The following is a 144,179-nucleotide window of genomic DNA, read 5'->3' as shown; positions in this document are numbered from 1 at the left end:
TCCCTGGACCAGCTGCACGCGAAATGATGAGAGGGCCAACTTTTTATACATGTTTTCCCGGTGAATAACGTATGAATTCAGGACTATGGCATTCAATAGTCTCCTAAACAACTTCTTAGACCACTTGTTATGGCATTTTCTTTCCATTAGGAACGAAGATTTGAAGATTTAAATCACTATGAATATTTTATTGGAAAGAAAAAATATACCTTCAAAAACAGAGTAATTTCTTTTAGTTTAAAATACAATATCTGACGACACATAAAATATCGACAATATATAACATTTTTAGACGAAGAAGATGAGGAAGCGTACTGGATAAGCATGACGGCGTTGAGGTATACTCCCTCACTTGGCTCCAGAAGTCACGCTCATGCATTCAGAAATTGACTTTTCGGCAAAAATTCGTTTTTATAGTTAAATAATTTATCGAGAAGTTATTATAGGATTAAATTTCAAATTTAATACTTAAGAAAAACGTTCATTTACTTCATCTTAACAGAAGGAAATAGTTTTAGGTATGAAGCTATATTAAATACCAATTAAGGACATATGTCTGTATTTCGAGACTTTCGAGAGTCTCGTGGAAGTGGTGTCGTCTCGTCTCGTCCAAAAGTGATCTCGTCTCGAATTCTTCCCAACGTTCTCGCCTCGAGTCTCGCGGCAACACTAATCCTAATAGAGCGCCATGTACAGTAATCTTCCTCAGTGCTGATTTTCGGGTTCCTCAGCCGCGTTGGTTGTTTTTGGATGACAACAGTTTCGGGAGCCATCCTGCTCCCGTCTTCAGGTCGAAGGTGAGAAGTTCTCTCTTCACATTATTGACGCGCCGCAGGCGCGTATCAGCTGTTCCGGTAAATTCAATTACCCCGTTTTTGGCCGCTTTATATGGCTCTGTCCCGCTGCCTGCCGGACGCTGATTGGTCAATAATCTCTTCCAAACGTTGCTGATTGGGTAGCCTTGGTCTCGGTTGAAATTATTGTTTTTGTGTATTTCCAAGGCTTCCCTGATCAGCCTTGGATAGTAGCGATTCTCCTTGGCCACCATCTTCGTTCCTTCGAAGTCTATACTGTGACCTGCCTCACTCCACGCGTGTTCTGCAATGGCCGACAGGTGGAGCTGCTTCTGTTTTGTGGCTCCTGCATGTTCTTTTATCCTGGTCGCCATTCCTCGGCATGTCTCTCCTATGTAAGCTTTCCCGCACGAACACGGCACTTTGTAGACGCCTTCACATAAGTCTTGTGGAATGCTGTCTTTCGGTCCAGGTACTAGGTTGTGGATCTTGGTCACGCAATTGTACCTTGTGACCACGTCGTGTTTTCTCAGGATCCTTGAAATTCTTTCCGATACTCCCGCAATGTAAGGGATAGTTAGTCCTGCGTTGGGCTTGGTCAATTCCTCCTCCTGGCGTTGCTCGGATGGTCGTGAGTGCGCCCTTTTCACCTTATCGGCCCTTTTAAGGACCATTCTCTTGTTGTAGCCATTCTTCTGTAGAACAGAGGCTAGGTGTTTCTTCTCTGCATCTAATGATTTAGCGTCCGCGATGGTGAAAGCTCGGTGGAATAGAGAAGAAACCACGGAGGCTTTTTGCGCCGGATGGTGGTGTGATGTCGCCATGAGGTATCTGTCAGTGTGCGTAGGTTTCCTGTACACTGCGTGCCCAAGCCTGCCATCGCCTTTCCTCTTGACCAAAACATCCAGGAAGGCCAGCTTGCCATCTTCTTCCTTCTCCATGGTAAACTGGATTCTTGGGTGTTGCTGATTGAGATGACAAAGGAATTTGTCAAGTTCTTCCGCACCGTGTGGCCATACGACGAAGGTGTCATCTACATACCGCAGCCACAAATTGGGTTTCTTCTGATATGTCTCGATAGCTTTCGCCTCAAAGTCCTCCATGAAGAGGTTGGCCATCACAGGGGACAGGGGCGATCCCATCACTGCTCCGTCTGTTTGCTCATAGAAACTGCCATTCCACAGAAAGAAGGTGTTCTTCAGGCAATGCTCCACAAGCTTGAGGAAGTCCTTCGGGATGCCATAGCTGGTCAGCTTCTTCACTATGTCCACGGAATCTGTAATGGGAACGTTGGTGAAGAGCGATACCACATCGAAGCTGACGATGATGTCTTCTTTTTCGATAGTGAGGTCTCTTATGATTTCCACGAAGTGTGCTGAGTTCTTAACGTGGGAAGAGGTGTTGCCCACGTATTCTTGTAGAGTATTAGCAACGTATTGGGCGAGGCGATAGGTTGGAGCGTCGATTTGGCTTACAATAGGTCTCAAAGGTACACCCTCCTTGTGTATCTTCGGTAAGCCATATAGCCTAGGTGGTTTAGGCGCCGACACTATTAGCCATCTCTGTTCTTCGACCGGAATATAGGACCTCTTGATGATGGCTCTCGTCTCCCGGTCCGCTTTCGCCATGGGATTCTTTTCCAATTTGTGGTAGACATTGTCTGACAGAAGTTCTTCCATATTCTTGTTGCAGTCCTCCTTCTTCATCAATACAGTCGCGTTCCCCTTATCCGCAGGTAATACCACTATGCTTCCATTCTCTCGGAGGGCTTTGAGAGCAGCTCTTTCCTTGGGTGTGATGTTCGACTTTGGTGGTCAAGGCTACCCAATCAGCAACGTTTGGAAGAGGGTATTGACCAATCAGCGTCCGGCAGGCAGCGGGACAGAGCCATATAAGGTGGCCAAAAACGAGAACTTCTCACCTTCGACCTGAAGACGGGAGCAGGATGGCTCCCGAAACTGTTGTCATCCTAAAACGACCAACGCGGCTGAGGAACCCGAAAATCAGCACTGATCATGAGCAACGCTGCGGAAACCTACGCCAGAATTACAGTAATCTTCTTCCAGGAATTTTTGAGGACGTAATTACCCGCTTCTCAGTAATTTCGAGAGCTGTGTCGATTGGTCTCCGAGTAAATGATACGGTTTTCTTAGCTTGCTGCCAACAAAAACCTAAACTTTACGTAAGACTTTATCCATGGTATCATATTCCACCAACTATTCTCAAAGTTTTAAGACATGGAGGGGGAGTTGTGAAACATTCCATTCTTCCTGTTGGACAGCTTTCCGAGGAGGCGTGGGAAGCCCAACACAATTATACGAGAAGATATCTGTAAAACACGCCAGGAAAGTTTCTAGGATTGCCACAAATCAACACATTTCCGAAGGCTTCTGCTCACATCAGATCCTGTTATTTCTTTTTCTGCGGTGGTTCCTCGGAAATTAAAAAAAAGTTACCAGAGGAGATGAAAAAAATGCTGGTGAATAGCGAAAATATTTTAGATATGAGAAGTGTTTATCCTCTGTCTCGGAATAGAATTTAAAGTGGCACGCCTTTGTTTTTGAGCAATTAGAAATAAAAATATTTCTTAATGGTATTATTTATTTATTTATTTATATAACGCCAAAAATAGCACTAAGGCCTTTACATTGGGTTTATAAACAAAATGAATTATGCAAATATAATTAAAAACATAATTAAAATTAATTCTTACTTTATTAAAAATTATTCTTAATCATTACGCTTCAATGACCAAAATTTCAAATTTAAAGGACTCAGTAGTAATTTTTAACCATCTTTTATCTTATGAAAAGCTGTTAGATAGATTAAACGTTGTTAACAACAGAAAAAATTCTATCTTTCCCTCGATATTCACTTATCAAATTTTCGACATGCTCCAGGAAACTATACCTCCAAATCATTTTTTCCTATATTTAATATTTATTGCTCTCTTAAACAATACTGTGGACTACATCATTCTAAATAACTTTCATTTTAACCTTATTATACAAAATTCGCAAAATATTTCCTTAATTTAGCAATACTTAAGACTACAGCGATTTTTGGCCAACTTTATTCGATTTCAGCCCACTGTTCGACTGTCCAAGAAAGTCATGATATTGCTAACGACGATATGCTCAATCATCTTGCCTGTAATCGATGTTAATGAAATTGGACGATGGTTGCCTGGGTCATGTCTGCATCCCTTTTTGAAAATCGGTGATTTATATTATTGGATATATTTGATACTTGGCTATACTGCGTCACCTGAGACATAGGTATGAAATAGTAACTGCCAGAGTGGCAATCCTGTGAGCCACGGAGCTAAAGCTCTCCAATATATGATTTTTATCCTGCGCAAACGGTAGGAATCTTCTGTTGGGAAAAGGTTTAATTTAGTACAATGCTACACAAAATTAATCGCAAAATAATTTTGATTTCGTAATTACTGTGGGAGAAGTTCTCCATATAGAATACATCCTCCTCGATATTTGGAACTCATGCAGTAAACGCCAAAGCTACGGGCATTACTGATGATGAGAAGCATACCATATTATATGCTGAGAGGAATTGGAGTTCTTCACGATGACATGAGAATCGGTTACAGTTTATAGAAAAACCAAGTAGTGGCTATAAAATCTGGACCCAGCTGTGAAAAAGCAAACGTCAGGAAAGGAGTGAGACAAGACTGTGCTTTGCCACCTGTAATTTTCTACGTTTACATCGAGAAATTTATTAATGAAATGGAAGAAAAGGTGTCCGAAATGAATATCCATGGAGAAAAAAATTGGCATGCTTCGATTTGCCGAAGACATAGGTAGCTATCATAGTAGAGTCAGAGAAGGATTTGAAGAAGATTCTGGTAAATATGAATAGGATAATGGGTAGATATAAGCTGAAAATTAGCACAAATAAAACTAAGGTATCGGTATTCAGTATAAGAGAAAAAGTGAAGACAAATATTGAAGTAGGAAAACCATAACTGGAAGGTGTTAGTGAATTATCTCATTTGGGAAGCAGAATAAGTAGCGATAGAAGAAGCAAGGAGGACATTATTAGTATAATTTCCCAGATGAAGAGGGTATTCCACGAAAAGAGAGATCTAATTAATTGGCTGCTTCTCTTTTTACTTTTTCTGTTGGAGAAGTGATTTAGGCTTCATTGACTTCGAATCCTTTTCCTTATGTGTAATTGGTACCGAAATTCTTCCGGTCTTCTCTTGAAATTCTTTAAAATTATCATTATCAAGCCGCAAAACAAGCTCCACTCTTGCCCGAGGTTGTCTTCCCGCTAAATTTTCCACAAGTCCGCCAGCCTGGTCATGTTCAATGTCCTCATCAGAGACAACTGCTGCTTCTGGCGGCTCAAGGTATATTGGGTACACTTCGTCAAAGTTTTCGTTTCCCGGGAGCTCTTCGGCTTCACGCAGTGAAATACCTCTGAGCTATCGATATCACTAAGAATAAAAATTTTCATTCAAACGTAATTACCGGAATAAAAGTTAATGAATGCAAATTTATCGATTAATTGATAAATAATAAATCTTTTGGCGACAATAAAATGGAAAAACGTTGAAATTGCAATAAGTTCTGACTACAGCATATAATTCGCAACTTTAAAGATTTGCATAGGGATCCGCCCAATGTGGCATTTATGTCACAGTGCCATTTATCAGAGAATATTACAGAAATGAAAATCAATACCAAATATGTTCATAAATTATTAATAATTTTGCATCATTATGTTTATATGTACCAAAAATTGTCGCTGTAGTGCATATAGTTAATGAAAAAATTAAATACTTACACAAAGCGAACGTCCATTTTTAGTGTCTAGGGAAGGCGCCAAAGTACCAGGGGTACTTAAAGGATAGGTTTTCACTCTCACTTGACAATTCTTACCCTGAATTGAAGCATTTAGCTTCCTCTTTCCAATAAATTATAAAACACAACAATGTACCGTGCCCAAGCGATGCATGAGCCAATACAGTGGAGCGATACAGGGTGTGACATTTTTGTTACTTTGGGCGGATCCAGGTTAAGCAATGCTTTCCTATAAATATTTACCCACTTTAACGAATTGAAATACAAATTAGCTCTAAGCTTAGGGCCTATTATACACGGTTAAGGTATGTTACAACCCTGTGGTATTCAGAGAGGGGCTATCGATAACAAGACGGACCAACCTTTCACGCCATATCTTGAGACATAATGGCCTGATAAAGACAATCGTCGAGGGACAAGTTGATGACAAGAACAGAAAAGGAAGACCTTGAAAAAATATATGGAATAGGCAAAGAAGGATGTGAAAGAGAAGAAATTCTTGCGTCGCACAGTGGGCGGAAATCGGAAAAAGCCGGACAAAATTACAAAATGGCTTTTTTTGAGTTATAAACTTGAAACTTCGCAGGTATACTCAGAAATGATCAACATTTATGGATATGTACTTTATTTGACATAAATCTTACCCATTACTGAGATACAGAGGCTCAAACGTGAGCAAATTTCCATAAAAACGCCCGTCTTCAATTTTCTCTGAAAATCTTCCAAAGTAAGTGGATGGTGAAGTTATGGGTGGATTCTTGCGGGATAAAAAACCACATAATCTGTTGACATGGTGTTTTTTCTTTAATTTTCCGTAATCTTAAAGAATACCGTCCAGAAATTCTTACCGTGCAGTAACAAAATGGCGGATACTGTTTTTCGACAAAGTTTTACATTTAGGTAGAGTTTCAAATAGGTTTTCGGCAAGGTCGCGCGGAGTAACTTATATGAGAGCATTTGTTGAAGATTTCTTAAGGTTTTTATGCAGTTTTCTTTGAAATAAGTTTGCGTCGCCGGAAATGACATTGATTTTTCGACCGCGCAGCAGGGTTCGTCTCCGCGCGTCGGGAGTTGGATTAGCCGCGACTCGGTAAGGTTATTGAAGCTGTATGGGTTTTAACGCTCACCATTCACCGTCTTTATGTTTTTCTTCAAGACACCGATTCTCAAATGGTCTATGGTGAAGACAGTGGAGGTTTTTCATGCGATGTAATTGCACGTTTCATCGAAGTTGATTTCGTTTTCTTTGGATACGATCGAAGACCATACTTCTATTAAAAGCGTTCAAACCTCGAAAAAGTGAGTTGTTTTCCTGGGACTCATACAAAAAGACCTACCAGAAAGATACCAGCTGAGACCCTTATACCTTCTTCACTCTCCGATCCCTGACCCTCAGGATTCTACTTCGAAAGCGGTCGTTATATGACACCGCGGAGTGGAGCCTTTGACCGTCTTAACGGGGGTATTTCCACGGGAACTTCCAGCTTTTTTAAAATGTGTATCATACCCTTAGTTCTGCTTTATATCCATAAAATGTTTTCTTCTTGAGAAGAAGAGAATATTGTTCATAAATATTGCTAATAATACAGTGTTCAGTGACTTAACATAACTACTAATCATGAAGTTAGGGCATAACATCTGATGGCAACTAAATAATCTAAATTTTATGTACGAAAATTATGGATCGCGTGACAATCTCATGTTCGGCACCTACAGTAAGAACTAGAAAGTTGTTGAAGCAGATACGATGAAGATAGGGTAGTTTAGGTAGACAATTCATCGGAACTTCTAGCTTTTTTAAAACGTGTGTCATACCCTCAGTTCTACTTTGACTGTGGTGTAGGAAAGTTAAGTTCTCTTGAGTGCGCAGAATTTGTGAAAGTGACTTGAATTTGTTTGTGGAGCGTAGAGATTTCAAACTTCCTCTTGCCTCTAAGTACGTTTTTGAATAAATCCCCTAACATCTTTTTCAAAATAGTTATTTTAATTTATATTACTAATTTTTGCTGAAAAATTTCTTAGCATTCCTTTCCTAACTAAAATAAATTAAAGCTTAAATTATCAAATGACACTGTTTAAATTCCAATCGATACGACATATACAATATGTTGGAAGTAAGGAAACAAAACTTAGTAGGGTTCACTGTTATTTAATTATGGGCACGACCCGGGTTTCGTAACTTGGTTACATCGTCAGGTTGACGATGACCTGACGATGTAACCAAGTTACGAAACCCGGGTCGTACCCATAATTAAATAACAGTGAACCTTACAAAGTTTTATTTCCTTACTTCCAATGTGGAGAGGTTTCACAAAGTAAAGCCTGAAGTTATTAGTTATATACAATATGCATTCAGAAAATCGTATGTGGCAGTGCAGCGTACACAAACCAACAGAATATTTATCGATATCAGGTGTACGATATTTTACATCTCCTAAGTTATTCATACCCGACGCTCTTGCTCCGCAGATTAAAATTTAGATTATTTAGTTGCCATCAGATGTTATGCCCTAACTTCATGATTAGTAGTTATGTTAAGGCTCCACTCCGCGGTGTCATATAACGACCGCTTTCGAAGTAGAATCCTGAGGGTCAGGGATCGGAGAGTGAAGAAGGTATAAGGGTCTCAGCTGGTATCTTTCTGGTAGGTCTTTTTGTATGAGTCCCAGGAAAACAACTCACTTTTTCGAGGTTTGAACGCTTTTAATAGAAGTATGGTCTTCGATCGTATCCAAAGAAAACGAAATCAACTTCGATGAAACGTGCAATTACATCGCATGAAAAACCTCCACTGTCTTCACCATAGACCATTTGAGAATCGGTGTCTTGAAGAAAAACATAAAGACGGTGAATGGTGAGCGTTAAAACCCATACAGCTTCAATAACCTTACCGAGTCGCGGCTAATCCAACTCCCGACGCGCGGAGACGAACCCTGCTGCGCGGTCGAAAAATCAATGTCATTTCCGGCGACGCAAACTTATTTCAAAGAAAACTGCATAAAAACCTTAAGAAATCTTCAACAAATGCTCTCATATAAGTTACTCCGCGCGACCTTGCCGAAAACCTATTTGAAACTCTACCTAAATGTAAAACTTTGTCGAAAAACAGTATCCGCCATTTTGTTACTGCACGGTAAGAATTTCTGGACGGTATTCTTTAAGATTACGGAAAATTAAAGAAAAAACACCATGTCAACAGATTATGTGGTTTTTTATCCCGCAAGAATCCACCCATAACTTCACCATCCACTTACTTTGGAAGATTTTCAGAGAAAATTGAAGACGGGCGTTTTTATGGAAATTTGCTCACGTTTGAGCCTCTGTATCTCAGTAACGGGTAAGATTTATGTCAAATAAAGTACATATCCATAAATGTTGATCATTTCTGAGTATACCTGCGAAGTTTCAAGTTTATAACTCAAAAAAAGCCATTTTGTAATTTTGTCCGGCTTTTTCCGATTTCCGCCCACTGTGCGTCGGAAAAGATTAGCTGACGGAAGAATTGAGAGGAGAACTTCGTTTAACCAGTCTTAAAATTGTTGGCCGGTGATAATGATACCTACCACATTATCTGGCGTCTTTGGGGATATGGTATAACCCGGAGTGAAGAGCGAATGTTTTTATGTAGCTGTAATAGGTTATTTTTTGCCTCGTCAGTGGGGGCTCCCCTGTTTGGATCCTTCATTGCTCCGATTTCGGAATAGACGACCCCATTTCACGCCTTCCTTTGTTTTTTAATGTTGTGTTTCGTGCTTAGCTTGCTATTTACTTACCATCATCTCCCCAAATCATACTCCCCATTGTCATCTCTGCTAAAGATGAGTAGCGACTTCGTCTGATGACCACCCACAAGAAGAAATCCTAGAAACCTGGCGTAGAGTGATGGTTGTCTAGTCGTAGAGAGACAAATTTCCTTTAAATACACCTATGACTCAGCCAGTGGAAGCGGAAATAGCGGCCGCTCCGAGCATCACAGCCGCCTAACACAGCGTCGTGACACACATGCATCAAAAAACGTTTCTCACGGAACTCGCTCGAGTTAGGGATTGGGATTGTTAAAGTGGCATGCATAATAAAACCGTCTGGCTGAATGTAAAACTTTGTGTCATATTAATCACAGTAAACAAGCACTGCGTAATGCGATTGCCATGCAAGTTATAGACGTATGCAAGGGGACCATGGGTGTACCCAGCGAGGGGCAGGAGGGGGCAGCTGCCCCCTCTCAAAGACATCGCAAATGTCTTTAAGGAAAATAATATTTTTTCAAGCAAATCATTTTAAAAGCTAATAAAGAGCTGTTACAGTTTCCGTAAAATGTTGATTTCATTCACCATTTCCATCCTTAAATCTTACCTACAACTTGAACAACCATGGCTTGCCCCCACACCCCTAGTTTTGATCCTGGGTACGCCCTTGAAGAGAACAACAGCATTAGAAAATATTCCACGAATATTCCATTACGTTTCGCAATGTCCATGGATCCAAGTACGATGAGTAGGGATCAGATTGGTATATCCCCTGCTGATGAGAGTGGGAACTCGTATCACGCAATCACGGAGAAGCCAAATGATTCATCTCATCTCTTCCGCCACATTTTCTTGAAGAAATTAAATTCCACTTCAAGTATAAATGCCGTCATACTCTATCTAAAAGAAAACCTGCTAAAAGAGCTTTCCGGAGCAAGCAGAAAAAATATGTACCTCGGCTAGACGAAGAATTACCGGAATTATAACTAATAAGATGCGCCGAGCACACATTTTTAAATCAATCATGCCCAAATGAACTCGTTTCGTACGCAAAAATTAAAGTAAAGGCAAATGAATCATGATATCATTGAAAATTAGTACTCAGTATGCCTGCAAATGCTCCGACCCGATTCCTCATGGCCAGAGGGATTGCTGGCAACCAACATCTGCTATTTCATTTTCATTTATTTAAGATCGGAAAAAAGCGAATTAAGGCTCCCTTTATTGTTTTAAGCCCGTTAAATTTTCCGAATGGCATTTGATATGACCAGGCACAGCTTTTTATAATCGCTAGATGACGGGCCGCAAGTTGTCATCTAGTCATGTACTATCTTGACAATAATTGCTCTTAATATCAAATAATATTTAAAGTGTTCATCGTTCATGATGGCACATATTTACTTTCTTATTTTCTATTGCAAAACCGTAAAATAATACTGAAAGGGAAGTCGAACTTGAGTCGATTCCTTTTCACGATAACATTCATTGATTTACAGCATATCAGTATGCTCCTTGAACACTAGATTGAAAATAAATTTCCAGTCCTCACATGACATATCTAACGAGTCATAAGATCGAGAGTAAAATGTTGAGAAATATAGTATATATGTAATCACATCAATACTCGAATTAACAGTTGGCCGCTTCTCCGTTGGGGTAATTGAAATTGTACACGCAACAGGCGTGCGGTTGACCAAATAGGGTCGTTTCCTTCATCAAAGAAAACGGAATGCATTGATTGCGATTCCTTACCCACCATTAGTGTATTCATAATATACAAATTATTTGGTTTTAGAAATCCCAGTGCAGACGAATGACAATGGTCAATTTTAACCGCATTTGAAAAAGGCCTGATTGGCGCCCATGCGATTCCACTCCACGTGACGTCACAGGGACCTAGTTTCCATACGAGTGGATAGGAGTTTTACGTCGTCTGAGATTACCAATGCATGCATGAGGCACAGACCTCAGGGAAACATGTCTTAATAACCACCCATTAAAACTGGCTATGGTCGGAAAGTTTTCTTCGTTTGATAAGGTATTAATAATCGTCATTTAAGCCAAGCGCTACCTGCTAGCAGGGTACTCTGTTACCAGCGAGCAGCCTGCGTCGTATCAGCGCTCAAGCCTCGCCGCAAGGTCACCTCATACGCCGACAGCTGGAACCAGAAATACGTCACACGGACTTTTCCCAGCATTCCTACTTAGCCGTCGCGTTTTCGCGCGCTTGAAAATGTTCACTTTTCGTTTAATCGCGAAAAATAGATATCGTCATTCATAAATCTAAAAGCGTGAAATGCGTACTCCAGGAGTAATAATCTTTCGATTTAGGCATTAAAAAAATAAAAGGAAACCACCCTATTAAAATAATAAAATGACATGCGACTAAATATTAAGTCAACAAGTTTTGAAATGATAAGAAATTGATTCTGCTTATACGTGAGAGATGAATAGACAATATATAATATAAAAAACTGGGAAAATCTATAAACTTTTTTTAGAATCACTTTTCCAGGAAAATAGCTTTGCGAAGATGAGATTCTATATTTTTTTAAATGACTTTTCATTCATCCTAATTTTCCCATTATAATGTGCGAGTCAACCTCTAAGGCCGTTTTATACAGAGCACCAAATTGCGCAGGCAAGACCTGCAGTTCTTTATTTATCTGGCATGCAATTTCACGAATGCTTGAATGAAATTAGAACAGGGGCTATTTTGCCATTCTCGCATGCGTTCCAGCAATTCGCTACTTCACAAGACGTAATTTTGACTGCGTCTTCGTGTATACGTCAGCTTTTTCAATTAAATGTGCCGTTTAAAGCGGCCTTTAGCATAAATCGAAACTTGAAGCTTGGACATGGCGGAAGGGCTCCATATCATCAATAACAGACACTTTGTTACTTCCACAATATATTTATAAAAATTTCTATTTTATTTTTTATTTTTATTTATTTCCATCGCCCCGAAAACAGCTCACAAGGCCTTTTACATCGGAGGGTATAACATGAAACAACAACTATCACACACAACCATGCCCTGGATAGGGGCAACCTACCCAGGCGGTACTCGAACCCGCGACCTTCGGTTTGGCAGGCGAGGACTTTACCCCGCCGCCACCGAGGCCGGCAATTGACCTATGACCGGTTTCGGCTATTACACCATTATCAAATACAGAAAATATAAAAAAAATATGGCGGGGACAGGTTTATATGTACTATGTTTGTTAATGGAGTGGGCAGGGGCGGTGTGGGGTGATTGCGGGCCCTCGGCAGAGGGTCATGATGGGGTCCCCTCAGCGGAGGATTCACCCCGCCCATCCCCCCCTTTCGCCCCACCCGGAAAATTGTAGGAATTCGCATGCCCGGAAATGGATTTTAGCGCTATTCTGACTCTTTAAAACAAGATAAAAATTAAAAAATAAAATTTCGCAGAAAAAATACTACGAAAAGTGAGAACTTCACTGATTATAAATTGTAATTATATATTATGGTTCTATTATCTATTTAGTGAATTTGTTCCCTGAAAATGCCCTGGAATTTAGTAAACCTCTAAAATAACCTTTTCGAATAACCCTTTCAAAAATCAAAAGTAAAAATGTAAAATATTACGAAGCATATTTTGGGGCCAGTAATAGACTTTTGGTTGTTATGAATTAACTGTGTCTAATTAATTTTTGCATGGCATATAGATATAGTCACAAGTACGTAGCTTTTATCCATACTCATTAGTTATTGTTTTAAAGTGTAGATCAAAACTTGAGCAAACATTTGAGGTACTAATTTTGTAGAGAAATTTAAGCCTGAATTAACAAACATATCTCAAACTATTTTTAAGCACAATGTTTAACAATTTGTTTCGTACATATAAATCAGCTGACTTATAGCTGAATTATAACAGTCCAATAGAGAAGAAAATAACAGGAAAAATATTAGGATACATATTATTATCAGTGAGTAACTGTACATATATATTAATGGACCCTATCAATAATTTTGTGCTCTCTTGTAGGTGATTATGTGTTCAGGGACTCATAAAAAATACAATGTAAATAATTACAACTTAATTAATACTACCAACTCCTACACTTAAGGTAAAAATATAAAATAGCAGTTAAGGTTAACTCTAAACTATTGAAGTTCTTTATTATTGTACTAAGTATTGCTGATATTTGACGCGAAGCCGAACTTGAATTCAACTGTCTACCCGAAAACTCTCTTCAAGTGGTATATGAGCCGGGATTTGATATATCAATACAGATAACCAGTACCAGTGGCGCAGCGAGGGGGGGGGGGAGTTTGGGGGATAAAACCCCCCAGAGCTCAGAGAAATTTTAAGTTTAATCCATTTTACTTAATTGTATTAATACCACTAATATAATAGTGTAAAGATTAATACAATATCCCTCAAAAAGCTGTAAAACTCACCTTTTAAACCATTTATGTTAAAATTCCGCAATTAATTAATCTCGCACCTACCGCTTATCCTGGTGGGTATTCCATACACCCACACACCCCGGTATTAGTTACACCCTCAGACCATATAAGCTACGTAGCTAAACTAAGTAGCTTATATGGTCTAATGTTGCACCCAAACCCCCCAGCCTTAATTCCTAGGTGCGCCTTTGCAGGTAACATGCATACGTCAAAGAAACAGAAGCAACGCGCCCCCCGAAAATCCTAAAGAATATTTCAGGAGATCAATTTCCTACCTTTTTTGGATCATTTTTTTTAACAGATACTGCAGAGGTTTCCGTGGAGTCCTTCCTATTGAAGGCTTCATTCCTTCCAACCTATTAAGATTCGCGATTCGTCAAAAACTGTACGGGCATGCAGAAAGCGTTACACAGACGTTAAACGAATTGGGTTGTGAGCCGCTAGAGACTAGGGAGGCTGCGCGCTAGGCTTAGATTGCTTGAACAATTGAGAATGGATATATTTAAGAGCGACACGGAGATCATATTGGAACCCCACCACATTTCCAGGCACAACAAAAACGAATAAAAGAGAGAGAGATTTAGGCAAGCGGATAGGTGCGGGAATTCGTTGTTTCCCCGCACGACAAAGGACTTTCATAAATGCAAGGCGTAATTTCGTTGGAACATTTTATAAGAATACATCCTGACATTCCAGCCACACGCCATTTGAGGCAGCTTGCATTTGGGTAGTAGGTAGATGTAGATGACCACCATAAAACTTTTACTAACGAAACGACCTACTACATGTGCACAGTACCTAGTGTCTTTCTTTATCAAAGAATTAGCAAAAAATTAGAGAAATTAGAACCTGTGAAACCCTACAGCTGCCCTTTTCGATCACTATGATTATAGGATATAAGGACCTTATTTTAGCAACTGCTCGATGAGCAGAGAAAATATGTGATTTCAATGCACGTTTACGGCACTATTCATAACATCATTTCAACTACAATGTCCATCATTTATTAATAACATTTTCCTTGCGGGAATAAACTGCCTTACGTTTGTATCCTGGCGTTTTATTCTTCCCTCAACCTTGCTGATAAGGGACATGAAAAGATCCTCTCTCATCGTCAATTAATATCGATAATTTACTGGAACTTCGGCAACCAACTCCTTCTCTAAAATGGCTAGTACACTTATTATAACGCTTTCATATCCCCTTTCTGACCAAGGCCAATTCCAACACTCCCTTCGTTTTATTTTTTTTCGCCTCTTTGATGTTCAAGAGTCCTGCTCAGACAATTTCGACTGCTAAAAAAGAGAGAATCCTCCTCTTCACAAGCTTCCACTTTTGTTTACATAAATATAGTCTTTCGTTTGTTTTCCATCAAACGAGATGGATCGTGGGAGACCCCCATTCAGTTGCATACAAATTTTTGCATCAAAATTTTTGGTACAAAAATTTTGATGCAAATAATTTGGATGCAAACCTGACCGTGGGACACCGGGTTAACAAGGGCGTACCCAGGATAAAAACTAGGGGGGGGGAAGCCATGGCTATTCTAGTTATAGTTAATATTTAATACTGTTGCCGCGAGACTCGAGACGAGACCGCTTTTTGACGAGACGAGACGATACCACCCCCGCGAGACTCCCGAAAGTCTCGAAATACAGATATATATCCTTAATTGGTATTTGGTATAGCTTTATCCCTCAAATTATGCCCTCCCTTCTGTTAAGACGAAGTAACTTTTACGTTTTTATTAAGTATTAAATTTGAAATATAATTCAATAATAACTTTTCGATAAATCTAACTATAAGAAAGAACTTTTTCCGACATATCAATTTCTGAATGCATGAGCGTGACTTTTGGAGTCATGTTAGGGATGGTTAATGGCTTACTACTTTTCCTTGTTTCTTGCGATAATAACCTTGGAAAATTTACCGGCAAAAATGGAACTATTTTCTAATGTGGAAAATTTCAGTGCTTACTCCTACGACAAAAAGATCTTGGATAATAGTCGCATATGTGAAATATTGCTCAGCGGCGCTTGTAATACTTCTTATAGTTTGCTTGCTAGAGGAAAATTATGGCCCATTTCGAATTGCGCAGATCAAATTACCTCGGCAGGAAGACGGATGATAGTTGAAATACCTCTTCCTGCATGATATATCTTCCGAGGTTAGTGAGTATATGTCACTAAATTGTGTCGAAGATGTTACAATTAAAAAGGATGACTGCAATTGACTTTCCTTTGAATTATTTTTCAAGCCAAAAGTCCATTTAATCAAAAAGTCCACACTGGATCATCTGACCAAAAAGTCCAAACTGGATAATTTATTCATCATCCACACATTCTAACTCCATTTATCATATTTTCTCCAGAAATACCAGTTAGCGGAGGGAAATCCTATTTCAGCAGTATGCAGTCCATTCTATAAGGAATCAGAAACCTCTAGAAAAAATCTATTTGCAGATTTGTGCGAAATTTATGAGAGGAAAAATCATTCACCCAGACCGGGGTTTGAACTCAGATCCCTCGATTTGCGGTCAAGTTCTCTAACCTCTCAATGCCGTCATGCGCACCCAATATGCTTCCTGTACTTCTGATTCTAACATTTTTCATCCGACAGAAATTGTATTTTAAGTAAAATTAATTACTCTGCTTTTTAAAGGAATTTTTTTTTCCTTTTCAATAAAATCTAGCGATTCATAGCTATTTCATGCCCTCACATTTTTTTTAATGTTTCGATGATATTCCGTTTTAAACCAGTGATTCGACGAATTTGGTCTTAAAAATCAATTTCGCTCTTCAAACGTACTATCTTGAAAACTGCTGCCCGTTCTGCTTGTAAGACGTCAAGAAGGGTCAGCTACTTTATCATGAGATTCTATATCTTCCTTCTCTGTCTTCTCCATGTGTGCCATCACCTCAAGCACCAATTGTGTTTGGTCCACCTTGTTAGTCCTAATCGAAGAGACCATGTGCTTCGCAACGCAACGCCGATTTTTCATTGTTGGTATGTAGACTCAAGCTCCCAGCTGTGAAGCTGTCTACTGAGGGATTCATTTCAGTTAGTTGGTTCCGGAATAATTAAATCGCTGGCTGATCATGGCATTTCGTTAATTTACTTTTTTTATTTAGGTAGGGGTGGGGATATGGGAAGGGATAAGGGCGGTTTTTGGGACATTATGTTTAGCCAGAACTGAAGGGGTATAGTCCCAAAGGTTTTTCAGTATGTCGTTTTGAGTGGCGGCAAAAGATCTTTCGAATTTCGCCAAAGAAGCCTTCAAGGTTGTGAGAAGGGGAGAAATCTTCAGGTCTTTTCTTATATTTCTGTTTGCGATAAACCAGGGAGCCCCGATAATTTTCCTCAGTATGGCATTTTCGGCGGATTGAATCCTCTTGAGATGCGTTGGTGCTGCATGAAGCCAGGCTGGAGATGCATAGGATAATAATGGTTTGATGCAGATATTGTACAGAAGTAGTTTAGTTTTTAAGCGCAAAGGCGAGGTTGATTTCAATAAGGGATATAACGCCGCTTGGACTCCTTTTGCTTTGTTAATAGAGGAAGAGATGTGTGACTTCCAGGTGAGTTTCTTGTCCAAAAGAACTCCAAGAAATTTAGTGGATAGCTGTTTAGGAATCCGCTGGTTTCCGTAGTGAAGCCGCTGGCCGTCGCCTGTCCTGGTTCGCCGGGAAAACACAACATGCGTACACTTGGTCGCGTTAACGCTGAGCTTCCACTCGCTAGCCCAGTCCTCGTACTCGTCAAGGTGACTTTGCGCCAAGTCAGCCGTTCGTTCCGGGTCCGAACCCTGGGCAAGGATGGTGGTATCGTCTGCGTAGAGGAATAGTTGGGTGTTTGGAAGGGAAGGGGTGTCATTTACATAAAGGTTAAAGAGTATGGGGGATAGGATGGCGCCTTGCGGGACGCCAGAGGATATGGGATAGCGGGAAGAGATGTCGGAATTAAGGGTTACAAAGTAGGAGCGGTCTGATATAAATGATTGAATTAGTTTGAGGAGGTGGGAGGGAATGTTTAAGGAGGAAAGCTTATGGATGAGGCCCAGGGTCCAAACCCGGTCGAAGGCTGCTTCGAGGTCCAAGAACACAGCATGTGTGATTAACCGTTGGTTGAAGCCAGAAGTTATGGCTTCAGCGAGGCGAACAATCTGGTGAACTGTGGAGGTTTTCCTGCGGAATCCTGTTTGTTCCGGTCTAATTATGTCTTCATTCAGAAGAACTTGGCTGAGCCTGCGGTGGATGAGTTTTTCAAAAAGTTTGGATAACGTACAGAGCAGACTGATGGGCCGGTAAGATGAAGGAAGGGTGGGAGGTTTACCGGATTTGGGAATCATAATAATTTTGGCTATTTTCCATGAAGATGGGAAATAGCAGGTGGATAGAAGGAAGTTGTAAAGTTGTTGCAGGAGAAGAATGGTAGGTTGAGGAAGGTTTTTGAGGAGCCTGTTGGGGATGTTGTCCGGTCCGGGAGCAGATTTGGGTTTAAGGATGCGGATAGTGGCCTCGATTTCATGGAGAGTAATGAAGTCTGGTTCACTAGTTGGGCAGCGCTGCAGACTCAGCCAAGTGTCTTCACAGGATTGCTCATGAGGAGAATGCAGGTCATTAATAAATCTCTTTTCGAGCATGGAAGCGAAGACTTCGGCTTTTTCCACGTTCGTGGTAGCTCTTCCATCCGGAGAGATTAATGACGGGGGGTCGCGCCTTGGATTCTTAAGGGCCTTAGTGATCGGCCAAATGGAGCCGTCAGAGCCTTGCAACGATGACACTTTTGAGTCCCAGGATTTCTGGCGAAGATCCTTAATTATTCTTTGCACCCTGTTGCGGAGTGCGTTGAACTTCATTCTATCTTCTCGGAGCCGGGTATGTTGCCAAACCTTTCTGGCAGCGTTACGATGTCTGATTGTCGTAAGAATGTGCGGAGGAATGGGTTCGGAGAACGAAGAAGGTGGCGGTAAAAAGGATGCCTCTTTGGCGGCATCTTGAATCAGAGACGTAAGTTTCTCAATAAAGAGATCAGCATCAGCTCTGGTGGTGAGCGGGAGGTTGGACAATTCATGCGAGTTGTCACCTGTAATTCGACGAAATTTTGAGTAATTCGTTTTCGTTTTTAGGTTTTGAACCCGCTGCTCGGGGGAACAAGGAATGGAATAGATAATTGGGAAATGGTCGGAGGCTGTGGAATCGAGAGTGGTTGGGGGAGCGGAGGATGGCAAGTTATTGGTTAGGGCTATATCAAGGATGTCGTAGGTGCCATGAGAGGAGAGGTGAGTAGGAGAGGAAGGAGCAAGCAGGGCAAAATTTAAATTTCTCTGGCAAGTCAGTAACATGGAGCCGGCCAGGTTATTACGGTTGCAGCCCCAAGAGACGTGCTTGGAATTTAAGTCTCCTCCTACTATGGAACGGTCTTGAAGGAGTTCTCCGATTTGCTTGAATTCCTCCCTAGTTGGTTTCCTCGGGGGCCGATAGGTTGACCAAAGGTTGACGTTGCCGAGTCTGGTACGGATGGAGGCGCCGACGGCTTCTACGGAGGATTTTTGATTATAGGGGAGTTGAGTGGCCGATAAGGAGTTTTTAATTAACAATAGAACTCCGCCACCAGCATTGTCAAGGCGGTCCATTCTGAATTTTTGATAGCCAGGAAAGTGAATGGTTTTGTCAGGCTTGAGAAGAGTCTCTTGTATCAGAGCAGCGTCAACAGAATGTTGGATCAAAAGGTGGCGAACTTCTTCCTGTTTTGGGTGCAGGCCGTAAATATTCCACTGTAGGATCTTCAATTGTGAGGCTGGTTGTCTAGACATCGCTAAGCAGGGAAAGTGCCATATGTATAATCTCGTTAAAGATAATTTCTGATTTAGGGGTAGAGGAAGGGGTAAGGAGTTTTTTGACGAGGTTAGTTAGAAAGGAAGAAAGTTTCTGTTTGATGGATGGGGTGAGTAGCGAGGAGAGGATAGAACGGATGTCGAAGTCAGGAGGAGGTGAAGGAGAGGCGGAGGGAGTAGCAGCGGAGGAGGATTGGTTCGGAAACGAGGGAAAATCAGCAGCAGTGGGGACGGGAGTTGCTCTGAGATTACGGCTACTTTTTAGCTTCTCTGCATAGGATTTATAAGCTGGGCAACCTTTGTAGCTGGTAGGGTGAGGGCCTTCACAATTTGCGCACTTGGCTGGCGCAGGTCTGAAAACATCACAGGTTGAGTGCGAGTGGTTACCGCCACATCTGACGCAGCGCGTTTGAAGCCCGCATGATTTATACGTGTGGCCAAAGTTCTGACAGCGGGTGCACTGCGGGGGGCCAGGAGACGGTTTGTAGTTGTCAATTGTGACTTTTAAGCCACATAGGTGCGAGATTTTCATAAATCTGTCCTTGTCATCAGCATTAGATAGTTTCAGCTGGAATAGCGGCAAAGGACGGGGTTGCAGAGGTGGTAGAGTTTGCTCCGGATTGGCTGCAAGTTCTCGTTCGCGTTGCTGGCGAATTGCATTAGTGGGCCTGGTGGTGCGAAGCTGCACTATATCATCGACTGAAACTCCTATCACGTCTAGGTTGTCACGAATTTCATCGATCGCGGTGTCTCTCATCAGGCCACGCACAATAAGGTAGCATTTTCTATCCTCCGGGAGCTGGTACGTGTAATATTCCCATTTATTTTCAGAAAATAATTTGACTAATTTCCTGTAGTCATCAGGAGAATGGCATTGCACCCGGACTTGGGTCCCAGTGGTGTTGCAGACAGGAGGGCTGGAGGTGGCTCCTACCATTCTTCGGTATTTTATCGACCAGTTTGACTGATCCTTTAAGAATATGGGCGGAATTTTTCTAGTGGAGGTGGTAGGGGTTCCGGAAGAAGGTCGTTGGGAGGTAGCAGAGGTCTGTGGAGCCTGTGTTTGCGACGGGGTGGCGCTGGCTTCAGAGATTCCAGTAGCGAGGTCTTGGGTAGGGCCCTGAAGAGGGCCAATATCGGGATTTTCGCTTAGAACATCAAATCTATTGCTGATTTGGAGAGCCGGTGGTGAGAGTGGTGGTGAAGTGCCGATGCGGCGCCGTTTTCTCCATTCGGTGAATTTATCGTCAATAGGGTTTAGCGGGGGAGGTAATCCGACAGCAGAACAAAACGCGGGATCTAACAGTTTTGCCTTTGGGAAGGAAAAGGTAATGACTGGCTCTTCAATTTCGGTGGGAATAATAATCGGAGAGTCGACCAGAGGTCGTGACGCGGGAATAATGCCATGATCAGCGGGCCCTAGATTGGCCAGATGTTGTTCGCTTGATGAACTTGCATTGGCGTTGACGCTACCATGCTCTTGATGCACAGTAACTGTAGTGGCGTCTTGACTGGCCTCAGGAGAGTCCGGGGATATGGATTCCTGGGATTCGGAATCCATTTGTTCATCGGAAGCTTCTGATTCGCTGGTTCCGGAGGCCGCCATGTGTTCCATGGCGGCCACGTGGCTCGTTGGGGAGGACAAGGGAGGGCTTGTAAGGGCCTAATGTCCTAACGAGGGAACCCTTCCGTGTTCCTCGGGGGTGCAATGGGCGATACTATGACCCAGAGGCCCGAGTACTAACATCCAGGAAAACCTTTAGGGGAGTCGCCGGGTGCTAGGCACCACCCGAAGGTGATAACCGCGGTGACCAGGTCTGAATTTAGGGACAGACCCAGCCAGCCGCGGCCCCACGGGTGCCCCGTAGGCGACGGGGAAATGACGCGAAGTCTCTCGCGGGAAGTCCCGCGGTGATTGCCGCAGCAGCTGCAGCGGTAGATATCAAATGAAGGTCGCGTAGGCTTCAAAAGATGAGTTCCGATGAGTTGACGTGCTGACACGTGGCACCAGGTTCGGGCTAGTCCAGAGTCGACAGGCTGACCAGGCCATGTGCTTCGCTCGGCATTTACAATTTTTTTCTTCTTTTGTAGACAGTAATCAACGAAGATATGATTCCCTCTTAACAGTCAGCGTATACCAGAACCCCTTCGAGATATTTTCTCGTCTCTTGATGGAGCTTCGAAACCACGCGATTCAGTCCACTAGAACCGTTCATGCTGTGTGGTGTTCTTTCAGGCAGTGTATTGCAATTCTCGTCAGGTGTATTTCCTATGTGTGGTTATTTTTATTTATAATTGGGGATCCTACGAAATGGGAATAGTATTTAAAGGTAAAAATGAGACTCGGAAGTCTGTTTGTGCGTTAGGTTATAATACAGTCATTGGTAGGGTGGATCTCAAGGACCATTTGTTGCATTCGTACCTAATGGAAAGAAAACTCCATAATAAGTGGCGCATGAAGTTATTTAGGAGACTTGAAATCCGCAGTCCTCAATTCATATGCTATTCACAGGGAGAACACGAATAAAAAATTGGCCATATTATCACTTCGCGTGCAGCTAGTTTAGATAATATTTTTAATAGGGATGTGTGAGTAGTGCTTTTTGATGTCGAGTATCGAGTTTTGAACTAGGCAATACAGCGATGCATGCTTTAATATGTCCTCATTTCTGCCAATTCCCAAGTGAATTTTCTATTCTGAATGCTTAGTTTGATTTAAAAAGGAAAGTATAATTGAACATTGATGATAATTGTGTCACAATTAGGACATTAATGAAATTTAATGCGTCTTTCACAGGTCCATAAGCACAATTTAAATGACTTTACCTCAAATAATATGTCGTCAATTTAATTAATGTATGTATCCAAACTTCTCAGAAGAGCCCTCTGTTGAGACAATTGCAAAATTGTGATAAAGATAATATGCGTAAATGAATCATATAATATTTGATCCTTTCAAGTTCTCATGCCGAAAAACTCATTCTCCTGCATGCTCAGGCACCAGGTTTTGAATTCATGTTACTGTAGTAATGGTCTTTCGCAACATACTTGTGTGGCTGGAAAAGTACTATTTTACAAAAGTTGCATGACTTGGAAACCTTGGTAATTTTTATTAAATGTTATATCAACGATTTTTATGGATCTTGAATCTTCATAGAATTTAAGAGGACAAATTGAAAGATCTGTAGATCTTAGCTTAAGCTTTGTAGACAAAAAATATTTTTCCTCGTTTCCTACTTCGTTTAATCAACCATAGCAACTCTTTCTTGGTTGGTTTAACGAGGAAACTAAACGCAGCAAAGGAATAATTAACGCCGGACGTACGTAGTACTCAGAAAGCTAAAATATGACACCAATTGTGAAGTCAATTTACGGACCTTGCAATTACCGAGAAAAGCTTGCATTGTCCGCATGAATCCAAATTTTGTTATTTTTCCATGGAAGTATTAACAATTTTTACGTTTTCTCTCGGTGTTAGGGTAAAGAAAGCATAGTTGGGCATAAGTGTATCGCATAAGAAAGTATGCACCGTAGAGTTTAGCATTTATGGCATGCACGATGCAGCGCAGCGGTCCACTCCGATTACGCCACTGGCTCAGATGACGGTCGGCCGCCGCGGCTGACGAAACGGTTATCGGCCACAGTGGCGCAGCGAGGAGGGGTTTTGGGGGTTAAACCCCCCCCCCCAGAGCTCAGAGAAATGTTTAAATTTAATCCATTTTACTTAATGGATTAGTATTACTTACTTAAAAGTCTTAGGATTAATCAAATATCCCTCAGAAAGCCGTAAAACTCGCCATTTGGAACCATTAATCTTAAAAATTTTATGGAGGAGGGCCCCCGCAACTCCCACTTACCCTCGCGGGTATGCAATACTCCAACACCCCAAAGTATTAGTTGCGCTCAAAACCCCCCCCTAGGCTTAATTTTTGGCTGCGACCATGATCGGCCACGTCGACCGCTATAGTGGTTGACTACTACGTATAAAAAAGCTGAAACACCTAGGCTAAGGCATAATAAATACAACTTATCGACTTAAAAAACTATGTTATTACGTGAGTTTCATGATAGCGACTCCTATCAGCAGATTTCTGAACTAACTGGCCTCGACATCCCTGTAACCGAAAATACTCGACTCGACATTCGTAATACTACTCGAAAAACTCGAATCGAGTACCAACTACTCGACTCGACTCGAATTTTCGAGTACTCGCATGTCCCTAATTTTTAAATATGCAACTCCATACGGACAGTTTGGGCATGGCCGTCACTCCTTAGACATTTTGTACCAAGACTCACCGAAATACATTTCCTAAGGAGAACTCCTGCTGCTGGAAGAAAACCCCCATAGGAGGTGTGGAGTTTGTGCCAATCATGGGAAAAGAAGAGACGGCGTGTACTGTTGTGAGCAATGTTCAGTGGGCTTATGCTTGAATGGCTTATGGCTTTAAACTTTATGTTAATGGCTTTCCTATTTCGAGGTACCGATTCAGCGATTACGCACGAAAGGGAACGGCTTTTTATGGTGCTAAATTTATTTTGGGGGTAACGAGACGAGAGTCTTGTCCGAGACTCGAGACCAAGACGAGGCTGGGGCTGACGAGACGAGACTCGAGACGATATCAGAGTGCGGAAAACGAGACTGAGAAGAGACTGGCTCAAGTCTCGTCTCCTCTCGCGGCAACACTAATATTTAAGCATGGAAAAGGTGAATGAAACAAACATTTTAAGGAAACTGTAACAACTCTTTATTAGTTTCTAAAATTATTTTCCTTAAAGACATTCGCGATTTTGCCTCTAAGGGGGGGCAGCTGCCCTCTCCTGCCCCTCGCTGGGTACGCCCATGAATCGTAACTCTTTTATATCGTAAGATGGTAAAGTCCGGTCTATGTGTATATTCAGTTTAAATAAAACCTTCTTAAACTTTGCATGGTTATTTTTTTATTGCGATAAAAGTTAAGGTAGCTAAATATATCTTTTGCGCCCCCCTTGAGTTTTTTCTGTACCCGCTCCTGGACCTGGGAGCATCATGACATGCGACGGACGGAATATTGTGTACTTGAAGTGTACTCCACACAAATAACAAAGAAACAATGTCGGGCTTCCTCTGTAACATCGCCGGGATATGAGCCATGTCCCTCAGGGGAGGATGTCAACATTCTAATCACTACATCAAACCATAACGCCTGTTGCAGTAAGGTGTGTTGTTTATGTTGTGGAGGGCCAAGAACGGTTAGATAAAGTAATTTATTTATTTACTTATTTATTTCCACACCACCGAAAGCAGCACATATTGGCCTTTTCCGTTGGGTTTTTCGACACGTTTAACAAAAATATTGATGTTGTACATTTGTAATTAATGTGAAATTAAAGGGCAAGTGAGTTCCATATAGTTCGAGTAGATGGATAGGAATTACTGCAATAACTATAATTGTAAAGGCATGGTTACACGGTACATTAACACGTACCAGTTAATGTCTACATCTATGAAGGCGTGAATGAACATGAAAATGCACCGAGTAACCTCTCAGCTTGTGCAAACGTACGAACAGAAAATAGAACATGTTCTAATTTCGCTCATGCATTCGTACACGCTCCGTTCCGGTCCGCCAAAATCGTTCGTGCATTCACACATACCTCGTACGTGTTAATGTAGTACCTTGTAACTAGGCCTGTGACGGGCGGTCGGTAGCTGTGGTCGGTGAAGTCAATTGGCTACGTGAGGTGATTTTGGCGATTTTCCCCATCCCTCTTGGTAAGATTCGGTGATATTTGAATCGACCCCCTTCCCTGTTTAGCAAGTGATTATTAAAAAGCGTATTAATTGGGCAAAAACGTAAATATACGTCGGATTTACTGGATAAATGTGCTTAAATGCGTTGTATTTATTTTAAAAATCGTTTGCTTGGTAATTTACATTTTTGGACTTCTATACCAGTGGCGCAGGGAGGGGGGGGGTTTGGGGGATAAACCCCCCCCCCAGAGCTCAGAATTTTTTAAAATTTTAATCCACTCTACTTAATTTGATTAATGTTACTTACAGAATAGTGAAAATATTTATAAAATATCCCTCCGAAAGCCGTAAAACTCGCCATTTTGAACCCTTTATCTTGAAAGTTTTCCAAAGGAGTGCCCCCGCACCTCCCACTTACCCTGGCGGGGATTCCACACCCCCAGACACCCCAGTATTAGTTGTGCCTAAACCCCCACCCCCAGCCTTAAATCCTAGCTGCGCCCCTGTTCTATATATCTGTAAAACTTTCTTCATTTTATGTAGCTAAAGCACGTAACGGCATACTATTCACTCTATGGCCATTTCAATTTATAAGCATAAATTTTCCTACGGTCGATCTGACAAGGTGCAAAGCTAATAATGCATTGAGAACGGGCCGAACGTTTAGCTAAGCGTTTTGAGCTGGCCAAACGCTGGCTAAGGTGTCGGCCTGTATATTCCTAGATACACGGTTGATAAATGCTTAAAATCCACATCGGAACGCAAACACGACCAAAACGCATTTTGAAGAGCAACGCGAATTTACTGGATACCTGTGTTCGATTGCGTTTGATTAATTAAAAAAAATTCATTCGCTTGGTAATTTTCATTTTATGCTAGTATTAATGATTATTAAGAACGTCGTCTAAAACCACAGGAACAAAATGGAGCAACGTAATTCTTGAATTGGAACTAATAAAAGTCGCAAAAGAAAACTCACCCTCTTTCAGTTCACAGGGCGTGGTCTCAAGAGTGACCAAAAGAACCAACATACCCAGTATTTGAAGTAAAACCACGTGTCCCTTCAACCTCGCTCTGATTTAGCCGCTCTAAACCGTAGTCGCCTGAACACAAAAATATTTTAGGTGGTGACTTGATGATAGACGGGCTGAGAGCTCACTTGTTACGATTGCACCGCGATAAATATTACAATGACGGAATAAGACGTATTAGAATCCAGAAACATGTTTTTCTTGTTTTAACCCAGTTTTTTCGCAATTTCACAATCTTTCTCCAGGAAAAAAATTACGTGATATTTGCCGAGACCTGTCACATCCCCACGTGAGATTAGGTGAGATTCGGCTCGACTCCATTCATAGAAAGATAAACTTCTCACGTAATTAATCGACGCCCCCTAAAAATTTTCCTCGTTTCGGGGGAGTCCCAGGCCTCAATAGTCCATCTTTGCTTACGCCCCTGACATAACGTCACGTCCTTCAGCGTACATAAATATTACTTTTCCCCGGCAGTTGAAGAGAGAGGGATATCGATCAATATTAACTAGACGAAGACTTCCTAAAAATATTTTTATGTTTTGATTACATTAAAAACGGATATTATACGGTATTCGGAGAATTTATACAGGTTCTCTGAATACCCGATGCTCTAGAATTAAAATCAAGCAATCACACTTCATCCATCCAACTGTGAATATTCTAAAATATTTGGTAAAAAAAGCTCTTTTACAATTACACTATCCAATGAAGAGTATGTGGTAACAAGTCCTAACTACAGCCATAAGATGTATTGTGAATACGTCAGCCTAACTCGCCTCCTGTTCTCTCTCCTATTTCTAATTAAAATAAAGCTGATAAATATAAAAGAAATCTCTCTAAGTAAATCTTTCGAAGTGAGAATACTTAGGGTGGACTAATAAATACCTGCACCCAAATAGTTTGCGCAGTTGGCAACCCTAAAAACCCAGGCACCACATTGCATGACCTAGTTACGATAGTGCGAGGAAAATTGAACCAGCAATAATGTAAAATAAGGACGTGAGGTCAAAAAGACGAGTTCCCAATATATCTATTATCCACATACATTTATAATAGATTATGAAATTTAATCACCGCCATATTGCATTAAATTGCAATCCATTTAATACGTGCAAACAGTTCAAGAAACCACTACCATTGCAGCAAGGAAGTTTGACGCAGGAGAAAATAAAGTCCGTAGCCAGGGCTTTACCTAGTGGGAGATCAGGGTCGATATTCGGGAGAGCAGAGGTCTCTATGAGGTTGGTACGCGAACTTCATGTTTTCCATCGAATAACGTACAATCGAAATATCGAATGACCCTCCTCGCTCGTTTTTCAAAGAGAGGTACATCCCGGTCTGGGAGGAGTTTCTGCAAGCCCCCGAGCCATGACGCTACGGGCGACCTTAACCGTTCGATGCCCGGATTTCAATAGGATTTAATTTTTTTAATTTTTCTTCCACTTCTGCTTTCAACTCATAAATACGATAAGACAAATAGACGCAAAAAAATCACTAGCAAATTGATCTTAAAGCAGAAATTGGGTCGAAATGAAATATTTTGATTCAGATTTGAGCTCACAAGGAGTGCCAGGGTCCACTTAACAATTTAGGCAAAGCTCAACATTTTAGAGGGATAGGCAGGGAAATTTATTTTTAATACTCAAAGTAAAGATTGAATCAGTTCCTGAAAGGTATACTAGATAAAATAAATAGAACGCTCTTGCCAATTCTAGCCCATTTGGAAGAAATGGTCTTTTTTTAGAGTAATTTTCCAAATTTTTTGAAGCACCTCTCCTTGTCTCTGCCGCGAGCTGTCGCCGGTAAAGCTGTTTTCGGTCTAGGTTCTCCATTTGTTGAAGCTGTGCTCAAGGAGAAATATCGCTCTGAATTTTAATTTTCAAGTAAGTACAACAATCAAGTGCCTTTTTCTCTCCCACAAAACTATTTAAAGTTCCCTGACTGTAGGTTAGGTGGCAGACGGGATTTGGTCTTTCCGCCAGGAGGTTGTAAATACACTCGGTGTGTATTTACAACCTCCTTGACTTTCCGTCATCTATTCAGATGGTACTCTTCGTCTCCTTTGGGAAGAGTAGTGTTGTCGCCCGAGCCTCATGGAGGCAATGACAACAAGGAGTAATTAATATTGACACTTTATAATTCCCTGATGATGGGTCTCCCAATAACCGAGAAAGATTTGGCAAAAAGCTTACTCGGAGCCACGAAAGGGGCTGAAATATCATCATCGTCACTGCTGAAGCCTAGGATTAGGTAAAAATTTCTCCGATTATCTACCACACTCGAAAAATCTACACACACTCTAAAGGATGAAAAGGAAAGAAATGCGATGGCCGTCAAATTTCCTGGATGAAACTCAATTTTGTAGTAAGCCCACCCATTCCCTTAAAATATTAACCATTGCCTATATTTCCCCCGCGGTCTTAATCACTGGGGATTGTCGTTCTCTCCCTTTTGATTTCAGGAAACTCATTGACATTTAAGGTTTAAAAATGTTAGGCAATAGCTAGTTGCTATGATGAAGGCTAACAAAGAAAACATCATACACTTATGTTTTTGCGCACTTGCAGGTACGTATTCCTTTTAGTGCTTACAGGAAAATATTGCCTTAAGATGATAAAATAATATGGCCTAAGCATAGATCTACTCTAAATGAGGAGCGAAATAAAATCCCTAATCATACAGGCACGCTTCATAGAGATCCACAATGAGGAATACGACTCCTCTGTAAAGTTTTCGTTATTGTCGGAATTCCTTCTCTTAGAAACGGAGAGATAGAATCATGGCCATCACAATAATCCAAACCTCAGGAATGCTATTTGCTGCTAGTGGAGCAGAAATTTAATTCACTTTTAAAAGATTAGTTTTTATGTTAAATATTATTGCGTAATATTCTGGAAAAATATACAATTGCTCATTACTGTTATTTACATAAAAAGCATCCTTCGGATTTCAGAGTATACACTTGATATGTGAGGACATAACGAGCTTTTTATATCCGAACTATCTACAGCACTCCAGTGATAAGTCATTTCCTCACTTTTGTTTAAAGGTTATTATAAAATGTACTGCCGAGCATTGCCTTATTTCTATGTAATGGCAACCCCTAATGAAGACTTATCTTAAGGGGTGTCTAATTTCACTGTTAATGTATGCATATGTTGTAATATTTTGGGGCAGTGAAATAAATATCTTTATCTTTATCTTATCTTATCATCATCTTATACCTCAAGAAATGATCTTTGGTTGTGAAGTATTCTTAGGTTAATGAAAATACCTCAAAATGATATTATTAAACGATTAAATGTGAAAATAATTAATATATTTATTAATTTAAATTCAAAAATTAGAAAATTAGATAGGCTCAAAAATCTCCAGAAAATCTCATCATCCAAATGTCACAGTAGAGTTAAAATTTCTATTTCGCGCGCTGTCATGAAAAGCTATGACGATTGGGTAATTTCCCACAACCTTCACTCTCTCTCTCGGCGAACTGCGAAAAGACGAGTTGTTCACATCTTCGCAACAAATTCCTTATTCCCAGGGCAGCTGTTTCGGTTGAGGTCGGCAGTTTAGTAAAGCGGTCTCTTCAACAGGTGATCTTGTATTTATTAAAATATGAGTGGCATCGACGAAATCCTTGCTTATAAGCGAAAAGAAGAGGAAGATTTCTATTTCATCCTGGGCTGTGATGAAGATTCTTCGGTAGGTATCAATAAGGCATCCTTGAAGTATGTTTTGTTACCAGTCGTGTTCATATGTAATTTATTCTGTTGAATATTAGATGGAACAAATACAAACGGAGTATAAAGTGAGGGCTTTGCAGTATCATCCGGATAAGAACAACGGTGATAAAGAAGCGGAGGGAAAATTTCAGAAGCTAAAGGTATGATTAGTTAAGCTTTTGTGTTCTAATGCTGTGGCTCAAATACTTTCTATCTCACATTCGAGTTGGTATTGCGAAATTCCCAGCATTTTAGAAAGGTTGTAAAAATAGTTTTTATGATTCAACTCGGAGATTCGCTGAACCTGTTGTTTCCTTTCCTACCTATTTTCCATCAGGAAGCCAAAGAAATACTAAGTGATCCAGAAAAGCGCGCTCATTATGATAAATGGAGACGCAGTGGTATAAGTATTAGCTACAAACAATGGTGCGGAATGAAAGAGCATGTGCAGCAGGTGAGCAGTTAATCATTTCAACGAAGCCTATGTTAAGCTACCCCAAAATTACCTGTTTTGAATATCTTTTTGAAGCCTTAATTTTTCAGATTTGTGATGTGAAGATAACCTTGGTCGTTTATTTATCGATTGGAAAAGCTTTAATAACTTAGATTACCTTTTCACAGCGAGTTTTAGCATTTACAGAAAACATGTCGCATTAAATCATTTGATTTAGGTGTGGAATTTATGGAGATGGTGCCATGAGATCCTAGTGGATAGGTAATCGGATATCTACACATTAGCGTACCTATCTGGCCAATTGTCTCTATCTCCACCGCACTTGTGAGAAACAAGAGTTGTCATTGTGCCTGAAGTTATTTGGGAAGTAGTACAGTAGTAGATTGTGATGGGATATTATGACATTTCTTTCTTATGACCCAAGTTGTTTCATTGCTCACAGTGACACTGTGTGGCATTTTTATTTAGGGAAATCTGTCCTATTTGCTCTAATTATCTCCGGGATACATTGATTTCATTTTTACCAAAATGAAATTAAACTCCTGAAATATGCAACTCTTCAAGTCTCAACTGTTAACTTTTGGAAACACTTGCAGTTTTGGAAGTCTGGATTAGGTAGCCATATTGGCCACATCCATATGGACCATGAGAATTGGTTATAAGTGCATACTCAATGAATGCCAGTAACTTCCATCTAGGCTATTGCAATTGAAAAATCTGACTTATGAAAATTAGGTAGCTGTTTAGGCATAGCTCACATACTTAAATTATGAAATGTTTATTTTTACAAGTCATTTAGTCATGCATGAGAAAGTAGTTTCTCTCAGAGACATAACTATATTACCTATAATCAGAGGTGAGCACAATACATTTAAATTGTATTTAGATATAAAATACTCTAGAAAATTATATTTTCAATCAAAAATATAATTGTAGTTCCAAAATTATTTTTCAGAGTACAATCTTCTTTTGAACTGTGAAATTCAAATTCAGTAATTCCACCAATAAAAATGTATTAATTTAATGCAACTTCACCATTACATTCCTTATGCAGGCTTCCGCGGGTCGATGAGTATGAAGATACGTCTCTTTCGGGTAAAACACCGCGTGGGTCCATTGTTCTCGGACGACAGTTTCGCCGGCGTTACAGTCGGCTTCTTCAGGTCAGTGAAGTGGTGGAAAGAAGCCGACTGTAACGCCGGCGAAACTGTCGTCCGAGAACAATGGACCCACGCGGTGTTTTACCCGAAAGAGACGTATCTTCACCATTACAATCCATTTTTGGGTCTCTCCTGACGACATTCCCAGCAGGAGGAACGAAACTTCAAGTTTAAATATTAAGCACGCAGACTAACACCCAAAAATGGATTGTAATAGTGCATCTAATTGATGTGGAAACCTTAAAACTGAAATTTATGCAACTTCCTTGTAAATTAAATGCATAGCAATTCATTGTACGTCATCACCACATTCAAAAAACTGGTACTAACTCACAGATACCTTATATTTTGTACACGATGATGATGTCCAAATCAACTCTTGGTTCTCGTTGAAAAATTCAGGTGATAACTTAGTTAATGCATTTTATTTACGATGCTAAGCAAATGCCATGTAATTACACTGGAGGAGATGGAATTCTACTCCTTAAAATTGGGGAATCAAAAATTCTTACCTCTCTTCCTCTTGTTGTCAAAATTTTTAATTTGAAGGATAAATGCAGATGAGAGGAAATTGCCACGATACACCTAATTCATATAATGCATACCATCACTGAGGAGGTGACAGTTTCTCCTGGGAGACCAAAAAAATTTGAGGTTGTTCAATACCAACAGCATCTTCATCTATTACATCAAAATGTCACAGGAAGCGAAAGTTTCCCCCTCTAAAAGAGGAGGAATGTATGTTACAAAGGATGCCTCACCCCTATTAGGTGAATTTAATGAGGCCTGATGCAATATCCACCTTCTATGCCTATAAGCAACAGAGCATGCCTCTCCCTAGCTCTTGTCACAAGCCCTTAGCATATTCTCTCTTGTCTATCAAAATTAATTGAGTTTTTTTCTTTCCCTTGACCTCTCAGTTTGATGTTGATTCAGAGCCTTGGAGTATAGGTCTTGAAGAATTGTAAATGCAACATTTTGCCAATGTTTCAGTATATGTATACACCTTCATCAGGGCTATGAATGAATATGAGAACATAGTTTATTAGGTAAAAGGTGAATGAAAAGGTTATAAAAATGTTTTTTGCGATAATATTATGCTATGCTTTTAACTTCAAAAGCATCAAAATTTTAGATACTGTAAGTAATTTAACTAAAAGATTATTTGAAGAAATGATAAATATTTCCAGAAATAATAATAGTTGTAATAAGAGATCAGATATTAAACATTTAATCAGAAGTTATTATTATTTAATTAATGAAAATTAATAGGTAACTTTTACGGTATCAGCTTAATCGCCATAAATAAAAAAATCCAATTCATTGCAGGAAAGGTATGTCAAAATTCTAGTCTCTTCTTTTTAATTGATTTACAACTGAATTCTGATATTTTATTATTTAGAAATCAGGGTTCATAATTTTGTTGGTCGATGCAAATCACTAAAGTTCGGAAAATATGTCTTTCAAATGACTGCATTTTCATGCCCACCTCTGTCTGTAACTTTCAAAATTGTAGTTTTTTCTTCATAATTTTTGTTCTTGGTTTTTCCATAAGAAAAATTTGCTACTCCTACAGTACATTCAATCCTATTTAATCAATTAATGATTATGAATATGAAATTAAGATATGACCTCAAAATAAATTGGAGCTTAGTGGAAATACCCTATCTTGTTATCAGGGCATCGTTGGGGAGGGGGTTAAGGGTGAACCACCAAATAATAACAAATAAATGAATTGTAGAAAATGGATTATCTACGTATAAATTTACCATTTCATTGAAGGCTGAAGATCCACCCCTCCCAAAGGAAAAAATTTGAATTGGGAGGCCCAATCAATATCAAAGTGTTGGTAGTTGCTCCAGTCACCTTCTGTTGGATGCAACACAATTATTAATCATTCACCTTCCATTAATTGTGCAGTTTGACCAATCATCACCGTCTACTTTCATTATTTCCCAACAGACGAAAGATGTACCATATACATTGAATTTCCCATATTTTTCTTGCAGTCAATGCACTGGTCTATTCCAAAAACCAAAGATCGTATGATTGAGCCTGCTGAAGGTACCACAGCCAATGCTGGTCCCTCTACATCCCGCGAGAGTCAGCGGAGGGCTTCGGAAGGAGGGGCAAATATTCACTATGGCAATCGCAATATTGGAGGGGTCAAGTGGGACTCTGACCCACCAAGCGAGGTTGTGAGCAAATTCCGTAATTATGAAATTTGAGCTGTGTGCAAAAAAAACCCCTAGCTCAAAGTAGTTGAATTGTCTTTTTCCCAGAGGAGATCCTGCTCTCAGTAGTCAAAACTTGTCTGTTAAATGGTGCAGTGTTTGCTCCTGTGTCTACTAGGAATGAATTTGCATAGAGAGATTAACGTAGGATGTCTATTATAAAATTTGGCTCATGGGTCATTCTCTGCAAAGGGGATTAGTTAAAAATACATTTAATATATTATGGGAATAGTGTTTCCTGTGGAGATTGAGTGTTACATAGATAAAATTGGCTGATATGAAAGTTAACAATTTGGGGTAAAACGAGAGATATATATATAAGAGAGTTGCTATTGTTATGTGAGTTTGTTTATTGTTCTTGAAATTTTTAAACAGTATTGAAAGGTTAAATTTATGCAAAATCCTTGGATGTTTGGATATCTGTGAACATTACTATTTAGAGAAAGTAATATGATTTTTTAGAGTGTATGATCAGTTCATCAATATTCTAATTGCTGTGTATTCTACAATTTTTAATTGATCTTTTTGATATCATCTTGCATGCTGTCTTTGTTCATTGGAAAATGTTGAAAACTATTTTACTTGCACAAATATTTATATACCACATCTACAAATATGGATATTCATGCTCTGGATTCATTCAAATTGAAGCATTTTTATGAGGAACAGGAAGCTAATGATGAATTGGTTTTGATACTTTACAACAAAGTAATTTTTTCCATTCATAAGTGCCAAATTAGGTACTCCTAAGAGACTGTGGCTAACTGGGAGGTGTTTTTGAGAGTTTTTGAATAACTTATTGATATGAGGAGATTGTTCAGAAAACTGTTTGTCTGATATAGCTATTTGCCTAGTGTAAACTTTTTAGCTCAAAACTGACAGAGGGGAATAGCTCTAGCAAGAAATGTGGAACTTAATCTGTTGCCAAGAGTTCAGGTTTGATGAGACTATATAAATAGTATAAAAGTCAACAATGGAGTGGAATCCTTGAATCTTAATGCCATAATTAGTTGATGGCATGTTGGCTTCAATTGTATGTGCGTGTGGTTGAATCTCCATTTAGTTAGTGTTTTAAAGATTTTACCCCACCAAAGGTGCTGGTCTACTTATTGCACGTGTTGTTAATTATTCCAAAAAGTTGTTTATGCTGTTTGAAGTAGAAGGATTCTCTATTTTTGTGATATGCCTTTTTGCTGTCATTTTGCACATCTTATACTTAATATTATCTCTTATCCCCGTGCACAGAAAGAATTTTATTTTTTATTTCGTAATTTTTATGTAATTTCTAATCTCTGAATTTTCTATTTTATTACTCTCTGAAAGCCTTTATTTTTGCAGACTTATTATTGCTTTACAATGGGTGAATCATTTCTTTTCAATATTTTTATATATTTTTTCATACATATTTTTTCATACGTATTTTTTGTAAATTGGGTAATGATAGTAATTTATTCTTGTTATTCTAGTATTATGATATTTATTTTTTTATGATTTGATCTACAATGATGTTCCTTATATTTAACTGCATTCTGCAGTGGTCTCATTATGCCATGGGTGACTATCAGTTTTTTTTGTAGATAAGTTGTGAAAAGATGAGAGATTAACGTACTCATGAGTACAGAAAAAATATGCTGTGAATAATAGGAGTGGTACTGGTCTAGAATATATGACTTGTTTAGGGATAGGTTGGTTCATTCTTTATTTCTTGGTTCCACCCATTCAGAATCCTAGAATCAGAACCAAAGCCAAAAATTGTACACAAATTGCTGTAATAATTTGTGCTATGCACTAAATTTGAAAACTTTTTTGTTAATAGCTAATTTGTATTAATAGCTATATTTAGAGTGATGCCATAGATTCAGTTGCTTGAGAGATAATTTACTGTGTAATTTTTGGCATTTTCATGATACATATACACATGGGCAAAAGTCATTAACATATAGATTTTTAAGTTGGAGCGATAAAAAAGAAAAACTTAATAAAGAATCATAACCAAGAATTAATGACAAGAATCAAACCAGAATCAGAAATGATGGACATACCAGAGTAGACAAAATGGTGGAACCGACCTATCCTTAGATTTGCTGGCGATGAATCTGGTGAGGAAAACTTGGCTAATTGGTTTTTTATATATGGGTAGCTTTTGCCATTCATATAGATCTTTATTTTGTGTTGGATAAAAGCATTAAGGGTCCGAATACTATGTGGGCAGTAGTTTCTATCTTCATCAAGATTTCATTAATGGTTATTCTCTGGGAACATGGGTAATTTTTCTGATGGGTTCTTGAATGACAATCTGGAGTTTTCCTATTAATGTGTAGAGGATGTTGAAAATCGTGCTTGAAAAGGCAGTGGCTGTGTATTTACTGGCGGGATAATGCGTACGAGTTTACTTTTGGAGTGGATTGAAGGAATTGGATTTCCTCCTATTTCAATGAGAAGTGTCATGAATATAATTTTGTTGAAGTGATGTATTTATTGTTTGCATTTATTTTATTTTTGGAGTTGCATTTATAGATGAGTCTAGTTGCCACACCTGCCAAGCATACTGGTTGGCTAATGTGCTTGCCTGTCAATTTGCGGTTGTGCATTCAAGTGCTGTTTTGGCATGACTGAGGTCTTGAATCCATTGTTCAGACCCTGACAGCAAGTGATAGCTCTTTAGGATGTGAGTTATGAATTTACAGGTCACCAAAGATGCCTACCAGGAAATGACATAGGCTTTCTTTTATATTTTGAATGACTTTTAACTCTGCATAGATTGTACGAACGTTTCTACTTCTGAATCACTGACGAAATAGCTGAGATTGATGACTCTTTCTATATATTTACAGCATATTATAAGATATTTCAGCTTTTAAATGTGCTGTGGCATACTGTGTGAATTTAATGGTTATGAGTGAACTAAGTTTTGGAATTGTGCCATATGCTTGTTCATGATTTTTGTATGTAATAATACCTATTTCATCCAGTTTCAACCATTTTGTGGGTCTTCATGTGATCTTAACTGTTAAGATATTTTTAGGTAATGAAATGTCAAACTGAACTTTTTAAGGTCTAGATAGTTTTATTTTTGGAATCCATTTTGAATAAACATGCTCAACCGGAAGAGTAAGCATACCTGTTGCTGTATGGGATACTATATTTTATGTTGACATATGGGCTTATATGTACTGTTATGCCAGCTAATGGTGATATGATTTTGTTTCTGGCAATCCAAATTTTAAGGGAATATTTTAACCCAAAAAAGTCCTTACCTTATAAAATCAAGAACTAAAGGGATTCTTGGGTAACTAACTGTTCATGTAATGCTGACCCTTTTGCATAGAATGACTCGAACACGAGTTTCTTCATGTGCAATATTATTGGATTTAGCGTGAATTTAGTAGTGGGTCTTGTTTGATGTCATTGAGTAAGTGTTTTTCTTATTATCATGTATATGTTAGATGTTCAATGTTTACACTGGAGTATGTCTTTGTCTTCATATGTTGGGCATCACATGATTCAATGATCTAATGTAGGTATCCTTATGTTTGCTAGTATTAAAAAAAATGGGTGGGTCTTCGTTATTGCTACAAGTGGCAATTTTTCTCATAGTTTAACTTATCTCATTTACTGAGCAATGAATATGCTCATGTATGAGCTTCTGTGATTATTGTGACATGAAAAAACTTAGTGGTATAAAATTTGTACTTGTAGTTAGAATCAGTGAATGAAAACCTTCACGGATGAAATGCTATATTGTACCTGTCCGATGTATTTCAAGTCCTACTCTAGTCTTTACGTGACGCAATGGGATGAAATAATCATACACCTTTTCTACAACTGTGTCCAGTATATGTTTTCTAAATTAAGGGACTCTCATAAATTACACAATTAAAAAGTTTTGTTATGTAACAGTTAAACATATTTTTACTATCAGGATACAAACGGAAAACTCTGAAAAGTCTGAGAACAAAACATATGTAATTCATGATTTTTGTAGTACCCCAAGGGAACAGTGGGTGAAAGAAATTAAGGGAAGGGAAACAGGGTATAAGGAATTGTCTTTAATCATTATGAGATTAGAACATTGCTTCAGAACTGAGGGAGCATTTGGTTTTTTGAATGTTGATGGAGTTGTGAGAAGGATTATTAATTTGTTGAATTTGATGGAATGACTGAGTAACCGGTGCCATTCAACAATCCATTTGGATCTGTTACACATTCTTGTGGCTCGTCGATGAAAAGATGCCAAGACTTCGAAAAAGCTCATCGTTATTTTGAGTGGTGATTGGGTCCAGTGTCATTTTTTCTAATACATAATATGCAAAGGCATGTAACTGTAATTCCAGCACTAAGGGGTAAATTATTCAATTATTCAAATGATTGCTGGCGTTTGTACTGATTCTCGTAATCTCTTTTTCTTTTGTAAACCATTTTCAGATTTCTATATACATTTACATTTATAAAAACCTTGGTGTGTTGTCTTCAGTTTAAAAGATGATGTATATGTATTCTGAAATTTTATCTGACTGCTCTGATTTGTAAATGTCACCTGAATAAATTACATAATAAACTTTGAAATCACCAACCACAGTATATATCATTTATATGAAAAACTATTATAAAACAAATATCTTTAATTGATTGTATTAACCTTGTTAATTAGAGCCTGAAAATTATTGGTATGCATTAGTGTTTTGGTTTTAATCAAATTTGATCATTTTTCCAAAAATATTGGAAAGCTACTGAAAGTCCACTTTCGAAAAGTAATGATATTAAAATGAATTTTCATCACCTCTACTCGGAGGTATAAAAATATAACTTCTCCATTTCTCTAATGCATCAACCTAAATATTAAAATAAATTCAAAAGAAATGATGGGTCGAAATAAGGATATGAGCTCTACGGCCTTGAATATGGAATAGAAGATGAAAAAGATCCAAAAGCCATCGGGGAGAGTGGGCCACAAAGAGACAAAAATCACTATCAATTTTCATATTTTTTTAAATTTATATAATGTATTCGCGGCTGAGCTTAAAGCTACCGGGTTTCGGATGGTGGGTCGACCTTTAGATATAGAGGTTAGCAGCGAGATAAGCGAGCTCTCTCGTCGAATAAGCAGTCGTGGACAAAAAGTGGCGGTGTTCTGAGGGGGTATTGGGCTACCCTTGGGTAAGGTAACTGACACACATTTCACTACGGGCGTGGTAACATTTACTTAAACGGCTGTAGTACTGCAATGTGGAAGGCAAGGGGAAACCACCACATTATCATCCCGAGGAGTCACAGCTACTCCACTCAATTTATATAATGACATGATGGAATTCTCTCAGGTAAAATATTCCGGAGGTAAACTAGTCCCCCATTCGGATCTCCAGGCGGGGACTACACGAGAGGGTACATTGGTCAAAGGTGATGGAATGTTAAGGATAGGAACATGGAACATTAGATCACTACTAACCTGTGATAGGCTAGAAAACTTGAAGGTGGAGATGCGAAGAATGAACCTCGATGTATTAGGCATCAGCGAAATGAAGTGGCCCCAGGAAGGAGACTTTTGGAGTGGAAGCTACAGAATGATACACACAGGATCGCTACATGGTAATTCTGGAGTAGGGATAATGCTTTGAAAGAGTGCCGGAATACATGTAAAAAGGTATCTGCAGTTTAATGAAATGATAGTAATGGTGAACAAAGAAACTAAACCCTTAGCTACAGTAGTGGTGCAAGTTTACATGCCTACGTCAGATTATGAAGACGAAGAAGTAGAAGATGTCTACCAAGATATGGCGTAAGTTATCAAGCAGGTAAGAGGGGAAGAAAATTTAATTATTTTAGGTGACTGGAACGCTGTCGTTGGCGAAGGTCAAGACAGAATAATAACTGGGAAATATGGGTTAGGTAATCGAAATGAAAGAGGAGAAAGGCTACTTGAATTCTGCACTGAGCACAGGCTAGTGGTTGCCAACACTTAATTCAAAACTCCCTTCCGAAGGAGATGCACGTGGAAGATGCCAGGAGACCATAGAAGATTCCAAATCGACTACATTCTAGTGAAACAAAGATTCAGGAACCAGGTGAAGGACTGCAAAAGTTATTCAGGGGCAGATATCGATAGTGACCATAACTTAGTTATGATGAAATGCCACCTTAAATTTTAAAAATTAAAGAAAGCCGTGAAAAACATATGGCAGGTTGAAAAATTGAAGGAGGTTCAGCATCAACTGGCTCTTAAAGAGGCTGTAGAAAAGAAAATAGGGGAGGATACGACCAATAAACCAGGGGAAGAGAGTTGGAAAACCATTAGAAGTGGTCTGCAGGCAGCAGCTGAGAAAGTCCTTGGTAAAAGAAGAGTCGTTATGAAAAAACCATGGATCACGCATGAAGTATTAGATCTCATTGAAGAAAGAAGAAAATACAAGGCTGCGAAAACAGAGGAAGGACAGAATTGTTACAAGAGAATAAGGAACGAAATACGTCGTAAAACACGGAAGGCTAGAGAAACATGGATGAAAAATATTTGTGAAGACGTACAAAACAATCTTAAACATGGAAAAGTAGAGGTTACCAATAGGATAGAGAGGAACCACTTCAAGGAAAGGGGCGTAAGATGTAATACCCTTAGGGACAAAAACGGAGAACTAATGATTGAAAACGAAGAAAAAGGGAAGAGATGGAAGGAATATCTGGAAGATTTATACAAAGGAAGCAGCCTCAGAGCGAATGCTATCGAAAACGAGAGGGAAGTGCATGCCAATGACATGGGAGCCCCAATTTTAAGATCAGAATTTAATGCGGCTGTAAGAGACCTTAGGATAAATAAAGCGTATGGCATATTCCTGCAGAGCTAATTAAAAATTCAGGAGAGAAGACGTTGAACCAGCTGTACAAAATCATTACTGGCATGTATTCAACAGGTGAGATACCAAAGGACTTCGAGAGGAAAATTATAATCCCTATTCCTAAGAAGAAAAGAGCGGAGAACTATGAAGATTTTAGGACCATAAGCCTAACTACACATGCGTCGAAGATACTGACAAGGATCATCTAAAGAAGAATAGAACGAAAAGCAGAGGAGTACTTGGATGAGGACCAATTTGGATTCAGAAAAAACAAAGACACAGGGGAAGCAATATTGGCCCTTAGACTGCTCATTGAGAAGAGAATGGAAAAGAACAAGCCAAAGTTCGTAGCGTTCATGGACTTAGAGAAGGCATTTGACAACATTGATTGGAGCACAATGCTTGGAATCCTAAAGGAAATTGGGGTTCTTTTCAATGACATTCACAGTTGATACAAAAACCAAGTGGCGGTGATAAAATCAGGGCCCAGCTGTGAAGAAGCAAGAATTAGGTAAGGAGTGCAACAATGCTGTACATTGTCACCCGTAATTTTCAACGTTTACATTGAGAAAGCCATTAATGAAATCAAAGAAAAGGCATTGGCAGTGAATATCCATGGAAAAAAATTAGCATGCTAACATTTGCCAATGACATAGCCGTTAGAGCAGAAACAGAGATGGATTTGAAAAATATTGTTTAATATGTGTAGGGTAATGGGTAAATATCAAGTGAAAATAAGCACGAAGAAAACCAAAATATTAGTATGCAGCAGAAGAGAAGGAGTCAAGACTAACATTAAAATAGGGGAAAAAACTGATAGAGGTGGATGAATTCGGTTTTTTGGAAAGCAAGATAACTAGTGACGAGTAAGTAAGTAAGAAAGTAATTACCAGCAGAATAGCCCAGGCGAAGAGAGCATTCCACCAAAATAGAGACCTGCTTACAGTGCGGAACTTAAATATGGAAGTAAAGAAACAATTTATAAGAACCTACATGGAGTATGCTCCTATACGGAAGTGAGACATTAGGGTGGTCCTTATTTTTTAAGTTTTCGAATTTATTTCGGGACGCCCCCCAGTTTTGTTCCATTGGTTGAGAAAATAAATCGTGAAAATTATTTTTGCAATCAAATACTGGGAAAACGTGCCACATAGCACTTAAAGTTTTCAAATTTTTGTATTTTTGAGCGTTTTTCGGACATAACTGAAGATGATGTCACTCTCGGATTATTCTATCACTTTTTTGTCTTCTACGACTCATTAGGCATTTGCAGAGTATCACCTCAATTTTCTTATATTTCTGTCATTTGGTTCCTGAGATATCGCACTGAGGGTGAGTGCGCACCACCCCAGTCAGACACTTTGGGTGGCACGAGGGTTGCATACTCTCAAATTTTTTTAAATCATTCTCACTCATCGTAAAACCATAAGTTTATTTGAATGAATAAAGGCTTTTCAATCCTATCTCTTCCGTCCAATCTGGGCTTCACTAGCCTAGGAAAATGCTAGAAATGGGTATGGAGAATTTGACCAGATGATACAGATAACACTGGACGGCAAAAAAGAATTTTTTCTCGAGCCCTGGTACCATTCCTGCTGATGACATCCGCTTTCCTCCATCACCCACCATTTTCGGGGGAAGCCCCCCCTCTAATTTTCATCACTTTTGTTATAATTTGGAGGAATGAAAAGGATTATATCAGCATTTACATTTCTTATTAGGTTTTTGAGAGGTGAAAAGTTCTAAAACATGATCATTAATGGTAAGGATGTAGATTTGGGGGAATTAGTTTCCATTAATAATTTTTAAAATGCATTAAAAATTATCAACCTTTCCTGTTTTCGCAATTTTTTCACTTTCTTCATTTTTCGGCTCCCATTTCATCTTCCCCTACCCGAAATATCCCAGAATGATGGAAAAGTATATCAACAGCTCATAATAAAAATCAATCAATATAAATATCAATAATAAAATATTTAAGAACACGGCATAGATAAAATAATGAAAATTTGTGCCAATAGTGCAGATGGTACACTACCACGCTCGCGCCCTCAATACCACATGCGCACCAACAAAGAGAAAAATGACAAATAAGAAGAACGATGAATAACATAAGTAACTTGGGATTGGATTTCCCTTTATACACTGAGGTAGACCTGTGGTAAGTTTTTTATCCTACATAAATTTTTAAGAGATCAATACCATACATATCTCTCTCTTAATACCATACAAATGTTCCACGAAGTCAAGCCTAATAGCATCATGGTTTGACCCTATTTCACGACCAATTTGCATTGATTAATAGTTAAGCAGTTTTTCTTGATATGATATACTGAAAATGATGTTAACTTGGTTTGCAGTTTCCATTCAATACAATGGAATTTTAAACTCTTTATAACATGGATTTAAATTAGAGGAAGTAAAGTAACTGATTTGCAGAATGAAATAGGTAATCAATTGATTTTCAAACCTCAACCTAAATTTGAATGGTAATTTCTTTGAATACAACATCATCAGAATTTCTTCCAAAAGCCTAAGAGGAGTAGATGATACAATGGCTAAATGTATGCACATATTGAGACCAATAAAGAGATGCAATCCCCTTTTTCCCAAAAAATACTTGAATATCATAAATCAAAGATAGGGCCCAGACTGGGAAAACCAACAACTCGGCAAGGATTATTTATAGTTTGCCCATGAGCATCGCCAACCATGAAGTCTTTCTCATCCCTATAAATAATTGTCAATTTATATAAGAGCACCTGTTGAAACCGTGGATTAAAACATAAGTGACAGTGAGATCATATGGGTTGCCACCTATCAAGAACTAAATCTGACTCCATAATACATACTACTCCTGATATGTTCGCATTAAAAAAATGATTCAAACTTTTCCTCACCATAAGTAACAAATCTGTGACTTACTGTATGCAAAGCAGTGTATCTGGCAAGGGCTAACATTAGGTTCCAATTAATTGATTATTTTTTAAATTAATGGCTATTGACTTTAGTACTTAGTCACACACCCTAAAAACCTTTTCACTCATAAAAAGAAGTGGGCTTTTATGAAATCAAAGCATTGTGTGAAACAAAGCAGAGTTAAATAAGTGCATTATAGTGTTAATATTTTTCCTGAATCCTTATCCAATACTTAAATCATTATCATCCAAATTCTTGAAACATTTTCAAGTCGAAAGAGAGGTAATTTCCATATAGGTATTTTATAGTGATATTCCTCAATCCTCACCACTTTGTACACGTCCAATTACAGACCTAAAGTAACAGATTTAAGTGAAAGACTCCATTTCCATTAAGGCTCACTTGTCGTAAACACACTCCCCTGGTGAAAATGAACTGTTCAAGAACCGTCCCAGAGGTGTTACACAAGAGCGTTCATAACCTGTTCCCAAAGTGTTCATGAACTGTTGGGGAACCGTTCATGGAGTATTTTGGCCCAAATGAAGAGTTACAAACCATTCAAACAAGCCGTTCATGAAGTTTCCCAGCTGTTAATGAGGTGTTCTCTAACCGTACAGGAAGTGTTTAACTAGGTGTTCATAACCTGTTCCCAAAGTGTTCATGAAATGTTAGGGAACCATTCTCGGACTTTAATTTGGCCCACATGAAGTGTTACGAACCGTTCAAACAAGCCGTTCATGAAGCGTTTCCCAGCTGCTCATGAGGTGTTTTTAGATATTCATGAAGCATTCTTTTAACTGTACAGGAAGCGTTTACAATAATACCAATGATGACTTGCATCTTGGAGAGTAGGTCTGAGAATAATATGCAAAATTGTTTGCCAACATTTCGATATATTCCTTATATCTTATTCAGGGCTTGGAATAATAATGATTAGATTAAATTGATACATGAAGGCATTAAAGATTATTACAATGCTTTGTTAAAATAAAAGAATATATGTAAAAACAATTCAATTTTGAAGTACATATTATGTCAAAATTCATCTCTTCTTTTACATTTGTGTACAATTGAATTCTTTCAATACTTTTTAATTGTAACAAAACAGTGTAATAATCTTTCATACCTTCATGAGTCAACTTCATGTATCACTCATAGCCCTGAATAAGATATAATATAAGCAATATATTGAAATGTTGGCAAAGAATTTTCCATATTATTCTCAGACCTATACTGCGAGACGTTAATCATCATTGGTATTAATGTTAATGCTCCCTGAACAGCTAAAGTATTCTTCATGCACATCTGAAAACACCTCATGAACAGCAGGGAAATACCCCACGAACAGCTTATTTGAACAGTTTGTATCACTTCAATGGGCCAAAATTCACTCCATAAATGGTTCCCCAACAGTTCATGAACACTTCTGCCACAGGTTCTGAACACTTGGTGTCACACTTCTGGAATGGTTCGCAAACAATTTATTTTCACCAGGGATGCAACCTTTATCATCATGTAAAGAAAAAGAAATCAATTTAATAATACCAATGCTTGTTCAGGAAGCTTTTGGAGATATGTTTATAAACTGTAGTATGACTGAACTGAAGTGTTGCATACCGATGAAACTAAACTGTTCAGGAAGACCTCTCAAGTCTTTGGGAAAAGATTTTCAAGCTTCTTTTGGGGTTATTTGCAGTACATTTAGTTATTGCACAAGCTCTGGATTGTATTCGAAAGTCACACATTCACAACTTTATTAACTTTGCTCACATTATTGTTGTAAATGCATAGCAACCTCAAAACATTTGTACTTATATCTTAACACTTTTATTAAAACTGTCAACGCACATTTCACCAAAAATTCAGCATAAACATTCACACGAAATTAATAAAACTTTTGAATTTTTGAACATATTTGCCCTAATTTTAAATGTCTTGCCTTATAATGCACCCATTCATGTCTTTTTTTATTCATGCTTATCATTTATGTAAAATACGTAGTGAATCATGAATAGCATTAATTAAATGTTACATTTAGTAACTGTGGAAGAAATGGGCTGGGCTTTTGCATTTAATACTCTGTTCAGGAAGCATTCATGGCCAACTGTGCAGTAGCCGTGCACAGGGTGTACCGTTCATAGGCTATTTGTGGGTACCAGGTTAGTGTGTGAACAGTCCCCAAACTCTTCTGGAACCGCCCAGGACATTTGTCAAGTTGTAAGAAATATCCGATTTTAATTTTGCTAAGAAAATTACAAACACAATGATGGTTGTTTTCCTTAATTCATAATGATATGTTAATGATCATCATTTATGTAAAATAGTGAATCATGGATGGCATGAATAAAATAATACATTTAGTAACTGTGGGGGAGGTGCGCTGAATTTAATAATCTGTTCAATAAGCGTTCATGGCCAACTGTGCAGAAGCCGTGCAGGAGCTGTGCACAAGGTGTTCCGTTCATAGGCCGTTCGTGGGTACCACGTTAGAACGAGTGAACAGTTCCCAAACACTTCATGAACAGCCCAGGAAATTTGTGAACCATTAGCACGGTTTGTGCACAGCATAAGAACAGTTTGTGAACAGTTCATTTTCACCAGGATTCTTGATGGAAGGAAATGATAAAGCTAAAGAAATAGAGAGGAAATAAGTTTTCAACCACTTAAATGACTACAATGCCCATGAAATAAAATTTTAATCAACAAAGGTACTCGTATCAAATACATAGTGAAACTGAAGCTCACAATCTTGCACATACAGGGCCCTAAGATATATTCCATGGCCCAGAATATTAGAGTGTCTTTTAAACAATCGTTTATGAAACAAAACATACAAGACCAATCTATGGTCAATGAAACATAATAAAACATACATGTTCAACTATGTCAAAACAGCAAAGTATCCTCATCTCTTTGGTATTGATGTAACTTGAACAGGAGGACACCAAAAAAATTGCCCAATATCATAACAAGATCAAAAGAATGCTGCTTCGTTCGTTTTTTCCTTAGTACCTAACAAAGGGACACTAACTCAGTAATTAAGTACCGTATTTCTCTGAATAAGTCCCCCCTCCTATTTTGAGGCTTCACTTTTGGGAAAACTTTAAAAAATGAGTTTGAATCTAGTCCCCCCTTTACTTTTACCATGGACGTTTTTGGAAAAAAATAGGGGACTATATTCAGATAAATATGGTATTTAAGTTCCATTAACTTACAAAAATAAGGGAATCCGTCCACTGAATTGTAATATCACTTGGCACCCAAATCAACTATGGAAGATACACCTTAGGAAGGTTTTACTTCACATTCACTTTCCCACCTAAAGCACTCATTGCCATACTCCTATTTCAGTAGGCACAAGCTAAGTGTTTTGGCATATAAATATGGACTTCACGACCTCTTTAAAGCAGTAGTAAATCATATCAAAATACAGAAATCAACACTTGCCTACTTAGCTACAATTTCTAAATTGCTTAATGCCTTGGATTCCCTGGTAGACTCTTTATGAGTATCATTACATTTATATATTATATGTACCACCATATGAAATTGTACATTCAACAACTGCAAACACCACAACTTTAAGCAATGTGCATTCGAACAAAGTTCATGTGTGCAATAGGGCAACACAATCATTTAAATATGTATTGTGATACTTCAGTAGCAACTGCTATATAAATCAAGTAAAAGGCTTTGCATGTGTTCTTCAATGAAAAACTACTATTACGCACATGTCTATTCCATGAACATTCAGCATAGAATATAAGTTCTTCCAAAGTGGTTTAACCTCTTCATTTCTTTCATCTACAGCCCAGCCAGTAATAGAATTAATTTCATAAGCCGAGCTACATTTATGCCAAACAGTTGTAATGCCTTACCTTCTTAGCAATACTCAGATATGACTACATATTTAAATTAACAAATAATGTTTGAACTCCAATAATTGCCATACTAGTATCAATACAATGCATTAAGCAGGAATTATTCAACAACTTTAATCCCTAAAACAATAAGCAACTCTTGAGCATGTAGAATCACCATAATATAGCCAGCAAAAACGCAAGTGTTAGGGATTTTTCAGGCTATCAAAACAACTAAAACTCGAATCTCATTACATTAATCATGTGTGATTCCAAAAATTACGTCTTTTTCTCCATCTTCTATTTTTATATAGTGATTCTGAGGAATTACTAGGAGAAAAATAGGATAGGATTGCTTTAAGGAAGAGAAAACCTACATCAACCCATAAGACAACCTACAGAAACCTTAATGAAGACATAATAGGAGCATAAGGCTTTCAAGACACTACATCATAAAGCAGTTTTCTCAATGTCTCATTACAAATGTTTCATACAGTCTAAACAACTATATTTCCATAAGAATTATGGAAATGGGCTTTTTCGATGCCTCTGGCCCCACCGAAAATCATAGATGGCCCAAGGCATTGGCCTCCCTACCCTTCAAGAGCGAATTTCACATGCCAGTGCCTTGGGCCTCCCCTCACCCACCTAAATAAACATTTGGGAGTATCACTGATAGAGAGAGAGAGTGGTAAGGACATTATACTGAATAACTATTCGTACAAGGTATTTATATTCAGGTCCACTGAGTGCATTGAAACAAGTACTTACTTGCATTAAATCAATTAAAATATAATCCTTCATATGTTTCTTTGACTAATATTACCAAGACTAATTATTTCACTACAATGCCATTCCTCAGGGTTATTCAGTATGCAGAAATGCAAACACAACAAACTGTTCCAAATGCCTATCATTCCTCCTGTCCTAAGTTTCAAGCATAAGTAATTCAAAATACCTGGAGGTATGTATAAAACAAGAACATAGGCCCACAATATAGCAAATTATGAAAAAAACCCCTTCGCTGTTACTACTATATAATACTTTTAAAAACCGGTCATGAATTAGAAACACAAAAAACTTAGGTACCAGATCTAATGACAAAACACTGAATAGATATCTGCTGAAGTTCCATGACCAACAATATATAATTACAGTAGACTCCCGATTATCCGGGCTAATGATGGGGAGGGACGGCACGAATAATCGGAAAACACGGATAACCCAAACATCAAATCCAATGTCTTGTAATGATCATAATTTACGTAAAACAAACAATATATTATTATTTATGCCATTATTCTGCTTTATTAGCGTGCTTCCCGGACTCAATGAGAGCTTTCTTCGCCAGTTCGCGATCTTTTTAGCGGCAATAACATGGTTGTACTCGTATTATTAATGCTCCATGTAAGGCCTGGTTTCGAAAACCACACTATCGTAGCTGTGTGATCGGGGATACAGAAAAGTGATTTGCACAAACGCTTCAAAACAACTGCTCGATGTCGGAAACTACATCGTCAGGCACCACGCCACGCAGTCGCGTCTCGCACAAGTTGCCCGGGTTGCAACTGCTGCCGGACGTGTATCCGCGATCACGGAGTGCGTTCGCGCACTGCTAGGCTTGGAAAACACGAACTCGGTGATCCCTTGAATGCAGCTAGCGCGCGATCGCTTCCGTTTTACGAACGGGATTCTGACGGAAATGATAAGCCTGGTGTATCCTAGCATTAATGCAGTAATTCCGATAATTTTGGGTCCAATTTCATTTTTTTATAAGATCGCGGGAAAAATTGAGCGAGAGTTAAAATCATGCATGGATAATCCGCAACCCGGATAAACCGCCGCCGGATAATCGGGAGTCTGCTGTATATCAAATAACACTACATATTGAATAAAATGAAATACCATTTACGTGATAAACTAGGAAAAAATTATGTGATTACTGACAAAAATTGGCATTTCTTACCAATATGGTCAAAAGAATATGTAGATACTAAGGATGAGTCAGTTCTTAAATTATTTTGGTTCTCACTACTGGTCCAGTTCTCTCCAATTGGTTCTCGATACTCTGTTCCAAGAATGAACCCTTATTATCTGAACTAATAGTGTGATGACCGGAATTTGAGCGCAAGATATTTGCGGCAAATTCGGTTACAAAAGTGTTTACTCCCTCGCTAGCAGGTGACTATGCGCGCGAAGCGAGGCGGAAGGGGAGGATGACTCGAGGCTAAGAAAGCGAAAGGCGAAATACGGCACACAAAAATACTCTTGGAGAGGACGGGAAGATGCAACACCATGGAGTTGTCGTAACAAACACTCCACTTCCTAGAGCCCCATATAGTCCTATAGGTCAACTGGGGGGGGAGGATAGGACCTAGGGGGCCAAGATTTTGAATATAAAAACTCTCAAAATCTGAAGGAAGGCAGTTGGTGTTTGGGGAGTGACAACCGGGGTGTGTATCACGAGGGGTCGTCACTTGGTGCAGCAGAGATCGCCCGTCTACTCCGCGCCGTATTGAGATACCCTGTCGGTAACCAGTACTTTCCCGGCATCCCGCGAACATCCAAGGGAAAAGCGAGAGTGTCAGCCTTGCCGAACGCCCGACGTCTATCCGCCTCTTCGCGACCTCCGCCTGTTCAAGCCGGTACGCTTCTCGGGAGACCCAAAGGTAAAGTGCCTTTTCCTATCTATAAAAACTACAGCTTGAATCAATTCATTGCTTACGGCACCCAAAGGCAAGGACCCACACGGCGAAGCCGAGTTCGATCCCCGTCGCACAAAAAGCACGGGGCGGACGCTACAAATGGTGGCAGCGGTGTCGATAATTGAAATGCCCGCATGGGGCGAATTCATTTTTTTTGAGAGATTGAGGAATTAAAATTTTTTCGCTCTTTGAGGCAATCAAAATTTTTACTCAGGAAAGATGTTGTTCGGTCATTCCCATTCCGGGATTGATATTTCGCCTCCGAGTGAGAAGATTACTCTCAAATGCCAGGGCACTGTAAGACCTGAATGGTTTCACTTACAGGAGCCAGAAGCGTGATTTGCATACAAGCTGTACTTTCGGGTCTCTCGTTTCGTGTCCCCATGTTTTCCTTCTTCGTGTAAAAATTTGTGTTTTCCGATTTGTAAATATACCTTAGCCAGGTAGTTTCGTGGCTCTTTGTCAAAATTTTGCTGTGTGGTCGCTACGGTGGCATCACGAAGAATTGTGACCCCGCGGGAAGTCATTTAAAAGTAAGCCGTGCCACACAATCCATTTAAAAATGCCGGATCCTCCCACCGTTCCGCCCACCATGGCTCCTGCCAATGTATCCGGGTTTTTATACGCGGTAGAAGTATTTTCAGGGGAGGACGACGAGATAGCCGTCGAGGAATTTTTGACAACTCTTGAAACCGCGGCCACTTTGGGCCAATGGAGTCCTAACCATAGAGTAATGGTATTGAAATTACGTATCAAGGGCAAGGCAAGGCTATTTGTGAATACGCTCGCGCCCGAAGTAGGAAGTAATTGGGAGGCCTTGAAAAACGCGCTAAGGGAAAGATTCTCCGCACGGGAAAACGCAGGGGCTAGGTTGAGGAAATTACTGGACTGCCGACAGGGTCGCGAAACGGTGAGAGAATACGCGGAGCGAATCCGAGCTCTGGGCGAAACTCAGCAAGATTCAGTGACCGACCCGGAGGAACGCCGATGGCGGGCCAAAGTGCGGGAGGAGACGATGTTACAACAATTTTTACAGGGGCTGAGGGAAGGGATCCGGAGATTCGTGTTAATCCGGGAGCCGTCCACTTTTCAAGAGGCAGTGCGCCTCGCGAAAATGGAGGAACAAAATGACGAGCAAGGCAGAAATAGACTATGTTTAGTGGCCGGTCCCACCACGCCATCGGGTGACCGCGATAATCACCCCCCATCACCGCCGCCCTTTTTACCCGCGCCATCACGGCCAATGTGCTACCAGTGTCGACAATACGGGCACTTCGCAAGGGATTGCGTAATAAACCCCATGCGCTGCTTTAATTGCAACGAGATGGGGCATGTGAGGCGCGAGTGTCGAGCAAATAGATTTTCCACTCGGAACTATGCACTGCCTCGGGCGGGAAGCCCTCCTCCCCCCGTCCGATCGCGAGCCCCTCCCCCCAATGCTAACCTTACGGGAGGGACGAAGACGGCGTTCAACCCACGAAGAAACGCTCCGGCGGAGAGAGGACGACGCCCCACCCACCCAAACGGACTTCCCTCCGGGCACCAGTCCCGCCGCGCGGAGGGGACTCGGCGATGGTGAAAGGAAAGCGGGAGAGATTGGCGCCGTCAACCCGCCGAGCAGACACAACGGGTTATGCCGTGTCCGTCGAGGTGGGAGGCAGCCGCGCGACCCTTCTCATCGACACGGGAGCCACGCTGTCCCTCCTCAGAGAAGAAGTCCCCCGCCCCAACCACCCCCTTCACCCCCCCTTGACACAACTTTGCGGAGTCACTGGCCATCACCTAGCCATAACGGGGACGGTGACTCTCCCGGTGAGGTTAGGAAAAGGCACGTTTTTCCATGAATTTCAGGTAGTGGGGTCGGACTTAAGATTACCCGCCGACGGCATTTTAGGATTGGATCTCCTTCGGACAATGGAAGCGAGTCTAAATCTAAAAACAGAAGTGTTGAGAGTGGGTAATGAAGACTTCCCTTTGGAAGCGGTTGTCTTTGGCCGGGACACGGGGGTTCTAGCGCGGGAGGAAGAGAGAGGGAGACGAGAGAAAGGGGAAAATCCTCAGATGGTTAGACTAAAAGAGCGCACGCGGATTTCCCCGCGCAGTGAGGTGGTCACTATGGGGATCCTCGGGAAGAACGGAGGGCAGGGCGAGCAGACATTATTAATGGAACCGGTCGAAGTTCCTATCCATGGGATCATGGTCGGAAGAGGAATTGTGCGCCGATTGGAGGGAAATCAAATCCCGGTGAAATTAATTAATGTCTCGAATGAGGAATTGGAAATTCCCGTAAATATGGTGGTGGGAAACATTACGCGGGAATTTAAAATTCCGGAGGCCGCTCATAAGGAATTTAGTCGGAGGGAGAATAGCCTTCCCGCGGAATTAGAAACTAAGTGTTTGCAATTGCCGGGGGAGGAAGGAAAGAGATTAAGGGAAGTGTTATTGGAGTATAGGGACATTTTTCACAGGGAAGGGAAACCACTGGGTAAAACGTCGCGAGTGCGCCACGAAATCCACACCGGAAACCATGCCCCCATATTTCGACGACCGTATCGGGTTCCACAGACGCAGCGGGAGACAATGCGCACTCACATCACAGACATGCTCGCACAGGGAATTATTCAGGATTCTACATCCCCCTGGAGTGCGCCGGTGGTGCTAGTCGCGAAAAAATCAGAGAACGGAGAGGAGAAGCTCCGTTTTTGCACAGACTTTCGCGCACTCAATCAGATTACCCGGAGAGACGAATACCCCTTGCCAAATATTCAAGAGACGCTGGACCAACTAGGAGGAGCGAAATATTTTTCCACACTAGATATGGCCAGTGGTTATTGGCAAATAGAAGTTGAGCCAAGAGATAGGGAAAAAACTGCTTTCTCGACCCCCGAGGGGCATTATGAATATCTCAGGATGCCCTTCGGGCTGGCCAATAGTCCAAGCACCTTCCAAAGACTGATGGATTCCGTCTTATCAGGGCTTAAAGGAAGCAAGTGTCTCGTATACCTTGATGATATAATTGTTCATGGTCGAGACACCGGGGAGCATTTGGCTAACCTAAGGGAAGTGTTTGAGCGATTGCGGGCCTCGGGTCTGACATTACAGCCCGCCAAATGCAAATTTTTGGAAAATTCGGTGAAATATTTGGGGCATATTATTTCATCGAAGGGAGTGGAGCCAGATCCCAATAAAATTAGGGCAATCAGTAATTTTCCCCCTCCACATAATCTACGGACACTCAGAGGATTTTTGGGCTTAGTTGGATATTACCGCCGATTTATTCCGAAGTTCGCCCAAATAGCTAAACCTCTGACGGAACTCACTAAGAAGGGTGTGAAATTTGAATGGACTCAGAAAGCCGTTGCCTCTTTCGCAACATTGAGAGACTTTTTATGTAATGAGCCGGTACTTCGGTACCCAGATTTCAAGAAACCTTTCATACTATACACGGATGCTTCCGGGGAAGCCTTGGGGGCCGTCTTAGCCCAGAAGGATGCCAGTGGGGAGTACGTAGTCGCTTACGCTAGCCGGCAATTAAATAAAGCGGAGCGTAATTACAGCGCTACAGAGAGGGAATGCCTGGGGGTAGTATGGGCGGTAAGGTATATGAGGTGTTACGTGTACGGGAGGGCCTTTACAGTTGTTACGGATCATAGGCCTTTGAAATGGTTATTTTCGCTAAAAGATTCATCGTCACGGTTGACTCGGTGGTCTCTTCTCCTAAGCGAATATGATTTCGAAGTACAACATAGGCCCGGGAAAGTACACCAAAATGCCGACGTTTTGTCTCGTAACCCGGTGGCGGTTATTCAAACACCTTTCGAGCCTGTATGGGATAGACAATTAATACGAGACGAGCAGGCAAGGGATCAATGGTGTGGGAAGGTGTTGGAGCAAATAGAAAAATCCGGGGGAAAAAGTGATTTTTATACCGATCAAGAGGGGATCTTGTATCGGAAAGGGAGAAGGGGCGAAGAGCAGTTGGTTGCTCCCAAGAGCATGCGGGAGAGGGTGCTTAGAGCGTTTCATGACTCACCGTGGGCGGGCCATATGGGAATAAAACGCACCCTGGGGACCATTGGGGCCAAATTTTGGTGGCCAAAGATGATAAGTGATGTGATCACCTATTGCACGCATTGCCATTCGTGTCAATTGCGTAAAGACCCGCAGAAACAAAACAGGGCGCCATTACAGTCTTTACCAGAGGTGACTGGCCCCCTGCAGAGGGCGGCAATGGACATCGTGGGACCACTACCAATGACGGATAGAGGGAACCGATACATCCTTACCTTCCAGGACGCCTTTACCAAGTACCCGGAAGCGATAGCCATTCCCGATCAAAAAGCGGAAACGGTAGCTAAGGTATTTGTGGAGTCAATCATTACTCGTCACGGCGTCCCGCGACAATTATTGACGGACCGTGGGGCAAACTTCACCTCCCAACTCATGAGAGAAGTGTGTAAGCTCTTAGGGATAAAAAAATTGCAGACAACTGCTTACCATCCCTCCGGAAATGGGCTGATTGAGCGAAGCCATAGGACGTTAATGGACATTTTGTCTCACTTTGTTGACAAATATCAACGAAGTTGGGATACTTGGGTACAGTTCGCCATGTTAGCATATAGGAGCTCCCGACACTCCGTTACCCGCGAAACCCCCTACTTCCTTATGCACGGGCGGCATATTGAACTACCGTTCGACGATATTACTTCACCAGCCTCCATTAATTACGCTACGGATAGCAATTACGCAGCCGAACTCCAAGCGCGCTTGAAACTCTCGTTCCAAGCCGTTGCGGAAAGACTAAAAGTCGGACATGCGGCACAGGCGAAGGAGTATAACAAACGTGCTACGGAAGTATCGTTCCAACAGGGGGACTGGGTGTTCGTGCGAAAAGACGCTACACGGCCAGGGACAACTAGAAAGTTAGATAAACATTGGGAAGGGCCATATGAAATCTTAGAGCAAACCAGTCCGGTGAACTATAGAATTAAAAGTGTACAAGGGCATAAAGGCGCTCAAATAGTGCATGTGAATCGTTTAAAACAGTGCAAACTAAGTGATGCCCCTCGTGCCCCCGCCTCCCCTCCCCTACCAGCCGAAGAAAAAGTGAAAGGACGACGACGGAGGAGGCAAGAGCCCTCCCCTCCCCTCCCGCCATATTGTGTCGTCCCAGGTGTCGAGTGGGACACGGGTCCCCCTTCAAGACCTTCCCCTCCCTCACTACCCACCCTCTCTCCCCCGCCACATCGGTACCCCCTCCGCAGCCGAGGACCGGTCGAGCTGACGAGGGAAGTGTAAACAAAAAGGGGTGACGAAACGCGGGATGGCCGCGCGGAACTAATGGTGAAAGATTTTCGGTTGTTTTCGTGTGGGATTTAAACGGTTTTCAGGTGGATAATAAGTCGTGGGCAACTCCAATTCATTCTTTTTTTTTTTTATTTTTATTTTATTGGATATATACATATATATATATATATATATATATATATATATATATTTTTTTTCCCTCCTCCCAATTATGCATACAAGAGACAGATAAATTGGGACAATATTAATTGGTTTCTAAAAAGGTGCTGGCTCCCGCCGCTCATCCAGGGTGGGGTGATCGAGGTAGAAGGGCAGCCGCTGTACTTCCGAAGGGCTGCAGGGCCGCAGTCGGACCTTCAGGTCGGGGTCGTCCGATAGGGCATTGATCGAAAAGATGTGGTGTCGCTGAAAACAACCAACCAGCAGAGCGTGCATTTGATAAAGTTGCAGGCGACTATTGTCAATTCCACGTACGCTCTGGCACGAAGAAATGAACTAATCGTCGCGAAGATTAGTAACGTTACTTCGCGGTTGGCCGCAGAGCTGACAAAACGGTACAATGTACTAATCCCCCACCCCAGAGCATTGTTTTACAGAACCAAGTCCACCAATCGGTGGGTATACAGCGTCCCGCGGAGGAGCCACTTCCTACAGAGATGCCCCGGGAGAGAGGAAGCCTTGAACGTCACAGAAGACTTTCTCAGCGGCACCGGGGTGGTGGAGCTGCGACCCGGATGTTCCGGCTACAGCGAGGGACAGGTGCTGACCCCTTTCTTCCACCGGAGCTCAGCCCTCACCACCCGACGGAGGGATATCTACATGCCGGAGATGAAGGACATCTTGCAAGGCCCACTACAGCACTATGTCAACAACCCATCGGCGGAGAAACAACAGAGACTGGAGAACCTCGTCCACCAGTCTCGTCGCATCTTCGGGAGCCAGGGAGGTATTCCGGTGGAGCAGGTCCACGAGATGCTCCAGGAAGCAGAGGCCCTAGAAGAACCGTCATGGGTACCATCTGTGCACACCATCTCCTACCTTGGCCTGATCCTTACGGCAGGAGCCGCCATATGCGCAACGGGGGTCGCGATCTTCCGCCGGTTCCGGAAGCGGTCGATTCAACCCCCGCCTACACCATCGGCACCAGAGGAGATGGAGATGCTACGAGCTCCACAGTAACAAGAAGAAATTTTTGTACAAAAACTTTACAAGCATTGTATTATAAGAATAAAGAGGAAATGGCGGTTAACTGGAGGGTGGGACACTCACGAGAAGCACACACAAAAAAAAAAAAATGGTTTAAAATGTGAGCAGTCTCGTGATAGAGACGGCTCAATTTAGAGACAGCGGGGAGCGGTGTGATGACCGGAATTTGAGCGCAAGATATTTGCGGCAAATTCGGTTACGAAAGTGTTTACTCCCTCGCTAGCAGGTGACTATGCGCGCGAAGCGAGGCGGAAGGGGAGGATGACTCGAGGCTAAGAAAGCGAAAGGCGAAATACGGCACACAAAAATACTCTTGGAGAGGACGGGAAGATGCAACACCATGGAGTTGTCGTAACAAACACTCCACTTCCTAGAGCCCCATATAGTCCTATAGGTCAACTGGGGGGGGAGGATAGGACCTAGGGGGCCAAGATTTTGAATATAAAAACTCTCAAAATCTGAAGGAAGGCAGTTGGTGTTTGGGGAGTGACAACCGGGGTGTGTATCACGAGGGGTCGTCACTTGGTGCAGCAGAGATCGCCCGTCTACTCCGCGCCGTATTGAGATACCCTGTCGGTAACCAGTACTTTCCCGGCATCCCGCGAACATCCAAGGGAAAAGCGAGAGTGTCAGCCTTGCCGAACGCCCGACGTCTATCCGCCTCTTCGCGACCTCCGCCTGTTCAAGCCGGTACGCTTCTCGGGAGACCCAAAGGTAAAGTGCCTTTTCCTATCTATAAAAACTACAGCTTGAATCAATTCATTGCTTACGGCACCCAAAGGCAAGGACCCACACGGCGAAGCCGAGTTCGATCCCCGTCGCACAAAAAGCACGGGGCGGACGCTACAATAGCAAATTTTAATGACCAAGCAAAAGAAGTGAACGAAAATAATTTCACTAAAGATATAAATCAGGAGGGAAGCTTTGTAAAAAAAACTTAAGATAGTCTCCAAAATTTTATTTGCCTAGTAAAAGTTTAAATACCACATTGTTGAAGAATGTATGATCTACCAATTTGTCACACTACATGAGGCAGCCACTGGTTCTCTCTCCGGGTTTTGATTTAAAAAATTCAGCATTTTTACCCTATTTATTCCTTTTTTTAGTATAAATATTGTCTTTAAGTACTGAACAGGTGTTTACTGAAAACAGTAGTGGTCGATGTTGATTTTGAAGGCCTGCACAAAATATGCTTGGAGCACAGTTTATATACTGCATAGCATCAGGAACAATAGTGATACCCCTGACTGTGAAATGAAAGTGAACTCCTGATGACATCATCCGTTAATTTGTTGTAACCTGTGAGTCAGTTCAGAATATATTGTATTCTGCGAAGTAACTTAATTTGTTACTTTAATTGACAACTTATTCGTATGTTTCACTGCCACAGTTCTTATAACCTCAACCAGTGGCGCAGCGAGGGGGGGGGGGGTTTTGGGGGATAAACCCCCCCCTAGAGCTCAGAGAAATTTTTAAGTTTAATCCATTTTACTTAATGGATTAGTATTACTTATAGAATAGTGCTAAGATTAATCAAATATCTCTCATAAAGCGGTAAAACTAGTCATTTTGAACCATTAATCTTAAAATTTTTCTGGAGGAGGGCCCCCGCAACTCCCACTTACCCTGGTGGTTATGCAATACCCCAACTCCCATAAGTATTTGTTGCTCCTAAAACCCCCCCAACCTTGATTCCTAGCTGTACCCCTGACTTCAACAATAAACTGCTCAACACGCCGGTACAGCAACACTGTGGATAAACTGAGCGGCCATGAGCAAACACAAAATTGTAATGTAGTGCTGCATTCTGCAGGATAACCACACTTTTCGATGCCTTGCATAGGTTGATCAACTTCGGAATAAGCTCTCAGATCGCATCTTGCTTGTATGCCGAAGAATTACTGTACATGTACATGATTCAATCTTAAGACCACTTTCAGACAATACGATTTTGCACCGGCTACCATTCATGGCACAGCACACGGCATTACAGAGAGTTGTCTCATCTGAGAGCCACCTGAATTTCACATGAACGGCGGCCAGCAAAAAGTTGTATCATCCGAAAGCGGCCTCAATGTAGCATTGTCTGTATTTCACACCTTAGATGGCGCATCGCCGAGCCAGATTGAAATGGGGGCCGTGCCGTCAATGGATCGATTCAACCCGTTTGACAAAGAGACCTATGGTAAGTTGAAGGAACAGCGCCACGCCGTAGACGGCGGCAGGCAAAAAGTCGGCTCATTTGACTGCGGCCGCGCCTATGGAAATGTTACAATGTTGGCGATAGCGACAAACAGATGAACCCTTAAATGCACGTGTTAGCCAGCAACTCTCATAAGAAAAAATCGTGGACGCCATGCGATCGGAAATATAATATATGCATTTTTTAATCAATCTTTTTTACTTTTTGGCCTTGAATACGCTGCACACAATTTTGGCTTTTGGCGCCAAATTCAAATCCCCGCCACCGTTCCGAGCCGGTTCCAAAGTACCGACTTGATGCGATCGGTTCTCGATACCAGTTCCACAGGCAAGAACCGGCAGTACCGAGAACCGGGTACCAGAACCGACCCATCTCCAGTACCTACCACTGAAAAGATTTTAAATGGCTATTGGACCAGTAACTGTATTCTTTTAAGCACATTGACCATCCATTAAAACCCTATTTGGTATCATACCGACAATATTTTCTGTCAAAATGAATATGGATACATGAGATATTTTCTGTCAACCAGAATTCTCAATCCAAATTCTATGGTAAATGGAAAACTATCACATTAAAAAACCCAAATACTCATGCCTTTGTTTACACCTCCCTATCATTGAGATTTGAAGTATCCATGTTAAAACTGAAGAATTTGAGCAGATATAACTTTTTATGGTTAAATAATGTGCACAGTGCTTCAAGCACAACGTGTAACAACACTTAAAACTATGTATAATTACCAGGCGGTTAGGTGAATAAAAAATTAAGTAACTAAATCTCATGTATAAGAATAAGCTGAGGCACACCAAGGGAAAATAATTTTAAAGTGACATCAACTTATAAAAAGCTGCCCTTGGTTAATACATAATATATTACCCTACAAAAGAAAAAAGCATAGCATGGAAAAATTTCCCTGGGGGATAAATAAGTGTTCGCAATATTTTTTGACGGATCAACTAAATGAACAACACTGTAATTTTTTCGACTCATAGTCTCATTCAATGAATTAAAATTGACAAACAAAGCAAACTCTAGGGGTAAAAACTAGGTATGTACTAATCCACAAGATTACATCTCTCACTCACTCTACAATGCGCAAGAACTATTTATATATTACTTAATATTTAAAATGGATTCCCTCATTTACTTAAGTCATTTGGAGCTCAATTTTACCAAGCATTCACTTTAATTGGCACAAAAAAATTGGATACAAAATAATGTATGATACCGATTCATAAAATCTCATAAAATGGTAACCAATGACACACTTCCAATTTAGGTGTTCAACACCAAAAAAAAAACACACAGTAGTAAATTATTCTGAGTTTTAAAACCAAAGGAGATCATATCTGCCACTTGAAATAAGTAACTTAAGAATCTGAAATAGTAAAAGTTTTAACTCTAGGATATGCCCACACCCATTGCGTATGAGCTTCAGGCTCGAAAATATTTTTGCAAAATGGTAACAGAGACAAGTTTTGTCATGGGGACAGCAATTGAGATAGAGACGATTTCCATAAAGGGACATTAAGGCAAGGCATTTCTCACAACCTGGCAAGACACTTGGTCAACTCATTGCATACTTCAATTTAACAGCCAAAAATGCTGCCTGACAAAGTCAAAGGCACTGAAAGTAAGGTAGCTCCAGAAATTTGACAGGGCAGAGGAAAGGCCGTAGTCTCATGCCCTTTTTTCAATTATGTATCTGTCACATTGCATCAAGGCAGGGGTGGAAAAGTAAAAACCTGACGTTTCTTTCAAACAGAAACTCACCATTAAAGACTTACTTTACAACAAATCATGATGGCATTGGCTAAAAGAATAGCACTTTTGAATTCTATTGATGCCCAAGCCCCAAGCCAAGACAGCTCATGACTAGGAACTCAATAACAATCACTGGAGTAGCCTTAGTGCCAATTGCAAGAGAAAGATGGTCAAGTAGAGCTTGTAAGGTGTTGTTGCAGCTCAAACACAAAATAAAAGCACAATATACACACCAAAAATACAACTTACAGAGGTAAAATCTTGAAATATAATATGAAAATAAATTAGCATCATTTAACTGCTAACATTTTTCACAAACAAACAATTTCTTCCAATTTATGGTTTTCACATTGTTGCTCATATTAACAAATGCAGCTTGTTTCCAGAGGAACAAGTGTTAATACCTACTTCCAAGGGAAATTTCCCCGCAATGCGAAATCGTAGTACCTTAAATGAATTGTGCGACTGGAATCTGGCATTATTCAGTACCGGAAATCTACCTTACATGGCCATAATGCATGTGAAGGATGGATAAATATCCATTAAAATGCTTCATCTCTGAGAAACTTCATGCAAAATGTTTCCTTATTTCAAGCTGCACTCATATTTTGGCACAATATCAATCCATCTAAACATGGATGAGTTATGTCAAAGACCCTAAGCACAGCACAAGGCCTCCCAGAAGTACTAATGCTAATAACTATTTAATACTCAACAAGAAAAATTAACACAAGTCAATTTTACACAATGAATGTGAAGGTAAAAAATGACTTCAGAACTTATTCGATGGGCCTAATTTCATATTTCACCGTACTTTTTGTCATGCATGTCCCTAATATACTGTGAACTGACTGAATATTATGGCATTACATTAAGTATGATACTTTAAGTGTATTATCAAGGGAGTAATAATAAAATACTTGGAGGTTTCGGGATAATTTCCACACACTTCATCTCAAAACGACAAAAACTGCACAAAAAAGACAAAAATGTAAAATTTAAGTAAAATAGCCATTTACCATTTTGGATTCCTGATTTGATTCGATTGTTTTCAAGCTTTGCCGAGAGCTTTTTCGCCAATCATTAAGTAGGGTCATGAGATTTGCATCAAATAAAGCAAGCTACTTGAGTATCATAGAAGTACCATGCCAACATTACGAGATTCTTCATTGGCTATTTTGTGTTGACAATATTAACTGCCGAGTAGTATTAATCTTGAAGAATTTCCTCATCAGGTGTTCCGACACAGGTACAGCCGACTCTTTGAATAACATGAGTAGCAGTGTAAAATGCTGCACGAAGGCATGTCTCAATTGGTTTATCAGCCACCAACTTTGCTAAGAATCCTGTGAGAAAAAGAGCATAGCATTTAAGCTACAAGTAAAAATGTTTGTTTGATAAAATGGAATGCTTGATAGTTTGAGATTGAAATTTTAAATACTTTTGTTAAAAATAAGCAACTTTTAACATAAACGAACAGTAAACTTAACTGTTGATGGTAAGATTGCAAGTTTATTTCACCATTGGCAATAAATCCAGTTGCATGGCTAAAAATGTAGCGAAACAACTTTTCAGCTATAATAGAGTATTTTAAAGTTAATCTCCTGAATTTTTGCTGCATAAAGTAGTTTTTTTTACCCATTCATGAACAAACAAAGAATTAAGTCCCCTTTCATGGGGTCTGGCCGGCTAATCACACAAGAATTGTGCTATTGCCATTGCTGCCTTGACCAGGAGAAATCCCTTCATGAATTATTAAAGAAACGCATTTTTATGCTATCCCATTGATAAAAAATAGGTTTTTAAGCTTAAATAACATGATACCACTCAACACAAAATTTACCAAAGAAAATTTGGATGACAAAGGCTCTAAATAATTGGCTATTTTGTTGCACAGCCTTCAATCCAAGTGCATTTCCTAGGGTGTCCAAAAGTGGTATTTCACAGCAATAACATCACAAATACAAGGGCTTGTGAGTGAGGTAGGAAAATGCTAGATTTATCTTACCACCAACAAATGCATCACCAGCTCCATTGGTATCCACAATCTTTTCAGCTGGCAGTTGAGGTGCAGGGTATTCCTTCACAGCACCATCTACAACATGAATGAGTCAAGATTGAAGACGGGATAATTCTATGAAATTAAATTTTAAAGCATAAGGCAGACAAATGATAATTAATATCATTATTGTTATTACTATTTTTTCCTTTAAATTTTCTTCAGCTTTCACGGAGTTGTTTTAGTGTTAAGAGCACGGGTTATCACCAAGGTAACTCTTTACTACTGAATTGCGTTGAGAAATTTTCTCGTGATATGACAGGTTGAAATTATTACAGCCTTTTACAATTTGGTGTATGTATTTGGATGAAGGTTGAGTATTTTGAAACTGTTTTGTATATGTTTTGGAATGACACCGGTAGCTGAGATGACAATTGGAGCTATATAAACCTGTTCCATATTCTTTTCATCTCTATTGCCAATTCTTAGTACTTATTTATTTTTTTGGCTATTTTCTTTTCGATGTTATGCCACAGTGGCACAGCAATATCAACTATGTAACAAGTTCTATATTTCTTATCAACATTATATCTGGCCTGTTATTAACTATAGTTTTATCTGTTTGGATAGGCAAATCGTAATCAATTTTAAACTGTTTCAGGGTGGTACTCGTAGTATGGGGTCTTGGTATCTATTAACTTGCATTGGTAGGCCAGTTTCTGGTGGATAATTTTTGCTACTTGATTATGTCTACTTAAATATTCTGTACTAGCTAACATCTTACAGCCAGATATAATGTGTTGGATTGTTTCTGGCACTTAGCATCTTCTACATTTGTCATCCGTTATGCTTTTATCACCCAGGATGTACTTTGCATAATTTTTAGTGTGAACAACCTGGTCTTGTATTGCCAGCATGAATCCTTCGGTTTCTCCTTAAAGTTCACCCAATGACAACCATTTGTTTGATGAGATTTTATCAACATATGGTTGATTGAGGTCATTGATGTGTCGTCCATGTAATTCCTTCTGGGCCCATAGTTCTACCTTTCTATTCAATAGAATGCTTCTTGTGCTGGTTGTTAAACAGAATTAAATGCACGAAATACAATAAAAGCCATCAATACTTTTGCGGTACACTGTACACATTTGTACCTGTGTTGACGTATACATTTGGAGTGATTAACTGGACCAAAACCAAAATAGCAGGCATAGAAAGATCAATACGTACATCATTCACAAAATTTAATTTACATCACCCAAAGGCTGCAATAGTGAGACTAATGCTACCCCACTATATGGGGGGTAGGGGGTTAATTGATATGCTCCACATATAGCAGCGATATAGCAGCTCCTCAAAAATCAAATTCATGGACTAAAACATTTCTTTTACAATGAATCAAACAGTTCAATGCTGCACAAATCAATAGTATATGCCGCCATTAAATGAACACCAGTTTACTGGTGTTAATTTATTGCCGACATTAAATTTAATTTATTTTTATTAAATTTAATTTAATTTATTGCCGACAATAAATTAACACCAGTTTAAGCGGAGACAAACATAGTATTCAAGTTTATATTGAGGAATTTTAAAGTTTATCAAAACAATTTTATGGTTTTACGATTAGTGAGAATGATCAACAAATGTTGAGTGCATGCAACCCGAGTGCCACCAAAAAATGTCTGCCTAGGGTGGGACACGCTCACTCTTGGGGCTGTATCTCGGGAACCACTGGTCACAAATGGAAAATATTTTAGGAGCAGCATGCCAAATGTCCAGTGTATAGTTAGTAACCATAGAAAATCAGTTGAAAAATACCAGCGCCTTCTTATCGTCATTCATATCCGAAAAACAGCCAAAAATACCAAAATTTCTCAACTTTGAGTGCGATGCAGCATGTTTTCCCGTCATCCAATTGCAATAACATTTTACAGGATATGTTTTTACACCAATTGGCATTAAATGAGGGGGCATCCCAAGAGAAATACGAAAAATCGAAAAATAAGGACCACCCTAATGTACCACTTATCCACATAAAATGTTGAATTTTACTCAATATTCATTGGTTTTTCCTATAATCAAGAGAGGTAAAACATTCACCTTGTCTTGGCATCAAAAAAGTCCATCAATTCACTCATTTTCACACTTATTTTTCCTCATGAAGTGAATTTGAGTTTAACACACAAAAAGAAAAAAATATTTTCATCCAACATTGATGGCATTGCTTCCAAAAAAGTCTCAGCCAAAACTATCGTCAAGACACAGTACATATTCAATAAAATGAGTCAAGTGAATTGAAATGAGATGAAAAAACTCACCTTTGGCAACAATAGTTGGATTTCCACCTTGAGTGATGATTATAATTCTGCTCCTATTTGTGTTTCTCTTCTCTAAATTAGACATCTTTAAAGCCAATTCTTGTAAATTTGAGTACTCAATATTTTGTGAAGCACCAAAAGCAGCAGCTTCCTAAATTAATAAGAGTAAATGAGGGTTAACATCAGTCCTCAATGCAAGACATAGAGGGTGTTAATAAGTCCCCCTTCCCATTAAGTTCCAGCCAAGCTTAGTGATGTTCGATAAATGAAAATCCAAGGGTGCTAAATGACAACTTGAGATAATCCTGTTTTTTAGCAGGCATCATCAAGTATTTTATCATCTACAACATAGAAAGGAAGAGTATCATTTACTATAGTTTGTTTTAAATTCTTTCATTTTAGGGATGAAAAGGAGCACAAAATATACTTACACAATCATTTCCGAAAAGAATATCTATGAAGGGAAAAACATCCATTAACTGCTTACTAAAGGCATGACATATGAAAGGAGCACTGAGATTCATCATAAATAGCCGATTCTTTGATAACGCATAGTTTGCAACTTCTAAGATTGAATCTGGAGAGACAGTTAAAAAGAAACCCTGAAAAAAATGGAATAAAATCACTTTAGTTCTACTATCATTTTCATCATTCCTTGGACTGCATAATGTATAAATTAATAAGTACTTACCGAAATGTAGTACATTTTAGCATTTTCTACAAACTTGAAGTTATCAGGCTTTCTCAGATGGTCAATAGTAAAACAGTTGGCTGCAGCCAGATTGGCACATAATGACCGGTTGGCACCATTATTTGTCAAAACTACAGCACATGTTCCTAAGATGCAAATGAAAAAGTAAATAATAGCTTTGATTTAAGAATGCAACTGAATGTAATCACCCTGGCATGAGTCACAACATGTAGTCCTTGCCTTGAGGCAGCAACATTCACCGATGACTCACAGAGTCCTTCGATGTGTCAACCACCTCAGTGTCCTAAGATTCCGATTTGATATTTTAGATCAGTAATCAATGCCAATTGAAATCATCAAATAAATGTTTTATTAATTCACTTTACTTTATACAATTACTTTATTTCAATTCACTGTATAACAGGAGAAAACAATTGGGTTTGATGTTCTTGTCTGCATTGTTAAATAAACGATTTATGATTTGTAAGATCTAATTAATATAAATGTTCCTGCATTACATACAAGATTTAAAAATCAATTTTCCCTTCCATACAGTGGTTGCAATTACATATTTTATTTACCTATGTACAGGATAGAGATTTTAATAACATATGCTCAGATGTTGATATTTTTCATCAACCAAAATTTTCATTTAAAAATTCCTAACAGACCCGTTTGTTATTGCCTACCTAACTAGTCTGTTTTGTTCTTAAGTACAAATTTCATTATATATTAACTATAATTTATTGTTAGTCCACTTATAACAATTTTTAAAATTTTAAAATGTATTCATCTAGGTATACTCTCATTTATTTTTTCCATCATTGTCACAAATAAAGATTAATATTTGTATAATACATTTAATTAGTGATGGACAGATCCAGGATTTTTGCACTTACTCACGATAGTTTCACACCACAGTGCACGCATATGACATACGTTGAGCTCTCCTTATCTCAATAAAAATGTTTCCACACAATCAAATATTTCATCAATATATCATTAAATTACATTGCAACTGCGCAATCTACAAAGTAATTGACAATGTTTAGAACAACATTGACTTCATGTGCTACGAGTGTGTGAACAGAACGAGACAACTGCTCAGCGACATCGAGAGGAAGGGGTGGGCAGCAGAAGTGCGTAAAGGAGAGGTGGAGGCGAAGGAGCGCGATCTTTCAAGCAACGAGACCACTAATGAGGGAGTCGAGGATGAACATGTCAGATTTTGTGACGTCGCTGCCTTCAAAGCGAAGCCGGGTGACATTCCGTCTCTACTTGTTTGAGGGGGCTAATGCTACGCTTGCTTCTTTGAAAATTGTGCTGTTTGGACAGTGTTGAATATAATTATAGTCTAGTTGAAACTAGAAAAGTTAGTGGCAATCAATTAGAGCTGAAAAAACTAAAATATCGTCAGAAATGTGTCACGTTTGGTCTCATTCTTTTTAAAATCTCATGCACGTCATCCAATTGCCGAAGCTATTGAGACATCTTATGGCCCAGACAGTCACTCACCTAGCATTTGTTCTCCAGAAACGGAGAATCGAGCAGGTAGGCCAAAAGGGGTGAGTTGGTGAGACTGGGTATGAATGAAACACCTTTCGATTGTTCTCGTGAAACTTGATATTTTCCTTCGGAAACAATGATTTATGGTCTGTGTGATCTTGGAAAAGAATAAAAAAATCAGAGGCACGGGCCGATGGAGGGCCGATGGAGGGCCGAGGGTGGTTTTGGGAAATATGCGCCGTGGTTATTGTCTTACAATGTTAAGATTCCCCCAATTGTTGTTCAATCTCTTGGGAAGATTCATGCTTTGCTTGTGATTTTCTGAAATCTGCGACGTAGTTACTTTGGCGTGGTTAATATCCTACAATGCTGAGATTCCCCCGATGTTTATTCAATCTCATGGGAAGATTCACACAATGTGCTAGGCGTATTTTGCCTTTTTTATTTCTCCGAAATTCTGCTATGTAACCCCTGTGAGATCTTTTTAACAAAATGGTTCATGAGTAGGACAAGCATCGCAGTGCGACGGCGCATTCGAAAAGAGAATCTGAACTCTTTCCACTCTTGTGGGGCGTTGCATTCACTGAAGCTATAATTTAACATTTCGGATCCAGATCCGATGTCTTCTGCGACTTAGGATCCGATGTATCTGATGAAGGGCAATATCCACAGATATTTGGATCCGAGGTTACCGATCCGAATATCCCTACTTTGTATAGGTACAGTAGAAGCCAGTTTTACGAGTGCTCATAACCCCTCGGAAATTTCTCGCAAAGCCAAGTGCTCTTTGTATCCGAAGGAGTTGCATAAACCCACCCTAGTCTCATAATCGTTCGTATACACAGTTTTTCTTTTGTTTCTGCAGTATTTAACAAAGTTAAACTGGTAGAAAGTCATTATCCAGCACAATATAATTGAGTATCAACATATGTAATATATTTAAAGAAGGAAATGGGGGATTTTCAATTTAAAAAAATAATAATTCGTTGATTTTATTCCCATTCTTGTATATTTTGATCGCCGAAGAAAGCTGTAAAAACAGAGTAACTAGTCGGAATCAATATGTTTGGTATGCGGTGGAAGTTTTTGGATAATTTTGCAAATACATCATACCGACAATATCAGTTCTGTCAAGTTTTTGCATGTTTAACCAGTACATCAGTCAGTTGAGAAAATTGGCCGAAAGATTCTCTGAAATACGGCGTGATTCGGTGATACAAGATATTTCTCGCAAAGACATTTTTCCCCATTGGAAATGTAGTCAACTTTCGTCTTTAACATCACACCGTTTATGGGCAGTCCTGGAGACCTTTGTTGATAAAACCACTTGAAAAGTGCAGATTCCACTTGTGGATGTTCCCCTTGCCACAAATATTTTTGGCTGCCAGGTGTTCCTAGTTTGTTCACTACTGCATGAATTGTATCTTTCTTTAATATTGTGAACTTCGTAAATGATTAGATACTAAACTGCCTCCGGATATCAGTCTTTAAAGTTTGAATTATACTGAATTTTGGAGAGTATGAAGAAGAGATAATGAAGATTCACTATGATTGGTCACTAAGAAGAGGATTTCTGCTATCAGCAGAGTAATTTTGCTTTTACAAATATTTCACAATTGATTACTCGGTGGTGCTGAGTACTCACTTGCTAACCTACGGTTGATTGTTATTTTACCATCTTGGTAATAATTGTGATTTTCCTACCTGGCAATAGCGGACGATGTCTTGATCGAACTACATTACTATGCATAAATGGAACATAGAAATATACAACGCCGGATAGCATGCAGCAACAGGTAACGTTGCTCTAGCTTTCCATAAGTCGAAAGTCAATGTAAGGGCGCCGATCTAACTACGACAATGCGCTTTCAACTTCCTTACCTGACACGGCAAAAGATAGAGGGGGCTTCACTACAATGTAAGTTCCCATGCTTAAGACAAAGCCTATTGTAATATTATAGAGACGAAGCCAGCCAAAGAAGATGGAGGGGAACTAACTACCTCTCTCACTGTCATCTTTCTCCCATTCCCCTCTCATTGATAGCTGGGCATAACAAAAGAAGAACGTAAAATGGGAGCGCACGGAGCATTCTCAAGGCCAAATATCACAAAATTGCTTGGACGTAACTGACTTTAGGTGTCGCAGATCTGACACACATCTAGTATTTTTAGTTTAATAAACAGATAATAAAAAACATAATAGTTAACGCTTGCTCAGCGGTGCATCGCCCTCGAGAAATATCTGTTGTAAAAGCAAGCGTACACAGTGGAAGGAACTTTTTGACCTCGCTAAATCCGATCTATTTTACATGTATAACATAGGCCATTTGGCGATACAAAGAAGTCTAATATTCCTTGCATGCTGTTTTTATAGTACGTATATTTTTTTTTTACTGATGATTGAGCAATTCCTATATTTCAATTATAATTTGTAAAAGGATTGAGGCCGTGAGATAAATGCATTACAATTATTCCTCATTTTTGCCTTAAACCCTGGTGGCCACCATTACCATAAGCATTGAAAATCATTAGCCAGGGTGAATACAATCAACAACAAGTGCTGTGATAACAAAATTAACATTAACTGAAAATAACATTGATTAGAAACTGCAAGTTTTTTTTACTGTACCATAACATCCTATGAAGCCTCCAAGGGATCTTGCAACTAATTGCACTAAGCCAAGCAAAGTTTAAAGGCCAAAAAAACAAATTGGCTTAAATGTAGCAAATATTTCATACGTTTACTTTTTATGCCTTTCTTAAATTACTCAAAAATAAGTTTCAATTTACTTCCCAACTTGAAATGGGTCTCAAATTGGGTCAAAAATTGAGTCCAAAATGGACAACGCACAATGAGAGATAGGAGCTGGTTGAAGGCCTCAGCAAGGAACGTGATTCAGCCAAGAGTTTTTGAGATTCAAGGAACAGATACCGCAAAATTCCTCCAGAAGAGAATAATATTGACAAATTGATACATTTCGGTCATTTTAACTGAAGCTAGGAGAATTTTGCTTGGGAGGAATCAAACAACACAAATTAACCAAATCTAGTTTCTCAGCTTTTAGAGCTCATCTGAACCAAAGCCTGAAAAATTAATAATGTACTTTCAATTACTCCACAAGTCATCAACTTTTTATGCAAATGAGTCTCTTTTTCTTTGCTCGCTGATTCAAATTTTTTAGAGGCATCAAAATTATGATTCCATAAGTTTTCCGGCAATTTTTGAGGGGTATTTTTTTTTTAAGAGAAGAGCAGTTTTCCTAATTTTAATTAACCCCTTCCACTTCGATTAAATTTCTCAATATCGTGCTCCTATTCTCTATTTTTTTTTCTGTGGTTCTGTTTTAAATGATAGGTGATGAAGTGATATTTTGTAATTTCTAATCAACGTAGAACCGTGAAATAAAATGTGATTATTAAGCATGGTGAACACAGCTATTGCTACTCTAATAAAATCATTTTAATCCTTCCAATGCATCATGTTTCATGAAATATTAATAGTTTATGCATAAAATGTATATTTTAACATTTCTAAGCTTTCAAAATAATTATATTGTTCCTCTAAATAGTGCTAAAATAATGAAAATCCGATGACGAGATACACTCGCCATTGTGCGCTTAGGTGCCGAAAGTTCATGACGAGCTAGACTCGTCATTACAGCGCAAGGGGTTAATTAAAGAAAAACTTAATAATTTGTTCCTAATGTTATACATGCTCCTCCACCTTAAAATGGATCATCCACATCTGTTTCTTCGCTCAACTGTAAGTGTTCACCGCTGAATTCAATTTCTTCAGTTTGAACTGTTCTTTTAATTTTCTTTTGTAGTTTGCTCTACCTTCCCATTTATAATTAACTTTCATGACTGCAAGGTGGATACCATGAAAACATGAAAAAAAACTAAGGTGATGATTTACCGGGTTTAACCTACTACCCTAGGCCATTACACTAATACCCTTGGTGGTGATAACCACAATGTCTTTTTTATAATAGATTTCATACTTCATCAATTTTTTTCATATACTACACACCTTTTTCTTAAGACATACAGTAAAACTTTGATTTTACGCAGTTGGAGGGACCGAAATATGGGCACTGTGTAAAATCAAAGTGTGTAAAATCAAGAGTTGGTATTGAGGAGGAGTATAGTTTTCAGGATAGCACTTGCTCATTATTGCTCGGAAAATGAAGCCTAATAATCTTATTTACTCAAAAGCAACACCACAGATGAGGTGTTACCTTAAGAGAAACAACGTTGCATTCCTGAACAGTGTTTCCCATGGTTGAACAAAATGGTTGAAATTCCAGCATTTCTGGCACTAAGATTACTTCTGTTACCCAGGAGAAATTTCGGAATGGTGATACTAAATGGTCGCAGAGAACCTAATTTTCGAAAATATTCTCATTAAAAGCAGTTTTCAGGATATCCGTTTAACCACCTGCAGACAAACAAAGATTGGAGATTGAAGAAATGAGATACCTGAGGATTAGTTTAAAGTTTACCGGGACTAGCCGCGGTGATAACTTTTACGGGAGTCACCCGCAACTTTCGCACGATACCTGAGGATAATCATCCAAATTAACCCCATTAACAGGGAGCAAACTTTTGCTAATACATCACAAAGGCTTTACACCCTCTGGGCCTGGGTTCAAGTCCTGGCAGTAGCAGAGACTTATCAGAGTTGGCCCTATCCCTACTTGAGTCTAATGTGGAGGGCACTTCCAGTGCACCACTCTGTCCATCAGATGGGAAGTTAAGTCCTGGTCCCTTTTGAGCTTATCATTAGAACCTGGCTAATGCCAACATAGGGTTCCTATCCCCCCAGCCCTTACTTCATGGCGCTAATGATCCCAGTCGTTGGTTACCTCCAAATAGCATACCATAGATAATACGGAGCACACAGGACCCGGGATATTCGGAAATTCAGATTTTTCCGGTGCTTAGATCACTTTTTTTAAATGAGCTATTTAAATGACCGCATAACTGCCGTCATGCCGCCCGTGATGAGTAACAAATGACTAATAGTCCGGAAAAATTTTCCTTCTTTATAATTTATACGCATTAAAAAAGCATTTCCCCATGAAATTTTAGCATTAGTAGATTGACTCTACCGGGAATAGCTTCTCTGTCGGCATTCTTCCGCGAATTCAGCGCCGGGACCTTCGACTCACAAGCCGTGTGACTCAGCTTCACGTAATATTTTGCTTCCCCATTCATGATAACAACTCCGGACACTTTTTGTATTTCGATTTAATGGTACCAAGCCATTCCTGAGTTTAAAGGGACTACCTTATCACTCACGTCTTGAATTTGACTTCAATTATTACATGACGATTGACGACTCGAGTTATTCTCCGAGGGCATTAACTCCCGTTCCGTTAAAACGCTTGCCACCTAGCGGAGTTAAGCTAATAGCTATTCAAGTTCCAACCATGTTTAATTTAAACCCTCTGACAACGAGATACAAGTTGAGTCGGTTCTGATAAGCGCGCAGCGCAAGCAATTTTTCCCCGCCTCCATTTGTCCCGCAGTTGTGGGATTAGCCTGGGAATGAGACAATGCATGCTGCTTTTACCATCGTGTTGAATCACCGTCGACTTACGTCCATACTAGAAGTACGACTATCTTTTTTGGATCACCTTGGAAGCCAAAATTTTGGCACGGGAGTATTTTTAACGACTCATTTCGCCGTCATATTTCGCTGGGGCGACGGAAAACATAGCGTTGGCAAAATTCTAAAAAGCCTTGCGTTGGGGATAGATATTCCGTAGCTCATAATTCTGGATATAAACAGCGTCGATCAATAAGTCGAATAATAAACGAAAGGTGATAATGTTAATATCTCCAGCGATCATGTCTTAATCAAAAGTAGTTACGCATACACGGCGATTGCCGTGTGTTTTAGGGTTCTATATCCTTCTACGGCGAATTTGAACTAAGAGCGACATTCGCGTGCGTAATGGAGCCTGAAATATTACTGAGAGGGCTTACGGGGAAGCAATAATTAGATTCGCGATGTTTTTAGTTTCACGCTCAACAGCGCGACGTCATTTCAACCGTTCCTGTATTCATTTTTGCAACTCATTGAGACGAAATAATAACCTAACTGCATATTGCTCCAGTCGGATTTTCAAAACAAGCCGAAAGACAACTGCGTAAAATCAAGATTAGCGACCTCTTAGGGGATGGGGTTATGCTGCGCAAAATCGAAAAACTGCGTAAAATCAAGAAAAGATGTAAAATCGAAGTTTCACCATTGCAATTCCCTATGCTTTCCGGCCGGACTTGAGTGCCGCTGCGTAAAAACGAGACTTGATGTAAAATCGAAGTGCGTAAAATCGAAGTTTTACTGTATTTTCATTAATTCTCATCAACCCCCAAGTTCCAAAATTTGGGCTATCTTTCAGAGAATTAATAATAATAATGAATGTTTACATTGACATGTCTATACTGTCAAATCAAAAATTGAAAGTTATGGCCTAGAGGAAGGGCTCTTTAATTTGAGTGCAAATACATATATAATTATACAGGGTCAATGAGCATAACACACACTACGCAAATCCCTTACAGTTCATTCTACATCATTTTACCTAAAAATGTATTTTCAGGGACAGTAAATGACACTAAGCATGAACCAAATATATTTTAAATTCAACGATACACCTCTTTTGAAAGGAGATATTTACCAGTAGGCTTTTCAGAATTGTATTGAAATCTGCCATTTACACCTTTCTCCTTCGCTCGGTCTTCCAGCACTGTACTATAGAAGTCACGACCAATGCAGCCCATAAACACAGCTGTATAGGGTTTTCCAATAATCCACTGAAAAATAATAAGAATGGAAATGGGTGTTATTTTAAACTAAATTCAATACTAAGCAATTAAAATGAAATAACATAATGATGAGCACAAAATTAAAGTATAATAGCAATGTAAGCATGTATATGAAATCTACTTGTTGGCTTATCTCTTTTGGTAAAATACTCTTCAAAGTAATACATAGTAGACATATCTTAAGTACACTATGCCTAAAAATTTTAAGCGAAAACTAGACATTTCTTTCTATATATGCATGGCTACTTATGCTAACCGAAAAGCATTTTATCCTAATGCAAGATAAATATTTGATTTTTCCAGTCATTTACCTGAAATAAATACCTCATCATTAAAACAATAAAATTTCTTTTTGGAATGTAGAGACAGTGACTATAAACAGCTAAACTGATACCGTGCAAGCATTACTGAAAGAAATTTTCTTTGAGATTAAATTATTTTATAGCAAAAGAGCTTTAATAATAATGATCAACATGTCATTTCACCTAAATTCAACAAATGCTGGTCAGTTGGGATCACATGCCTTCATCAAAGTTTGTGCATAGAGGTATACATAATCAAATTTAATGACTGCTTTACGAAAAATCATGGCACCTTAAAATACAACAGTTCACACACAGAATAAGACAATGACATACTAAGTATGGTCAATGGCATACTTAATTAAGAAATACTTGAATACTGAAATATGAAAACATAAAAAAATATGATAAAAAAGAAGAAAGTATATTTCATCAATAAGGAAATAACCTAAAACAGCAGTTGAGTGTAGAGGAAAATGGAAGAAAATATATATACAAATCGCTAATAATCTGGAACATTCAGAGACAGTTAGAGGCATGGGTAATGCAGTCTTTCCCCCACCAGTCCACTACATTTAAAAATGCCGAGGCTGTGAAAGGGGGTTTGAAAAGGAAAACCTCCTTACCCTGCAGAGAATCTAAAATGTAGCAACATCTAATGCACATGCCTTGCTTGTCTACTACATGTGTTGTATTATCGGAAAAAAACTTAAGGCAAAAATTTAAAAAAAGATATTTTCATCGTAAAATAACCAGACTTTTCCACCAGTATAGTTCATGAGCATACAAATAAATATTACACATTTAATTACAATCGTTACATTCCATAAACTAAGTCACCACAAAAATAGAATCATTTATACATACAACATGGAAGAAGAAAAGAGGTCTAATACCACATTTTTTCTAAATATCAATCACACTAGCATGTAAGCTGTGCCACATTTTTAGAATTAGGAAAAAGTTGGTATGTGAAATTAAGCAGCACCTATTCTAAGACATCCGATGAGATGTATGAGATGCATAGCAGATGTATAGTATGGTATTGGAGGAAGCGACCTACAGCTGAGGTCATTTGCACCACAAGAGAAGGTTATGAAACATAAAAAAATATGATTTAGTACATGGTGGAGAGAAACATCATCGGCATCGGCATTAGCCTGCTCTTAACACATTCAGTGCAGAGCACATCAACTGACGTAGTCCCGTCCAAGCCAAGATACGGAGCTCTGCTGGTCGGTCTAGGAGCCTTCTCTCACTTCTCTGCCTCCATACATAACTAATATCCACTTCCAAGTCCAATCATATGTATGGCCTTCAGCAAGCTTCCTTCTTTCATGTGGTGTGCGCCATTCGTAAATAGCAGTATTTGAATGGAAGTTATAGCCTCGAAACCTCCCTCTATTTTTCATCCATATTTGGAACTCCACGTAAGCGTATGTCATTATTTAATATCAATATTTATGGATAAGATTCTTATAATTTTATAGTCTATAGCTACCATTTTATCTTTCTCATTTTTTTCACGCCAAATTACATAAAATAAACATTTTTAAACCATAAATTTTAGCTAAATTGAGCTAGCAACCACGTGAATTCAAAAGGCTGGCTCAAATCCAATTTTTTTATTTATTTATTGAATTATTCAAACACAGCCAAAACGGCCTTTACATTGAATAGACAACTTAAAATCTGCAGCTTTAAAAAATATAAACTATAAAAAGGATATAAAAAAAAGAAAAAAAAAAAGGATTCAGAAGATGGCTTTTTGAAGCTGCCTCTTGAATGATCTGATGGGCATTGAAAGATCCAGGGAAGGGTGAGTAGTCGAAATGGTATTGATAGAGGTAGGGAGTCTGTAAAAAAGTTATCTCTGAGAGAGAGAAACACGGAATTTAGGTTGGTGTAGCAGGTGGTTATTACGGAAGAAGCGGGTGGGAATGTGGAGTGAAAAGAAAGGCAGTATTTCTGAGGATCGGAACTCGCCATTTAAGGCATTGTAAATGAAGGAAATATCATGAAAATTCCTACAGGAGGATAGTGGGACCAATGATAGGGCAGACATTACTTCAGAGCGAGAAGAATTATGGAGGTGAGGAACACAGTGTCGGACTACTGGAATAAAGAAATTAACTGGGCGTTCAAGAATTTTAAGGTTGGAGGGACTGGCAGTGGAGTAAATAACGGAGCAGTACTTGAGGATTGGGAAAACGCAACCGGTGAAAATAGCTCTCATGGCGATTGGATTGGTGAAATAGTGGGTCGATAAAGAACTGCGATGACTGAAATGGCCTGGGATTTCATTTTGTTGAGGTGCAGAAGAAAAGTTAGCTTGGGGTCGAAAGTTACACCCAGGTCATTGATGGAGGAATCTATCGGAACAAATTCATTAAAAATAGTGTATTTATAAGGAGTGAGGGTGCATTTTAAAGAAAAAGATATGTATTTTGATTTGCTTGTATTAGTTTTGAGTTGCCACTGAAGGCACAAGGCCTCGAGGGAATGATGGGAAGACTGCAAAGACTGAGAGTCAGAAGTATTCTCAACTATTTTGAATATTTTGCAGTTGTCTGCAAAGAGGAGAATTCCGCATGCGTTAGAAAGTGCACAGCTCGTAATATCGTCAATGAAGAGGGTAAAGAGAATAGGTCTTACTAGATATTCTACTCCAGTTTTCTATGATGAATGTCTAGCCTAATGTAAGTAGGAAAATATAATGAGGATCGTTGATGGCTAATGTCAGAAGTAGGAGATGAATGAAAATTAACGTGTCTTCAATAGTTCCATAGGCACACTTGAAATTAACTAACCCCACGTAATATGTTGGCCATTAAATTAAGTCATACATTTATCCAAACTACAAGGGAGAGCCCTGAGTATATGTAGTCATTTTCACAGCTATAATTAAGATTACATGCTACGTATATGAATCATGTAATATTTGGCCCTTTCAAATTCTCAAGCAGAAAAACCAATTAGTCTACATGCTCAGCCAGCCTGCGGAATTTTTATTAAAAATTATATCAATGATTTTTATGGATCATAAAAGTTCATGGAATTCAAGTGGACAAAGAAAACGAACTATAGGACTTAGTTTTGTAGAGTCAAAGAAAATTCTATACTTCTCATGTCGTTTAATCAACCTTAAAAACTCTTGTTTTTTTAAGTTCAAGAAAAAAACTAAACGCAACAAATGAATTTCACATCGGACAGACGCAGAAATAAAAAAGGCTAAAAGATGTCTTGTGATGTGAAAACTTCGCTTTCCGCGCAACTCACCTCTGCGAAGGTGGAAAGGAAAAAGGGTATCAGTTGTTGCCTTTCACGGAAACAGCTCATTTTTTTCTCTCATAAGCATACCGACTTAATCTCTTTACTATACTTCAATAACTGAGCCATATTTCTAATGCGTGGGATGGTTCCGAAAAATATCCTATCCTTAGTATTTTCACTCGAGTAATGCGTTAAATGATCAAGTCAATCTATACATAATCCTTTTTACCATCCTCAGTTAAGTGTTTTTAAGTCAATGAAGATGATATTCCGTGCTATAAATGACGATTTTCAAGAAAAAAGTTTGCAAAAACTTGAAAAATCGGCCTCAGTTACCGTAGCTGGTACTCGACTTGAGCGTTTCGAGTAACATTACAAATGTCGAGTCGAGTCGAGTAGTTATGGTTACAGAGCTTTCGAGGCTAGCAGGTCCAGCAATCTGCTGACAGGAAGGGCTATCATGAAATTCATGTAATAATACAGTTTTTTAAGTCGATAAGTCATTCTAATGCCTTGGCCTGGTAGTGGACTATATTGTAGTATGCATTGCGGTATTGCCTGGTTCAGAAATTATCACACTCGACTAGAGATAAAAAAAGTGCTACTCACACATCCCTAGTTTCCTTTACTAAATTAAGGCAGAACACATTGGATGGACAATTTGTACAACCCACCGAATTTAGCTCTTGAAAGTTTCTTACGGTACTGACTGTGTCTGAACTTTGAGGATGAATAGAAAAAAATGTCCCTCAAAAGTTGAAAGATAAACAATTGAAAAAAAGGAGAGGTAGTTGCTCAACACTGCGGCCCAGTTTCAGCTGTTAAGTGGAAAGATAAAAAAGTTATCACCATGATTTCTGCATTCCATGGCATAGAAATAAAGACCATAGTAAAAAGAGGGAACAAACTCATAAAACCAATAAGTATAACTGATCATTATCAATACATGGGTGGGATGGATCTAAAAGATCAGTTACTTCAAACATACTTGACTGAAAGAAAGAGTCTCAACAAGTGGTACATGAAGCTATTTAGAAGACTCCTGAATTTGGCTGTACTGAATGCTCTAATAATATACCGGGAAAACGCAAATAAAAACGACCATTCCATATTTTGCGACCAGCTAGCAGAGAAACTGTGTCAGACATATGCTTTAGAGGATGTCCGAGTGCCCGGCCGACATTTTGCCGATAGTTTAGTGCCTTGCTTGACAGAAAGACATTTCATCAGAAGGATCCCTCCCTCAGGAAAGAAACAACATCCGCAAAGGAGGTGTGTCGTCCGCGCAAAACATTCCAGGAGATGAGTTAGTTTGTGCTGGTGTGAAAACTGTGACGTGGGACTTTGCTTAGACTATTTTGAGATCTACCACACGAAGCAGAATTACTGAGGTAGGCCATTTTTATAACTGGTATACTCATCGCTGAATGTGTAATGCCTGCATCCCGCTCTGCTAAGAGGCGGCCCTTTGTGCATGCGCAACTAGAATATATTTAATGCCAAGTATTTTCTTTAATCGCACAGAAGGCGTAGGCAATACCTGAAGTTCAAGCTCAGCGGAAACGTAAGTTCTTGCACTGGCCGTGGGGACAACTTTTGGAAGTGACTATACGTAAGTAGTTGAGAATAGGAACCTGACAAATACTTTCAGTCCAACAACATTATCAACAGAATCCACAAAAAAGAAACAACTCATTTGCAGCAAATTGTAACCACTTAAAAATTGTGAAATTAAGTTGGATGAGAAAAATATTAACTTACACAATATAAATTTATAAATTATTGGAAAGTAACATTCTCATGAATGCAAAATTATTTTGCCCCTAAAGGCTTGAATTATTTTCTGATGGGCAAAAATAAATAATGCACTAAATGCTTGGGGGAAAGAAGTCAAATGACATGTATGTTCGAGTGACTACCACTTTATGCACATCAAGAACACAGCTGCGCCCAGAACTTGTGAATAAATGTAGAAATACCATTCCTCACTCAATACTGATGAGTGATTGGAGCAAAAGGTTGTAGTAGGATTTCACTAAGAAACATTAAACACCAGAGTAACTTGGACTTGACCAATAATTATACCAGCACACACAATCATGGCAAGATGCAACACTACTAAGGTGGAACCCTGATCTATCGTTCCCACATTGATCGTTTTCCCGCATTCATCGTTCGCCATTCCTGGTGCTAAATAAAGTTCCATACAGACATTCTAATTTTTTCCCACACCTATTGTTCCCCAAAGTATTGTTTTCCTGAATCGATCATTTGATGATCGCAGTCCCAACGTATTATTTTCCCACATCCATTCTTTGATGAAAACGAGACGAAATATGTGCAATGAGACATTTATGGCTAATAACGACAGGCACATAGTTTGAGCTTTGAACACTATTAGCCCAAAAGGTGTCTAACAGTGAATTTTGGCAATTGGTACTATACTTTTATTTGATTGAAACATTAGTAATGTGCATGTAATTAGAAAATGAATGAGACCAAACACGAGAACATTATAAATTATTTAAGCGTTGTTCAAGCAAGGAAATAGTAAGCAAAATCAATATTTAGGATACTTGAAAGAGATGTTAGTCAAATCAACAATATGACCTAAAGGCCGTTTTTTACACAGGGCACGTACTTGCACAATTTGACGTGTGTACGAAGGCGCAGTCAAAATTGCGTCGCGTAAAGCAGTGAATTCCTAAAACACATGCGAGAATGCGTGGACGTGAGATGGCAAAATAGCCCCAGTTCTAATTTCGTTCATGCATTCGCAGAATTCCATGCCATTTTAGAAATAAATGCAGTTCTAACCTGTGCAATTCCATGCCCCATGTAAAACAGCCTTAAGAGTTTCCATAAAGTAATAGTAACCCTGTAATTAGCTAAAATCTTGTGTTTCCTGGGACATAGGTAACCTAGCCTAACGTTCCCACATTGATCGTTTTCCCGCATTCATCAATTTTTAGTCCATCCCCCTGAAGAACAATAGATTGAAGTTCCACTGCACCAACTATATTTACACAAAGAACTTCACTTTTATCAGTAGATAAAAAGTTCACAAGTAGTCCATATTTTTCAAAATTTCACTTCAGAGGGGGAATTAGAGGAAAAATATCATCTAAATATTGATTGCATGTATCATTTTTGTCATGACTAACAATTACTACTCAAAGAGTTTAAATCCAACAATGGGCCAATAAGTGATAGCCATTAATGTGTAACTCCCATATTAAGAGTACTCCAGAGCTACCACCAATTTCTCAAGTTATTCCGACACATGACAGAAACTTCAGGAATTCATTTAGGACTGTCCTGAAGCTTCTCTCAGATATAAACCTAGGACTCGCCAGTTCAAAAACCTGCACTTTATCATTAGGCTAACATATCTTCCAACTTACACTTCATGTATGCAGTTATTCATACACATATCTATGCCCTTATTAGTGTGGCAGCAGAAGTATGTTACTATAGTATGCATTGTTGCTGAGATCATAATTCAGGAACCATATACCACTACTTTGCTACTATGGGTAACTATTTGCAACTAGGGGTAATAGTACATAACAACAAAGCATTAATTAAAATGAACCAAATAATAGTTAACTTCAGAGACCAATCAGTTGCTGGTAACACTATTGTGGCACACAATGCCCATAGCAAGTGATTCTTCGACCAGATAGGAAATAGTGAACCTCATTACTATTACTTGTGTGCCAACACAAAACTTCCAGCTTCCTTAAAATCCAAGCCTAGGTACTTCAAATAAAAAATTACTACTACCTAAGCTACCACCATAAGCTAACAAAAACCTCTATTTTGCAATATCCCATTTTTAGTTTTCCTCAACTTTGCACCACTTTATCATGTCCCAGTCACCCTTAAAAAGAACTGTTTTCCTGTATGTTACACTTTCCTCAAATTTAAACTAGTGTAGGTGGCCTCTTGAAGAATGTAAAATAGAGCATTATATTTAACATAATATGTATTCTTTTAGCTCAAGATCCCCTATTTTCCTGAAGTTATTCTTTCTACATCTATTGACAAGTAGGAGTGCATAAAGCAATTACGCCATGGCCAACAGGTAAACTGAATAAAATATACTCGGCCAAAAATAGAACTCTGTAGGCTACCAGGATCTATGCAAAACCACTTCCATCTAATCATTTTCCAAAAAACATTACTGTGATTAAGGTCTCAAGAAGTAATCCTTCCATGCTTCTTAGTGCACAGATTCTTAACACACTCAATGTGGATCGCCCTGAAAAGTAAAGAATGTAACTGCAGTGTAGAGAGAGAGAAAGTGCATATATTTTTTTGAAGAAAAAATGTTAAGAGCCTAAAAACATTTTGTGTTTACGAAAAATTCCTAATATTCCAAGAATCCTAAAGTGATTTACTCACAAAGTATAAAATCGAAGAAAATTACGACTATATTTCAACGATAGTTAGCTATACATATCAACAATGCATAGTGGCAGTACTATTCTATGTTTGATGGTTAGTTAATTTGTGCCATAGACAACCTATGCCACACATCTTTCAGGTGGCTTGTTGGATACTACGCGCACGTAGGTAGACGAAAATGGGCAGATATTATGGCTGCTGAATAATTTATGACATTGAAAGTCAGATCACACACTTAGGTCATGGTAAAGATAACACTTACGTTTGCAAATTTTTCGTAGTAAATCTTCGTTACGTATAATTCTTTTCATGCAACATATACTTCTAAATTTATTCACTTTTTGTTCCCTTTCCCTACATCATCATAAATGTGAAGGCAATCGATTAGTTAAAATAAAATATATAATATTTACACAAAGTTGGAATGAAAATTTACTAATGCCATGGAGAATTTTTTCGTTCCCTAGAAGAATTTTTTTGTAGAAAAATAATGTCCTAATATGCTAACATAGGCAGCAATATAAATTAATACTTTTGGGGCTCAAAAAATGGAGAGCTATCCTTCTTTATAGTTCTTCAAATTTTACCAATAAAATAAGCAATAATTAGAGAAGTACTAAAAATATTTAATATACAAAGCCAATTTATGGTTTAAAAATGTTTATTTAACATACTTTGGCTTGAAAACAATGAAAAAGATGAAATGGTGCCTATAAACTACAAAATTATAAGTATCTCAAACGTTGGCCTGATAGGTACCCGAGGATGATGCCGCTGCGTCGAAACTAGTCGTACCACAAAAATAAATTGGTGGATTAATACAAAGTTTGTTTGTTTTAATTATTGAACTCTATTCCTATATCATCACCAGAGTGTCATTAGTCCAGAAGTTAGAAATTCAAATATGACATTTTCTATAGACGAAACGTTTTATCAACTATTTAATAAAATGTAGTCATAATACCTATTCCATAAGTGGATTTGCTAAGCTATTTCTTAAAAATTTACCACCAAATTTAAACAAAATAGTAGTGAAACAGTTTAATTAAAATCAATCATAATGTCACATGCACGTCAGTTGCATTGCGCGATTCTTGCAGCACCATAGTCAAGTAGGTCTTCTTCCTACTTAACAACAGACTTTATTTGCAAGAAAGCAATACAACTATGCACGAAAAATTTTTATGGGGAATACAAAAGAAATCAAAATCCCTCATTGGTGAATGGAAAATTAACTTGAAAATATTTAAAATGCTGCATATCATGGCAAGAGGACACTTTTGAACATCAATTTATACTTCAATTCGAGGGAAGTGCCACAGAGCCAATCTTTCTATTGAATTTGATGCCAAATCCTTGCACAACAGCCAATTGCAAGATTTTTAGACTCTTTAAAAATATACAAAAGAGTATGCTTTTCGGTTAAAAATTATCTTCATGACAAATGCATGGCCAAAAATTAAGATTTACAGACACAACATAAAAGGAATTCATGCTTCATAATGTCACCCACATTTATATAGGGGTATTATCTATTTTTTCGAGATGTAGCATTCCATTTTCACCATCATACCCTTGTCACACCTTAAAATATTGGAATACACATTATCTACACACTTACTACATGGAACTGAACTTCTGATACACTATTTACTAAATGCATTCTATTAATCAGAAAAGATGGTTCATTAGACAAACAATGTTCATGGCAGACTCATCAAGATATCAAGCTCTGCCATCACGGTAGGTAAATCGCTCTCATGACTTACAACAGTGAATCCTCTCACTTACAGACATTAACGGCCCTATAAAATATGCCTGTAAGTGAGAGGTGTCCTGTAAGTTGGTGGTGACCCATTGATAATCTCACACTTATGTTATATTTCAATTATTATGCTGTAATTATTTCAAGCAGCTGAAAGAATCCCTTTTATTACAAATACCATTTCTGGATAATTAAAAAGAAATTGGAAATCATAAAATTAAGTAAAGCAATTACAAACATGTATATTTTAAAAAAACTCAACGCATTTACACATTTTAATATGCAAACCTACCACTTGACAGTTCATTTAGGCGTGGATAAATCATTGATTTTGGTTTATTTCTGTACTAAATGCATTCTCTTTCAAATTAAGCAGTACATCCATAAGTCTACTTATGAATTAACATTTCCTTCAGATATACAAAATAATTTTTAACACTTCTATTAGATGCTACACACCAACATACATGCATCTACTCCGCTCTGGGGTCAGTCTCACTGACGTCACTTTCACTAACTTTGTCCTGGCTTTCATCAACAGTACATACTTAATTTAGAAATTTCTTCCATGTCAACCTCATGGCCCACAGTCAACAAATTAGAATAAATGCTCACATATCCAGCGCTTTTGCCAGCACTTTTTAAGGCTAAACACAACGGGCACATAGTGTGAATCTTGACCAAGAGATGGAATTACCATCGGGAGAACCTCAGCACCGTAGAATAGTAACTACGTCCCACATTTCCCAAAATCCACTGTCCCCCACCCATCAGTCGACCCCTCTAACGTTTTACTCCCCCTACGTAGCCCCCCAGAAAGCCTCTGGCACCCCAAATAATTGCTTTCTCAGGTTTCATGTTACGAAGACCATAAATCCTTCTAAATAAAATATCAAGTTACATGAGAACAATAGAAACGTGTTTCGCCCCTCCCCTTTTTTGTCAACTGACCTTTTTCAGCCAACCTTCTTCAAAGCTCCCAGTTACTGGAGGCCAAAAAGATTGAGTTACCGTTTTGGCCCGAATGTGTCTAACCATGACTTTCGGCAAATGATGAGGTATCTTGATTATATTGTAATATGTATTCATATTATGCATATAATTCAAAAGAAAATGACACCAAACACTGTATCTTGTCCCAACACAAAGAGAGTATTTTTGATATTTTCAAGCATGTTAAGCATGGAAGTACTATCCCGTGAAAAATTAAAATTGGAAGTGAAATGGCAAGTAGGAATGGATAGAGCCTGGAGTTCTATAGCCGACGACCTACCTTCCTGGTCCCCAATTTTTGAAACACTCTGATAGCATGAGTCACATATGTAGTGTTCTTCAGTGACAACCAATAACTTCCGGTAATTTGTGTTTTACCTCCGTATGATTTCAAGAATAGGAATGTGCACCAAATATAAAAATGAATGAGTCCAAATATGATGCATTTCCAATATAATTTAACTTTTTTACTCATTGTTCCATTACTTTTATAAAACCATTTATCAACGAATCATGAGTTCCTATCTCTGACCGCACCAAAAAGCGATGAGAAGTTTTCACTCCAACAGCATAATTTTGCTTTAATTAGCAGAATAGTATTAATATAACTGCCACTGATATATCCGATGATGAAAGTAGCAAGGATTACATGTAATAATTAGAAAAAGTAGGCATGTGCACAATAAGTTGAATCTTACACGTTAGTACACATATAATTGTGCGTCTTATATTTTCGATTTTCATCCATATATGACAGTTCAAGAAAAAGACAGGTGGCAAATTAAAAAAAAAATTCTGACTCAATCTAGTAGAAAATAAGACAGTTTTTGGATTTAGGCAAATAAAAATTCAAAAATAAATGGTACTCCATCTACAAAACTTGTTATAGATTGTAGAACCGTAAAAATTCAGGCTTGTGTTATTAGTATTAGACCCAAACAAGATGAGACAGACTGAAAACTCAAACTGCACAAATCACTTAGATCGCACGTTTCTGCCGAGAAAAAAAGACTTCACATTTCATCATCTTACACGGTCATTTCTTGCTCCCTTCCATATTCCCTCCAGTGAATAGCTTCTAAGAAGGTAAAGTTCCCAAACACCCAGAGAACACACTCCATCCCCACCAGAGTCCCTACCCTCCCATGCTTTCGCAGCCCCCTTCCCTCTCGCTGAGTGGCTGAGTCATTATAGTTCTCCCAACTCACCGCTGGCGACGCCCTTCGATGGGTCATATTTTGTCCTTATTATTTGATTTATTACTTTACACCTGCATATATCTTCATTTTAAAAGTTGCATCAGACTAGTAATCTGGCTAGAATTCTTTTGTTGTGACTATTTTATGTCAAAAATAATAATTTCAATTAATTACAACATGTAAAACTTACATTTCCAATTTATGTAAGTTTAGATAAGCTAGACAGAAAAAATCTAGTGCCTGTTATACATTAGCGAAGGTTTCATGTCGATAGTATTGTACTCATCATTCTAATTACGAAAATCGTTTAACAGGGCAATCACCTTTCATCTTAATAATATTTCTAATGGCAAATCTATTTTTCCTTCCACTTTTGGTGATAATTCAATGTTACCGAACCCCAATTTAACTAAACAAATAATTCATATTTAAACTTTTTATGTTCTTTATCACTCTACCTTAATTCAAAATATTGCATCAAAACAATGATCAACTTTCCCATCCAAGCGTGGAATATCCCTCGTCAACTTTAGTTAACATGCTTTTTTAAATGAGCTGCCTCTTACGGACTTAGAAATGTTCATTGATGCCTCAGTCCATTGGTTGTCATACACTTCAAGTGCTTCGTGGGAAAAAATAATTTGATATTTTTTAACTTAAAATTAGGATGGCAAAGAGCATTGCCAAGAAATGGTAAAACCTTTGTTTTTCCTATGAAATTTTTAAATTGAGACTTCGCAAACACTAGGTCTCTTTGACTGAACTCTTCTGGGCATTTCCACTGGGTTAATTTATCGATAATGGCCAACATTTTAACATTTGCCATGCCAAAGGTTTTTCGGATTGCCTCACAAAGGAAGCTATAGAAATAAAGCTGGAGGAAAATAACTTCAATAGAGATTCTGGGTACTCCATCAGCAATACCTGGAAACCTGTTCTACATGATATACTACAAAAGAGGGAAAACCCGAGAAGACGTAAATCAGTAACTAGAGCCATCTAGCGTCACAGAGCTAGCCAATCATGATGCAGTTGACTAAATTTGCTCGTTATTACGGTTAAAGAACATAATTTTTCAAAAAAAGGTCACATAAGGAAGTAGATTGTTTCATAAGTTGCATATAAGTGCAATAAAAGTACTAGGATCATACTTTTTAGTTTTTTTTTAATATTTTAACTAACTAAATTTATTGTAACAATTAAGGATGGTTTTGATAATGATAACAATTAATCTTAAATTTTTTCGGTTCTCGGTACCAGTCCGGTTCTCACCCATTAGTTTTCGGTTCTCAATACTCGGTTCCAAGAATGAACTAAATTATCTGAATTAATGGCAAATTTAAATGAACAACCACAAGAAGTGAATGAAAATAATTTCACTAAAAATGTAAATTAGCATGAAAGCTCTGTTAAAGAATATAAGATCGACCAATTTGTCACATTACATCAAGCAGTCACTGGTACTTCCTCAAGGTTTTGATTATAAAAATTCAATATTTTTACCCTATTTATTATTTTTTGGAAGAAATATTGCCTGCAGTACTGAACAGGCATTAACAGAAAAAAAGTAGTGATTGATGTTGATTTTGAAGGCCCGAAAATGGCCCTTGGAGCACAGTTAACATGCTCAGGATCAATACTGAAATTCCCCCAACTCCTGACCACATCATCTGTTAATTTGTTGTAACTTGTGAGTCAGTTCAAAATATATTCTGTATTCTGCAATGTTGCTTCAATTGTTACTTAAATTGACAACTTATTCGCATGCTTCACAGTCACCGTTCTTATAACCTCAACAATAAACTGCTCAACACGCTGATACAGCTACACTGTGGATAAACTGAGCGGCCGTGAGCTGAGCAAAATTGTAATGCAGTGCTGCATTCTGCAGGATAACCACACTTTTCGATGCCTTGCATAGGTTTATCAACTTCGGAATAATCTCTCAGATCACATCTTGCTTGTATGCCGAAGAATTACTGTACATGTACATGATTCAATCTTAAGACCACTTTCAGACGATACGAATTTCCGCCGGCCGCCGTTCACGGCACGCGGCATTGCAGAGAGTTGTCTCATCTGAGAACCACCCGAATTTCACATGAACGGCAGCTGGCAAAAAGTCAAATCATCTGAAAGCGGCCTCAATGTAGCATTGACTGTATTTCACGCCTTAGAAGGTGCATCACCAGGCCGGATTGAAATGGGGACCGTGCCGTCAATGGATTGATTCGACTCGTTTGACATAGAGACCTATGGTAAGTTGAATGAACGGCACCGTGTCGTGGATGGCAGCATGTGAAAAGTCCGCTCGTTTGAAAGCGGCTGCAGCTACGAAAATGTAACATTGTTTGCGAGAGCGACAAACTGACGAACCCTTAAATGCACGTGTTAGGGAGCAACTCTCAAAAGAAAAAAACGTGGACGTAATGTGATGGGAAAGTTTTGCATTTTTTTATCTTTTTATTTTACTTTTTGGCCTTGAATACGCTGCAGACCATTTCGGCTTTGGGTACCAAATTCAAATCCTCGCCACTGTTCCAAGCCGGTTCCAAAGTGCCCACTTTATGCAATCAGTTCTCAATACAGGTTCCACAGGCAAGAACCGGCAGTATCGAGAACTGGGTACCGGAACCAACCTATCTCTAGTAACAACGAGACTTAGCAACCTCTAACAAGTAAAACAATATTCAGCCCTGAGGATGAGCCCAGAGTTGGAGCTTGTAATGTTGGCCATTATGCATAAATTCACCCGGTGGGAATCCTGAGAAGAGTTTACCCATAATATTCGCCGGGAAAGCATCAAATCATATTTCACTTGGTCTCTTTCATCTTTAGGATATCAGTGATTCGAGTCAGAATGAACCTCTAATTTACGGACCCCACTATATTTTAATGTGTTCATTTGACAAATATTTAATGTTTCCATCATATATTTTGGCTACATTTGAAAGTTACATTTAAAACAGAACTGTAATCATTAGTACATATGTAATATCTATATCAAGAGAAATATCAATTTAATACTTTCAATCCCTGAAGGATGAATTAAAATATGCCATTCAAAGTTTTGGCCATTCTGATCAACTAGCTTTAAAATGTAGTGCTCTTTGTTACTGCAATTAAGTACTGATGCCATACTAAGTTCACACACAAAATTTCAACTGATGTAATTATAAGAGGGAATAGCAAAAATGGCTGAGTATTTCCTGGTCTACTGGTAGATCCAATTCACCTCTTCACCAGTGTTGTATGGAATGAAAATTCAAGCAAATCCACCAAATAACTATCATTTGCAAATTACATAACCATAAATCCCTATATTATTCTCGTATCATTATTACTTAATAGTGTTATTCACATCATGAGAAAAGGTGAAAAATCTAAAAATGAATTTTTATTTATACAAATGTGTTCACATCTAAATTTTTACCTCCAACAAGTGTTTATAAACATATTATGAGCTTTATTCTAAATATATTAATACACAAAGTTGTACAATAATAATGCAAAAAATTACACAGATAGGTAAATCTAACCTAAGTTTTTTTCAAGAATACATATTTTCCCAGAAAATTCTCATAAAACTACTTGAATCTAACAAATTTGTTGTTTGAAATGGCTAAATTATATTTATAAAGCAATTTCACTTAGATAAATATAAATTCATATTATGCACGAAATAAGAAAAAATACAAAGCACTGTTTCTAGAGTAAATTTCCCATCCTTCTTTTGCATCCGGGCTTTGGACCGGCAATGACAACAGGTGTAACAGAGTCAAGTATATCTTTAGATGTAAATCATAACAATATCGCTCCTATAAATTTGCTAGCAAGGTTTAAAAATAACAATTAAACATCTAACCTTAGCGTCTCCAAAATTTGCTCTAGGTGATGATGAACTCTGTTAATATGAACGCTAGAGTTCCATTTATAATTTGGAACCGATCAGCAGAACATCCAGAATGTAATTCTTGGCATTGATTTTCAATAAATGCAATATGTAGGTTTTTAGTTATTCTAACTTATAAACAAATACCTTGAGCACCTTCCTTGACTGGGACATTAAGTGCCGGAATGGGCCGAGATAATCCCCACGGACAATAAGAAAGGGTCAGACCTCTCGCGCTTAGGGACCCTAATGGCGCTTGGTACCCACTTGGCATGCTTGACCGCAAAGCCGTGGAAACACGGCCTTCGTAGGGAAAGGGTAAAGTATGAACGGAGAGGAAGGAAGATAATAAAAACCATTCACAGGGACATCTTTTCAACCTTAAAATTACTTAACATCATTTTTCCCTGAATACATTAACTTGTTACCTCAAAACACTAATCAAAATGATGAATTAAAAAAAATACACTTGGGATGTCATACACAAACAAGCGATATTATTGAATTCATTTTCAGCACTCAAAATTATTGAAGCAAAAGTAAGCAGCAACTTTTCCATTTTATTTCCTAAGGTGCTGGATTATTCCTTACATGTGCAGTTCTAATTCTAACAAAATCATAATAAAATTTAAGAATAAGTGCATTTTGCAAGTTTCAAAAATAATATTAAGTACAGTCAAATTCAATATTATTGCAATTGAATTAATTGAGCAATGCACTTTCATTTCCCATGCAATTTCACCATAGCTTGGAAATGAAGTTTAGGTACTTTCTGTTCAAAAGGTTTGAACCTCCACTCTTGGGTGTTCACAATGGATAGCTCACAGCATTATCACAATGCTAACTCACTCAATGCGAATGGTTGAGTCTGATTACAAATTTTCTTGTCAAACTCATTGCACAGGAACGAACCACTCTTCCAAGGACACAAAATCAAACATAATCGTTACTGGCAGATGTATTATTTGCAGCGATATTGTGGCAGATCTCATCAGAAGACTATAGTGTTACCGCTATGATATATGTATTCTTTGACGGACTGGCCATTGTACGAGGGAAAGTGAATTTCTGGAGGAGGATTTTTTTCCCAGGATGAGGTGCAGCATTCATGAAGACTTACATTTCTCTTAAATGATGCAGTAAAAAATATTGTCGGAGATGTGAATTTTGATCAAATTTCCCTCCTTCTAGTACTACATGTTGTACAAATAAAAAAGTTCAAACCTAAATTGGTCAAATGTTTGCAATCCCTCAATTGAACCTGGCGTTTTCTTATAATGAATGGTTTCCTATGCATTTTTATCATTCATCACCTTCACGCTATGACAATAAAATCTATTATCTGCTAAAGGACTATCCATTATCTAAATCAATGGGCAAATCAAGAAGAAATAGCATAATATGCATAGTTATTCTAGCTAACCACTTGGAGCACCACTATCGGCTAGCTGTATCTTCTTGAGACTACATACGGTGACAACGCCGATTTAATGGGCTAAAATAAACTATAGTGAATCAAAGTTTAATGGCACTAGTACCTATATGGGAAACCCATCTGGAAAATAAACTCACAAAAACATAGCTTTCATGATTACCATCCCTAAGGCAAGTAGGTTGAGGTTGAATTAAACTTAAAAGGCATTAACTTCTATTACACATTGAAACCATAATTGTCAGGACTTAATTAAAAGACAAAGTAATGATGGGTAGAGTAAAAACTCCCTCAATGAGGAAGTCCATCTCATCTAGAAGCACAGAGATTTACAGCTCATTAATTATCAATAGCTGAAAAATATTAAGCAGCTATGCACATGTTACATCAGTATTTCAAAACCACTTCAGACAAACGTATATCATACAACCATGCATTATACACCAGTGATATACAGAATCTTACATTATCATGCAAGAAACATTTGCTATAACCCACAGAAAAATTTTTGAGTGCCCTTGGACGTGAGCATTATTTTATAAACATTTGGTATAGGTTACATTTGGCAGGATTTCACAAAAGAAATGGTATCCAAAACAATGTTAGGGAAATTTTGATCAGGGAGAGTACTCAGTAGCTAACAGCTTAAGAATATGTATCATGTCACAGGAAGACCATACTGATCCATCCATGATCCACCATCATGAGGAAACAACATTTTTTTTATCACTATTGATTTAAAAAATCAACAGATTTCTTCTTACAGCATGTAAGGTTTCCTCCTATTGTTAAAGAGCATACTTTTAGCAGTGAATTTCACTACAGACATGCAAACTGTGAATTCAATGAGCCCATTCATGCGACTTTCATAATGACAATGGAGGAAAAAGACATAATACCCTGAACAAGCAATTACTTCAGGCTGCATACCATTATAATGCCATTCAGTGCAAATTTTCAGCATGGAGCCTTAACTTATTCTCTGAAATGGATTCTAGTCTTCAATAGAAATGTTCAGCTCTTTATCATACAAGCAATATACACAGATCAAGGAAATCAATCACAGATTTCATGCAGAACAAGTGCCTACAATGCAAAAAATGTATTGTTAACTGAATCCACTTGCCTGATGTTACTTAAAGGAATCCCCAGTGTTCCTGATGTCCAAGGCATTGGATCAAGCTGGCATTATGAAAGTAGGATCAACAATTAATGTCATGTAGTTCTAAAATATTTCCTCAGAGAACGATTGCAGAATACAGTATAAATGAAAACAACTTCAGCCTTCATATATTTTACTGCTGAGAAAAATGCTTGTTTGGAAGCATACTTATGTGCCTAGATAATATCCATTTCAGAGAAAACATCCCACAAAAAGGCCCATTGTAAAATAATTTTCAGGCCTGATCACGTAAGGTACTGAATCATTCAAAAAGAATTTCACGAAGCAAAGGAAATCAAAGAGAACTTTTGATTGTATCAGATATTATAGCTGAATATTAATTAATGCCTTCAAAATGAAACTAGCCCTCCGATGTGATCAGATGTGGCTGGCTACAAAATAATGGAATGCAGAGCACCCGAGTTGAAACTTACAGGGAAAATGGATTAACAAGCAGGGATATGCTACTAGAGATTAAGACCACAACCCTACTGCCTGTACGTGAATGCATAAATTTGGAATCAGTACACACAATTCCACTTGCCAACGATGACTTTGAACACTAGATAGCTTAGGCTTAGCCATCACTAGAAAATGAGAATACAAGGTATACAAATATACTACATAAAGGGTATCTGTATGTATAAGAGAAATCTGATAATATATCAGCCACATTAAATACTAGTAATTAGTACTCAAATCATATTCAGCATGCATGAATCACCACTAGTAAAAAATTAGCCATTTTGTATAGAGTGCGTTCCACATTCAGTTGACAGTAGGGGCTCTTATAGAGATTCATTTGCCATGTTAATCTCCATAAGGCCCAAAGAGCAGTGTTGTCCATAGCAGCATGAAAATTATTATTGTGATATGCACTGTTTAATGATGTATTCTAATGTAGAAAGAGATGCTGCATTCATTGGTGCCTAAAGTTTATTTGATAAAAATTGCAGCAAAGGCTGTAAAATACATTTTCATAAATTTCCGTTTCAAATGTGTGTTTTTTTTACTTTATCTTGTTCTCGTAATTATCGCCTGACCGTTACTTACATTGGATTGAATCTTCTACACAAAAATTTTTCATACTCTTTTCTCTTTGAAGGTTATCACCAACTTTACATTAACTGAAGTTAAAATGTTGTTATATCAACGTAACACCCTTTGCTACAAGAAAATTTGGATTTCTGCCAGGTAAAAAGTAGTCACTTAATAGCTTACATTTCTTACTTCGTAGTTCTCTGTATGCTGAGTATTAAATTGGGAGAAAACTGCCAAGTTATTTTTAGTGAACAAATCATTAACTTACATCAATTCCGAAGGGAGTTATATGGTTTTGATCTAAAAAAAATATCATGGTGCCGCTCGGCCGAGCTCCTTGCTTTGGCTTGCACGGTGAGGGAAAATTCTTGGTCGGAAAAGGAGCCTTTTGTCAATGCATACTGTGAAATATACAACTATCCAGGATACAGCCACAACTATGTGTATCCTGAACAGACAATACTCATTGTCGTAACAGAAATGTTAATACAGTAAACTCTTGATTATACAAAGTCAGTGTGACCAGAAAATGGGCACTTCATAATATTGAGTTTCATAATTTCAAACATTTGTAATAAGTGGCAACATTTTTTTTTTGTTCCTACCACCCTTTTCCAGTCTTTCTTAGCCTTGTTTAACGTTTTTGGTGGCTATTTAAGATGGAATTTTTAAAAAATGCTCTTTCTTGTTGATTTTAAGGTGTGAAAAATCATACGACCCTAAACTTCCCATTCTTTCAAGTTGAATATCAATGATCTTGCTAAAGATGCTAAAGAAATTCCCGTACAATTTAGAAAACGCATTCAAATAATATCTTCAAAATTTTTTTTCAAGAATTTTGTGGTTAGTAGCGAATAGTAACTATTATCTTCGCAAAAGATATTTGTTTCCAACACCAACAAGATTTTAACGGCAGCCCGCCTAACTGCCATTTGTAACGCCCTCTATCGCTCAGTGACAAGAAAAAAATTTACAGTCATAGCCTGTTTCCAAAATAACCTTAGTAGGTTAACATTTGTAGTTCCTTCCGTAACGTCAGGTGAATGTACGTTCTTTTAAATTAGTTATTTCATTATGATTCAGTTACGATCATAAATTACGTAGGATATGATTTTGTACCGGCGAATATTTGGCATAAATTCTTTTCAGGAGGATATGATAGAACATTAAAAACATTTGTCATATGCATCCACTAAACTTCATGCACTGAAGTACTCAGTACAACGTATAAAAGCGATAATAAAATAAATATTCTTCTCCAACTACTGTTAGAAGACTTAAATAACACAGGTAAAAACCGCGGCAGCTTTGAAAAATGACTAGGTTACTTCTCCATAGATAAATGGTCAATAAGGTTCATCTAATGACTCTAAAAAACTGCCTTGATAAACACAGAAATATTCTGGAAAATCATTGCCTTTTAACTAGAGATGTGCGAATAGTATCCGCGAATATTCAAACACTAGAAAGTATTCAATATTTGAGGTCTCGAATAATTATGGTAAAAGTATGACCTCGAATACTTTGACTTTCGCGCCATACACTGTCGCACGCACGTCGTTGGTAGTTGACTTGGAAACAATGTAGAGGACTCCAGTCATTTAGTGCATGCAGTGCCATTTTAGGCAAGTTGACGAACTACACCAAATTCGCGGAAAAGAGTGGTGAACAGATATCGTTCGACATGGGGAACCAAAAATGATCAGAGGGAAAAATCCAAAAATGAACGTTTAGTATGCATTGCGCAATTCTAGCATTCGATGCATTCCAAATTTGAGATATTCGAATATTCGAGGTATGATTTAATATTCGAGTTAGAGAAATCTGTTATTTGACCCACCTCTAGTTTAAACATATAAATGCACTATATCGCTTTGACGCTCTCCATTTTCACAGCAATTGATCACTTTAAATTTCTCTTCCAGGTTAAATGATTTTTCGTGATAGCTTCTTGATTTTTCTACCTGCATTCCTATTTTTTGTCATTGTTCTCTCGGTTTGTACTCCGTATGGCTCTATCAAAATCACCCACTGCTGGGCAACTGCTGCACTGTATTCCTGAGACGCAGAGGGCCAACGACTGCTGGGAGGGAATGAAGCCATTGCGTTTGAGACTCTCTGGCGGACCCTTCTACGTGTTGATGGTATTCATACGGAACTCAGGCACCACTCCATTTCTCCCCTGTGAATACCGATAGCCTTGAAGGCTTAAGGCGTAGACCCTCTACGTTTAAGTCAATTCGCCCAATAACCTATGATGGCAAAAATTACGTCTCAAACAGTATTGCTTTCAAAAATCTCATTTCCACTAGCTCCACACTTAATTAATCATCTAAATTCACTAATGCTATTCTTTTAAGGAGGCGAGATAAATGACTTTGGTAGGCCGGCTATCTGGACTGCATGACGAGTAATGCTTTTGGCCATTGCACAACAATGGATTTTGATTAATGCATGAATAAAGAAGAAGATTTGAGGCAAGCAATACTATAAATTTGCATAAAATTATAGCAATTTCATGTTTACTTAGTGCAAGTTCACATTTTATCAAGAGAACGTTAAAGGTATTTGATAAGGCTACCCAGCGTTGGGATGTTTCCCTGTGTAATGATTTTGCACTATATCGACATTGCGCTAGGCGGGGCATGGGTGTACCGAGGGTGGAGGCAGAAATCTAAGTCTCCATTGCATTTTTCCAATTATTTACTTGCTTAAAATGCTTAAATAAACTTAGACACATGCCGTGTTTGATCTAATTCTTTTTTGAATTACGTGCACATCACTAATATTTCAATCTAATAAGAGTATAATACGAATTGCCGAAAGTCATTGTTAGACACCTTTTGGGCTAATTGGTGACACACGCAGTAGTTGACCTCCAGAAACAGGGAACTTTGAATCGGGTAAGCTGAAAAAGGTCACCGGGCCAGAAAGGGGGAGGCATGAAAAGAGGTTTCTTTTTTCTCATGTAACTTGATAGTTTCTTTCCAAGCTAAGGTCTTCAGATCGTAAAATCAGGTCGTAGGTAAATAGATCCATGCGTGAGCTGGAATCTTTTCTTTGATTTTGGATAAAAGGAAAGCTTAGAGGGGGGAGGTGAGTGCTGAATGGAGGGGGATAGTGGATCTCAGGAAATGCACTTATGTTACTATCCCACGGCATTGAGCATCTCCCTATGGTAGTTTCATCTTGTGGGGAAGATTCAAACTATATGCCCGTGGTTATTAGCCTTAAGTGACACATTGCATATATTTCCTCTCATTTTCATCAAACGATGGATGTAGGAAAATTATATATCAGGCCCGCTATTATTTGAGCTATGAATTACTATTCGAATTCGATATTCGAGTTCGAGAAACCTGCTATTTGACCCATCTCTAGTTTTCAATGATTCTTTGTTTTAATGATGTTTTTAATTATGGTTTATAATGATGTTATTGATGCAAATGATTTCATTAAATTTGAAATAAAAAGTTGATTTTTAAAATCTATTTAGTATAACCCTATTTATTTATATATTCATCAAGTGAAATAGATGAATGACATTTAATATGCTTTGTGCAATTCTAGTATTCGAGGTATTTGAACATTGAGATATTAGAGTATTCGAGCTATGATTTACCATTCGCATTTGATATTCGAGTTTGAGAAATCTGCTATTCGACCAATCTATAGTTTTTACATTTATCAGAGGTGACGAAATTACTTAAGACAGCAAACAATATGGTAATAAAAGAGGGTTTGGGTTTCTGTAGGAGATGAGGACCACTTTTAAGTCCACCGTAAACTTTACTTGGAGCGAAAAATAAATTTAAATCACTCATTTGTATTCGTCAGAGTGCCGTGGAAGTGGAAATAAACGTTCCGCTCGTCAATTTTTACATTACAATTTTTAACTTCATTATTCATCTAGTGTATAATGAATTAGTACACTAATACCATAACAAAAGATGTTTCAACGTGTATTCCAGCAAGGAATTGCCCTTTTCACTTAAAAATTCCTTTATTTTCCGTCGCTTTTCGTGCAATCTCAAATTCTTTGTTTGAACTAAACCATTTTGTCACTCTGTTATGAGTGTTTGCATAAGTTAACAGGATGCGTGCCAGAGGAGAGGCAGTTTGGCTACGCTGTTCTCCATAAGGCCTGTACTGTCGACTAAATGTGGAACACACAATAATACTTGTTTTCCCAAAATCCATTTGAAATATAAACATGAGTAAGACGATCTTCCATCAGAAGAAACAAATGACAAGAACATTACACAGCATTTCCAAGATAGTAAATGTTAATAAGCACCATTCATCTATAGAACACCCTTAGTAAGCATTTCACTGGGATTCACAGAAAATTTGTAGTTCCATTCACCAAAAATACCAACTATAACGTGGAGTGGCTTAGTATGAAAATTGTTAAAATTTCAATGCTTGGACAACTTTTCATCATCCTTAAGACACTACTATATCATGCCCCCAATGGCAAAATGCTTGAACCCATTTCTCAATAGGTAACAATAAGATGAAAATAATAAGAGAGCTGACTTAAAAGTTGACCCCAATGTGAATGCCACCTACCTTGGCAGAGAATGGGTTCAAATGCATAATATCACAGAGTGATTATTGATATCACTAAGATTCTTTATCCACCAACATGTTACATGAGAAATTAATACCAAGCATCAAAACAAAAGAAGTTAGTGCTTCCAAAATAGATTCATCTATACTGCACTACCACTAACTAAGATCCTCATAGGACAAATACTATTATCTAGCAAAATCCATTGGGAACTACCCACCTTCAATAAAAGAAGAAATAGGTTTTTAAGTGAAAGAATTAAAATTTACAATAACAAATGGCTAAATACCCACTCTCTCATTGGGCACACGCAGGGGGAGTCAACGCTCAGTGCTGTTACTGACCAAAGGAGAGGATTGCATACTGTTAGCCTCCCTGAGTGAAATCCGAGATGGCACTATGCAGGGGCTTTTGAGTCATCTAGCAACACACCCTCTGGTCACCAAGGACTAACATTTGAGCTCTGGTCAATCAGCAACGAGTGCTCAAGCGAGTAGAGGCCAAAAAGACCACACAGAGAAATGACTGAGCGCTCACTCTGAGCCGCTAAACAGCGGGCACATTCATGGGGAAATTCCACAGCCATTGTGGTAGTACTCTGAGTGCAAACTCTCCTGAATGTGCCCATCAGTAACAAAAGTTTTATCTAATCTATAGCTTGAAAGCAATAAAATTATTGCATGCTGATTAAAGCAATAAAAAAGGACTCAAACTGTTATAATTCTATGCAACTCAATTACATATAACATAATAGCCAATTACACTCCACAGTTGCCTTTTAAGCAAAGAGAAAAGCATTTCAATTTTAACCTGTATTAGCAATATCTGGAATGAAAATAAAAATTAGCACAATATAAAAATATGCACAAAAATTAAAGCCTGCAAGTTTACTATCACTAAAAACTAGTTGAGATATTAACCTATGCATTAAAAACATGGCACAAATTCAAGAAAAATATGAATTAAAACTAAAATTTACCAAAAATTCTTGGAGAGTCCACATTCTCCTGCTTTTGGTGGAAAAATTGAGCTAAATAATCTTACTTGTGCCACCTCGAGGGCATTGAGTGTCGCTCCACCAGCAGAGTAGTCAACTTCATATTTGTCCACCATTTCTTGATAGAGAGGAATGTGTTTCTCTTCTGCCAATATTGCATCATTAGGCTTCAGATCATATTTAGCAAGGAACTCTTCATCTGCGGCAATAGTCATGTCAAGCAATGGGTTGCCAAGCCCCAATATTTGTCCTTCCCTGAAAATATGACAAATTACATTATATCATTGAACCTTAATTATGCGAACATGTAAATCTTCACCACACTTGACAAGTAAAGCAGAGCAGTAGACAACATGTCACACAAAATGTTCAAGGTTAGTTTGGATTTGTGAGGATATAGGTCACTTTAACCAAGCAGGAGAGATGTGAATTTCACGTGGTCAGGGTAGGGATACAGGGCACTGTAAGGATTTATTTTGGGTGACCGAAGACTTCTTCCAGGATTTGAACCTAGGACCCTTTGATTATCAGTCTACATCTACATACTACCCCACAAGCCACCTAAAAGACGTGTGGTACGGGGTGTTAGGACACCAGCCATTTGCACATAAAAAGGAAATGCTCTAACGAAATTACGATTGGCATTTATGGTTCTAGGGAAAAAAGGAATTCGCATTTGCAGTCAAGTGCTCCATCCACCGCACTTTCACAACATTATTCTATACAAATAAATTTGCTGACTCTCATTACATGTGCAATCAATTATTTCTCAGTTTGACATTTCCTAAATATATGCAATGCATAGTAATAAACAATGCTATACCAATAGCAAGTAACTAGAGTGATATACTAAGGGAAAACTGTTTAGAAATAAAATGAAATGAAAAAAATGACTTCTGAAACAAAAATGCATGAATGTACATATTCTCTAAATAATTCGCACAGAAGTGAATAATAACAATATTATTACAATCAGATTTTATCATTATTTAATATCCACTTCAAATATCATTAAAAAAAAGGATGACAACATTACAGAACTTATGGCGAGATATTAACATCCAACAGGTGTAAAGTCAACTGACCACAAAGGTATTTTGTATATCAATCATATCTAATGGGCAAAATCAAAAACATTCATTCACTATAGCCTTCACACAATTTAACTATTCACATTTAGATTCTTGGCTCCTCTTCCAAATCAAAAAAGGGCCGCACCATCTGGCAGTTGCAGAGTGACTATTCATTCAAAATAGAACACATTATGCAACAACCTGACATTATAAAAAAATATTATTTCAACAATAGCAGTATGTATTAAAATGAGTATCTTGGGGTAAAATTAGCATTTCAAATATCGAGTAAAAATATAGCAGAATACAAGCCATATGATTAGGAAGTTTTTTGTTATCATAATAATCAGAAAATAAAGTTAATTAGGCAGGTTTCCTATCGCATGTATCGGAATGAAGAATATACTGTATTTTCCAACATAAAAAATACACAAATCAAGGATAAAATAAATGGGTACCCACCGTCTACTGCCGACATAAATAAATAAGAAATATAAGCATTTTCTATGTTGCTCTAGTAAATGTTAAAGTGTTGTAGGAAAATCAAAATCAATGTAAAAATTAAGTTGAAAAGGCAATACGATACGAAGGGCCAACCATGATTAGGTGCTGAATTCAACTTTACCTCTTTAGGACCTTCATAGTAATCTGCAAAATGAAATTCGCATTTGTAATGTGTTTTGAATACCAAGACGGTCCACACATTTATACTTCATATTGTTAAATTCTTAATGCGGAAATTTATCCTCTAATGCCTCGTATAAGAAAAGTAATAATTCTCCTCCGACAGGTAATTAAATGATAATTAATGATAAACACGAGAAAAACAAGGACACTAGTCAGAGTGCTTTCCTTGCCGACACTACAAGTTGCGACTACGAAGATAACACATTCGAAAATATTAACAACCGCAGGTGATCCAAGAACACCTAAATCGATGAGTAACAACATAGAACACCTAAAACATAAATCTGTCAATTATTATTCCATGCAAAACTTGTTAATAGAGAAGTCTAAGATTAATGGATATCCAAATTAATCCTCCAACGACCCAACAACCTCACTGCGACCACTAGTCATCACAACCAAAAGTTCCTTAAATTGACTTAAAGTTTAGATTTCCAGAAGTACCTTGAGTGTTTAAAGTGGATTTTAATACAAGTTAAGGAACGGCATAACAAAAAGTGGTACGGCACTGATTTCAACGTTAAAAGACAGCACGCGCAACTGATTTCTTCAGAATCATGAGCTTAAAAGGTACATAAGGGAATTTTATCGAAATACTGCAGTTCAAAATTTAAATTGTAAATGACCGCATGGAAGCATTTCCAAATCAAAACATCAGTTTTATGAGGCATTAAATTGAAAGAACTGAGTAATTACCGGTAAAATATCAAATATATGAGGGTAAAACTTACTTGATAATGTCTCCCATATTGACAAGCTGCTTAAATCTATGATTTCAACAGCTCAACAGCCTCGAACTCATAGACGGACACGACCCGGTGATAACCCTGATTTTATTGGGATAAGTCGGCATGGGACTTATGCAATTGCGTTGGGCTCGCATAGGCACAACGGCCAGCACAAAATTGTCACACATTTGCTGGCAAACAGTGCTGCCAACCTTTAAAAGTTTGCCTTTCCTAAAAATCGAAGTTTGGTTCTAAACTCGTATTGATGTGCTTTATTTTCCCTTAAAAAATGTTTGAATATTTACAATGATTTACAGCCACGGAATACTCAGAAGAATTTCACTATGCTGAAATAAATAATTTGTCCAAAAAACCAGTGAATGTTGGTATTACTCGCACCGTCTTCCCGCGTAACAGTTACGATTTAAATTTGGTGTCATGATTGTCATGGTCATGAACATACATGTATGTTCATGGTTATGATCTTAGACCATTTAAGCCACTAGCTTATATGGTCTAAGGTTATGCTTGACTCATGATACATTTTTCCTGCGCATCTTTAAACTGGAGTCGTTGGGTGAACGGCTGCATGCTACTCCTTTCGAGGACTTTATATATGACCATGCGTTCCTTATGATTTCAAAAATACTAAGGGATAACGGATGCGTAAAATTTTTCCATTGTGGCTCGACTATGGTTACGTAAAATGACTCTTCTGGCCTTCAATCTTGCTCTCTCTATGTGGTGTCATTATTCTCGACACAGAGTATATACTCTGTGCTCTCGAGTAAAAAGCTCTCCTTTCTCGAGCCATTTTCTGCTACATTTCCTCATGAAGTTATCCAACGTTGGCTACGTAGACGAAAGTAAAAAATTTAATCAGAAACTACCATCGTCCGACTGTTTCTATGGTGCGGGATATTATTTTGTTTGGGAATAGGTCTATGAATAAGTTACGTTTTGCTGCTTCCCTGATAAAAATAAACTCCGCCATTGTGGAGAGGTGTACCCTCCAATGAGGGTAAGGGAAGGATAGGTGTACCCTTCCTATACCCTTCAGCAAGGTTAGACGAAGGGTATTTTAGAACATTGGTGGGTAGGCCCTCTCCTTCCTGGAGTGTTGGGGAAGGGTAGAGGAAGGATTGTGCCAGCCTCAATAAAGGGTAAAGGAAGGATAGGTGCACCCTTCCTATACCCTTCAGCAAGGGTACACGAAGGGTATTTTAGAACATTGGTGGGTACGCCCTCTCCTTCCTGGAGTGTAGGGGAAGGGTTTGGCCAGCCTTAATGAAGGGTACAGGAAGGGTAGGACTAATGTAAAAACTAAATATCCATAAATTAACATAAAAATTTAAAAAATCGCTAAGCAACTAAATTAAACAAATGGGGATGAGTTGTAACAGTGATTTCTAAATTTATAAGACAGAAAAAAATACCAAACATCAATATCCCGATGTCTCATTGTCAGCCATACAAATAGGTTACATCCCAAAAATATGAATGAAAGAACTTATAAATGAGCTTTTTTCATACAATTATAGAAACTATTGTGTACAGTGGCGTAGCCAGGAATTTCGTTTGGGGGAGGGGTCCAAAACCAGGTGGGGAAATTTTAGAAAAACAGGATACTAAGTAATGGGTTTTCAACTAATTCAAACACTTTTCATAATCGATAAAACTTCAATAGTTAAAGAAATATTTTTTAAATTCATTATTTTTCAATATTTTGTTTTCTTTTATGAAGGAAAATGATTGTGTTTTTATATTTCGGGGGGCGGAGGGTGCAAAATCCCCGGTACCCCACCCCTGGCTAAGCCACTGAATATGTATGTTATTGCTTTCCTTAAGGGAATTTTAAAGATTAGTTGTGTAGCCCGTCTATCTTTGCTTTCAAAGACTGCTTACGTTCTTGTACAGGACTCAATACTCTTTAGCAGGTGAAAGTAGCTGAGGAGACACTTTCAGGATATGTTTTCCTCAGTTATAAATGCTAAGTCCCAAGGAAGGGTAGATGAAGGATTTTTCTACCCTTCCTTTACCCTTAATGGTGGGTAGAGGAAGGGTAGATGGATGGTAAGGGAAGGAGTTCCAAGGAAGGGTAGACGAAGGATTTTTCTATCCTTCCCTTACCCTTAATGGTGGGTAGAGGAAGGGTACACGGATGGTAAGGGAAGGAGTTCCTAGGAAGGGTAGACGAAGGATTTTTCTATCCTTCCCTTACCATTAATGGTGGGTAGGGCGTGGGCTGTGCAAGGCGTAACTACCCACCATGAAGGCTACTACCCTTCCTTTACCCACCATGGTGGAGTTTATTTTTATCAGGGTTTTCCGTACATAGAAAGCTGTCTTTTAATCAGAGAGCCATGATTTAAATCCAGCAGTTTCGGATATTTAGGAATTGGAATCACAAGTATGTGAAGGGGAAACTCGAAGGAATCACAAAGAACGATATCAGCTAACATATAGCATATCTCAAAAACTACCCGGTTGGTCACATGAGCGGAGGTCATTGCGAGGGGGAGGAGGTTCATTACTTTCCGCCTTTAATTTGGGGTATTATAGAGGAATTGCGAGGGGTATTGCATTTAAAATATGCGCATTGCACAATGCCTCTAAAATACCCTAGGTATATGTTACTGAGTGGTATTGCGGATCCGCACTAATAACATTTATGCAACTCCTGCAATGTACTTGCAAAATTTATGCAACCCTTTAAAATAATACTCACGATATGCCTTTAAAGAAAAAATATATCTATTTATGACAAAACGGATTTTTCACCCTTCTTCATATTTCTTTGGTGCCTTGAATTAGCATATCTCAGCCAATCTATTACCTTCTACTTAACATATTAATGGCTGTAAGATACCAATGTTGGTTTTAAACAAAAAGAATCTGAAAAGAAGGGTTTCGATTTCTGTCACATAATCGATAGTTATTATTCCCCAAATAAGTGCCCATTCAATGAGAATTAACGTACAAAAAATGCAGGCACAGGTTAGCGTGGTGCTAAACTGCCTTTTTCTCATGCTGGCCTTTGAATTCCCTAAGTATAAGAAAAGCTTCCCAATATCGTTGGTAAAGATGAAGTACATCATGCCAAACACACTCTGTCTGAAGGCCGAAAAAAAGTTATTGTAAGAGCCAATTTGCTCCAGTAGATTAAAATAAAATTCTAAAACCCATATTTGAATACATGTTTGGGGAAAACTATGTCCAAATAACACTCTGCTAAGTGACCGGCAACCTGCCGCTACCTTTCTGCAACCTAAAGAATATTTCACTATCGTATACAATTAGTGTCTCATAAATGGGATGAATCAGATTTGAATATGTATATCCTTTAGCTGAAATATTATGTTATAAAATTTTTCAGATCCAATGAGTGCATCAGCAATGTAATTAGGACATTGCAGAAATGTTTTTAAACGCCTAGCTGCATCCTGCAACCTCGCGCAACCCTTTTGCAATATTTCCTCAACCTATTGTAGTTACTGGGATTACTTTTTAAGATGGTGAAAGAAAAACTTTCATTGGTCTACTTCCTTAAAGATTGCCATCTACCCATTTTTTCCAGAAATTAAGGAGATGCCGCCCCCTTCATCCACTACTCATAACTCGCCAATGGTCCAATGTTTCATGTTTTTAAGAACGAAATCAGTTTATCAAAGACAAATGAAATAGTTCACATGTTGGGTTAATCAGCTTAACGCAAACAGCTAGACGGAACCCTCAAGCTGCTTATTATCTGCAACATAAGGTAGTAAGAAAACAATTTACCTGAAAAAAATTACACACAGTCAGGATCCCCCTTCAAAACCTTCCATAAGTTTTCTCTTCAACCATATCTCTTGCCGAGCCAAATCAAGGGTTTTCTCCCCATTCCTTCCCACAATAAAGGGCCACAGAAGGTGGAAATCAAACAAAGCTGGCAAAACCCCAATTTTTCCATTTTGTATTGATCCAAAAGTTACATAGTATTGATCTAGAATGCCTGGATATCCAAATACGTTAACTTATAAGTCCATGGGGCTTGAGGGGGCCCGAGCCCCCTAAAAAAAGAATTGTTATGGGTGTGAGGAAAAAATGTGTCAGGCTTGTTGATTTTCCCCGGAGTTTCCAGATACCCAGATTCGAGTTATCAGGGTTCTAATTTTGATCATATGACTCTACTAAAATGCTTAAAAATCCTTAAACTCACTACTTATAAAATTTCCCGGGGCAAGATCCCCGGTTTGGGCCCTCCAATATTTTTTGTAAGTCAGCATCCCTGTAACTCATTTTTATTTATTAATATTCGTCAATGCATATTAACCTAAAAAAGCAACAAAAAGAACGCGAGAGTCCAAACCTACGATTTTTGCAAAATTTCGCAACATTCGTTGCCCTGGTGTACTGGACAGTTTTTATTTTATGAAAAATGCATAAACTATTCTTCTCAATCAGTGTTTCTGTGATTCCTTTTAATTTCCCTAAATCTTTCACTTATTGTTAGCCAAATTCTACATATCTTTTCTCCAATGGCATTGAATTCCATTTTACTTTGTCTATTTCTTTCAATATCTATTCAAGTCTGTATGTACAGGCCATTCTCTCTGATACCTTAAATAAATATTGCACACATGCATTTGATTTATCAATTTTTTCTTTTCCTTCCCTTCTAATAAGGTGGTTTCCTATTATTTTTTTATTGGCTAAATCGAAAGATTATTACTCATGGAGTGCGTATTTCACGCTTTTTTATTTTTAAATTACGATATTTATTTTTCGAGATTAAATGAAAAGTGACAATTTTCAAGCGTGCGAAAATGCGACCCCTAAGTATGAATGCTGGGAAAAGCCCTTGTGACGTCATTCTGGTTACAGCTGCCGCAGTGTGAGGCCACCTTGGTGCAAGGATATGGCTACGATGCAGGCTGCTAGCAGGTATCAGAGTGTCTACCCAACAGGTAGCGCTTGGCTTGAATTAGTATTATTAATACCCTATCAAACGAAGGAAACTTTCCTACCATTGGCAATTTTAATAGGTGATTATTAAGAGATGTTTCCCTGAGCTCTGTGCCTCATGCATGCATTGGTAATCTCAGACGATGTAAAACTCCTATCTACTCGTATAGAAACTATAGGTCCCTGTGACCTCACGTGGAGTGGCATCGCATGGGCGCCAATCTGGCCTTTTTCAAATGCGGATAAATATTGACCATTGCCATTCGTCTAAACTGGGATTTCCAAAGCCAAATAATTTGTATATTATGAATACACTAATGGTGGGTTACGAATCGCAATCAATGCCTTTTGTTTTCTTTGATGAAGGAAACTATCCTATTTCTTGAAGAATCCCAAGTCAAACTTGAATTTTATTTCATCGGTTTCTTCAATTTTCCAAGTTAAACCATATTCCATACTGCAATTCCTTTATCTTTCATTGTGTATAGTGATTGCCGAAGTCATATTCTATTATCAGTCTATCATTCTAGGCTGTTGTTGGTTCCATTGCTTTTAGTTTCTTTTAGCATGTGGCAGTGGCGGCGCGTGCGTATACGCATGTTAGCAAGTGCACACCCAAAGATGAATAAATTATAAAAGAAAACTATTCCTTTGCAACGCGAAGGATACAAGTACTGTCTGCATATGCAAGAAACATGAGCCTCTGAACGCTACAGCTATCTCCTTTTCGAATTCACCGCTCTACAAGTGTGCGATCCCGTGGCATCATGCCGGGCGCATTTTCGGTCTGTGCGATCGCTTGAGGGAGCTCTGGCGGGACGAGGTAAGCGGGGGGGTATGTGCTGTTGAAAGGGGCGATGGGAGCAGACTCAAAACCATGCGAATGCGCACGCGCATGTTTTTGGTGACTGACTGGCAGGTAGTGTAGTGGTGTAGCCGCCACCTACACTACCTGCGCCCAGGATCCTAGTCCGTCTACAGAGCCATCTGTATAGCCGTTTTCTACACTACTTCCTCATAGGGTGTAAGGAAAAGAGAATGAATTTCAACTACCGTCACTTGTAAAGGTGTGTTGAGAATAATTATTTTCATACATGCTAATATTATTTCTGTTCATGCAATTTTAAGGGTAGAGTGTACCAGTGATATGTTTTGCTTGCTATGTATTCTATTACGACGAAATATGACGCTCATGGATTAGAATTAACATAATATAATTAAATCATCCTATATCTGCTCTAATGCACACCCTAGATAAATTACCACCAGCCGCCACTGGCATGTGGGGACATTAGCCTTATGCAGAACCAAATGACATAAAGGACCTCTATGGTATCTCCCCTTATCTTGCCAGTCAGGTTAACTTTACAGAGCTTGAATGTCCTTGCCTGATGCGCACTAATGATAGAGATATCTACATTTGGTAAATCATTAGGTTTGCTGTATACCAGATATAGACATCTACATTTGGATTAAATTAGGTATAATGCTAGCTTTGTATCCTCAGAGATGTAAATCTTATGTAGCTTTTTATAGAAGTTTGCACAAGTGTTTTGATATCTATGATATTTATAATAAATCTTTCCATCAGAAAATTTTCATAAATAACATTTTGTAATTGATACTTATAAGAATTTTTTTTATTAAAAGCTTCTTATGAAAATTTTCTTATAAGAATAATGCCCAGTTTTCGTGTGAGAAATTTTCTTATGACAGACTGGAAGATCGCTGGACAGTGGCCCAAGCTGCAGCAACGAAGCAACAACGAATGACGGCACATGTTACGATGCGGAGGCAGTCCCATCTCGTCCCTGGGAAGGCCTTATATATGCCCCCACAGCCAGCGAAGGGGGGGTGGGGGGTGTCTCCTGGCATTGTCCTGCTAGGTCCTCATTTGACTCCTGGTGGGTGCGAAACCTGGCCGACCTCGAGCCAGCATACACGACTCAGAGAACTAGTCCCTCATTCACGGAGATCTGAATGGGGGACTATAGTTTACCCCTGGAATGTTTTGCCTGAGAGAATTCCATCAGGTCTGATTATTTAGAGTTGGAGTAGCTGTTACTCCTTGGGATAATAATGTGGTGGTTTCCTCTGGCCTTCTTCATCACAGTGTGATAGCTGTTAAATGAATGTTCACCTGTGGCGAAATGAGCATTGCTGTACTGACCACTGGTCTCCACCTTAACCCATTTATGCCGAAAGTTTGAAAAATGCGAATTTTACCCTGATTTTTACATATTGTAGATAAAAATACGTATGAAAACAATATCCGAAAGAAAAAACAATGTATCTCTTGCCAATTATTAATTACAAGGTGTTCCAAAAATGGAACACTAGGCAAATCCACTACCATAAGGAACTCAACGGTAACTAGCAAAACATTAGTTTCAGACAGTTATTAGCTCACTACTAAGAGTGATATCCAGATGAACACTTAACATGCAATGATAATTTGCATTTTTTACATTGAAAAGTGTTATTTTTGTGACATTGGACACAGCAAGTTTGCTTTCCTTGCTTTACACTCATGATTCATGCCTTCATGATGTGAGTCAAGTTTACGATTCATAGATGGTCTCCCTTTCCCTCCAGGCTCAGCAGTATTACCATGTCTCTATATAGCGACAGACCACACGGCGATGGAATTCAAGAAGATCCATTGGCTTCACATCGTTTATTTTATGCAATTGCCATGCATTTTGTAAAGCCAGCTCAAAGCAGAATAACCGGAGGGCTTGAGTACCATTTCTTTCCATGGATTGATGCTTGATACCTGTCAATATTTTCATCAGCTCGGTCCACTCCTCCTATATACTGATTATAGACCTTGATTTAATTTGGCTGATTAACTTTTATCTTTTTTTCTGCTTTTGAGAATAACAACTGACGACTGTTGCAAAGGATTGACATCGGCACCACAAGATGCAACAGTCACAACACTGTTATCATTCCATCTACGAGCAATATTGTCTTTTTCATCAATTTGGTAATCAAATACATAATCAAATGTGGCCCTATCTTTTATGTTTAGGGTAGCATCAGATAGTAAAGGAAGTTTGTCTACGCAATCTTTTCTCTCTGTGCCTGTTGCTTGCTGTCCCATAGAATGAAGTTTATCAAGGAGTGCAATGCTTGTGAAAAAGTATAGTCAAACACAAAATGGTATTTATCAGGATGCTGCGTTGTGAGTGCCTCAGTAAATTGAAAAACAACTGAAGCACCTAAACCATATTATTAGTATTGAGTGTTCGGGTTTTATCCTTGATAAGGCTGAAACCAACAAATGTAGCCTAGACGCGTTGGACCACACCAGAATATATACCCAAACCGAATAGGCTTACCCCGAATGAACTGTTTGCACCCATGATGACCAAAATAGGGAATCATGGCCTAATCAAAGCTGAAGTATATATCATTTGGTACAAATTTCATAAATCTGTCGTTCAGTTGCTCAATGAGAGGTTGTAGCTTGGAAAAGTTGTCCATGCGGTTCAAGCTAGAATAGGGTGGATTCCTATTATTTTTTTCTTGCCTAAATCGAAAGGTTATTACTCCTGGAGTACGTATTTCATGCTTTTAGATTTTTTTAATGACGATATCTATTTTTTGCGAAATAAAGTGAAAATTTTCAAAGCGAAAACGCGACAGCCAAGTATGAATGCTAGGAAAACCCCGCGCGACGTATTTTTGGTTCCAGCTATCGCCGTGTGAGGTGACCTTGGGGCGAGGCTTTGAGCCATGATATGATGTAGGCTGCTACCAAGTAGCAGAGTACCCTGCTAGCTGGTAGGGCTTGGATTAAATAAGGATTATTATTACCCTATCAAACGAAGGAACTTTCCAACCATAGGCAGTTTTAATAGGTGATTATTAAGATATGTTTCCCTGAGCTATGAGCCTCATGCATAATCGTATAGAAACTAGGTCCCTGTGACGTCACGTGTAGTGGCATCGCATGGGTGCCAATCTGGCCTTTTTCAAATAAGGATAAAATTGACCCTTGCCATTCGTCTAAACCGGTATTTCTAAAACCAAATAATTTGTATATTATGAATACACTAATGGTGGGTGATGAATCGCAATCAATGCCTTTTGTTTTCTTTGATGAAGGAAACTACCCTATTGTCAGCAACATGCAAATTTGAAAATATTGTTTCAAATCGATCACGTCTCATTGCACCACTAACTAGAGAATTATGCGAATCTGGTCTTTACTCCCAAAACACACACCGTCTCGGAACAGAGGCTCCAACACACCAGAATTTATACCCACTCAGGAAAATTATTCCCAAAAAATAACGACACTCACCGACAGTCAGTTCAAGGTTTATGCCCTTACTTGCAGCATATAAATTGGAATATTTGACAATCATATCAATCACTTCAATACCCAGAAAGAGTTCTAAATATTCGGTAGGAGTTTTCATTTTCATGACTTGTTCTTCTGAAACTCTACCTCCTACCGGCTGGGCAGTCAGATCGGCTTTCTTCCATTTGTGCACCATTGGCGCAGCGAAGGGGGGATTTTGGGGGATAAAACCCCCCAGAACTCAGTGAAATTTTTTAATTTAATCCATTTTACTTAATTGGATAAATATTATTTGTACAATAGTGCAAGGATTAATAAAATATTGCTCAGAAAGCCGTAAAACTCACAATTTTGAACCACTTATCATAAAAATTTTCTCGGGGAGGGCACCTGAACCTCCCATATTCCATACCACCCAGAATTACTTGCACCTAAACCCCCCTAACCTTTATTCCTAGCTGCATGCCTGTTGCGCACAACTTTTGTTACCTTTTTCTTTGATCCAGAAGAGGCTGAGGCGAATCAGAAGCCGATACACCGTCATTTTCAGCATAGTATCACCATCCAGTATCAGCAAAAGGTCAGCATGGTCAAAGTTCTCGTCTTAAGAACCATGAATGAGATGAGCAGGAGCGCACAGTAATGAACCGGGAAGATTATTAATTGTTCCAAATCTAATTGCTTACTTGATTTAAAATTAAAGTGAATATTTCAGAGTGCCTGAATGGATGCATAATAGTAGTGGATTTGCCTAGTGTTCCAAAAATGGAACACTGTTAAATAAACGCTTATAACTAAAACAAAATACATTGTTTCAAAATTATCTTCTTAAAGCACAATAGGTTAACTATTACTGAACATGCAGAGAAAAATTTACAGCATTCAGGCATAATGGTAAATAGTTATTAATACATATAACATTTGAGGTGGTCTCAGAAAAACTGCCTTGAAAAAAAAGACCGATATTTCTCAACACAATGGCTGTGATGGGTTGGCAAAACTGACTAATTCTTTGTGCCCCGTAGTACAATATACCTTTACAAAGAGGTATAGGAAGAAAAACCATGGCATATTGGTGTATAATGAGTCGTAGTCATTAAATTAGAAAGTTGCGTCAGGTGTTCCTAAAATGGAACACTAGGCATAAATGGGTTAACTCATATGAAGAAGAGCTGCAGCCCTCTCCCCCGGGTGATGGGAGAGATATTTGTTGGTGACCCACAGTCGCAAAGTCACTGCATCTTCCCATGTTTTTATGTATAATTTAGATGGCCTATCTTACCCAGTGATAGACCCATACCACCTCGGTATGCCGCTGCTTTTCGTTCATGACTGCTAATTCGACTAGAAAACTCGCTTATATCACAGCTAACCTCTTATGTGTATCTAGAGGTAGACCCACCATCCACAACCCAGTAGCTTAAAGCTCAGTCGTGAGGAGGTCCACGATTAACAAATTAAAATCAATACTCACACATTCACCACCTTCGCTTGCAGTATTCAAAAACATGTCCAACTGCATTTCATTTGTATAGTCATCCACCCCTGGTGATAATTAAATCATATTGGAACCATGATTTAGCAAAAAAATTTCACCCAATGGAAATTTTTATGTTGAAATACAATTTTAGTGTTTGGGGAAAACATTAATGTGATATTTTTTAACTCAACCCTTTTGAGATGATGGAGTTCTCTCTTTGACATGACTGCTGAACTGAGCTCCAAGAGACTCTTTTATTCTCTCTGTAAAGAACATTTTTGCAGGAGATTCATTATGAAGGGCTTTGTGGATAATCACACACTCTCACCTCCAACCTTTTTCGGCCCCCCCTACTGTGGAATCCGCAATATCTTGAACTCCTAAGGTGTATGGGCTTCCTTCTTTCCGAATTCATAACCCAACCAGAGGCATACATTTGAGGTCATTTTATGATTTGTTTTATATGTATTAGCTACATAGACAAATGCCCATAAATTGCAGACTTTGAATTAAATTCCTCGTTTTTTTTCTGTGCGTTTTCTAATTTTCAGCAAAGCTTGAATGTCAATAAAAACTGATTTAATGCTTCATTAAAGTTCACGTGGATTTTTATACTGAAATCGAGTCGTAAGCTCATATTTATGGTAATTTCATTTAAAAATTGTAAAAGCTGCTTGAAAGACAAAGAATATAATTCTTTGCTTATAGTTTTTGAGAAAGGAACAAATATATATTTCGAAAAATGGCTGAATGAACAATTGTATGACCATGGTCCCTTACTACTGAGAGGGGAAATATAAGACGAGGGGTCCAGGTACGTGCTCCCAGATTTGGAGGATGAGGCCAAATCCCTGCTGAATTGGGTCCAGAAACTAAGACTTCGCATACTTGCGATGATCATAAAAGGGGGAGTGGTACGAGTCAGATATTTACTGCATTCGTTTGCCTGCATAAGAAAATCCTCAACAATTTTTTCAGCTTTCGCCTCCCAGATCAAGAAACACACTGCCGTATATTTCTGGCATTTGCAGATAAAGGGTTAAAGTTGGTATGGCAAGGAGCTTTGTTAAGAAATAACAAAATCGTCCTTCCTCCCTTTCCCATTTTTTCACTGAGATTATGCAAATACCCTGTCATTATCTCCGCAGCAATCCAAACCTTCTTATTTAATTTCCACGTAATGGACAGTTTCTCTACTCAACCCCCTTGAAGCACCTTGGATTTTCAGCTTTTCCTATCACCGACGGTCTCAGAAAATCACCTTCCATGTTCGCGCTAAGTAAGACCATCAGACAATCTTCAGATGCCTTCCCTCCAGAACATTTTTCTGATTAATGGGCCAAAGTTTTGTTAGGTAAGGCCCTGAAAAAATCCTGTTTTATCAGCATTGTAGATGTAAGTGGGTTTGAAGTTTTCCAGCAGCACAGGTAACCACTCATTCTACTCCATGGCACCTTCTTTGCACACATCTGCAGCCTCCTCGCACACAGCTTTAAACATGATAGTATGTCTTAAATGGAATTTTTCCAGCCATCCACTTGAGGCCTTTAAGTTCTCTATCCCCAGTGCCATTGCAACTTCAAGTGCTTTTTCTTATGAAAGTGATCCAAACCTGACAATTTATTTGCACTCACTTTTGTGAACCACTCAAAGAGAAGAGCTCCCAATTTGTTTGCCAATGGGATCATTTAAAAAAAATTTTTCTTTATGATATTCTGTCTAGAACTTCATGATGGTCTCCTGTTTCAGAATGTCAGTGATTTGAGTTTTATTCACACAAAAAAGGAACTGCTAATTTGTGAACACCACAACACCACTCTTTTCTTTATCTGCATGTTCCAATGCCTGTACTTTCACTCGTGAAAAAGGATTTTTACCCTTGGGCTTCACTTAATAAAAGCGAGATACCTCCTAACACCGAAAACAGTATGAACTGTCACAATGCACAAGTGACAACAAGACGACACAGTTGGAGAGATTTGAAAGGTACTGCAAATGGATTTGTGTACAAGAGAAGAGTTTTGTATCCAACAGAAGAAGATGGCTGGTAATTGGATACATAAAATCATAGGCAGCTGATTGCTAAAAGATAGTGGTCACCTTACACGCATGTTGCATTGTAATACATACATACATCCATTTCTGTGTCGCTCATTGTTTTATCTTCACTGGTTTGATCATATTTGGTGCCCTCTTACCCCCCAGCCATTCATAAATGCTATTTGTAGAGGAGAAGCTTTCCATTTCTGAGAGATCCGTCATAAAACCCTGGGCGATGGTGTTCGTGTTTCATGTTTATTTCAGAATAAATGTATTCTGGCATAATTAGACACAACTGATAGAAGGAAAAATGGGGATTGAGCTTCTACGGCCTCGAAAGATTAAAGAAGAAAAGGAATTTCTCAATTGGCCATATAATTCTCCCTGCTCGTCCACCTTGCAAGTCGAAAAAATTTTACTGCGTTGGTGCGGGAAGGGGGAGAAAATTCCCCGCAGGGACCAAACACCAGCCTCTCAACTGGAAAGCCCCAAAAACACACACACTCACACAATCACTCACACAAACATACACAACAAGATCCTTTGTGGGGGCTGTGGGGACCTCCGCTAAGGATTCTTGCTCCACAAAAAACCAGGAATCTTTACAGGATGGGCCTGTTAAAGACAGCCAGTGATCCGTAGAAACACTTGCACTCAATAAGCAATCACTCACATATTCACTCACTAAAATTTTTTCGACTTGCAAGGTGGATGAGCAGGGAGAATTATACGGCCAATTGAGAAATTCCTTTTCTTCTTTAACGACTGATAGGAGCCAAGTCATATTCGATTTTGTTACTTCTGTTGTCTATTATTATTAAAAACCTCTTATGTCTTGGACTGAGACCCCCTCACTGGCTGACCGCATATCCCCAATGACCATAGAATTATTGTATTTCCACATGCCCAAGACAATGGAGCTCTTGCTTCCCTCTGTGAAGAGACAAATTGCAGTCACTCTTCCCTGGGGCGGCTGTTGGTGGTCCTCTCATGATACCTGGAGGGTAAGCAATAAATCTCATCAATGTGTATTTGGGAGGATATATGTACTTAAAAAGAGTAACAGATATGAAAAACATATGGGAAATACAGAACCACAATGAATTCATTATATAAAAACCTGTTCTAGAAAGAGATTACCAAAGTTCATCAAGAAAATGAATGTAAATGAGATATGAATAAGAGAGAGAAAATTATGAGTGAAAACCCAAATTTACAGAAAAGATGGATACAAAAAGATGTTCTAAAATAAAAAAATCACCAAAAAACCTCTATTAATTTCATTATTGTAGAATCGAGCATTCCTGATAACTATCATTTAATTGAAGACTGACTTTATAAATTATGTACATACGAAAGTTAGGAATGACTTGTAATGGAAAAATAATCATGTGCATACTTCTATATGTAACCATCTTCAAAAACATTTAAAGCTTGCCTTGAATATTAAAATTGCATGACATGTCAAACAATTCCTCTTTCAATGAAATGAATGATGGCGGCTGAAGCCTTGTGGAAACCAATTGTATATGTTATGAAGTAAAAATACTTAACACTTTTCCGCGTATATTTATGTGGAAAAGTGCAAAGTATTTTTCTTCATATCCTAATTCCTATTTTAGTCTGCACAATGAACTGCCGGTTTTGAGGGAGCTAATAAGCATTTCTAGAGATAAATTGGATGCTAAAATTGGTAATAAAATCATATTAATACCAGCCGAAAGTTGTGACAGAAATATTTTCCCTATACCATACTATTATGATGCCATGAATACCCAGCATATCCAATATGCATACAGTACAGGTGATTTGTGATGCACCTAAGACCTTGTCTCAAGAAAATTTTGCGAGGGTTTTAAACCCCTGACCTTCCAAACTGGCAATGTCCTAGCAACTGAGACCTTCAAGAAACATGATTCCAATAAGAAAAATAATAGTTTGGTATTAGCTTTTAGAAACCTGATGGGAAGAGATGGTGGCTACGAAAGTGAGGGGCACCTTCACCTTCTGCTGGTGCTCCGTGTAAAAGTTGATTCAACCCTTGACACAATTAGAGTAATACCATGATGAGAGGTTATCTGCAGAAATTAGCAAAATTAGAAAAAAAACGAAGAATTGAAATAAGGGAGTTCAGCTGTGACAAAACCTTTCCATACATAATAATCACCTTTAATACATCACCGGTAATATCCTTGGGCATTTAAATGTGAATTCATGCCACATAATACAGATAATTGCAAGTTGACACTTCAATATTTATCTGAACTTATAAAAGAATCTATTTATCATTCATTAATTTATCTAAGAGTTCTTTGAAACACGATTTCACAATATACATCGGTCCAAACCAAGGACAGTTGGTCAGCGATTGCCAAGGGCCCCCACCATAGGGGGGGGCCCACAGCTATCGCATCTATCATAAAGCACATATTAAAAGTGTAATAAAAAGAATCAGATTACTTGAAGCAAAGTTTTTATACAATTATAACACTAAGTTTTCATTAGGTTCCTTTACTGACAGCGTGCTCAGAGCAAGGTTTTACATAAAAAAGTAAATAGATAAAGGTGACAGAAGATGAAGGAGATTCTGATGCTTTATAGAAAGGATTATTCGAAAAGGTTATTTTGGAGTTTTTAAAAATACATATTTCAATACAGTTTCAAGGAACAAATTCACTTAATGGATTATAGAACCATGAATACATTATTAATATTTTAAGCTGTGAAATTCCCACTTAACATTGTATTTTTTCTTGCAAAATTTATCTCATTTTCATTAACTTTATTTTAGTCATTATGAGCCAGAAAAGCATCGTAATCCATTTCCGGGCATGCAATTTCGTAAAAATTCCCCGAATCCTCCAGTGAGGGGAGCCCCATCATGAGCCCCAGCCGAGGGCCCCCAATCACCCCACACCGCCACTGGTCCTAGCTGATATTTAAAAAATTTTCATTGAAAACTCGTTATGCCTTAAAATCGTATTTCATGTAAAGGTAAATTTGTTCGTTTAAAATCATAGAATTTAGTAATTAATACCATGCTACATGCGACTAAAGGCGAAAATCGCATTGATCATCCATAAAAGTGGACAGTGAATCGCAGTTCTTTGCACTTAAACACAAAACGAAATGTGCGTGAAATGTTTCATAAGTCAGCATTTTTAAAAAGAAAAGCCGTTGCAATCACCATTTAAAGATTCGAGGAGCTGTCGAGTATTTCGAGTATTAATTGTCGCGGCAAAGACACGCCGCCACCATTGTTGCAGGTGGGCAGCGCGTCGGTATTAGTGGCCATTGTCGGCGAGCTCGACCGTCGAGAGTGGAACAAAAACTTCTCACCTAGTTGTCAAACGACAATATGAGCTCAAGGAGTGCGGACCCGTCCTCGGAAGTGCAACAGGAAGAATCGGCCCCGCTGATAGTAGAGATAAGATGGTTAGATACGTTGGATGACCAAGAGGAGCGCACCTACATACGAAGCATTCTGTGGTATGGGGAAGAGCCGGAGGAAAGACGCGGAACGAGCCGTTCTCGCAGTTCGGCACCCACGGAAGGAACAACGCCGACTCCCGTCGATAGTGAACCAGACGCGCTTGCTGGCGCCTCTTCAAACGGCGGACAATCCGCTCCTGGAGGCACAGAGACTGCCGGGGAGGGCTTCCCCGAGAGGACGAGGAGTGGTCGGTTGCGGCGGCCGAGGACTTGCATTTGCAACTGCACACCACCTGTAGCGAATGCCAAAAGGCGAAAAGCGAGGGCGAAGAAGAGCTTCCCCGAGATGTCGAGGGGTCATCTGTTGCCCGTGACAGTCAGGAAGACCGACGAGGTGAGGGGGCAGCAGCCTGAACCTGAATAAGATCCTTGACCATAAAGAATGAAGCAATCGCCACCATCACATGAAGTAAAAGGTAAGCTCTACTGTTGTACGTCTAATCCATGGGCGAAGTTTAGAGTTTTATGTTGGGGGGGGGTGGGGGGGTGGGGGGCAGGCATACTGCCGGAGGTGTAGGGGCCATGGAACCCTAGTGAAACGGGGGGTATTACATAACCACTAAGCGTTCCAATTTGTTTATATTAGCCTCTGAAAAAAGCCATTTAAGTACTATCTAAGACTAAAATTTATTTTATAACTTTTGATGTTTTGTTTTCATTGTACTTGTATGCACAGGTTTGGTACTTTTTTCGAACAAATACCATTTCAGTTGGGGGTGCTAGGCTGCCCCTGTCCCCTCAAAACTCCGCCCATGCTCTAATCATGATTACCTCGCAGGCAATTATTGCTTTGTCTTTTACACTGATTCATCACTTTCCATTATTTCATCTGCTTGCCTACCTAATATTTCTTCTACTCTAGACCGAAATTGTTTGTGAAATATGACGCCAACAGCAAAATGTTTACGGAGTAATGTATCAAAATTGATTTCAGCAATTTCCATTGTAAAAGCATCTTTTGATTAAACCGGCAATCAAGAAATTAGCTTCAAACAGGTAACAACCTGAGCAGACGTCACCTTTAACTCCAATAAAATTTTGTGTTTGAACCGCTTGAGGTTATTCCGAGCAAGGAAAACTCGATTTAGGACTCAAGTTCATTGTTTAAAACGCTAACAATTCATTAAAGCCGTAGGCTTGTCCCCCCTAATGGAGTTTCTGTGGTTTGACCCCTCAGATCGAGCGGTTACAACATAACCCAACTCGGAAACAGCGACAGTTTGAAAAAATACTGACTTAAATATTCCTTTGTAGCTTAACACTTAATAATATAATCGTTATTCACAAGAGTAATTCGTAAATGCAAACGGTGAAACTCGTTTCACCACTGTTGGAGATATCGTGCAATCATATCTTGAACGACAAAAATGGAATGCAGATTACAGACATTTACCTAATTTTTTTCAGCAACCCAAATAAAATAATGCTTCGCAGGTTAAAATATGCAACAAAACGATAGCTATAAGAGAGCGCTTTCCCTAAATGAAGTCAGCGGACGGAAGAAATACGGCTTGATCTTGCCCCCTCCCATACCACCATCAATCCGTCTTTCTTTTGCAATTGCTGTCGATTGCAGAAAACTTTTGAGTGGGACAGGCTTTCGGGAGGTCAGGGGCATGGAATATCACCCATGGGGGGTCCTCCCCCAGAAATAAAAAAATAGATCACAGAAATTGTGATTTTAAATCATAATTTACCCCATTTACGCTAATACATAACAACCTCATTAAATTCTGTGGGGGATATATCCTATGCATTAAATATTGGGGGGACGCATAGCCTATGTCCCCCACAGGATCAACAACAATGCTGTTACCTATACCAACATGTCAAACAATATTTCGCGTGGAAAAACAACCTCAGTAGTCCAAAGAGTTTTGTAGTGAAATTGCATCGTGATATATCCTAAACAAAAAGGAAAACTCATTTCGCCAATGCTGGAACTAATTTGGGGGAATGTCATGCGAAAAGAAAATCCTGTTGGGCTATGACGTCAAATTCTAATAAAAATATGTATCGTAAGCAGGGACGCCGACTTACAAAAAAAATTGGGGGGGCCCAAACCGGGGATCTTTCCCCGGGAAATTTTATAGGTAGTGAGTTTTATGTTTTTAAGCATTTTAGAAGAGTCGTATGATCAACATTTGAAGCCGTATAACTCGAATGATATCTGGACACTCCGGGGAAAATCGAAAAGCCTGACACATTTTTTCTTCACACCCATAACGAATTTTTGATGGGGCTCGGGCCCCCTCAAGCCCCATGGAGTCGGCGCCACTGATTGTAAGAATGCTCCCCGTGGAAAATTTTCTACCCGAGCGCTGGTCGTCACCAAGGCAATGCTTTTAATGCAGCTATTAAATGGATATAAATAACCTGTGACAGCAAATTTTTACTAATAGTTACACATTTTAGGAAATTCACTGATGATAGCTTTTGGTCATTGTTTCAACAGTGGCATACGACATCATTAACTGAGAATTTTTAAAACAGCGGTTTCGAAGAAGAAAAATAGAAGGGAATAAACGTCACTCAAGGAATGAAACAAAATAAAGATTCTAGTATTGTTTCATATGGTACAAGCAAATGTGAACCACGAACGGTGGCCGAGACTATTTGGAGCGACAGCTGGCTTAGCTTGGAAAAATGATACGCCTCGCAACTCCGAGGATAGCCCACGTGAAAAGTGTATACATTTCGTCGCCAACGTCTTAGGTCGAGTGCAACTCTACACTGGACGTCGCGACTACATAGTAAGAATGCGACGCGACTTCTTACAATGTAGTCGCGACGAACCACGGAGGGGAAGTAGGATGGGAGGCGACCGCTAGCGGGGAGCCGGGCGGTTACAAGCAGAGTAGCGACTGAGGCGGACGTCTTAATACCGAGAGGAGCGAAAAGTGAATATTTATTTCTTTAAAATGGGTTTGTACGTGAGGCGGAGGACCCCTTTTTCTGCCCCGGCCACCGACGAATGGACTCAGATAATCTCAGACATATTTTGGGCCACGTTCGAGTTAGCCGACAACCCCGATCAGTTTGGACTATTTGGGTCCGCGATAGTGAATCCGGGCCACGACGGCTCCACTGATGGGCACACTCCGGAGGCCCTCTTAATAGAACAATTGGCGGCGGCAGCCACCACCATAGAAGGAACCATCCTCACACAATTCCAAGAGGCGGATGAATCGGCGACACCGCTTGATGGCTCGCAGACGCAGGCTCAAACAACAGCAAGGTCGACGGGGCTGGAGGAGGAAGAAGAGAATACCATGCCGCTGGAATCGGAGCATGATGATTCAACGCAGACTGACGGTGATACGTGGATGCCCATCATAGTGCAGACGTCGACGCTGGGAGCGGATGACGAACTGTGGGACATGGAGTGGGATCTGGAGCCTCAGGATTCGAAGATGGTGATACAACCTGCCGGCGACCTAATGCAGCCCGTCGACGACCTGATGCAGCCGACAGGCGACCTCATGCAGCCCTCCAGCGACCTAATGCAGCCCTCCGGCGACCTAATGCACCCCTCTGGCGACCTAATGCAGCCCTCCGGCGACCTAATGCACCCCTCTGGCGACCTAATACAGCCCTCCGGCGACCTAATGCAGCCATCCGGCGACCTAATGCAGCCATCCGGCGACCTAATGCAGCCCTCCGGCGACCTAATGCAGCCATCCGGCGACCTAATGCAGCCTTTCGAAATACAGCCGGAAGTCCAGGACCCTTGGATGCAGTGGGCGGACGAAGAAGTGGAGATCATGGTTCTTGAAATCAACCCAGAAGATTTGGGAGTCGAGATTGACGATTCAACAAGTTCAAACAAAAACGACGATGATGAAGAGGAAAGTGCCTACAAATAGCTTGATAAGGTATGGCAAATCGAGATACAATCATCATTTGATATCACCATTATCTATGAAATTGATTTACATTACGATCTATTTATTGATTTCAATACTGTGTCTTTCATTGATTATGCAAATTTAAACTTTCTCTCGAGAGATATGAATCGCGTCCTTTAGGGTATTTATTGCGATTTTGCCGACACAGAAAAGAATTAGCAATGTCTAAAATCCATTAAATATAACTTATAACTTATAAACTAACTATATATAACTTATAAAATCTTATTTCTCAGAAATTGCACAAAGTTGCTGAGATGAAAGTAGGGGTGCTTAGGTTGGTGGGAGGGAGCACTTAGGTCCTGACATAAATGCTCCCTTTCTCTCGGCTTGAGCCTTCTAGCACTCCTCATGAAAATATGTAAAAGCCTTGCATGAAATATTTTTGTTAGTTGGTTCTCTCTTGAAAATGGGACATTGTTCTTTAAATCGATCCAGGTATTAAAAATCTGTGTGAAAAAGACAAAGTATCTTCATTAAACAGGTTTAATGCATGGGAAATACATGAAATATCACCTCCACCCATTTATTTAATATGATATCTGATTTCTTATTTTATGGATTCATGGTAATGTCTCAAATTACCAATCTATCTCGGATTGTAACTAAGCAGTCTCATTAGGTATACGTTAAGAGGTGTTTGCATTCATAATATCTGTGTTATAAAGACAATATTCTGCTATGTTCCACAACAGAGAGCCTAATTTCTCTCACCATGAAGTATCTCACGAGTCATTTTCTAAGTATTAAATTGTGGTATCAAATGTAAAGGCAAAAAATAATATTTATTTGTTGTAACACTCAGCTGATTTCATTCATAGCCATTAGGTATTTATGTACTGACTATATGATATATATGACTCCTTCTAAAGCATGTCAGCTTACAGCTGCATAAGGTGATTGAACTTTACTACTTCAATCTTTTGTGCTAATAGCCATAAAATGACAATCTATATAAAAAAAGACAATATGCCCGTTTTTGTGAGTGACATACTGAATTAATTCTTCCCCCAACAAAATCAGGGCATTTCGTCAGCAAAAAGAGAATTTTTTGAAGCCACATTTTGATAATGTGACATTTAAATGCAAAATAACACACAGAATTTTAGAGTACTCAATATAAGCTATCCTCTGACATCAAGTTCTGTTGGGAATGGATGCTTTAGCATGGATGCTGCTCTTTTAGCCCAAAGATGAGCCACACCTCAATATCTGTGAGTAGTCCCGACTTATTGGCGATCTTGTCTGATGATATCTATAAAGAAATTAAGACTGAGCTGAGGCAGCTAGTGGCAATATCTAAAGCATGCTATATAAATTTTGAAGATTCATCCATCGCAAAACCAGAATGTCACATATATTTTCTCAAAATATCTTTCTTCATTTTTCTTGAATGAGAAATTGATCACTGAGGCAACTCCAACCATGGAATAAGGCTACATTAGATAACTGTGAGTATAGGCCCCAATCAATTACATTTAAATTTAGAGCCTCATTCTTTCTAAGCATTATCTGGAAACACTTAAGCAGGATATGATATCACTTTCTCAATAGAAGAAAGGTGACTAATTTTTCCCCTTTCACAGAAAAAGCTATATTCCAGTAAATTGCTAACCAATATAGTATCTGCAAAATATGCATCACATTTGGATGACATGATCATTTCAAATTTTTGCCAACCCTAGAGCTATTTGTGAAAAAAAAACTAATATCTTAGCTCATTATTCTGACTAAAATGGTAAATATGGCTGTTATTATTAGGCTGGAAATAAAGTTAAGATCATTGTGACGAAGATGGGGGAAATATAGGTACTTGTTATAAATCCTTTGTCAGCCTTTCAGACAGTCAGACTTGCCTGATGCCCATAGCGAGCACGTGTTTGTGCATATCGTGCGAATGCTTCTGAGTGAGGTCATCAATGGACTTTGACTGCGACCTTCCTAAGGAATCCCGCCGTTTCACAGAGGCCATGCAAATGGGTGATCCGGGTTCGAATCCCGGTCAAGGCGAATGATTTTTTTCTCTGTGGATTTTTCGCATACTTATCCTTCTTGATCTGCCCGAATTACTTATCTCGTGAGAATATCGTTAAGGTCAGGAGAAATTTTTGTTGTGAAAATAACGAAGCCACAATGAAGAGACTACTTCTTGCTTCCCTCTGTGAGCCAATTTCTCTCCTCTTGACTGAACTTTGACATTTTACGCCTTCAAAAAAAGTTTGTGGAGTTCAGCATTATATTTTAATCCTCATTATTTTCATTGCAAAAAAATTTTTTGACTCTGACGATATTCCTGAGGGATAAGTACTTGGGGTAGGCCAATAAGGACATGGATAAGAAGAACTTAAGGTAACAAAATACACTTCCTTGGCATTGGGAGATATCCTAGATGTCACTGCAAGGGCTAGAGTAAATCCTAATATTTTAAAACTGTGAATGCATGAATCGAGATTCGAAAAATGAGCAATTGAGATTACTTCCTTCAAACAATTACAATCACATGTTTTCGTCCAACCTAAATTTTATGTCCTTTTTAACTCTAGAGTATTAAATAAAATGCTGATAAGGCAGCGTACCCAAGAAAAACCATTTAGGCAGTAACTGGGAAGTGCATCCAAAAATGTTTGCGTTGCCATAGCTCCGCAAATACAGAGTTGCAACCCCATTTTTATGAACAAAAAATGCATAAAATTGTCTTCCCTAACACCTCCTGAATTATTGAAGATTCCTCCTGAAACACCCTGCATATCAGCCAATGTTGGTTCACCCGATTCTGCAGCAATCGCATGAGTCACAGATAATTAGACAGGCATCATTGAGTAATGTTTACAGCTTAGGTTTCACTTCGGGCACGATTGACTGATATTCTCTAGATTAACTGATAAATAAATACAATGAGGAGAACGTACAATTTTTTTTCAAAGACTATGTCTTGTACGGGTGATGTTAATGTTCTAATAACAGTACAGAGGTATTAATGATTGCCAGGTATATTCACCAAACTATATTTTCATCAGTATTTTAAAGCAAACCAGTACCTCATAAGCCTTTGGGGTAACCAGAGAATGTCTTCAGCACAAATCGATGCTGTGACAATCCACAAAATTACCTGGGTCCATTCTTATTTTAACCCTTACTAGGATATGAGGAAAGCAAAAATATAGAAAACGTAAAAATTAAAATTCCCAGGTGTTGTACCAATGGACAGAAGTAGAAATGTAAGCTTGAAAGATAAACTGGTTCACGTGTCTCTCTCTATTTAAAACATAATGATATTTCCGTGCACATAAAAGGGGAAGATTCCCATATGCTACACATAAAAATCAGTCGGTACGGTTGTATGTTTGCACAAATTGTTGAATATTGCTTGAGCGCTTGTTCCAAAAATTTCTTCTGAATGAGGATCAAAATTAGTTTTCTTCACCCACAAAATTTAAGAATCGAGAAAATGAAGTTACCAAGGTTGGGGTTTGGAAAACACCTATTTTGCTAACAATGGTGAGGGACATGCCAAGAGCTAACATAGGCACTATTTGCACATCACTAAAAAATTGAATAAAGATTTTTAAAGCTAAAATTAGTTGAACTATACGTACACATTGCGTTGAAGGCAAGAGCTAGGGATAACGAAAATGGGTAAGGTACCACCACAAGAAGACAGGGTTACTGACAAATTAAAGTCTTTCCCTGAGCAAAAAAAATTAATATAAATTGCAAATATAGAGAAATATTTTCCTTATTGTTAATTGTAGGTTGCAAATATTTAAAAATTATATCAATTAACCGGGGAAAGGGTGTACAGCAAAATGTAACTTCAGGAGGCATCTGAGGTGCAAAGAAAATATTTTTTTCTCTTTCCTTGAAATGGTATAGCTGTGTTGTGATTTTTAAAAAAATAGGTCTCCCTAATTAAATTGATACCAAGACTTTACTTTTACGCTCTTATGAAAATATCGATAATGGGAGAAAAATATTCAACAAGATTTCTATGTAGCTTATTCGAAAATTGTAAAAATATTTAATGCTAACTTTCCTTGCTGGGGTTTTAAGGTATGAAATATCTTATAAAACATGCTGAAAGTAATGTTCAACATGCTAAAAGAGAAAAATAGAATTTGCTGGATTAATATCCATATTTCGAAGTTAAAAAAGGGGCAAATTTCTCAATTGAAATCATGAAATAAAATTCAAATTTTTTCCATTTGAATGCAATTTCAATAAACTAGGAAATTATAAAAAAAAATTGTGGCTACAGAATTTTGAAAAATGATTTGACTATCCCTAATATTAAAAATTAGCCCGTGTTTTCCGATATAAGGCTAACCTATTATTCACAAAATTAGCAACTAATTTTCTGGAAAATATGCCCTACACAGTTTTCATATGCCCAAGACATATTTGTATTTCACACTGATTGCATTATTTCTCACTTTGTAGTCTTTTCTTCAAGGGCATATTCATTCACCCAGGAGGACGAGGTTTGAGGCCTCACAGCGTAGCAATTTAGGCAAATGTTTTGTGACAGATGTCTTTATAATATTCCCTTCCAAAAAGGAGACACCTAATTCTTTCAAAAACAGTTGGTCAAGAGGTTCTTTTTCTGTATTATTCGACAAATAGATTGCATTAGCATCTAGCATTAATTGCAGAAATATCAATCATACGAAAAAAATATTTTCAATAGCCACGGACAAAATTTCCCGATTGCTGTTATTTTTTTTGATAGTAAACAGGTTGCCATAAATATGATACTAGACAAATTACCAAAACTAATTTTCCTCCCACTTCCCTCTAATTACTTTTACACTCTTATGATAATATCAATAATGGGAGAAAAATATTCAACTGGAAATTTCTTTCATCTGCTAATCTTTTTCGATGTCAGAATTTCTTCTCTTTCACATCCTTCTTTGCCTATTCCATACATTTTATTCAAGGTCTTCCTTTATTGTTTTCATACCATCTCCTTGTCCCACGACGATTGCCATCATGTCTCAAGATATGGCCGATTTGGTTGCTTCGTCTTCTTATCAAGGTTTCCACAAAGCTTCTCTCTTACTCTTCTTAAGACTTCCTCATTACTTAATCGGCGGACATATCAGATCCTTTTCATTCTTCTGCAGCACCACATTTCGAAGGCCTGCTTACTTGCTTTCTCCATTGCCGTCATTGTCCACGTCCTTACTTCCACGTATACTCCAAATGTAGGTTTCTATAAATTGTTTCCCTACTTTCATATTTAAGTTCGCCACTGTTAGCAGGTCTCTTCGCCTGGGCTATTCTGTTGATAATTTCTTTCTTGCTTCTCGTGTCCCTATAGTGATCCTGCTTCCCAAATAACAGAATTCATCCACCTCCACCAGTGTTTGTTTCCCTACTTTAAAGTTAGTCTTGACTTCTCTTCTGCTACAAACTAATGTCTTTATTTCTTTGTGCTTATTTTCAAATGGTATTTACCCATTACCCTACCTATATTAACCAGAATATTTTTCAAATCTTTCTGTTTCTGCTATGATGGCTATGTCGTCAGCAAATCTAATATTCACTCTGGAAGCCTTTTCTTTGATTTCATTTATTGCTGTCTCGATGTAAGCATTGAAAATTGCAGGTGACAATGCACAGCCTTATCTCACTCCATTCCTAATTCTTGCTCATTTACAGCTGGGCCCTGATTTCACCACCCCTACTTGGTTTTTGTATAAACTGTGAATGATTCTTCTGTCATTGTAAAGATCTCCAATTTCTTTTAGGATTTCAAGCATTGTGCTCCAATCAGGAATGGAAATTGAAACTAAACGAAAGTCAAAACCAGTAAAATTTCAATACTTTCATTCCCAAGTGCGAAATGCAGAAACGAAATGAAAAAGAATTAAACCCGTGGAACTCAACTCAGGGTTGAAATGAAATCAGAGTCAAAACTATTTTGCGTCAAAAGTAAACTAAAACTCTGGGACGAAAAGAAATGCAGATAATGTTTCCCACCGCAGGGACCACATGCTTCACCATCGAGCAGTTTAGTTTCAACCCACTCACCGAGTGCGAAGTGTGGTTGAATGAAGTAGAGGTTAGGTGTGCCATCATTAGATGCATTAGAGTTTTACCACTAACAGGAGAACGGTGAACACAAACTGGCCATTTGATTTTTCTCTCAAGCTCAATGTTTTAACATCTCCACACGTATGGCAAACGTAATGGTTCGAAACTATTCCCTCTTATTCCCTCCACTCAACTTCTGGGATAGAAACTTAACTATGAGCAGCAGAGTTTCGATTTATTTAGCTTTGTTCCTGGGAGTTTTGTTTCTGGGTCGAAACTAAACTCCTTGGTGATTTTTATTTTTTGTGGGAAAAACTAAACCGAGGACTTGTATTTTTATTTCCCTCCGGATGGTAATGAAAGAATATTGTTCAATTTAGTTTTGTTCCCGGAGTTTAGATTAATTTAGTTTTGTTCCCGGGAGTTTTGTTCCTGGGTCGAAACTAAACTCCTTGGTGATTTTAATTTTTTGAGGGAACAAAACTAAACCTAGGACTTGAACTTTTGTTTCCCTCCAGGTGGTAACGAAGCATTTTGATTTCATTTCATTTGCCATCCCTGCTTCCAATTCACATTGTCAAATGCATTCTTTAAGTCCAGGAACACAACAAAAAATGGCTTGTTCTTTTCCATTCCCTTCTATATGAGCAGCCAAAGAGATTGATAATTTCTTCCCTTGTGCCTCTGCTTTTTCTGAATCCAAATTGGTTCTCATCAAGAAACTCTTCTGCTCTTCGTTCTATAGATGATCCTTGTCAGTATCTTCGACACATGTATAGTCAGGCTTATGGTCCTTAAATACTCGCAGTTCTCCATTCTTTTCCTCTTAGAAATTTGGATAATAATGATCCTCTTGAGGTCCTTTGGTATCTCACCGGTCAAATACATTTCACTCATGATTTTATGCAGCTGGTACAATGTCCTATCTCCTGCATTTTTAATTAGCTCTTTGGGAATATCATCAATTCCAGATGCTTAGTTATTTATCCGAAGGTCTCTTACAGTCACATCAAATTCTGATCTTAAAATTGGGGCTCCCGTGTCATACTCATCCATTTCCTTCTCGTTTTTGATAGTATTTGTTCTTAGTCTGCTTCCTCTGTACAAATTTTCCTGATATCCCTTCCACATTTTCCCTTTGCCTTCATTTTCAATCATTAGTTCCCCAATTTTGTCCCTAAGGTATTCACATCTTACGACCTTCAACTGGTTCCTTACTATCCCATAAGCAGCCTCTATTTTTCCATGCACAAGATTATTTTGTTCGCAGATTTTTTCATTCATGCTTCCTTGGTTGCTTTAAGACACATATCATTCTTTATTCTCTTGCAACAATTCTGCCTGTCTTTTTTTTTGCAGCCTTGTATTTTCTTCTTTATTCAATGAGATCCAATACTTCCTGTGAGATCCATGGTTTTTTCATAACAACTTTTCTTTTACCAAGAACTTCCTCAGCTGCTGCCTGCAGCCCACTATTAGTGGTTTTACAACTCATTTCCACTGATTTCTTTGTCGTATCCTCCCCTATTGTCTTTTTTACACCTCCTTTAAAAGCCAGTTGATTCTGAACCTCCTTCAATTTCTCATCCTGCCATATGTTTTTCACGACTCTCTTCAATTTATGAATTTTAGGTGGCATTTCCTCATAACTAAGTTATGGTCTCTGTTGATATCTGCCCCTGGGTAGCTTTTGCAGTCCTTCACCTGCCTCCTGAATCTTTGTTTCACTAAAATGTAGTTGATTTGGCATCTTCTAAGGTCTTCTGGCATCTACCACACTTATTATCTTCACGGGGTGTTTATAAAGAGTTGGTGACTGTTAGTCTGTGTTCAGTGCAGAATTGAAGAAGCATTTCTCCTCTTTCATTTCAATTTCCTAATCCATATTTCCCAGTTATCATTCTGTCTTGACCTTCACTGATGACGATGATCCAGTTACTAAAATAGGATATATTTTCCTCCCCTCTTACCTGCTTAATAGCTTCCACTACATACCTATATCTTGGTAGACGTCATCTACTTCTTCATCTTCATAATCTGATGTAGGCATGTAACTCTGCACCACTACAGTAGCTATGGGTTTAGTTTCTTTGTTCACCATTACTATCATTTCATTAAACTGCAGATACCTTTTTACATGTATTCCGGCACTCTTTCAAAGCATTATCCTTACTCCAGAATTACCATTTAGCGATCCTGTGTGTATCATTCTGTAGCTTCCACTCCAAAAGTCTCCTTCTTGGGGCCACTTCATTTCGCTGATTTTTAATACATTGAGGTTCATTCTCTACATTTCCACCTTCAAGTTCTCAAGCCCACTGCGATCTAACGTTTCATGTTCCTATCCTTAATATCCCATCACATTTGACCTATATACCCTCTCAGGTACTCCCCGCTCAGAGACCCGAATGGAGGACTAGTTTACCTCTAGAATATCTTACTCGAAAGAATTCCATCATGTGTATAAAGTGAGTGTTAAGTAAACCGCTCCGACCACCACGGGTGGTCTGGCCAGGTCAGCTGTTCAGCAATTGCCCCAACAACACTCACATCTATCGTGAAGCGTACATTATAGGTAGAATAAAGAATGACTCGGATTAGTAGAACCAAGTTTTTTTTTCAATTATAAAATTCTATATTTTCATAAGTTGCCTTAACACATTCAATGCGGATGATATTTTCACCGAAACCTCCAGTGACGGATGGGTGATTTTCCTTCATAACGGTGGTCTTGGAAGTAATACAACAGAATTTGCAATTTTTTTTGTTTCTATTTCAAGCAATTTGTAAAAAACCCTAATGACATACATGTATGCCACCCGTCACTAGTAATTGACAATTCACGCAACCCGCATTACACACATGCAATTTTCCTTGTATGAAGGAGTGAACTTTTCATATTTCCGTTTATAATACTTCTTCTACCATTGATTCCTTAGGTTAATGACGGAAATATCTTGGAATTAGTCTTTACGTGTATTTTATTTGTTTCAACGGCCGTAGATTTAATTTTTTTTCAAGTCACAGAAGTAGAACACACAATGAACGGCAAGAAAAATATAAATTTATGGGATAAAATTTTTTTAAAATCTATGTTACCTCAGAGTTATTGCAAAATTGAAACATTTCGATAAAAATTCTCACAAATGTTTATGATATATTTGAAAGCAAGGCCTTAGATAGTGCCCTGGTTGACCTTCACATTCTGGGCAAATTGCAGTCACTGTCCTACGGATGCCTTCACGGTTAGCGGAGAAATGAAGAGCCTGCATCATTCCTATAAACCTATCACGGCACATTTTCTCCCGAATATCGGTACTCACACTAATTCTGACCTCCAATCGTTAGAAATCGTGTTAACCCTAATTGCGCCCATGTGGAGAGGAAGGCCCAGCCAAGTTTCCAGTTCTCCCTGTCCAACAGCTTCCAATCCATTATGCCCTTAGTGAAGGCCCTTGGTGAAGGATTTCGGAGGAAAATGCTTTCTGCATTTTTCTCCGTCTATGAGAGGATTATTTCAAAGAAAATATCATTTGCAAGTTGAAATAATCTCTGGGAGTGCCGCTGGTAGGGAGGGACTCCAACCTTGAGCCTTAAAAATTATCCAGCAAAATAGTACAATTTGTGTAATGGAGTGTTGCATGATTAATACCTTAGTTTTTATGAAAATTAAGACTATCTGTACCTAACACTAGAATGTATTAATGACCTACAAAATGAAAACACCATAATGATCAGAGGACAAGTAATTGAAGCGGAGCAATGACTGAGAAAATATGCCGTAAAATTAGGAAAAAAAACCCAAATTATGTAAAAAACGTAATTTGCAATAATTATTTTAAAATTATCAATAAAGTATAAAATACGACCTTATGGACCGCAAGGAAACATTTTGGAATAAAATAGTAAGTTTTGAGACGGGAATACACGTTATTAACAAAAACTAAGTCTGATAATAATTTTTGTGGTTGCACATATGATATGAATAAATTAAAAAATAAGATAAAAATACTATTTCAAGGGAATAAATAATGGTTAAATGCCGTAATGCTTAAAACACCTCTGAGTCTATTTTTTCCGCAATTTCGTTTACAAAGCTAAGGAAACAAATAAACGAGTAAAAACAATACAGACCAATACTGTAGATAATGTAATGCAGTGTTGCATACGCCATTAATATGTTATTTTTTTTATGAAAAGGAAGAAAATCTGCAGCTAACCCAACACGTATGAATAACTCAGAAAATGAAATAAAATCGAAATGAATAGAGGATTGGTAATTGACCTAGGGAAACGAATGAGAAAATATGCCGTAAAAGTAGAAAAAATACCCAAAAAAATCACCCAGGATAAACGTAATTTGCATTAATAAAAAATGTTCCTAGCAAAAGAAATTCAAATATAACATCATTAACTGAAGCACCGCACTAAGATCATTTTTTTATAATGTAGTGAGTATGAAACGGGGATAAATATCTTTAATAAAAAAGTTAGTCTAATCATAATTTTTGTGATAGCACATAAAATATGAATAAATTAAAAATGAAGGTAAAAAAACAAATTTAAAAAAATAATCCATGTATAAGACATGATTATGATATTTATGATAAGAATGATGAAAAAGAGACGAAGGAAATGAAAAGAAAACTCTCAACCTGCCAAATTGTTCCAAAAATAGCAGTAAAGTAAACAAAAAAACACTAAAAATGAAGGAACACGTAGAACTAGAAACGGACACTTCCGCAATGGTGTAAGGTCAATCCCGAACTGCGGGAGAGTGAAAAAGTAACGCTAGGCGCACTCGGAGCACCCTAGTGACCAGCGGAAAAACGTACTCCCGAAGACATACATTTATGTCATCCGCCTGAGTGGAAAAGCCCTCATGACATATATATATGTCATCCGCACTGAATGTGTTAAACTGTATGCATATTCAGTGTAAAAAGATTATATTAAAAAATTAATAAAATAAAAGTGCCAGAAGATAAAAGAGAACCAGATGCTTTGAAAGTATTATTTGAGAAGCTTTTTTTAGAGGCTTTAAGATTACACTGCAGTTTCGAGGAAAAAAATTATTATTTAATTACTTGATAAACCATAATACTTTATTAAATTGTATAAGCAGTGAAATTTTAACTTTTCATGGATTTTTTTCTTACGAAATTGCTATTTTTTAATTAATTTTATTCGTTTTTTTAGAGCCAGAATAGCGTCAAAATCCATTTCTGGGCGTGCTATGTCCTAAAATTTTCCGGGGAAGGACCCCCGAATTTCCTGGTAAGGGGGCCCCGTCATTAGCCTCAGCCGAGGGCCTCCAATCACTCCACACCGCCCCTACCGCATACCATTTCGGATTCGAGGATCTGCCGAGCCGTTGCGCTGCACCCCTGGACGTGTTGCCGCGCTTCAGGGGAGGTTGCGGAGGGGAGGGTCGCCAGCAGTGAGTATATCTGCGAGCTCCACGCCAGACGCGCTCAACTCTCGCTCACGAATACTGAGAAATTTACGCTCGAGAACATGAGTTCCTACCGTCGTAGACCGCGCAACTTCTCGGAAGAGCTCCAAGATGAGTGGGCGCAATTCGTCGTCGAAGTATTGTGGTTGATCATCGAAAACGCCCGCAATGAGGAAATGTATGTCCGTGTGGTGAGAATGCTTCCCCGCGGGGTCGTCAACGGACCTCGCCTACGACCTTCTCGAGGAATCCCACCGTCTCACAGTGGCCTCGCAAATGGGCAAACACAGCCGCGACCCGCCCTCAACCATGAGTACCTCGCACCGATCCTCAACGGCGACGGTGAAGTTTCTAATGGAAACGGCGAGGAGTCCTCGGGAACTCGAAGCGTGGCGCTAGAGCAGCTTGGCCGCCGGCAAGTGACCTATGACCTTAGAGGAATCCCGCCGTCTCGCAGTGGCCACGCAAATGGGCAAACACAGCCGCGACCCGCCCGCAACCAAGGGTATCTCGCACCGATCCTCAACGGCGACGGTGGAGTTTCTACTGGAAACGGCGAGGAGTCCTCGGGAGCTAGACGCGTGGCTCTACAGCAGCTTGGCCGCCGGCAAGTGACCTATGACCTTAGAGGAATCCCGCCGTCTCACAGTGGCCTCACAAATGGGCAAACACAGCCGCGACCCGCCCGCAACCATGAGCATCTCGCACCGACCCTCAACGGCGACGGCGAGGAGTCCTCGGGAGCTCGAAGCGTGGCGCAAGAGCAGCGTGCCCGCCGCCGGCAACTGACCTATGACCCTCTGGACTTGGGAGATGAGGGCCCCTCGCCACCGAAGAGGCCCCATTGAAAGGACATGGTACGTTAGGTCGACGCTTATTTTTTATATATGTTCCTATTTAAGAATTCGTGGTCTTAAAATATGCAAATTGGCGAGAAAAAATATATAAAAAGTCCCAGGTTCGTTCTACGTCGGATCGCCGCTATGCAGTTATTTTGAATTCAAACTTTATGTTTCACGACCCCTTATTATATATATATATTTTTTTTAGATCACGAGATGTGGGTCAAGATCGAGTTATTTTGAATGTTGAGTTTTTCGACCCGGATTAAACATTTTCTAGGGTAAACATAATATTTCAAAGCCCTTTGGGAAATTTCTACGTTTGGTCGTATCTTGACTCCCTCATGCCGAAACGCTGCCTCAAAGGCTCCCGCCGCGCGCCCCCCGCCTCCGTCCCACCAACCGCCCCGCGCGTAAGTATCTCGATTCGCGCGACATTCCTCAGTCCCTTGGATCTCCCACCTTCCACTTACGTGCTGGCAGAGTGGACTAAAGAGAGTAATAATGACGAGCCGTATGCTTCATTTGTCAATGCAATTTTATAAAAAGTACACTTTAAGCGAAGAGAAGGAGGAAAACTAGGATTTTCACTAGGTAAATATGATGAAACAAGTGCATGAGATCTCGTTTTACAATCCAAGTTGACTTTTTTCATCGGGAAAGCTCCTCTGAAGCGCGGCAACACGTCCAGGGGTGCAGCGCAACAGCCAGATAAAGTTAATTAAAAAATAGCAATTTCGTAAGAAAAAATACGATGAAAAGTTAAAATTTCACAGCTTATACCATTTAATAAAGTATTATGGTTCTTTCATGTATAATTTAATTTAATTTAATAATTTTTTCCCCAAAACTGCAGTGAAACTAAAAACCTCTAAAATAAACTTTTCAAATAATACTTTCAAAAAGCATCTGGTTCTCCTTTATCTTCGAGCACTTTTATTTTATTAATTTTTTAATATAATCTTTTTACACTGAATATGCATACTGTTTAAAGCAACTTACAAACATAGAATTTTATAATTGAAAAAAGCTTGGTTCTAGTAATCCGAGTCATTCTTTATTCTACCTTTAATGTACGCTTGACGATAGATGTGAGTGTTGTTGGGACAATTGCCGATCAGCTGACCTGGCCAGACCACCCGTGATGGTCGGAGCGGTTTTTTGTCAAAGATGTACAGAAATTATGCATTCAGGTTTTATTGAGTGCTATCCCTGTATGTATAGGAGTGAAAATAAATAGGGGCGTATAAGTATAAGTGAGGGCCAGAAGCCCTCTCCATGACATGCACTCGTGCGTGTGATTGCGTACAGAGTTACTTACATTCAGTGCTTTGAAAAACGTCCGTCGCTGAATGGCGACCATCTTGGGGTTTTTCTCCGGCAGTGGCTTAAGTGGCATTTCCCTCCACAATTATGTTCCTACCTCTAAATCATGTTCAAATCATGAATTTATTTTATACATCATTTATCGGACAAGGGTCACGGGCTGTGAAGCCCAGGATCGCAGCTAGGAATTAAGGCTGGGGGGGTTTAGGTACAACTAATACCGGTGTGTGTAGGGGTATGGCATACCCACCAGGATAAGCGATAGGTGTGAGATTAATAAAATGCGGAATTTTTAGATAAATGGTTCAAAATGGTGAGTTTTACGGCTATTTGTAATATCAATCCAATTAAGTAAAATGGATTAAACTTAAAAATTTCTCTGAGCTCTGGGGAGGGGGTTTTATCCCCCAAAACCCCCTCTCGCTGCGCCACTGGTGAAGCCAACACTTAGCTACCTCACCAACCCACCCCCCTAATATTAATTCAAGGTCTTTCCTCACGATCCACTCCTGCCACCATTTCACCATGATAATTTGTCGGTCCTTTTGACAGACTCCGTCGGTGTTCATTCCATTCATAGATACTGTGTCTTATTATAGTAATATAAACATTATGATTCCATTGAAAGGTGGCAAGATTACTGGCGGTCGCTGCTTCCCTGGAGACAAGGGTGCTCTGTTCGATGCTCATATTTCGAATCTCGATTCATACATTCACAGTTTTAAAATTCCAGGATTTACACTAGCCCCTGCAATGACACCTAGGATTTCTCCCAACGCCAAGGAAGTGTATTTCGTTACCTTAGGTTCTTTTTATTCGTGTACTTATTGGCCTTCCCTGGGTGCTTATCCCTCAGGAATATCGGTGGAGTCAAAAAAATGTTTTGCTGTGAAAATAATGAGGATTAGATATAATACTGAACTCCGCGTTGAAGGCGCAAAATGTCAAAGTTCAGTCAAGAGGAGAGAAATTGGCTCACAGAGGGAAACAAGAAGTAGTCTCTTCCAGGGATGCCGACTTACAAAAAATATTGGGGGGGGGGCCAAACCGGGGATCTTGCCCCGGGAAATTTTATAAATAGTGAGTTTTAAGTTTTTTAAGCATTTTAGAAGATTCATATGATCAACATTAGAACCCTGATAACTCGAATCTCGATATCTGGACACTCCGGGGAAAATCGACAATCCTGACACATTTTTTCCTCACGCCCATAACGAATTTTTGAGGGGGCTCGGGCCCCCTCAGGCCCCATGGAGTTGGCGCCCCTGGTCTCTTCATTGTGGCCTCGTCATTTTTACAACAAAAATATTTTTTGACCGAAACGATATTCTCACGAGATAAATACTTTGGGCAGATCAAGAAGGATAAGTACTTAGGACAGGTGAAGATCTGAATAATGACCGGTAAAGAGTTGAAACCTATGTCCAAGTTAAAAGGAGAAATCTAGAAAAAAAACTATCATTTAATCTTCCATTCAAAAATCTTTCACTCAATTCGGATCTCTGCTAAGCCAAATGATTTAGTCTTGCAGGATTTCATCTTAGGTGTAAATTTGCACCTGTGCGCCTAACTGCTTACAAAATGCTTGGTTTAACTTACTACAACCCAATGTTGGTTCTAAGTAACATCAAGAATGTATACATTTTCAGCTCTGATCAGAAAAGATTTAAACTGTAGAGTAGAAAATATTCACATTATTAAACTGAAAAGTCTTGAAATTTAATTTCTCCTAGAAGCAGCTCTAGGTTAGAAAGGGTTAATGGAGTGCCTGTATGAAAACAAGCGTTATCGCCGAAGCCAGCCAAGCAGGCCCATCACGCAATCTCGGATTCTGCCATTTCCATATTAATAGCTTGCGCAGAATCCGAAACCGCTCTCGTTATTAATTACTCTAGAACAGCCACCACATCGTCTCCGAGAAAATCTCTCGTCTTGGTCAGTTCGTTTGAACCCCACCTTTTTCGAAAGGCCATTGAAGAGAGAGCATGTTTCGATAGGAATGAAAGGACTCTACTCCATCCACCCTCTACGAGTAACTTGGCTTAAACAACTTCATCCCTTCTATACTTCTGCCGCCACACCCAAAAATATTTATGCATGCCTCGCCAATGGCTTATCCAAGATCTGTCTTTGGGGGAGGGCGGATGGACTAAATAGCACACGACACAAGGTTGCACGAAATTTTACTCTAAATTGGGTATATTGAATAATAAGTGTTAGTTACGCTAATATAATTCTATATGTGTATAAATTAAGAGGACAAATTTAACTTAAAAATTTAATTATCGTAGTTGAAAGAGGTGAAATTACTGAAGAAAGATACTCGGTGCTCTACCGGTAAATTGGCTTGGTAAGATTTTTTCGAGTTTCCAATTGGCTGTAAACTCGAGAAGTCCTTATTCAAGGATATTTTTACAGTTATAAGAATGTTTACTATCATACATTATACAAGGTACTGCCTTTACCTTTATTTTATAGCCTTTCTATCATTTTAAATGGCAAGGGAATAATTTTTATTGAACAAAATCTAATATTAGTAAAATTAGATATTGAAATATTTCCACTGAGTTTTATTGTGACGCGTTTCGTCGTTGCAAACAACATTATTAAGTGTGTCGTTTGGTTTGCGACGACGGGGCGCGTAGTGTCATAGTAAAACTCAGTGGAAATATTGCAATGTTTAATTTACTAATATTAAGAACTTCCACCATATCGTGCCCAACATCATAAAAAATGTAATATATGAAATTCTCGTGTCACAGTGCTAGTAGCAAAACTCCTCCGAAACGGCTAGATCGATTTCCATGAAATTTTGTGTTTATGTCAAGAGGATCTGAGAATAGGACGTCAGTGACGCAGCGAGGGGGGTTTTTGGGGGTTAACCCCCCCCCCCCCCAGAGCTCAGAGAAATGCTTAAGATTAATCCATTTTACTTAATTGGATTGATATTACTAATAGAATAGTGTAAATATTACTAAAATATCCCCAGAAAGCCGGAAAACTCACCATTTTGAACCATTTATCTTAAAATTCCGCAATTTATTAATCTCGCACCTACCGCTTATCCTGGTGGGTATTCCATACCCCCACACACCCCGGTATTAGTTGCACCTAAACCAGCCTTAAGTCCTGGCTGCGCCCCTGTAGGACGTAAACTATTTTTCATTATTCCGCAAAGCCAATGAAGCCCTAAATTGGACCCTGAATCATTCCCATAAGAAATACATGTAAAGTTCGTTGTTAATGTATGCAGACCTTTTTCTTTTGCATATTTGAAAAATAAATACACATTCTCAAACTTGCATTCGAATTCCTTTTTCCACGTGATTTACGACGAATTTTGGAAAAAACATGCACAAAAATTCCTCATTCCGCCGCCATTCCTCTTTCAGTCATATACCACATCCCCACACTTTTTCAATAGGATAGTTATTTTTTATTCGACTACCAAAATATTCACTAGAAATAATTTAAATGGCAAAAAATGTTTGGCGGGTCAGCTAGTTTACAATAAAATTTGCGTATTCATAAGCTATGCCTGTATTGTTTCATCTTGCAGTACACCATCATGATCGGTATTAGTCGGTGACTTCCGAAAGGTAGGCAACCAACAGTACTTCTGTGAATCAAACGAGGATAATCCACACGAGCCGCTATTAAATAATTGCTATTCCCCAAAATTTTCCGCTATCACATTTATCCCATTTCAATGTGAATTCTATTCCTCACCCCGTTATTAATACGGAAAAGTTTGTGCCATCTGGTTAATATATAAATGCAGAAAAACGATTCATTTCGATGAAATGTTGAAAGGTGACTGTAAAACGACCCTTAATATTGATGATTGATTTGAACAAGTTTATGCTTCCTGATTAATAGGAAATTACTGAAAACTTCTTCAGAAAGACGAGTGAAATTGTGAAGGGTAACGGTAGCACAACATACAACAAATGAACGAAAAAGGAAGCAGCACATTAGCATCTCAACACGTTTTTGTGCATTTATGGGTATCAAAACTAGTCTGACGAATCTTATTAAGATATCTTACACAAAATAATATGAAAATTCGGAGGTATATAGAAATGAGAATATATAGTACTTGAGATTCTCAGCCATTTAAAAAAAATGTAACATTGAAGGGCGAAACTTTAAACCAATCAGATTAAACAGAAATGGTACATTGTGGCGAAAACCAATCCTTTTACAATGTGCCTTTGAGAAAATACTTAAATATAGAACCAAATTCCTGATAACGTTAGCCAGCAGCGCTAAAAATTAAACTCTCTTAAAAAATGTAAGAAAATAATTTCACACATCAATTCATGCTTCCAAAATTTGCTCGCATCGCACCATCGTGAAAGGGACGACAACGGGTAGAGTACGGAAGTAAAGTGAGATGTGCTTAGCAACGAACTTTTTTCTCCTTGAAACTGCAAAATTGAATCACTATCACTATGCGTGGGAATACCACTCAAAATAGGTTTAAATCATTTAATCAATCACTTTGGACTGTCCACTCTTAAATTTCATTTTATTTTTAGGATTTTCATGTTTTTTATTCTATTTACTTTATTTTACTATTACTATTCACTCTATCGAGGAGCGCTTGAATTCTTCATCCGGATAGTCGACAGGTAAAGACACATTTTTGAGTGATGGATGTTCAATTATTTTGTCCATAAACTGTTAAAATAGCGAAAAAGTCCTCAGTAAGTCGTTTCAATGGAAGGAATAGACACAGATCATGCTCATTCATCGTCAAAAATTCTGGAGGTCGCCCTAGAAACTATTCCGTAAATTAGAATCAATTCCTAGAACATCGCGATGAAATGAGTGATTACCGAAATGAAGTGCGTGAATAATGCATTGAGTTATATGTTTATAATAAATCATTACTCCACTGTCTCCGTTATGGTTAATGCCAAGAAATCACATGCACACATTTTGTAACTTTAATAAACTCAAGTGCACTACCTTTCTCAAAATGTTTTTCCTTTCCCGTCAAACATGATTGACATTATTCAGTAATGGATATGTATTGAAAGTTAAGGTAAAGATGTTAAGTGGTAACGCAGATGAAAATACAACTTTGAGTAAAAGTGAATTATCAATGCCTGATGGGCTGCATATGTAAAAGAACACAACTAAAAATTAAATAATATATTGTGCCAGTTATTGCCTTCACCATTATTACATAGCCTTTCTATCATTTAAAATAGCAAGGAAATAATTTTTAGTGCACAGAATCATGTTTTCTTCCTCGTATCTATTACCTTCCTATGTAATGTGATGTTCAGCGTCTCTCTCCTCTAGGTACTCGTTTTGTACTCATCTCCTCCCATCTTTTCCTCACCCCTCCTCCACGACTTTCTCGTCCTATTTTTCTATTCGTCCATCTCACCTCTCCTTCATACCATCAACTGGAATACCTCTAGAATACATTTACTCCTCATCATCATCATCATTAGTCAACAATCCTAAGATTGGTTTGACTTGCAGCTCTTCATTCCTCTCTCCTATCCGCTAGCATTTACATTGAGACGTATTTCTTCTCGTTTACATCATTTATAATAATTCATTATTTATTTACTATTTTATTCACAAATTTATTCCTCAGCGTCCCCATGCACGCATTGTACAGTGGAAGGAAGCTTCCAGCTCCGATGAACTCTCATCGCCTTTTCTTTACACTCGTAAACCACACTTCGAACCTTTTGACTCACATAAACAACGATCCTTGCCATTACGAGCACTCCAGAAATCGGTTACTTGTCAATTCCACAGAGAAAACTTAGTCATATGATGAAAATGATACCTCAAGAGCTGAAAAACATTATGATGGCAGATGGCAAGAACGCAAAAGGAACACCTCAAACAAAATACATGGTAAATGGTAATGATCAGGTGAAGAAGGATGAGAATGAGAGGAAATACGTGGGTGTGAAAAGGTTAGGTGAGAGGAGAATTGAGTGGAGAGCTGCGTCAAACCAATCTTAGGACTGTTGACCACTGATGATGATGAAAATAAATTCCACAAACGCCGTCTTCAACCGTCTTTCTTCAATGGAAATATATATTTACGATGGCCAGATATAATTCTTTAAATACAGATGCAGCTTGAGCCACCCAGAACCCGCGATGTTTATCGCGCTAAGAGTATTTTGCACATATCCGATTTCTTTACCGTACAATCCAAGGGGCTTCACGTATAATGGATAACGAAGTACAGATAGAGACAGTCTAAGCAGCAATGTCGCGTCGGAAAACACCAAGAGAAAACAGTCCGTACATATTACCAAGGTAACTGTTAATCGCATTGCAAAATAACCCTCAAGTAGAAAAATCAACACAAAAATAAAAATTATTAAAAGTTACTATTTATTTTCGAATTAAGGTAATCATGGAAAAAATAAATACGACACCAGACTTAGGCCCATTCTCGGAACTTGCGAAAAAAAGATTTTGTTATATTTTAATTAATGCAAAGGAAAAGAGGAAGTTGGAAATTAGCCATTTTTTTCCAAACAATCATTAGCTGACAAACTCCTATCCTAAAGGAGCATGATACATTCGTACGGGCAAAGGGGTGGTGGTGTGCAGCAGGAAGTTTTTGTTAAGGTACCGGCCAATCTGGAAGGTTTAACCAAAATAACAAGCTGCAATCACCTTCAATTGCTTCTAAGTATATTAATATTAGCACAATTTTATGCATAGAGGACGGGCATACCGCAATGATAAAACTGTGGCAGAAACCAATCTACATTAAGGTATGCCCATTTAAAATATATAGCCAAGAGGATGATCTATATATACCAAACCCTCAATAATAGCTTCAACCACAATGAGTTATCTTCTTTAGATAACGTAAGTGAAACTATAAAATTTTATTAGTTTCTATTGTGATTTCGGAGCCACAATCCAAGAAGTGCGGGCGCACCGAATTCGCCGAATGTGCCTTTTTCATTACTCCCGCCCCGCACCGCCCCACCTCGGCAGCAGGAGGCTCGCAAGGAGGGGCGGAGGAACGTCCGACAGCGAGCGAGATAGACGCTCGTGGACTGCGCTTCTCCACACACCCCGACGAGAGGACTGAAAGTGGACCGTGCAATATCTAGCAGTCCCGCGTTCGCCATCCTTGCTTTAGTGAGACTTTTCTCGAGTCCAACCGACTTAACGAAAAGCGCGACCGTGCCCCACAGCTGGGTGCCGGCTTTTCTACCGTGTGCCCTTCTACCTACCGGCTGATCGCCTAACTACCGTGTGTCCGCCTTCCAACTGGATAGCGTCTTCTCCACCGGCTGCCCACCTACCCACCGAGTGTCCACTTTCCAACCGGGTGTCGGCTTTTCTACCGGGTGTCGACTTTTCTACCGGGTGTCGGCTTTTCTTCCGGGTATAGGCTTTTCAACCGGCTGCCCACCTACCTACCGACCGTCCGCTTTCCAACCGGGTGTCGGCTTTTCTACCGGGTGTCGGCATTTCTACCGGGTGTCGACTTTTCTATCGGGTGTCGGCTTTTCTACCGGGTATCGGCTTTTCCACCGGCTGCCCACCTACCTACCGAGTGTCCGCTTTCTAACCGGGTGCCGACTTTTCTTCCGGGTGTCGCCTTGTCTACCGGATGCCCTCGCACCTACCGAGTGTCCGCCTTCCAACCGGATAGCGGCTTTTCTACCGGGTGCTCCTCATCCTACCAAGCGCTTGGAGCTACAGTACGCTCGCCTGTGAGAATAGGGGTATCCATCGGCTGGCCCCAGAGAACCACGACGAGTGGAGATCACCTTAATCGCCTTAGTCGTCTTAATAACGTCGGAGTTATTAGTAAAATTAGCCTTCGGATTCGCCTTTCGGCCGACAGATATGGGATACAATCCTCCTCGCCGCCTGACCCCCTTCTCTCGTGTCAGGCGGAGTGTGTATGCTGAAATGATGTCCGACCTCATCTGGAGCATCAGCGAGATATCCGGGGATGGCGATCAGCCGCCGCTATTAGGCGCGATGTCTGCAGCGGGGGAAGCGCTGACTCAGCCGGGCCCTTCTCGGTTACCGTCACGTAGCGCTGCGTGGACCGCCCGCATCCTCCAGGAGCATCGGCGCTTCGCAGCGGTGTTCCGGGGCATTCGGCTGCTTGACACGGGTTCCGTCAACTCGGACGAGTCGGACACTTCCTACGACGAGTGGGACACTTCCAACGGCGAGTCGGACACTTCCTACGACGATTCGAATACTTCCTACGACGACTCGTACACTTTCTCCGAAGATGAGGCAGACATGAGACCGGGAAGTCCTCGGGAGGATGAGCGAGCGTCGACATCTGCGGGGCCCGGGCCTTCGTGGGCCGGGCACAGGCGACCCATCCAAGACCCCGCGGTATCGCGAAGCGAAGGCCCCCCACCTCAAAAGAGACCCAGATACGAATAAAACGCAAGGTATGCTCCGTCGTTAAAGCATATTTCACAAGAGCGACAATATATGTTCTCATTTTCTTCATTATAGGAAACAGGTTAAAGGGTTTAGCAGGTTAAGATGGTGAAAAGTGCCCCTGATATTTTGAGAAATGAAAAATATAGACTTAAAGTGCATACAAAATTATGTGTTTTACCAAAGTTTCAGACCTCAACAATGGAAAATAACCCCAGAAAAAATTGTAACACAATTTTTAGTTTTTTAGCCATATCTCCAGTTTTTATTTTTGTAA

At 38.9% G+C, this 144,179-nt stretch overlaps 2 protein-coding genes across 2 annotated transcripts; one reads left to right on the top strand and one right to left on the bottom strand.

Moving 5' to 3' along the window:
• The first annotated feature begins 29,910 nt into the window (after positions 1 to 29,910).
• Positions 29,911 to 38,544, top strand: LOC124170662 (J domain-containing protein). Its single transcript, XM_046549536.1, has 4 exons — positions 29,911 to 30,103; positions 30,183 to 30,284; positions 30,461 to 30,577; positions 33,747 to 38,544. The coding sequence occupies exons 1-4, from the start codon at positions 30,017 to 30,019 to the stop codon at positions 33,963 to 33,965; spliced, it is 525 nt and encodes a 174-aa protein (XP_046405492.1). The 5' UTR covers positions 29,911 to 30,016; the 3' UTR covers positions 33,966 to 38,544.
• A 21,624-nt stretch (positions 38,545 to 60,168) lies between these two features.
• LOC124170749 (adenosine kinase 2) lies at positions 60,169 to 101,807 on the bottom strand. Its single transcript, XM_046549676.1, has 8 exons — positions 101,647 to 101,807; positions 99,203 to 99,410; positions 73,969 to 74,104; positions 65,777 to 65,922; positions 65,517 to 65,687; positions 65,086 to 65,236; positions 62,774 to 62,860; positions 60,169 to 62,111 (listed from the first exon to the last, which is right to left on the bottom strand). Exons 1-8 carry the CDS (start codon positions 101,661 to 101,663, stop codon positions 61,975 to 61,977), a joined length of 1,053 nt encoding a protein of 350 aa, XP_046405632.1. The 5' UTR covers positions 101,664 to 101,807; the 3' UTR covers positions 60,169 to 61,974.
• Positions 101,808 to 144,179: the final 42,372 nt, after the last annotated feature.

The sequence above is a fragment of the Ischnura elegans genome, chromosome X, assembly GCF_921293095.1.
Source record: "Ischnura elegans chromosome X, ioIscEleg1.1, whole genome shotgun sequence".
Taxonomy (NCBI): Eukaryota; Metazoa; Arthropoda; class Insecta; order Odonata; family Coenagrionidae; genus Ischnura; species Ischnura elegans.
Note: the sequence above shows the minus strand (reverse complement) of the source record. Positions and strands in the feature narration are given on the sequence as shown.

What these genes read in the sequence shown, in the direction of transcription:
- LOC124170662 (XM_046549536.1), top strand. Translation starts at nt 30,017, where the DNA reads ATGAGTGGCATCGACGAAATCCTTGCTTATAAGCGAAAAGAAGAGGAA. An exon ending in GCTGTGATGAAGATTCTTCG is followed by an intron (nt 30,104 to 30,182) that starts GTAGGTATCAAT and finishes GTTGAATATTAG; the next exon opens with ATGGAACAAATACAAACGGA. An exon ending in GAAAATTTCAGAAGCTAAAG is followed by an intron (nt 30,285 to 30,460) that starts GTATGATTAGTT and finishes ATTTTCCATCAG; the next exon opens with GAAGCCAAAGAAATACTAAG.
- LOC124170749 (XM_046549676.1), bottom strand. An exon ending in TTCTTTTCGGAAATGATTGT is followed by an intron (nt 65,237 to 65,516) that starts GTAAGTATATTT and finishes TTATTAATTTAG; the next exon opens with GAAGCTGCTGCTTTTGGTGC. An exon ending in TCCAACTATTGTTGCCAAAG is followed by an intron (nt 62,861 to 65,085) that starts GTGAGTTTTTTC and finishes TTCATGTTGTAG; the next exon opens with ATGGTGCTGTGAAGGAATAC.